The following is a 144179-nucleotide window of genomic DNA, read 5'->3' as shown; positions in this document are numbered from 1 at the left end:
CCCCGCCCCCCCCTCCCCACCCCGCCAGAGGCTGTGATGACTTTGGCCCCCGACTATGCCCGCGCGCACCTACGGCTCCTGGCACGTGGATGGTACTAGGGGGGAGGAGTGACGGCGGCACCAGCCTTGGCCGCTTTGGCTGTTTTAGCGGCCTTGGAGGCGGGGCAGTTCTTGCAGACGTGCCCCACCTCCTTACAGGCATCGCACGCCGTCCGACATCCAGAAGACGCGGTAGGCTATCCCCTCGTGAACCACGCTGAACGCTCCTTCCGTTACCTTCTCCCCTGCCAGCTGGATGTAGAGCTGGCGCCGGAAGAACACGAGAGGCTGGCCTCTGAGGCCGCGCGGTATGGGGCTCACCCCTGACCTCACCCCTGACCTCACCCAGTGGACGCAGGTGGGGGAGGAGGAGCTCACCGGGAACAAAGGGCAGAATGTTGGATGTTACAATTCTCTGTGCGGTGGCCTTGAGAGGATCCACCGGCAGGAAGGTCCCGCCCACCGTGAGCCCATCACTAAGGGCCAGGGACACCGCCCGCTCCGACCCCAGGAAGAACACAGCCTTCTCTGACGTTTTAAAGGCAGCAACAATTTTTTTTATTTCAAAATATACTTTATTCATATAAAAATTTGTACAGTACATTCAAAGGCATTTCAGTACGTTTAGCTGCGGTCAGCAATCCCATACACTACTTTTGGGTGCTGACGGCAGTTCCGTTTGATACATTTCCTTGCTTTCCAGTTCAAGTACAATTCGGTACAATACGGGATACATTGTAGTACATTCAAACAAATGACATTACATGTGTCATTATACAGTACACGGAATGGGTGACAGTACATTTACACTTTTCTTTTCAACATGCATTTCGAAACAGACCTTGCATTGTACATGGCACAACATAGGTGTTTACAGACCATGGTGCTCCATGTACACAAAAAGGAAGTTACAAGTACGGCCCGAGGGGGGTTTTGTACTGATTCCTGCCCCCTGGTTTACCGGGGCAGAAGGGCTTTAAACTGTGGCCCCTCCCCCACCGTGCCTTTGCGGCGACTGCACCAATTTTAAGTGCGTCCCTCGGCACGTAATCCTGGATCTTGGATTGTGCCAGTCTGCAACACGCAGACGTGGACATCTCCTTGCTCTGGAGAACCAGCAAGTTTCGGCAAGACCAAAGTGCGTCTTAGACTGAGTTGATGGCCCTCCAGCAGCAGGTGATGTCTGTCTCGGTGTGTGTCCCTGGGAACAGCCCGTAGAGCACAGAGTCCTGTGTTACGGAACTGCTCGAGATGAACCTCGACAGCAACCACTGCATCCCTTTCCAGACCTGCCTTGCAAAGGGGCAATCCTGAAGGAGATGGGTGACAGTCTCGTCCGCCCCGCAGCCCGCCCGGGGGCACCGTGCCGTGCTGCTGAGTTGTTGGCTGTGCATGAACGCTCTGACAGGTAAGGCCCCCCTCACCGCCAACCAAGCTACGTCTTGGTGCTTGTGTGAAAGCTCTGGTGATGAGACGTTCTGCCAAACGAGTTCGACAGTCCGCTCAGGGAACCACCCGACCGGGTCCACCATCGCCTTCTGTCGTAGGGCGTCCAGGACCTTACGTGCTGACCACTGTTTGATGGCCTTGTGGTCAAAGGGATTTCTTGTGAAAAACGTTTCCATGAAGGACAGGTGGACAGGCATGGTCCAACTGGTGGGGCATTTCGCGGCAGCGTGGCCAGGCCCATCCTTCGCAACACCGGGGACAGGTAGAACCTCAGCACGTAGTGACACTTGGTGTTTGCGTACTGGGGGTCTGTGCACAGCTTGATGCAGCCGCACACAAAGGTGGCCATCAGGACCTCCACTGTCCAGAGATTTGTACATCGTGTCTCTGCGGACACGGTCCATTTTGGACCTCCAGACAAAGTGGAAGATGGCCCGGGTAACTGCCGTGGCGCAGAAGCGAGAGATGGGCCAGACCTGTGCCATGTGCAGCAACCCCGAGAGCACCTCACTCCTGATGACCAGGTTCTTGCCTGTAATGGAAAGGGAGCGCTGCTCCCACCATCCCAGTTTTTGTTTGACCTTGGCGATACGCTCGTCCCAGTTTTTGGCGCACGCCCCTTCTGCTCCGAACCATATTCCCAATACCTCAGGAAATCTGGCTTGATGGTGAAGGGAATGGAGGCTCAGTTGGTCCAGTTGCCAAAGAGTATGGCCTCGCTCTTGCTGCGACTGACCTTTGCTCCCGAGGTCAGTTTAAACTGGTTGCAGATTGCGAGCAATCTGCGGACTGACTGCGGATCCGAGCAAAAGACGATGGCGTCGTCCATGTACAGGGAGGTCTTGACCTGAGCACCTCCGCTGCCTGGGATCGTCACCCCTCTAATGCCCGCATCCTTCCTGATGGACTCGGCAAAGGGCTCAATACAACACACAAACAAGACAGCCGAGAGAGGACAGCCTTGCCTGACTCCAGATCTGATTGGAAAGCTTTGTTTCCCACCAATTGATTAGAACTGCGCTACTGATGTCTGTGTAGAGCAGTTAGACCCAATTGCGGATACCCTCCCCAAACCCCATTTTGGAGAGCACGTCCATCAGGTACGTGTGCGATATCCTGTCAAAGGCTTTCTCCTGGTCTAACCTGATTAAACAGGTGTCCACCCTCCTGTCCCGCACGTAGGCGATAGTCTCGCGCTACTCAGAGATACGATCAGGGATCTTCCTGCCGGGGACAGCGCAGGTCTGGTCCGGGTGAATCACCAGCTCAAGAGCAGACTTGACCCTGTTGGCGATAACCTTTGACAGGATCTTGTAGTCCACATTGAGCAGTGAAATGGGCCGCCAGTTTTTGATTTCCTCCCTCTTCCCCCTTCTGCTTGTAGATGAGGGTGATGATGCCTTTCCTCATCGATTCTGACATGCTGCCGGCCAGAAGCATACCTCCGTACACTTCCAGCAGGTCTGGGCCCATCCAGTCCCAGAGAGCCGAATACAACTCGACCGGTAAGCCGTCGCTTCCTGGAGTTTTATTCGTCTCGAAGGACCGGACGGCCTTTGTCAGCTCGTCCAGAGTTAGCGGGTGGTCCAGACTCTCCCACTTGCTGTCATCTAAGACCTCTGAGATAGACGACAGGACAGACTAGGAGGCCGCGCGGTCTGTGGGCTTGACGTCGTACAGCCTGGCATAGAAGGATTTGCTGATCCTCTGCATGTCAGGCTGCGAAGACGTCACAGAACCGTCTTCTTCCTTTAGGCTGGTGATCACAGAGCTCCCCCTGTGTACCTTTTTGGAAGAAGAAACGCGAACACATCTCGTCCTGCTCGACGGAGCGGACTCTGGAGCAGAAGATGATTTTGGAGGACTCTGAGGCAAAGAGCGAGGCTTGCTGGCCCTTCACCTCTTCGAGTTCCTCCGCAATATCGACCCCTATCGACTGCAGCAAGAGCAGGTTTTGCATATTCGTCTGAAGTTGGGACAATTCCCTCTGTCTCCCTCTCGCCTCCTGAACACCTTTGAGGATGAAGAACCTCTTGATGTTCATCTTAATTGTTTCCCACCAGTGCATCGGGGAATCGCAGAGGGGCTTTACGGTTCTCCAACCTTGGTAATCCCTCTTGAGTTCCTCAACGTTTTCCGGAGTCAACAGTTTCATGTTCAGCTTCCATATCCTTCTGCCAACTTTCTGGTTTTCCTGTGGGCGACAGTCGGCCAGTAGGAGGCAGTGGTCAAAGAACACCGGCGTGACGTCGGTGGATCTGACCTTGAGCATGTGGGACACACACAGGAAGTCTATTCTGGAACGGACGGACCCGTCTGGTCTCGACCAGGTGTAACTGCGCGGTGCTCCGTCTGCAGGGTTGCTGAAGATGTCGCACAGCTTGGCATCTTTTACCCCGTCCACCAGGAGTTTGGACGTGGCGTCCAGTTTGCTGTCGGCTCTGCTGGATCGTCCAGCCGCATCAATGATGCAGTTGAAGTCACCGCCCAGATTGACCGGCCTGGACATTGCCAGCAGCAGTGGGAGCTGATGGAAGAGGGCCAGCCTCTCGTTCTTGAGAGCTGGGGCGTAAACATTAATTAACCTGAGAGGGGAGTTTTTGTACATTACGTCTGCTACGAGGAGGCGGCCGCCCACCACCTCCTTAACTTCGGTGATGGTGAAGCGGCCTCCCCGCAGAAGAATGCCCAGGCCGGAAGACCGGCTGTCGTTGCCACCTGACCATATGGATGGTCCGTGGGCCCACCATCGTGACCACTGCCGGTAACTGCTGAAGTGTGACAGACCGCACTCCTGCAAGAACAGCAGGTCCGCTTTGACCTTGGCGAGGTACCCCAAGGTGGAAACACATCGCGTAGTGGATTTTACGCTACGCACGTTAATAGCAATTTTCAAATCCATTTTAAAGCTGCTTTTTTTTACAGTTACAAACATTACACTTCAGATAAATCATTCTTTGAGGCCGAGATCTGCTCAATGGCCAGTTCCAGCATGCATAAGTTATTACTATGAAAGTCTACAGCACCTGGGCTGGAGTGGTCATCGTCCTCTGCCGTGGGAGTGTTTCGACCAGGGGACTGCTGCAGTTCTGTCATTAAGTCCGATATGTCCTCTCCACTGTCCTCGCCTGGTGTTGGTGGTTCCCTCTTTTCCTCAGTCGCGGCGGTCTCGAGCTGGTGTGCTTCGATCGCTGCGTCGCTCCCGGTATTCCGGAGGTGGGGTGCGCTGGGCACTTCGCTGCTCCCGTTATCCCGGAGCTGGTCTGCGTTGGTCGCTTTTTCGCTCCCGGTGTTCCGGAGCTCGCGTGCGCTGGGGGCTTCGCTGCTCGCGGGTTCCTGGAGCAGGGCTGTGTTGGTCGCTTCACTGCTCCCGGTCGCCTGTGGCTGTGGGGTGGCGTATTGCCTCTTTGTTTTGGTGTCGGTGGTGAGAGGCTTTTTTTTCTCGCCTTTCCTCATCAGACGAGCTGCCGCCGCTGCTGTCTGTCGAGGTTTGTAGCCGCCTCTTCCCTGTCGTTTCCGCAGGGGCCCTTGCTCGCCTGTTCTCCTGACGCTTGTGGGCCTTTTTCTTGACGGTCTCCCATCCCGCTTCATCGGCTGCTGTCTCCTCGTTGCTGGACTCGGTGCACTGGGGGAGAGCTTCGCTGCTGGCTGCTGGTGTCTCGCAGCTCGCCGTGGCAGGCTTCTCTTCCTCGCCAACTTGTTCCGAGTCCACGGGGGCGTTGGTCGGGAGGAGGGTGTGGCTCCCCTCTGGAGCACTGTTCCTCAGCTTCCTCCTCCTCTGGTGCAATGTTCTTTGCTGCCTACGCATAGCTGAAGTTGCGTTTGGGGCAGTTTTTGTAAAGGTGCCTAGCCAGACCATAGAGGTTGCAGCACTTGGTCTCCTTACAGTCCTTTGTCTGGTGACCTTTGTTGTTGCAGTTTCGGCAGATGAGAGTTTTGCAGCTTGCCGCCACATGGCCTGCCTTCCCGCAGGTTGGCCAACGTACACCATGTATCCCCGGCTTCCTCCGATGGCAAAGCTGGAGGGGGGAGGGGGGGTGCAGGATGGTTCCGCTGGCGTCCACCTTCATGGTGACCTGGATCTGGCGCTCACTGGTCCATATCCCGTGCAAGTCTTTCACGTCGCTGCTGTTTCCTGCCCCATCGACATACCTGGCGAGGAAAGTCAGCACATCAATGACGGGGATGTGGGGGTTGTACATCTGCACTGTGATAGTGCATCTTCTCTGCGACGGGAGGGTGAACAGTGGCTCCCAAGTTAGCACTGAGCGCAGCGGTTCACTCACCACCTTCAGTCCCTTCAGGAACTTCAGGCAGAGGGCGACGGTTCTGAAGGTCACATCGAAGTAACCTCTCTTCAGGAGGTCCTGTAAGGTGAAGATGTCAACGACTTTCATGCCGCATGTTCCAAGCAGGATTTTCTTCACGAACAGGTCCCGGTTGATCGTTGTCTGTCCATCCACTTTCTTCGCCGTCACTCGGATGGTGTTTCGGACGCCCTGGTTCGCCGCTCGGTTGGCTGCCATCCGGGTCGCAGATTCCTCCTTTCGATGTGTTTTTTGGCCGAAGCCCTCAATCTCTCGTCGTGCCAGTCCGGCGCTTGGGCGGGCCTCCGGGCCCGCCCCTTGACGGGCCTGCAAGCCTGCCGAATGGTCGGTCGACATGCAAATTTTCCTCTTCGCTCCAATTGGCGCTTGGCCCAAGCCAAAAGGCCAGAGCCAGCAAAACCGGAAAAACGAGTTTCTGCAATCAGTCCATTTGCATATGAATGTCCAATCAACAGATACTACACTTGATCTTGGCCAAAAGGCCGAGAAGCGAGGCAGCAACAATTTTTTAAAATTTCAAAATATACTTTATTCATAAAAAAAATCTGTACAGTACATTCAAAGGCATTTTAATACATTTAGCTGCGGTCAGCAATCCCATACACTAATTTGGGTGCTGACGGCAGTTCCGTTCGTTACATTTCCTTGTTTTCCAGTTCAAGTGCAATTCGGTCCAATACGGGATACATTGTAGTACATTCAAACAAATTACATTTCATGTGTCACAATACAGTACACGGAATGGGTGACGGTACATTTACATTTTTCTTTTCAACGTGCATTACGAAACAGACCTTGCATTGTACATGGCACAACATAGGTGTTTACAGATCATGGTGCTCCATGTACACAAAAAAGAAGTTACAAGTACGGCCCGAGGGGGGTTTTGTATTGATTCCTGCCCCCTGGTTTAAGGCAGAAGGGCTTTAAACTGTGGCCCCTCCCCCACCGTGCCTTTGCGGCAACTGCACCAATTTTAAGTGCGTCCCTCAGCACGTAATCCTGGATCTTGGATTGCGCCAGTCTGCAACATGCAGACGTGGACATCTCCTTGCTCTGGAAGACCAGCAAGTTTCGGCAAGACCAAAGAGCGTCTTTGACCGAGTTGATGGCCCTCCAGCAGCAGGTGATGTCTGTCTCGGTGTGTGTCCCTGGGAACAGCCCGTAGAGCACAGAGTCCTGTGTTACGGAGCTGCTCGGGATGAACCTCGACAGCAACCACTGCATCTCCTTCCAGACCTGCCTTGCGAAGGCGCAATCCTGAAGGAGATGCGTGACAGTCTCGTCCGCCCCGCAGCCCGCTCGGGGGCACCGTGCCGTGCTGCTGAGATGTCGGCTGTGCATGAACGCTCTGACAGGTAAGGCCCTCATCACCGCCAACCAAGCTACGTCTTGGTGCTTGTGTGAAAGCTCTGGCGATGAGACGTTCTGCCAAACGAGTTCGACAGTCTGCTTGGGGAACCACCCGACAGGGTCCACCCTCTCCTTTCGTAGGGCGTCCAGGTCATCCAACAACAGGTCATCCAGTCTAATCCCAATTACCAGCTTAGGTCTGTAACCCTGCAGGTTACGGCACTCTAAGTGCCCATCCAAACACCTTTTAAATGTGGTGAGGGTTTCTGCATCCACCTGCACTTCCAGGCAGTGAGTTCCAGACTCCCACAACCCTCTGCATGAAGAAGCTCCCCCCTCAAATCCCCACTGAACCTTCCACTGACCACCTTAAAACTATGCCCCTTCATAATTGACCCCTCCACCAATGGAAATAGGCCCATGCTATCTGTAAGAGGAGGAAAACATTACCCGAACTGAGATTGTAGGGCTTATCAGTATTAGGAGGTCCTGAGGAATAGGGAGTTCCTCTGGCTTTATAGCGATTGTAATTGTATATAAAACTCACTTTTGTATGTAAAGCATGCTTATACACTCACTTGAATGGGTTTTAAGAAGGGAAAGCAGCAAAGCTTGCTAGGTTGCAAAGCCTAATGGTTAATGAACCACCATAAATAACCAACAATGGAAACACATTCAGTATAGAACAACACTTGCCAAGGACCGTGGAGAGATTGTAAACAGCATCTGTATCTCATGAGAACCTCGGACATAAAGTCCTCTTGGGAACAAGATAAGAAAGCAGGTGTTTTGGGAACAAGGTATCAAACATTGGGAAGCAAGGTTACTTCACATGTCATGAGAAACTGAGGCAAAGTGACACCATTGAATAACACATTCCAGAAGGGCAACATGTGATGGGAGATGGACAGGTGGGGGAGAACCACTCCGAGCTAGTCCGATAAGAGTCAACAAATCAATGTAACTTCGCTGATGGCAGTAGACCAATCGATGGTTTTGTAAGAGGGTGGCACCCCTCAGAGTATGTATAAATGTCATTACAAACTGTTCTGAGGAAGTGCTCCTCAGAACATTTCCTTTGCATGCTCGAAGAAACCCGGTTGAACTGAAGTGTTTGTGTGTGATTCCGTGGTCGCTATACAGAGGATAGGTGTCGACTCCTTATATCAGGCAGTCCATCTCGAAGAGAAATCTTCCTTCTACCCCAACACTATCCACTGTCCAGGCCCCTCAAAATTTTGTACACCTCAATATGGTCTCCTCCCAACCTCCTCCGTTCCAATGAGAACAAACCCAGCCATCTAATCTGTCCTCATAGCTAAGATTCTCCATTCCAGGCAGCATCCTAGTAAATCTCCTCTGCACTCTCTCCAGTGCGATCACGTCCTTCCCATAATATGGCAACCAGAACTGCACGCAGTACTCCAACTGTGGTCTAACCAGAGTATTATACAATTTAACCTCCCTGCTCTTGTATTCTATGCCTCAGCCAAAAAAGGCAAGCATTCTGTATGCCGCCTTAACCACCTTATCCACCTGGCCGCCTACTTTCAGGGATCTGTGGATAAGCATTCCAAGGTCCCATTGTTCATCTACATTATTAAGTGGCCTACCACTTAATGTGTATACCCTTTCCTTATTAGCCCTCCCCAAGTGCATTACCTTACACTTCTCCGCCTTAAATTCCATTTGCCACAGTTCTGCCCACCTCACCAATAGATTGATATCCTCCTGCAGTCCATGATTTTCCTCTTCATTATCAACCACACAGCCAATTTTAATGTCATGTGCTTTTTAATCATACCCCTTAGATTCAAATCTAGATCATTGATGTCATCATCATAGGCAGTCCCCCGAAGCGAGGATGACTTGCTTCCACGCCAAAAAAGGATAAGTTAACAGGTGTTTCAATGAAGGACCGAATATTCCAGGTCCTGACCTACATCCTGAAGGGTGGAAGATGCCCGTGCGTGTATTTTTTTTAACGTGGGGTGGCCGTTGCACACCAGTCACCACATGGGCTTGACAGAGCTAGGTCTTGGTCCAGTGGCAAGGGTTATCCAAGACGACTGGAGACCTGCTCTGCTGCATGGACCTAGTGCGCACACATATCGCAGTGTGGGCTGGCCCGTGCTGCCCCTGGGCCCCTGGCCCCGATTACATCCCTGCACAGTCTCTCGCTGCTCCTGCTGTATCTGCCCACGCTCCAATCACCGACCTCACTTGATGACGTCACTCTTCACTGCCGTCTCCCTCCTGCACCAGCTCGCGCCACTCCCTGAAGTGGCACGCCTCCACACTGCTCCTGGGCCACTGCACCTCTGCTCCTTCTATAGCCCCGACCTGGCGCTGGTGTTCTCACGCAGGTCGTGGCCGCCATGCTGCTCCGAGGCCGCCGTCCCTCCGCTCCAACATACAGGGCCAGATGGTAAACTTCTTCTCTGGTGTTAGGGAGATTCCTCTGGGTCCCCGTCAGTCTCACGCTCTTCAGATCCTCCGACATCTCGAGAGATGGTATCTTCATGCTTTCTCTTAGCATTTCTAATATCCTTTTTAATTTTGCCTCTTAACTTTCCATATTCCTCTAAAGATTCTATAGTATTTAGCCGTTGGTATATGACATAAGCATCCCTTTTTTTCTTAATCCTCCCCTGTAAGTCCCTAGACATCCAGGGGGCTCTACAATTATTTTTCCCAGCCTTTTTCTTGAATGGCACATGTTTGGCCTGAGCCTTCCGGATCTCCTCCTTAAATGCCACTCACTGTTCCGACACTGATTTATCTACAAGTAGCTGTTTCCAGTCCACCATGGTTAAATCACTCCTTTACTTAGCAAAGTTAGCTTTTCCCCAATTTGGGACTTTTATCCCAGGCCTATCCTTGTCCTTATCCATGGCTACCTTGAATCTGACTGAATTATGGTCACTGGCACCCAAGTGCTCTCCCACTAATACCCCTTCAACCTGCCCAGCCTCATTCCCCAAAACTAAATCCAAGACCGTCCCCTCGTGTTGGTCTTGTTACACACTGACCAAATGCATTCAAGAGAACTATTTTAAAGAATTTTGCACCCTCTATACCCTTCATACTGTATTTGTCCCAATCAATATTGGGATAGTTAAAATCCTGTATTACTACTGTAAGAGGGGTGATTTGAAACCGCTAGAGGCAAAACCGTTTTCCACTTGTGTGTTCTCTGGGGTTCGAGCAGCAACCAATTACTCGGTGTTGCCTCCCCATGTTACTGGCTGCCTGCCAATGAATCTGCTTCAACCTCTTGTACAGATTCTTGACAAACTTATCCCAGTTTATTTCTCTCACTTGACCTTTGGTGAGAACCGGTGCCAGAACATGGGTGGGCGTGTGCGTGACCTTCCTGGTCGTGAGCTCATGCGGGGGAGTACCCTGTGCTCCTGGAGAGGCTGGCTCGGACCCTCATCCCACCTTTTTCGGGGACTGTCCTGTTTCCTTCTGCAGCCTTTCTTTGATGGTCCGATTAAGTTGCTCCACAACCCCTGATGACTGTGGGTTGTGAGCCACATGCCATTTACCCTATATCCCCAGAACCTTCAAGGTGGCCTGCATGACTTACCCCGTGAAGTGGCTCCCTTGGTCGGACTCCACGATCTGTGGCAGTCCCCACCTGGGGAATACTTCAATGGTCCCTCTACCCTTCTCCTGTGCCCTATGGGAGCCTTCCTACGTTGCGGATCGGAGTTGTCCGCCACGCACCCCAGACAGTCTGCACAAAAATCATGGACATCCTCCCTCAGTTGCGGCCACCACCCTGCCTGTTCAATACCTCTGCCAGGTGGTCTCCAGGCCTGGGTGTCCCGCTCCTGGGCCCCCGTGGAGGAATTCCCTTTGGTGCACCTCGGGAACTATCCACCAATCCCCCTTAAAGAGCATCCCCTCCTTTATGGTGATGCCCGCTACTCCGAACAGACCTTCTACCTTCTCGCCCGTAGCCAGCTGCTCCAGGACGACCTTGAGGACAGGATCCTGTGCCTGGACGTGCCTCAAGTCTGGGGCCAATGCTACCCCTGCACTCCCTGGTGTCCCCCCTTTGCCCCGGATCGCTGTTACTGGGCTGGACCTGTATGGATCCCAAAAAACTCCTTCCCTGGCTCCCTCCTTTGCTAACTCATCTGCTCTTTGGTTGCCATCCCCTCTGGACCCTGTCTTAGAGTGAGCCTTTACTTTGTGGATGTAATGACATCCCATGGCCTCCAAGACATTTCTCAGCAACGGTGCTGTTGCTAAGGGCTTTCCACCTGTGGATGTGAAACCGCAACGAGCCCAGATGGCCAAGTACTCGGTACACGAATTGCACGTAAACATGGAATCCGAGCAGATGGTGTATGGGACCTGGAACTCATCGGTGTGGGTAATCACTTACACCACCGCCGACAGTTTGACGTGCTGAGCGCTCGGGGTGCTCGGGCATTTAATGGTCCCTGCTATCCCAGCCGTAGGGTCATAAATCCCGCACCTGGTGAAATGCTCCCTGTTCACTACCGAACTAGACCCGTTGACATGGATCTCATGCCCGTTGGGTGTAACCCGGCCCGGAATCCGACGTCGACGTCGACGTCCCATACCCCTTCTGCTGTACACTTGTGGGCCGTCCCTGGGTAGATCATGTTGCTGGCCAACTTGGGCTCACTCAGGCCTTGCACTCTCAGATGTATTTGTGAGAGCAATAAAGCCCAGCGGGCAATGCGAGCACTGCTCACTGTGCCATCCTTTATCCTCCCATCTAATAACATCTGAGTTGGGAGTGTTATGTATGAATAAAGAGTCTGACTGGATATTGTGAGCTCAAAGTAAAGTGTGACCGTAGTCCTTTATTGCAGGTTTCCAGAGTGCCTCTCCAACCTGTGAGGCCTCAAGTACAGGTAGGATTGTGGGATCCCTTGGGACTCCAGGGGATGAACCCTCTGGTGGCTATACAAGATATATACAAGTTTGCATATATATAACACTCCCCTCTCTCTTTCCCTCCCCCACCCCCCCTACCCCCAAAGTCAACAGTGTAACTATTTACAAGGTGAGTTGATCTGGGGCCTTTTTTTTTCCCTGGTTGATAGTCTTGGTGTAAATGCTGGTTTTGGTGAATCATTTGTTGCTGGGCTGCTGTGCAGCTGACCTTGCTGGGCTGCGTGGTGTGGTGAGTCCTGCTGGGCTGCTGCGGGTGATGGGTTCTGCTTCGTGGCCAACCGCAGTATCAGTTGCCACTCGTGTGTATGTTGGGGGGGTCAAAGACGGTAGGGTCCAAAGTGGGTTGCTCTGGATAGTCCGTCAATCTGAGTTTAATTTGGTCCAAGTGTTTCCGGTGGAATGAGTCCATTTGAAAGTTTACCCGAAACACCCTGCTCCCCACTTGGGACCTTGTCCATAGTTCAACACAAATACAGGATCATTGATTTCAATTTCGCGTGACACATTTGTAGTATCATGATATGTACTTTGTTGAAGCCGCCTGCTCTCTACCTGTTCATGTAGATCAGGGTGAACTAACGAGAGCCTTGTCTAAAGTGCCCTTTTCATGAGCAGTTCAGCGGGTGGAATCCCAGTGAGCGAGCAGGGTCACGTGCCGTAGCTAAGCAGGACTCTGGATAGGCGAGTCTGCAGTGAGCCTTCAGTTACTCTATTCAAGCCCTGCTTGATAGTTTGCACTGCTCTCTCTGCCTGACCATTTGGATGCTGGTTTGATGTAGGGGGAGATGTAACGTGTTTGATCCTGTTACGGGTCATGAACTCTTTGAACTCTGCACTGGTGAAACATGGCTCGTTGTCGCTCACAAGGACATCAGGCAGTCCATGCGTGGCAAACCTGGCCCGCAGGCTTTCAGTGATGGCAGCGGACGTGCTTGATGATATAATCTCTCATTCAATCCATTTGGAGTCCGCATCTACAACCTCAAGGAACATTTTACCCAAAAACGGGCCAGCATAGTCGACATGTACCCTGGACCACGGTTTGGAGGGCCACGACCATAAACTTAGTGGCGCCTCCCTGGGTACATTGCTTAACTGAGAGCATGTGTTACATTTGTACACGCAGCACTCTAAGTCCGCATCGATACCGGGCCACCACACGTGGGATCTGGCTATCGCTTTCATCATTACGATGCTTGGGTGAGTGCTGTGGAGGTTACTGCTGAAGGTACCCTGCCCTCCTTGGGGACCATTACCTGATTGCCCCACAGAAGGCAGTCTGCCTATATAGACATTTCATCTTTGCGCCACTGGTTATGGCTGTATCTCTTCCCGCATTTCCATTGGGACACTGGGCCAGCTCCCGTGAAGCACACAATTTTTTACTAGGGACAGTAAGGGGTCCTGGCTCGTCCAGGTTCTAATCTGTCGGGCTGTGACAGGTGATTGCTCACTCTTGAATGCTTCCATAACCATGACTAAATCTGCGGGCTGTGCCATTTCCACTCCTGTGGTGGGCAATGGCAGCCTACTGAGAGCATCGGCACAGTTTTCTGTGCCTGGCCTGTGGTAGATGCCGTAGTTATATGCGGACAACATGAGCACCCATCTCTGGATGCGGGACGATGCATTCGTATTTATCCCCTCACTTTCGGAAAAAAGGTATATCAGTGGCTTATGGTCAGTTTCCAATTCAAATTTGAGCCCAAACAGATATTGATGCATTTTCTTCACCCCATAAACACACGCTAACACTTCTTATTCAATCATGCTGTAGGCACTCTCGGCCTTAGACAGACTTCTGGAGGCATAAGCAACCGGTTGCAGTTTCCCAGATTCATTAGCTTGTTGCAATACACACCCGACGCTGTATGACGACACATCACATGCTAGTACTAAACGCTTACATGGATCATACAACACAAGCAATTTGTTTGAGTATAACTATTTTCTAGCTTTTACAAAGGCATTTCTTGGTTTTTGCCCCATACCCATTCGTCTCCTTTATGCAGTAAGGCGTGTAGTAGTTCTAACAGTCTGCTGAGACCCAGTAAGAAGTTACCAAAGTAGTTCAGGAGTCCGAGAAACAACCGCAGCTCCGTCACGTTCTGTGGCCTCAGTGCAATCTCGATTGCCTCCGTCTTCGAATCGGTGGGCCTGATGCAATCCGCCGCGATTCTTCTCCCCAGGAACTCTACTTCAGGCGTCAGGAAAATGCACTTCGAGTGTTTTAACCTGAGCCCCACACGGTTGAATCGACTAAAAACCTTCTCCAGGTTCTGCAGGTGCTCGACTGTGTCCCAACCTGTAACCAAGATGTCGTCCTGGAAGAGCACCGTGCGTGGGACACAGTCTTAGCTCGGCGACATAACTCGCCTCTTCCTGGCCTTCAGACCTTTTGTAGGTGTAGAACTGATACCTCGCCATCATAACGCTTGCCTTCGGGTTCAGATGCTCCCGGACCAGTGTGCACAAATCGTCGTACGATTTCTCTGGGTTTCGCTGGAGCAAGCAGATTTTTCATGAGGCCATACGTTGGTGCCCCACAGACTGAGGAGAATCGCCCTTCATTTGGCAGCGTTCGCTTCTCCTTCCAGCTCGTTGGCCACGAAGTATTGGTCGAGTCGCTCCACGAAGGTTTCCCAATCATCTCCTTCCGAGAATTTCTCGAGGATGCCCACTGTTCTCTGCATCATTGGGTTTGTTATCTGTAATCTCGTCACCAGTTATGTATGAATAAAGAGTCTGACTGGATAATGTGAGCTCAAAGTAAAGTGTGACCTTAGTCTTTTATTGCACGTCTCCAGAGTGCCTCTCCAGCCTGAGGCCTCCTTAAGTTCATGTGCTCCCAAGGGATTGTGGGATCCCTTGGGACTCCAGGGAATGAGTCCTCTGGTGGCTATACAAGGCATATACAGGTTTACATATATAACAGGGGGTATGATGGGTTAGTCGAACGATCAGGGACGATTCCGTAAAGAGCTGTGAGCGCTTTATGGCCCAATGTGTGGCTAGGAGATGCCTCTCGCAATTGGAATATCCCCATTTTACATCCGTGAGGACTCTTGAGTACACCGCAGGTCTCACCTTTGCCGTGCCGCTCCTGGAGCAGCACCAAGCTCACTGTCCCGCTGGCTACTACTTCCAAAAAGAAGTCCTCCCCACCATTAATCGGCAGGTCTCCCTTGAGGCGATTCAACGCAGTCCTCATCCACTCCCATCTGATTCCCTTGTGGACGAGCTGAAGCAGAGGGGCTGCCGTGGTGGCCTAATCTTCAATAAAATCCCTGCAGTACCCCGTGAGCCCCAGGGAGGATGTCACCCCTGTCATTGTCGTGGGGGCTGGTAACTCCTGTACCGCCTTCTGTTTGGCCTCGTCTATAGCCCTTTCCCCAACCCTCATGGTAGCCTGACGAATTTTTACTTCTCTCTGACTGATCTGAGTTTTCTTAGGTTTGACCTTGAACTCTGTCCCCCTCAGCAGCTCAGCCAGCAGCAGACCATGCTCCTCCCCGTCATCGGAGAACAAAAGCAAATCGTCCACATACTGCACCAATTGCTGGGGTCTGTTGAATTCCTTGAAGGCGTCTGCCATGCACTGGTGTTATGAAATCCCTGGGAAGGCATGTCCATGTGTACTGCTGTCCTTTTAAAAGTGAAGGCATACTTGTACTGGTCTTCCTGTTTTCAGGGGAATTGACCAAAACCCATTTGAAATGTCCAGCACCGTAAATGTGGTTGCGGTTACTGGAATACTCCCTATCAGATCAGCTGTGGGCACGCAGGCTGGGATGTTTTTGTTGAGCACCCGATAGTCCACGGTGGCTCTCCACGACTGGTCCAGTCTCCGAACTGGCCAAAGTGGAGAGTTCACGTGTGTGGCTATGGGCCTCAATGTTTCCTGTGCTACCAGGGATCCCAGTGCCGTCTCCAAGTTGGCCTCTGCCTCTCTGGGGAAACTGTACTGCTTCTGTGGCTGTGACATGGGGTCCCCCTGTACTCTGACTTTCACCTCCGTGGGAACAGCCGTGCTTGTGTGTGGCAAACGATGCGAGATTGTCCCACACATAGGCCTGGTACTCGGCCCCGGGGTAGTATTGACCAATTGCTCTAGGTCGTAACTCCCCTTCGGCTTCATGGTACACATGTTGTCTTTTCCTTCCCCTTTCCTTGGGATCACAACTTCTTTCTCATCGGAACCCACTGCTCCCCAAAGGCAGTGATTGCTCAAATCCACTATAATCCTGTGGGCTAACATAAAGTCGGCCCCTAGGACTCCTGATCCTGGCTGTTCCCACTTTATTAAGACGCATTCCCACCTGGTGTGGAGGGATCCTAAACCTATGGCTAATGGCCTGGACATCGCCCCCGCCTGCTCATTCCCGGTGAACCCCACGAGACTGAATGGAAACTTGCTGGACCAGGGTGAATTGGTCGGGTTACTCACATGGATCACCATGCTCGAAGCCCCGGTGTCCACCAAGTGCTTCCCCTCTACCCCCTCTCCACCCCCCCATCCTCGTGCATGGTCTACTCCACTCATCGTATGTGAGCGAACACAGGTACTCAGGCTGGGTACGTGCTAGTCAGGGTGGTGGGATTACCGGAGCGGTCGGGATTTCCCTGCTCACGGCAGCATCTACCCTTCCCTGCTCTGGCACAAAAACAACCCGAAGGGCCCCCACCAGAACATCAAATTGTTCAGCGGTCGGTCCCTGCGCCTCGACAGGTTTTGTCTTAGGCACTGGAGGATCCCCTTTGCCTTGCCCCCTCCTCGGGGCCGTGGAATCTCTTCTCCAGTGTCCCATCTTATCACACCCGAAACACATCATAGCCTTCCCAGCGCTAACCCCTTCCTGACGCCATTCCTTTTTACTTGCCTCACTGGCCTTTATTTCATGTACCTTGCCCTTACTTGGTTTGACCTCCTCCTCTGAGCCAATTTGAAAGGCCAGGCTCATATGACGGAGCACTTCGGCCTATGTCTTCGTGAAGTCCTCGGAATCAAACCAGGCCTTCGCTTTTACCCTTATTTGTGGCAAACTGTTTGCCAAGAGGGTCCTGAGCCAATGGTTTCTCGGTCCCCCTCCTCTTTTTCCCCCCCCCCCCCCCCCCGCAACTGTGCGCTGTCGAGCACCCTACCCGTGGCCTTTCCGTAGACGGGCCAGAGTCTGTCCGCGAATGCCTGAAGTGCTTCCCCTGCCAGTTGCAGTGTCCTCTCTACCCGAGAGAACGGACTACCCTGGGTGTAACCCATGGCTCTTAGGATTTCCTCCTTTTAAGCCGGCTGTGGTCCCATGTCCCTGTTTGGTCTCGGCAGACAGGGCCTGATACAGTTTCCCATCCAGGGAAAACAGCAACAGCTTGTGAGCCTTGGCCACACTACACCTGTTAATCCCCCCCCCCCCCCCCCCCCCCACACTGATCGACCTCGGTGAAGTGAACTGACCCCTTCTTTCTTTTAATTTGGGCACCCCCAAGATCATATTCTGCAGCTGTGGGGTGGTGAATGGAACAACAAAATCATTTTGCAGCGCGCCCTGTCCCGTGCCGTCTACGGGCGGGCCGACCTTCTGCTGCCATATGGGCCACATCGGTCCCTTTTGGCGCTTCAAGCGGTGGTCGGACGTCCCTACCCTGCCCCCAATCTTCGCTATCTTCTTCCGCTTCCCAGACCACCCGGGGCCATCAAGCCGACCATGCCTTTGGCTTTGGCAAGAGCTTGAGTCAAGCTTTGAATTTTTTTCTTCATAGGGCCTATGATTCCCACTCAAAACCCCCTACTGCTAGCTACCCTGTAAGCTGTCTTAATATCTCTGTTGCCCCTCCAGCTCGTCAACTTTACCCGTTAAGCGGGCGTTCTCCTCCCGTACAGCCTGCACATTGAGCTTGGCCTCTGTGACTTGGCATTGCAGGTACTCCCCTGTGTTACAGGAGGTTTCTTCCTGAGTGCGCCTTTCCTGCCTCTCGTCGCGTAACTCATCCACTAACCTGTTCCCCGCTGTGGCCCTTGCGGCTGACTGCTGCTCTGACTCTTGGAGCTCTGCCTTAAGCTTATCAACCTACTCCCTGAGCAGCTGGACTTGCTTCTGCAAACACAGGAGCTAAATGACCTTTTCTTTTGCCTTTTTATGCTCTTTACCCCCTGTCCACTTTGCAGCTTTGTCCTCTGCACTCACAGCTCACAACAGGTCTAACACCCACTGCTGTGTTATATTCACTTTACCCAATACGTACGAGGAAATCTTATCCCCCATTGCCGATCTCTTGACCTTGAGATTTTCCATAACTGTCTGTTCACTCATCCTGGTGCCTTGCTGCTGTTGCCAGATTCTGTAAGTGGTTTTGCCCCTGGTGGTTTCGAATCATAAGAACATAAGAAATAGGAACAGGAGTAGGCCATACGGCCCCTCGAGCCTGCTCCGCCATTTAATACAATCATGGCTGATCCGATCATGGACTCAGCTCCACTTCCCCGCCCACTCTCCATAACCCCTTATTCCCTTATCATTTAAGAAACTGTATATTTCTGTCTTAAATTTATTCAATGTCCCAGCTTCCACAACTCTCTGAGGCAGCGAATTCCACAGATCCACAACCCTCAGAAGAAATTTCTCCTATTCTCAGTTTTAAATGGGCGGCCCCTTATTCTAAGATCATGCCCTCTAGTTCTAGTCTCCCCCACCAGTGGAAACATCCTCTCTGCATCCACCTTGTCAAGCCCCCTCATAATCTTATACGTTTCGATAAGATCACCTCTCATTCTTCTGAATTCCAATGAGTAGAGGCCCAACCTACTCAACCTTTCCTCATAAGTCAAACCCCTCATCCCTGGAATCAACCTAGTGAACCTTCTCTGAACTGCCTCCAAAGCAAGTATATCCTTTCGTAAATATGGAAACCAAAACTGCACGCAGTATTCCAGGTGTGGCCTCACCAATACCTTGTATAGCTGTAGCAAGTTTTCCCTGCTTTGATACTCCATCCCCTTTGCAATAAAGGCCAAGATTCCATTGGCCTCCCTGATCACTTGCTGTACCTGCATACAGTAAACTCTCATTTACCCGGATTGTTTGGGAATTCGGCAACTCTGGGTAAACGAGTTTTCCCATAGGGCGATTTACATTTTAAAGTTAATATTTGAAGGTGAAAGAATCACCCAGAAAATATTTTATATATCGTATCGTAGAGATCTTGATCCACTCTTTCCAATGAGCTATTCAGATTGGAAATCAATTCATAACTTGTCAATAATTTTATATTTTGAAAAGTTATGAATTTATACAGTTGAATAAATAAAACAAAGATTCTGTTCATGTTTTTGAACGTAATAAAATAAATGAAAATTTATAACTTTTTGAAATTAAAAATAAATGTCTAATAAATGAGATTTAGTTCATGTTTTATTATTTTAAATTTGCTTCTTCAATTGCTCCTTTTGCCAATGTTTATTTGTCTGCAGATGCTCCTTTTTTCATAAAGCACTTGGTCTAGTTTGTCAAGCTTCAGCTTTTGCAAATTCTTGTGGGTCATTGCCTTCACGGCAGAAGCAGCAGTGAAACTTTCGTAATCTTTTGCTGCTTGATATCATAAATTGTTGATCCAACGTCATTGGTCCATCAAAGTATGCACACTTCTGCCAGCTTCACACTTCTTTATAATTTCTAATTTCTGCTGAATGTTCAATACTTTTCGTTTCCTAATGCTGCATTGGCTTTTCGTGCTGCCAGAAGGCATTTTAGATTTTTGGGTGTTTTGAACAAGTACACTCGACAGACTGATGCATTGCTATAAACTGCTTTCAACGTGTGTCAATTTATGTAATTGAGCAACCTGTCCACGTTTGCGATAGTTGAAGTGAGCGAGATATATTCATGTGTGTGACAGTTAAATTGCTAAATCTCGCAATACTTTAAATTCTGTTACGGCGGGTTTTCCGTTACATTCGTATCAGGATAAATGAGAGTTTACTAACCTTTTGTGTTTCATGCACAAGTGCCCCCAGGTCCCGCTGTACTGCAGCACTTTGCAATCTTTCTACATTTAAATAATATGTTCTTTGATTTTTTTTTTGCTGCCAAAATGCATGACCTCACACTTTCCAACATTATACTTCATCTGCCAAATTTTTGCCCACTCACTTAGTCTGTCTATGTCCTTTTGCAGATTTTTTATGTTCTCCTCACACTCTGCTTTTCTTCCCATTTTTGTATCATCGGCAAACTTGGCTACATTACACTCTGTCCCTTCCTCCAAGTCATTAATATTGATTGTAAATAGTAAATTGTAAAGAGTAGAATCAGTCCTCTTACAACAGTTCTAGACAACGTAATTATAGTTATGAACAGTAATATACAGTCATACAGATCTTTTCGGTCTCGACCATCACAATGCTTTTATTCAAGTTAAATTATGCACCTGCACCAGTAAAAACACCCTGGTAGTGTAATACAAACAAACTGCGTACAACAAACAGTCTGGCCCATCTCAACAGGCCCTTAACACGAAGTACCCACGTTTAAAACACCCCTGTTCAGATTCAAAATTGCACCACTGAAATCTGTTCTTGCAAAAACCTCCCCACTAAAACCCCTAAGGCTTGGTTGGGACACATGATACCCTTTCACACTATGCGGTTGTCTTAAAGGTGTGTGGGCTGGGATAAGTGCTCACCAATGACCTCTCTGGCTTACTCGCTGCTTCTCCAGATGAGTATCTTCTGGGTCTTCAAGTCCAGTCTCAAGGTCAGCTTCCCAGTCGAAGTAGTAAGGCTCTCTGGTGTTCTCTCTGTCCCAGATGCTCAGTCTTTGTGTGTTGAACAAAGCAAGCAGGCATAGAAGAGGGGGGAGAAAGAGAGAGAGAGATGGCAGCCAAAACTGCCTCTTATACTTGCAAAAATGCTGCTTCTCGTGCCAAAAGTCCAACTATCCTTCCCCTGAAGCTGTGCAACTCAAAAACAAAATCAAGTCTCTCGCCTGTTCATCAATCATTCCTGCCATTGATTCCTTGTCCACCTGATGTGTATTCCTGTGGGGCATGCTTGGACCTCCGCTATGTCATTGCTATCTGCTCTCTGCAGGAACAGAAAATGTGTTCAAGCAATATCCAAAACTTTGTTTTTGCTGTCAGTTTTCGCTGAATCTTACACGACCCTATGATTTTTGGACTTCACAGCAATTTGCCTCCATATTTGCTCCTTTCTCTCCCTCCCACTGTTCGGGGGTCTATAATACACACCCAGCAGTTTGATGGCCCCTTTTTTATTTTTCAGTTCGACCCCATATGGCTTCATTTGTTGATCCCTCTAACATCCCTCTCCTCACCGCTGTAATAGTTTCTTTAATCAATACCGCGACACCCCACTCCCTTTTTTTAGGCCCCTCCCTTTTTTAGCCCCCGAACTCGCCGACCTCTGTGGCCAACCTGTCCCTCTTTCAGCCATGTCTCTGTAATGGCTATAATGTCATACTCCCAAGTATCTACCTGTGCTCTTAGCTCATCCGCCTTATTCGCTATACTCCTTGCATTTAGCACAGGAAGACCTCCTTGATTGCTACTTACTAACCCTTGTATCCTCTGACTTACAGATTTGCTTTCTAAATCTTGCTATCCAATTTCTGTTTTACTTCCTTCCTTATTGAATTCGTTCTCAGGTTCCCATCCCACTGTCAAACTAGTGTAAACTCTCCCCAACAGCACTAACAAAGCTCCCCGCGAGGATATTGGTCCCGGCGCTGTTGAGGTGCAACCTGTCTGGTTTGCACAGGTCCCGTCTCCCCCAGAAGCGGTCCCATGCCTCAGGAATTTAAAGCCCTCCCTCCTACACCAACTTTCTAGCTATGTGTTCATCCTCTCTATCCTTCTATTCTTATACCCATTAGCACGTGGCACCGGTAGTAACCCGGAGATTACTACCTTTTGAGGTCCTACCCTTTTAATTTTCTTTCTAGCTCCCTAAATTCTGCCTTCAGGAGTTCATTCCTCTTTCTACCTATGTCGTTGGTCCCAATATTGACCACGACCTCTAGCTGTTTACCCTCTTCTCCCCAAAATGCCCTGCGTCCACTCTGACATCCTTGATCCTGACACCAGGGAGGCACAAAACCATTCTGGAATCATGTCTGCGGCCGCAGAAACGCCTCTCTGTTCCCCTAACTGTAGAATCCCCTATCACTAGGGCTCTTTTATTCTTTATCCCCCCCCCCCCCCTGTGCAGCTGAGCCACTTGTGGTGCCTTGAAATTGGCTCTGGCTGCACTCCCCAGAGGCACCTTCGCCCTCACCGATGCTCAGAAGTGAATATCAGTTTGAAAGCGAGGTGGACTCATGGGGGACTCCTGCGCTACCTGCCTAGTGTTCTTACTTCGTCTGGTGGTCACCCACTTCCCCTCTACCTGCACGACTTTAAGCTGTGGGATGACCACCTCCTGAAACGTGCTATCCACGTAGCTCTCAGCCTCGCAGATGCACCGTATTGACTCCAGCCGCTGCTCAAGCTCCCAATCGCGGAGCTCCAGTAGTTGAAGCTGGAGACTCCTGTACACATGGTTGTTTCGGCCACGTGAAGCATCCAGGACTTCCCATATGCCGCAGGATGTGCTCCACGGGACTGAGCTGCACTGCCATCCATCTAATTAGACTAACCTAATTAAAATCTAATTTAAAAAAAGAGATACTTACCAATCAAAACAGCCAACAAGTTACCTGCCCGGATGAAGGATTGTGAGATCCTCCTCAGAAGTGAATTCCTCGCCTACCTCCGGCCCTCCTGCACCTCTGACTCCTGACCTCCTGAACTCACAGGCTCTCCCGAGCTATCTGACTCTCCCGCTGTAATGGCAGCCCTTGCTCTCCTCCTCTCTCCAGGCAGCCCTGTTGTCATGACCGCAAGCCTCTATGGTTGTAGGAGCAAGGCAGGCAGCTTCACTTCCTCCTCACAGGCTCACAACTGTAGCACCACTTCAGCCAATAGGCGAACAAGTGCAGACCTCATGGTGGATGGTCTCCAGGCACTGGTTAAAAACGGAGTAGGTCTGCCTGCATCAGGATACAGTGCTCTCCTCCTTCCCTTCACAGCCTGCATCAGTGTCTTGAGTTCTGCATCAGAAAAACAGGTTGCCCTCCTTGCTACAGGTGCAGCAGCCATGGCCTTCACTCAAACGCCTTCCCTCGTCGGGGCTTAGCTCCAAACCCTGCTTTTTGAGAAGGCGAAGCAGCTGGCTCGTTGAGACGAAATGAACAGGTGAATTTCCCCATGCAAACTCCGCACCAAGCTCCCGCACCCGCCCCCCCCCGCCAAAACACCGCTGCAAAGTACCGATTCCCACCGGCCAATACTGTTGGGCACCATTTATAAAAAAAAACACAATTCAGTGAATTTCAATCGATTGGCAGCCACAACCATTGTGGCGGTTATGGTGGCCACAAAGCCGCAGGTGCGCCCCATTTCAGGCGGACCTGAATTTTGTGCCCCAGTGGGCGTCGCTGGCAAGGCCAGCATTTATTGCCTATCCCCAATTGTCCTCGAAGATGGTGAGCCACCATGAACCGCTGCAGTCCGTGTAATGGTACTCCCACAGCGCTGTGGGGAGGGAGTTCTAGGATTTTGACCTCGTGACGATGAAGAAACGGCGATATGCTTCCAAATCAGAATGATGTGATTTGGAGGGGAACGTGAAGGTGAAGGTGTTCCCATGTGCCTGCTGCCCTTGTCCTTCTAGGTGGTAGAGGTTATAGATTTGAGAGGTGCTGCCAAAGAAGCCTTGGCGAGTTGCTGCAGTGCATCTTGTAGATGGTACACACTGTAGCCACGGTGCGCCGGTGATGGAGGGAGTGAATGTTTAAGGTGGTGGATGGGGTGCCAATTAAGCGGGCTGCTTTGTCCTGGATGATGTCGAGCTTCTTGAGTGTTATTGGAGCTGCACTCATCCAGGCAAGTAGAGAGTATTCCATCACACTCCTGACTTGTACCGTGTAGATGGTGGAAAGCCTTTGGGGGCAGTCAGGAGGTGAGACACTCGTCGCAGAATACCCAGCCGCTGACCTCTTGTTGCCACAGTATTTATGTGGCTGGTCCAGTTAAGTTTCTGGTGACCCCCAGGATGTTGATGGTAAGGGATGTGGCGATGGTGTGATGCCATTGAATGTCATGGGGCAGTGGTTAGACTCTCGCTTGTTGGAGATAGTCACCGACTATCTGGCCTCTCTGGCCTCCCGAACTCACCGACCTCTTGGACCTCAAATCATCTAGCCATGTCTCAGAAATACACTGAAGGCCCTATTACCACAAAAAAAAATCCATCGGCCGCTGCGTTTGGTTGTTTTTGTTACCCGAGCGATATTCAGGTCGGGGGATTCCAACGGTGTGCACTTTCACCGGAATCGGCGGGGTGAAGCCGCAGTAAAAGCATTTGTGCCGCGGTGACATCAGCTTGTGGGCTGCTGAAAAGCGGCCATGCTAGCCATATTGAGCTACAAAGAGGCAGGTTTATTTGCGGCAGTGTCCCCGCGAGGTTTTCGCGTCTGTCCACAAACACGACATCGCTCGACTAATCCCGCCGGCGGGTCCAATTTTTCCGCTGATACGTTTTTATTTTTTTGCTTTCATTGAATCTAGTGAGTGCTGTTCCAAGGTTTTGAAAGACTTTCAGGTCTGACTCTTTAGTGGAGGCCTGGTAGGCCTCATTCTGGGCTCCAGAGAACTGCTTGGCAGAGTGCACCCTGAGGATAGGATTAGTGTTGGCAGGGGTACACCTGGTCAGACGCAGGAAAGGCATCGTCGTCAGCAGTGTCTAGAGAGACAGCAGCCATGGCTGTACAACAGAGAAGGGTGTGCAGACCTGCAGCTAGAGAGGGAGATGACAGGAGGAAGATGAGGGATGCTGACACCCTCCTCCAAATACTGGGAGAGGAGCCTTTCCAGCAAGAGCCTCCAGAGGTGCCCGAGAATGAGGAGGACCAGGGAGATGGCCAGCAGGCAGCTGGTAGGAGAGGTGGGCCAGCGCAGAGGTGGGGGAAGGAGGCCCTACCCCCAAAGGGTCTACAGACCTCAGTTCTCCTTCCTCTAGCTCAGTGATGAGCAATGCCTGTGAAGGCTAAGATTTCAGAAAGAAGTACTTGGGGAGCTCAGCACTGTCCTGCGAGAAGATCTGCAGCCTCAAACAAGGCTCCGGACTTCCCTCACCGTGGAGACCAAGGTGGTCATCGTCTTGCCAATGTCTGCAGTGTCAGACTGGAAACGTCTCCCAATTCTCGGCACATCGGTGCATCTGGCAGGTCACAGATGCACTGTTCAGGAGAAGGGTCCAGTACATATCTTTCCCGATGACGAGGGAGAAACAGGTGGAGCGGCAGGCCGGATTTGCCCGACTTGGCAGGCTTCCCGAGGGTGCAGGGTGCCATTGACTGCACACACCTTGGGCCCAGGGCGCCGCCACATCACCCCGAGATCTTTGTGAACCGCAAAGGCTGCCACTCGCTGAATGTGCAGCTCGTGTGTGTGACCACCAAGGTCGATCCTGGCAGTTGATGCAAGGTATCCAGGAAGCAGCCATGATTTGTTCATTCTACGCCAGACCAGTGTGCCTGCCATCTTCATCAGCTCGAATCAGGGTTGCGGTTTACTGCTTGGGGACAAGGGATATCCCCTGTCCACTTGGCTGTTCACTCCACTGTGGAACCCCAGGACAGCGCCAGAGCATGCCTACAGTGACACTCATTCTGCCACCAGGTGCATCATCGAGCAGTGCATAGGCATCCTTAAGCAGAGGTTCCGTTGCCACATTGCAGTACTCCCTCAATGGGGTATTCGTTGTGGTCTGCTGCATGCTGCATCATGAGGGGACAGTCGCTGGAGGTTGAGCCAGCAGTACCACAGGAGGAGGAGGTGCAGGAGGAAGATCTCGTCACCCCAGAGCTAGGAGGCCTTGTCGCCATCGCAACCCTTCAAGGGAGATGCAGCTGCCTCTCATAGCTCCTCGCTTCAGATAATCCCATCCATACATGACCCTTCAGCTCCCACTTTCAACGGCCATCGCAATGAATGCCTTCACGCAGAATTGGCCCACTCCTGAATTAAACACCTGGCCAGATATGTGCCAAAAATAAAGTTTTATCAAATTAATATATTGTTTGTTGTATTTTTGCACTGAATTGGATAATCATTTTTTACCCCGGGCATCTCTCTAACACCTCTTACGAGTGACTACCCGAACACTATGCCTAAGTGTCATCCCTGTGGCTGCATCAGGGGTCCGGGAAGGCTGCTGTGGTTGTTGTTTGGGAGCTACAGCTGTCCTAGGGTGCCCTATAAACACCTCCAGGTCTGGAAGAGCCGGGTGCAGATTGGCCAGCACCCTCCTGGGAGGGTGCAGTCTGGCTTGGCTCGGGTGGAACCATGTGTGGAGGCACTGGCGGAGTTGGGAGGTCTGGGGCCAGGAATGTTGTGATCCCGAGAGCACATCAGCATCCTGGTCCGAGGAGCCAGCGTCACTCCCCGGGGGCGGCACATGACCCACCGCCACCAAGCTGAGGGGAGGTCAGGTTGGTGCTGTGGCGCAAGACCGGAGGGTGGTCCGTGTTGGACCCAGCCGCGAACGCAACACTGAGGTAACTGCTGGCATCGAGCTGAGACTGAGCAGCCAGAGTCTCAAATCCATCAATGATGGCAGTGGTTTGATGCTCCATGGCAGCACTAAGATGCTCCGTGGCCTGTTGCCCAGAGTGCATAACACCATTCTGCGCTTCCAGTGCTGCGGCCATCCTCTCCAATGCAGCACCGATGCGATTGTTCGATCGTGCCTGTGCCAACATGGCAGCTGCCACATCACCTACAGGTTGCGTCACTGGTGCATCTGCACAGACACTCACTCTGGGAGTCCACCATCGCCTGCACATTGGCAATGATGGGCTCCGTGTCGACATGCAGGAGGTAGACTCCTGCACACTCCTGACCCCTTCCGACAGGCTCTCTGGCACCCTTGTCAGTGCCCCCAACATCTGGGAATGCCTGGCCTCCACCCTTCTCTCATAAGCCGCAACATCGATGACATCATCTGAGTCCTCCTCAGCGGAACTCCGGCGCGTACTCGGGTCGGCCTGAGGTTGCCGAGCTTCATCACCACACTGCAGCCCGCTAGGCGCCAGTGCAATATCCAGTGCCGCCTCAACTCGATCTCGCCGCGCACTCCCAGCGGTATCTGAGCTGGCGTGTGTGGGTGGAAGCAGTGACTCACTTGTGCTATCCGTCTCTTCCTCATCCTCCTCATTATTTCTTGGCATGAGCTGGAGAGTGCTGAATATCATGCCTTCATCACTGGAGACCTCGGTGTCCTCATCGCTGCTTGGGGAGATATCAGGCAGCCTACGCTTCAGGTTTGCATGTGGTCTCACCGGTATCTGTCTTGATGTTTCATCTGCAAGCATAAATGGGAGAAGGGCTGCTGTGAGGGGGAGGTGGAGGATTGGCACATAGAGCCAGCAACTAGCAGACTTTTGACGGAAGAGCACAGTAGGCACTGGCGCATTCAAGTAGTGAGCACATTTAACGACGGACTCACTTGCCAGTGCTGCCATTTCCGCTGCCCATGGTGCGGGCGTGACATCTGCAAGCATAAAATGAGAAGGGCTGCTGTGAGGGGGAGGTGGGAGATGGAGGATGCAATTGGCAGACTCCCATGAAAGTAAGGAACAGTAGGCGATGGCGCATTGAAGGAGAGTTTATTCAAGGAGAGGGCCTGCACTACCGTCGGCCACAGGGAATGCAGTCTGGCCGCCGACCAACGCTTGAACCCTCTGCCCTACAGATGAGAGCACCCCCAGTCATCCTTTGCACGGGGTTTGACCTTGCTTTGACCTTTTCAGCCTGTTCTGCATTCTTTAAAAGATAAACGCACAGGCCTGATCTGTGTTCCCTCAAAATCTTGAATATCAAGTTTTCCATTTTATGTTCTACGACCATTTTCTATCATTTATAAGCGAGTTTTACACACACTGTCTGTATTCCTAACCCCCTTACACTCTTGTTTAGCCAGCTCAGGGCCTCCCCAATAGCCAGATAACATCTTTGACAATCAATCTGACTCTTGCAGCTGGCCTTCATCTTAACTTCTTGGGAGCTAAACGGCTGGCAGTCACTCAAGCTGCATTTCATTTTATATGTCTCTATATGTGTGTGTTCTCTCAATGGAGCCTCCCTTTTGTCTCACGCTTACAGTTGCATGTCACATATTTGTGTCATCATAGTGGTACTCACCAACCATGCTTTCATTTGCAGGCCAAACTGGCACACAATAGCCAGCCCTGACTCTAGCTATTGTAGATTCGTGGTCTATTGTTGATTTCATGACTTGTTGGTTCTTCTGGCTGGTTTCTGCAGTGCTGTTCCTTTCGTGTCCTTCTGTCTCTGTTTATTCTTCATTGTTCTTCCTCCTGTTTCTGTTCCTTCCTTTCCATGCCTGCTTGTGTTTCCGTGTCCGTATATTTATATCCATAGTGTGAATAAGTTTCCTGCTGGGTCAGGGTCCGATTAATGCATCTGGATCGAGGTGGTGATTTGTTTAACTGGCTGTGTTGATGAGTTTGAATGGCTACTAATTTGCACACTGAGTCAACAGTGCAAAGGATAACTCCTTATCCTGAATGCTCTGTTATCCAAAAATGTGCATTTCGTAGGGTCCTTTGTAGTCCTGGTTTCTTGCAGACTTGTAGTCTCTGGAGTATCACTGTCTGTATGTATAACCAAGTTTTGTCCTTGACCACAGAGATCGCTTTTAATGGGTGATGAGTCACCACTTGCCTCAGGCTGGCGCCTGTTCCCCTCCCAGGTAGTCTAAAGGATTTTACTTTAAAAGTTTGTTTCTGGCCTCTTCCTGTGCCTGATTCCAAGAAAAATAGGTGTATCTTACGCAGACCACTCAGCAATCAGTCTTGATGAGGGTTAACAAATCACTCATTCCAATGCCTCAAAATCTGTAAAAACTGTGTGGCGCCTTTGTGTTTTTGGGAGATCCTCTCAGGTGGCTGAGAAGTGGGATGCTCCCCCAGCATGTGCTGGAATAAAAGATCGTTGAAACTTATCCAAGGTATCCGTCTGTTGAATCCGGGCTTGTTGAGAGAGAAGGGCGATTCTCCCCATCACCATCTCTCCTGAACAACTTGCCTTGTCCAATGAACATCTCCCAATTATTGATGAAGTGAAGCTGCTTTCTGCAGAGGTCCCGAAGCTAGATGCCGAACCTTAGGATTCGGCACTTCTCCATCGATCTGGACATGACTGGTAATCGCCCCTTTGCTGAAGGACATCTATGAGGCTTCTGTAGGAATCCTGCAAAACAAATGAACTTCTATCCATAATATTGTTATTTCCAATATGTAAACCTACTACAGTATCTTGACACTCCTTTCAGCAGTTCAGCATTCACACGATCCCAGAGATCAGCTACCTAGGACCCTGGAAAACAAGACTATTCTTGACGGAGCCTTACCTCTCCATAGGGTGCTGTCTGGTGCCTGCTGGTTGAGTCCCCTGTGAGGTTTACCTGCTGCTCTTCCTTGGCTGTTGAACCACGTCCTCTTGGACTTTGCAGCCTTCCCCTTACTAAGATGCTGATTTTAGCATTGAGGTTCGGTGTCACTGGTGCTGACCTCCCTACTTGTTGTGCTCCCCAAATCAAAAAGGGGGGCATATCTGTTTGGAGTAACAAAAGAAACCAAAGTGGTAAGAGATCTGATGATCTCAATATTTGACAATGAAGACTTGCCTTTCATCTCAGTCAGGAAGTCTCTGAAATCCACTAAGTACATCAATTGATCAATCTTCTCTTTTGGGCAAACTATCTCCTGCTACAAAGACACAACCTGGACACGTACTGCAAGTGAAAGTCCCATAATGCTATTTCGATCTAGCATTACCTTAGTGTACATGGAGCATACCTGACATTGGAGTCGTTCTCCTTTCATTTGGGACCCAGGGTTCACATCCTCTGGGATCATTCTTAGATTCGTTTAAAAAAAAATATCAGGAAAGCAGAAAAAAGAGAAACTGCAAAAGGAATAGACCGAACAAGTAGTCTGAACTCCCTCAGTCACAACTCTCAGCAGAACATAAGAAATAGGAGCAGGAGTAGGCCATTTGGCCCCTCAAGCCTGCTCTGCCATTCAATAAGTTCATGGCTGATCTGATCCTGGCCTCAACTCCACTTCCCTGCCATAACCCTTTACTCCCTTATTGCTCAAAAATCTGTATATCCGCCTTAAATATATTCAATGACCCAGCCTCCACAGCTCTCTTGGGCAGAGAATTCCATCGATTTACAACCCTCCAAGAAGAAATTCCTCCTCCTTAGTTTTAAGTGGGCAGTCCCTTATTCAAAGACCATGTCCCCTAGTTTTAGTTTCCCCAATGAGTGGAAATATCCTCTCTGCATCCACCTTGTTGAGCCCCCTCATCTTATAAGTTTCAATAAGATCACCTCATTCATCTGAACTCCAATATGTTTGTCCAACCTATCCTCCAGTCAACCCCCTCATCTCCAGAATCAACCAAGTGAATCTTCTCTGAACAGCCTCCAATGCCAAGTATATCCTTCCTTAAATACAGAGACCAAAATTACTGTTGTACTCCAGGTGTGGCCTCACCAATACCCTGTATAGTTGTAGCAGGACTTCTCTGCTTTTATACTCTATCTCTCTGGCAATAAAGGCCAATATTCCATTTGCCTTCCTGATCACTTGCTGTACCTGCATACTAACTTGTTGTGTTTCATGCACAAGGACCCCCAGCTCTCTCTGTACTGCAGCACTTTGCAATTTTTCTCCATTTAAATTATCATTTGCTTTTCTATTATTTCTGCCAAAGTGGATAACCTCACATTTTCCCACATTATACTCCATTTGCCAAATTTTTGCCCACTCACTTAGCCTGTTTATATCCCTTTGCGATTTATTGTTTGTGTCCTCCTCACAACTTGCTTTCCCACCCATCTTTGTATCAGCAGCAAACTTGGCTACATTACACTCGGTCCTTTCATCCAAGTCATTAATATAGATTGTAAATAGTTGAGGGCCCAACACCAATCTCTGTGGCACTCCACTAGTGACTGTTTGCCAACCGGAAAATGACCCATTTATCCGACTCTCTGTTTTCTGTTAGTTAGTCAATCCTCTATCCATGCTAATATATTACCCCCCAACCCCGTGAGCTTTTATCTTGTGCAGTAACCTCTTATGTGGCATGTCGAAATCTCGAGACTCAATATGAAACTCTGACACAAACAGCTCCGGTAGATGTTCCTTTAATAAGTTTTATTTGCTGCAAGGAAAAGTCTCGCTCAGTCAAAGGCTGAGCGAAGACTTCTACAGTGGTACAACATCACAATATCTTTATACAGAAGAACAAACAAGTTTGGTTTCATCACGTGTATCAGTTCTGCCCTTGTGTTACGAAATGCATGTTTGAAAAGGAAAAATGTAAATGTACCGTCACCCATTCCGGGCACTGTATTGTAACACATGAAATGTAATTTGTGTGAATGTACCACAATGTATCCTGTTTATTGTACCGAATCGCACTTGAACTGAAAAACAAGAAATGTAACGAACGGAACTGCCATCAGCACCCAGATGTATTGTATGGGATTGCTGACCGCAGCGAAATGTACTGAAATGCCATTGAATGTACTGTACAGATTTTTTTATGAATAAAGTATATTTTGAAATTTTAAAAAAAATCAGTTCTGCCCTTGTGATCAGCAAATACAGATAAGGAGTTCTTCAATCACTTAATTAACACCACATCCTTGTTTTAGTCTTTACATATCTATACAACCTTTATCTAGTACTTCTAAGGTTTAGCATAGCAACAGTTATTAGTAGGGAGTAAAACAGGACATTCTTTGTTATTTGGTGGTTAAGCCTCTGGCTGAGTGAGTATATTCAAGGTTCCCTCACTCACACAGATGACTCCTGCTTTTCTTAATTTAGTCAGCTATCAGTCAAGGTTAGTATGTTTATGCAGAAGCTTCTAAAAGTAAATTTCCACAGGCACCTTATCGAATGCCTTCTGGAAATTCAACTACACCACACCCTCTGGTTCCCCCTTATCCACCCTGCTCATTACATTCTCAAAGAACTCCAGCAAATTTGTCAAACATGACTTCCCTTTCATAAAACCATGCTGGCTCTGCTTGATTGAATTATGCTTTTCCGAATATCCTGCTACTGCTTCCTTACTAATGGACTCCAGCATTTTCCCAACCACAGATGTTAGGCTAACTGTCTATAGTTTCCTGCTTTTTTGTCTGCCGCCTTTTTTAAATAGGGACATTACAGTAGCGTTTTCCCAATCTGCTGGGACCTCTCCAGAAAATATTTCATCCTCGAGGTGGGGCTTGTACGAAAGACTAGTATTAGAGGTTTATAAATATATTCAATTTGTAGTCATTGACCAAATTAATCTTACCCATGATTCTCTGAGCATGGGAATGATAGGAGCTGCTTGAATGTACACAGAACTTTGTTTTGACGAGGTTCAAAAAACAAACTAATACGATCTGCAAGCCAATTATTATTATAAAGTATAAATTGCAGTTGGTCTAATCAAACCGAACAGTTAGAACACAGCAGCATAAATAAGACAGGTTCCAAGGACTTGGAGGGATTAATAAACAAGATAACATGGGCAAGCAGACATTGATGGAACATTACTGGAGACAGGAGTGGCTCTATGCTAGCTTTGGTTTGAGTGACACTGGAATTTTAACCATTAGAACCAATTAAACATGGTGACAATGGGCCCAAATTTCGGGTGGAGTTGCTCCAATTTTTTTTGAGCAACTAGTTTAGTTTGGAGTATCTTAGAAATCGCAATTCTCGGCATTTAGTTTGCTCCAGTTCTGGTGAGTTAGTTTAGTTTAGTTTAAGTTCAGTTTTTTTTTTCCAAAAGGGGTTGTGTCCAGCCACAGGCCTGTTTCGCAAGTTTGAACTGTGAAAAGTTACTCCAAACTAACTTAGAACAGAGTAAGTGTCCACTTCTGCAAGTTCTGAAAAACCTTACCTAGAGTTAAGTTCAGTGCAGGCACAGCCAGAGACACGGAGTGGGAAGCATTAAACACATCACTTAAAATGGCCTAAAATCTCTTGCGATGATATTTTGCCTTATATCAGCTGAGTGAGGACAGTTGTTTCTCTTTTTTTATAAATAAGCAAGTGTAGGCTCTCGGCTGAGGCAGACACATCATCAGCTAATTGTGGCTCAGTTGATCCTTCAGAAAAGATCATTAGTCCAACTGGGAAGCATTAAACACAAAGGACTGAAGCATTAAACACATCACATCAACACTTAATTGTGGCTAAGTTGATCCTTTGGAAATCATCATACCCCATTAGTCCAACTTATTATTTGAATAACTCACCTCGGACTAGACTATCTCATTTGTAAGAGCTAATTGGCATTAGCGTGCCTCTGTCAGGGACTGACAGAGTAACGTGGCATGGCGTAACCTACCCTAACCCACCACTGTCTCCCACACCCCCAACAGCACTTTCTTTACCCCCCCACCCCCCCCCCCACCCCACCCCTTCACTCCGTGTGTCCCTCCTCATTCCTACACCCCACCCCACCGCCCCCAACCCAACCCAACCCCTCGCAGCCAGCAGCAGGACCGATCTGTGTGTCTCAGATACTGTAGGGCAATCAGCCGCTGGCTTTCTCGGTCCACGGACACCCATCTCACTGCAGCAGGAGAGATCTCTGAGCCACGACACGCCACACTAGCACGCCCCTCGGTCATGGCTAGGTGTGGGAGGCAGGCATGACTGAAGGGGTATGGGATGTCTATCTTTTGCAGGTGATGCTAAATGTTGTGTGGTGATATCATAATGGACCTTGATTCAGTTTTAATGTACAATAAACTTTATTGAAACGTTTGCAATGTACTTTAGTGCAATAATAAAAGCATTCATGTCATGATTCAGTTTCAATGTGTAATATATTTCAGTGAAATCTTTACAATGTACTTTGCTTTAGTGCAATAAAATCATTCGTATCAAAATTTAATTGATATGACTCAGATCACTTTAAAAACTCCAAATACTTATAAAGTTTTAAAGTTACAAAACTTAGTAAACAATTTCAATTTGTGAACAAGATCACTGAAAAAACCTTGATAACTTTTAACGCAGTAAATTTAAACAACTTATTAAATGTGAGAACATTTACACGTTAAGATCAAAAAAACTCTTAAGATCACTTATATTCTTGTAAAGTTACAAAACTTAGTAAACAATTTCATAGAAACATAGAAAATAGGTGCAGGAGTAGGCCATTCGAGCCTGCACCACCATTCAATATGATCATGGCTGATCATTCACCTCAGTACCCCTTTCCTGCTTTCTCTCCATACCCCTTGATCCGTTTAGCCATAAGGGCCATATCTAGCTCCCTCTTGAATATATCCAATGAACTGACATCAACAACTCTCTGCGGTAGGGAATTCCACAGGTTAACAACTCTGAGTGAAGAAGTTTCTCCTCATCTCAGTCCCAATTTGAAAACGGTTACAACAGTGGCATCATCAGCAAAGAAAGGCTGCACCCAGCTCTCATCCACATCTCGGTGAATGTGCACTACCTCATGGCAGGGGTGGTGAGGAAGAGAGGGGGGTCCCAGCTTGGGTCTCTACAGAGGCTGATACAGGGATTGCAGTGGGAGTGGCATTTGATTGGCCAGGATGTGTGCCCTTATTGCAGCAGCTAACTCCCTGATGGCCTCTGCCAGCGTTTATGCTGCTCCTGAGATTCCCGCACTCAGTTCACGTGGCATAACTGCTATTTGTCCAGACAGTGCTGTTAACTCATCACCAAGCCCTCTGACGGTGCCCTCGCGTGAACGGGTAAGGTCATTGCTCTCCACACCCAATGCAATAACCATAAGCGCATCTGTTGACCGATGCATTTCAGGAGAGCCTATTTGAATTCTCCTTCCTCTCGCCCCGGCTCTGCCTCGTGGCACTCTTCCAGTACGGGGTGCAGGGTGGGACGGTGGGGCCCTGGGCGTTCCACGCTGCATTCCTCCTCCACCACTGGGACCCTCTATCTCTGACAGTGGAGCCCTGGGCGTTACAAGCTGCCATTCCACCTCCACCACTGGGACCCGCTACCTCGGAAGATGTGAAACCATGGAACGTCGAACCAAAACTTGCATCACTAAACGCGGATGGGTACGTGAGGAGACGATGCCGCCTCAGAACTTAAAGGACGATGCAAGGATTGGGGGGTGGATGAAAGAGTGGAATGTTGGACGAGAACTCATGGTATTGTCTGGGAGAGTGAGGCCCTGCACTATGGACTGATCCATATTACGATCAACATTCTCCCCTGAACACACATCCATGCCCCCTCCTCCCCCCCACTTCCTTGGTCTTGATCACACGCATCTGAATCTTCTTCTGGATTGGCATCATGTTCTGCAAAATATAACCAAACAGTCAAATGGTTAGCAGCACAGGAGTGGGCAGGATGGGTGACATGAGTAGTCTCTCACGTAGCAGGCCAGGCAGCAGGTTGATTTGAAGGGTCACGATGCAGTTTCAGGACTTGCCCTCTCCCTTGCGTGTGGGCCCAGCTTGTGCTGTACTGATTGCTTTTCTCCAGGCACGACTCATGGCAGCGACCCTCTGTTCCAAGGGTGTCAGTTGGTGCAGATTTGGTGGGCCGCCTCCTGTTCGTGTACTTTCCCTTTTGTTGTGGGCCAATTTCTTCTGCAAAATTAAATATAACTTTTTTTTTTTTTTTAGAGAGGGTGCCTTTCTGCTTGGTGGGACATATTCAGCTGGTCATATTTACAATTGCAATTCCATTGAGAAAAGGAAGGTATTACTTACACTAACGACTTGACCAAGGTCCTGGCATTTCTTTTTACACTAGCTCCTAGATCTCCTGGTATTCACCTCTCCGCAGTATTCGTCTGCAACTAGGTCCCAGCCCTTGTGCGGCCTCTGTGTTGCTGGTGTCCAGCTCCTGCCATCCCCGCTCAATGACATTAACAAGTGTCTTCATGCAAGAAGTTCTTCGTTCTCGCTGCACGTTCTTGCATTGCTGTACTGGATTTACGCTCATAAAAACACAGAAATTTACAGTGCAGAAGGAGGCCATTTCGGCCCATCGTGTCCGCGCCGGCTGACAAAGAGCCACACGGCCCTTGGTCAGCAGCCCTGAAGGTTACATACAAACCCATGAACAATAACAAAGGCAAAGCGTACCCAGCCCAACCAGTCCACCCTACACCACTGCAACATCCCTTATACTAAAAACATCGACACTCCACCCCAACTTGAGCCATGTGATCTCCTGGGAGAGGCAAAAACCAGATTAAAAAATCTGTTGTGTATGGAGAAACTCAGACTGAACACGGTGACCTTAGTCTTTTATTGCAAGTCTCCAGAGTACACCTCCAACCTGTGAGGCCTCCTTAAATACCTGTGCTCCCAAGGGATTGAGATCCCTTGGGACTCTAGGGGATGAGCCCTCTGGTGGCTGTACAGAGTAAATACAAGTTTATATATATAACAAATTTTAGAGAGAAAAAATCTGGGAAAATTCTTCTCCAACCCATCCAGGTGATTGAAAATAGTCCAGGAGATAACCCTGGCCCTATTCTATTCCCTGCAGTACTTACCATTATATCTGCGCCGACCAACAAAAGGTCATCCAGTCTAATCCCAATTACCAGCTCTAGATCTGTAAACCTGCAGGTTATGGCACTTTAAGTGCCCATCCAACCATCTCTTAAAAGTGGTGAGGGTCTGGAACTCGCTGTCACTCTTCCAGACAGCGAGTTCTAGATTCCCACAACCCTCTGTGTAAAGAAGCCCCCCCCCTTAAATCCCCTCTAAACCTTCACCAACCACCTTAAAACTATGCGCCCTCGTAATAGACCCCTCTATCAATGGAAATAGATCCTTACTATCCACGAGGTCCAGGCCCCTCAAAATTTTATACACCTCGATGAGGTCTCTTCTCAACCTCCCCTGATCCAATGAGAACAAACCCAGCCGATCCAATCTATCCTCATAACTAAGATTCTCCATTCCAGACAGCATCTTAGTAGATCTCCTCTGCACTAGTGCAAACACATCCTTCCTATAACCAGAACTGCACGCAGTACTCCAGCTGTGGCCTAACCAAAGTATTATTCAATTTAAGCATAACTTCCCTGCTCTAATATTCTATGCCTTGGCCAATAAAGGCAAGCATTCTGTATGCCTTCTTAACCACCTTATCCATCTGGCCTACTTTCAGGGATCTGTGGACAAGCATTCCAAGATCCCTTTGTTCATCTACACTAAAGTGGCCTACCGCTTAATGTGTATACCCTTTCCTTATTAGCCCTCCCAAAGTGCATCACCTCAGTCATTTTTAAAAACACAGTCCTTACCTTGCACCTATGCAGCACTCCTTTGCACTCCAAGAATCACGTAGATACTTTTCCCCCCTTCCCTACCTGTACCCAAAAGTCACAGCTCACTTTAACAGAGTGCCACGTTCTCCATTTAAATGGGCGATTGCCAAGGTCGATGACCCATTGCGCATGTGCGCACACTATAACACGCTTGCGCAAGGCTGCCGACATTGCAAAGCATGCTGGGCCCTAGCCCCACCCTCTGCCGGCTGCAAGGATACTTGCTCCGCCCCCTCAGCCTCCAATGTCCGACAAGAATTCCAAGGTAGGATTTTGGCGTGCTTTTTTCCTAAACGGCCAATATAACTGACGGTGTGCCGTTTTATTTACCAGCTTGGGCCCCACATATGGACACTGGCCAAAAGAACTTTTGACAAGACATTGGTTAAAACATCGATACTCGAAGAATGTCTTAGCACAGAGACGGCTGGAGTAGCAACGTACAGATTTAGGACATGGACCTGTACACGGGAGTTCCCGGGACCTGGGCCTGAGAGCTTTCGGCAACTCTCGCTTTTGTTACCTATACCATTGCTGTAAGCTTAATAAATCTAATCCATTGCACAAACCGTACTGACTGCTGCCTAACTGGTATGTCTGATTATGGAACCTTAAAGTTCTACGCCCCTGAGTGCAGACAGGCATAGATTGGTCTGATGGACCTTGGGAATCCTCACACACACACATGTACATGTTATCCTGCCCCCTCACTGGGTCTCTCTTGTTGCATGAATCTGGTCTGATGGTTTCCCTGCCACCACCCCCCACCCCCGCTTGCACCCTTTCTGCTGTTTAACCCTGAGCTTCCTCCGCTGTCCACAGCTCATCCTGTACAGTGTGCGGTGTGCGTGTGGTGTTGCTGCTCCTCAGGGTTATATAGTGTGTGTGCTTCTCAACAGTGTCTCTGGGCTTCATGAGGATTCATTGTCTGCTAGAACTGGGCAGCTTTAGATCACCATACAACATGCCATCATTACAAGACAGGTTTTTCTCACTGATTCCTGTCAAAGACAAGGCGCCTAAATTTATCTCTGTCCGAAACAGATCACACCATCTGCTCCTGAAGTTTTTAGCCTGCCAGATGAGGTCACCTCTTTCGGTAACTTCAGCTCCTTGTCTTTTTTTAAGTGGACCGAAAGTTGGTCATAATGGGGGCGGTCGTGGGGCAGAGAGTCCACTACAGGGGGGGGGGGACATGGGGCAGTGAGACCACTACAGGGGGGGGACGTGGGGCGGTGAGACCACTACAGGGGGGGGGACGTGGGGCGGTGAGACCACTACAGGGGGGGGGACGTGGGGTGGTGAGACCACTACAGGGGGGGACATGGGGCGGTGAGACCACTACAGGGGGGGACGTGGGGTGGTGAGACCACTACAGGGGGGGGACGTGGGGCAGTGAGACCACTACAGGGGGGGGACGTGGGGCGGTGAGACCACTACAGGCGGGGGGACGTGGGGCGGTGAGACCACTACAGGGGGGGGGGGACGTGGGGCGGTGAGACCACTACAGGGGGGGAGACGTGGGGCGGTGAGACCACTACAGGGGGGGGGACGTGGGGCGGTGAGACCACTACAGGGGGGGGACGTGGGGCGGTGAGACCACTACAGGGGGGACGTGGGGCGGTGAGACCACTACAGGGGGGGGGGACGTGGGGCGGTGAGACCACTACGGGGGGGGGACGTGGGGCAGTGAGACCACTACAGGGGGGGGGACGTGGGGCAGTGAGACCACTACAGGGGGGGACGTGGGGCAGTGAGACCACTACAGGGGGGGTCGTGGGGCGGTGAGACCACTACAGGGGGGGACGTGGGGCAGTGAGACCACTACAGGGGGGGGACGTGGGGTGGTGAGACCACTACGGGGGGGGGGGGACGTGGGACGGTGAGACACCACTACAGGGGGGACGTGGGGCAGAGAAACCACTACAGGGGGGGACGTGGGGGGGTGATACCACTACAGGGGGGGTCGTAGGATGGTGAGACCACTACAGGGGGGGTCGTGGGGGGGTGAGACCACTACAGGGGGGACGTAGGATGGTGAGACCACTACAGGGGGGGTCGTGGGGGGGTGAGATCACTACAGGGGGGACGTAGGACGGTGAGACCACTACAGGGGGGACATGGGGCAGAGAGACCACTACAGGGGGGGACGTGGGGGGGTGAGACCACTACAGGGGGGACGTAGGACGGTGAGACCACTACAGGGGGGGGTTGTGGGGGGGTGAGACCACTACAGGGGGGACGTAGGACGGTGAGACCACTACAGGGGGGGGGTTGTGGGGGGGTGAGACCACTACAGGGGGGACGTAGGACGGTGAGACCACTACAGGGGGGATCGTGGGGGGGTGAGACCACTACAGGGGGGACGTAGGACGGTGAGACCACTACAGGGGGGATCGTGGGGGGGTGAGACCACTACAGGGGGGACGTAGGACGGTGAGACCACTACAGGGGGGATCGTGGGGGGGTGAGACCACTACAGGGGGGACGTGGGGGCGGGAGGTCAGCGGGGCGCCCTTTAACACATTTTGGACAGTCAGCAGCAGCGGGCTGGAAGTGGGGACTTCCAGAAACATCCCAGAGATAAATTTCAATGGGGGCGGCCATTTGACCGGAAGTCAGCGGCCGCTCAATTCCACCATCTGGCCGCCACTTTCTGGTGGTAAGTGGCCTTGTTGGGGAGTTGAATTTCAGCCCCAACCTCTCTTTCCAATACACTTTGCTCACTGCCTCCCTCTGCTGGTGTCTCCCTATATCACAGCACGATTCAGTCGGGATGTGATCTGTCTCTGTGTCTCTCGAAGCGAGGATGACTTGCTTCCACACCAAAAAGGGATGAGTTCACAGGTGTTTCAATGAAGGAGCTGATTGCTTAATGTTCTGTATAGAAGTTATTTTTCTTTGCCTGCTTTCCTGCTGCTGAAATTATTTTAGAATAAAAACAAAACTGATGTCACATACTGATTGTGTTTAGGCACCAACTGCTTGCATGAAAATGTGTTGCTTGTCCCATCAAATCGTAATATAAGGGCTAATTTTCCAATTGGAATATCTAGGTCTGTGAACCTTTGGGGCTAGACTTTCCACTTCACATCGCCCATCTATGGCCCAAAATGGACCTCTATCGCCCATTTTGAGCAAAAAGTGGAAACTAGGCCCAAAATATCGCTGGAAAAATAGGCCCCCAAGTTTCCAGTTTGATCGCCCACACAAGGCCCATCCCAAGTTTCAGCACTTAGCATGCACTTTGCTGGGCCGATGCAAGGCCCAAAGGAGTGCTCAAAAATAGTTGCTTTTTTAGGGCCTTAGAGAGGGAAATGGGCACTACGGAAGCCATTTTTAGCCTCTGAGGAAGGGTGGAGAATTGTTCTGAGTTATTTAGAGAGTAAATCTAGAAATTTGGGACAGGGAAAATAAATCGGTTTTATTGGTAGTCTGTCGTATCCAACAAAGACGTTGATGTGTTAATGTACAATTTACCAATATCTCCAAAGATTCCCCTGCAGAGGAGAAGAATCCCTTTCTGGGCTTTTAAAATGAGTTTAAAGGGGCAGACGAAGCCTGCGGGGGATAAAAGGGGATGCATTCATGGAGACCCCTCTCCTCCCCCCCCCCCCCCCCCAGTGTTTGGACTCATAGGAAAGGGAATTCAAAATGGACCTAAATTACAGAAGCTTGAGATCCCCTAAACATCTATGGGAAGGAGCATATCAATTTTAAGATGCTACAACATTTTGGCTGCGAAAAAGAGTTACCAAATACAGGAGGTGGGGCCAACCTCTGAAGCTATTCACCCCCCCCTAAGAGATAATCGAATTACCCAATCAAGCACAATGGAAATCATGGTCAGGAAACTGGACAATCCTAAAACAATGCAAACCCAGTGATAGCACATTCTCACCCCCTAATCGAGTTACTGCTGACAAAGGAGACATTTGAAGATCAATGGACAGAACAGTTTAGAGAGCCCAAGACATTTGATGGGAGATAACGGAGCCTTTTTTTTTGGATATAGCTATCCCCCAGTTTTACAAGGAAAAACTAACAACACAGACTGGAACTCGCACAGACTCGAACGAGGATACAGACGGGAACACAGACACAGACACAAGCAGCCTGCTTCCTCTACAATGAAGAAATGGAATCGTGAAGGAAACTACCAGAACTCAAGAACTGACCGAGCACGAGGCCCACGAAACGGAAGGTATTCAGCAACCAAATTGACAACCACTCTACAATCTACTTCTGAACGACCCAATGGGGGGGAAATTACCAAAAGGGACTAACTAAAACTATTCCTAACCAAAGAAAGTGGGTACTTACCCCATAAATCCAAAACGCAACTTAGCGCATCAACGGACGCACCCCAACCGAAGACTATGCAGTCCGAAGTCCTCTCCTCCGTCCGGGGTGCGGCTCGCCTAGAAGGCCAAGTGCAGCGAACCCCGAAACCGCGATTCACCGGCAACTGTCTAAAGGGATTGGTGAGCATAGCCCCTGAACCCTCAGAGCGATAACTTGATTAGTCAGGGGAATTGGGAGGGGGGAGGCTGGGATAACTTGTGTAAATGTATCTGCATTCTCCTCTTTACCGAGTTTAAGCTGTATTCTTTTCCCCACAGGCTGTAATTTGACAATTTATTCAATGTGTTGTACCCTTCAGTGTGTATTGGTCTGTGTGTGTTATTAAAGATGTGCCTTTTACTTCTTTTTAAACACAATAAAGCCATACCTGCTTCCTACCTTGAAACCGATTGTCCAAGTCTGTCACACTCCCTTCATAATTCCAGTGTCTAGAACCAAGGGTGTGGGAGCGATTCGGAACCGCTCATATAAGGTCAGAAGGGAAAGCTGACCCCCTGAAAACCACCTCTTACACTAATCATCAATGGCATGTGTCTTCAAGTGGCTGTATAGGCCAATTCTGGATGCACATAGTCTCTTGCACGTCGGACAAGGGAAGTTCGATGTGCCTGATGCTGACAGTACTGCCACCTGATGTCGTCTATCTCTAGTGTCCCGCAGGCGTTGACATCGGCTTTCTTCGAAGGTCTGGCAGGCAGTCCTCGTGAGGGTTCGCCACTGGATTTTATTAGCTGCTGTATTCTCGAGGTCCTTTGGTCGGATGCCACAGTACTGGAGGTTAGCCTTGATGCAATCTTTGTAGCGTTTGCGGGGGCATCCCTGGTGTCTTTGACCTTCACAGAGCTCGCCGTGAAGAAGCTGACAAGGGATCCTTGACTCATCCATGCGGATGACATGTCCAGCCCACCGGAACTGGGCTCGCATGATCATCACCTCAATGCTAGTTGATTGTGCTCTCTCCAGAACCTCAAAGTTTGACACCCGGTCTTGCCAGTGTATGTGGAGTATAAATAGATATTATCTCCTTATTTATGCATATTGGAATTATTTATTAAATAGCTTTTACATAGTGAAGTTATTTAATATTCCGTTGGGAAACAGAATAAACAAACAAATCTGCATGAAGAACTGTATGTTGTAAAACTTATGTAAGTAAGAGAGAAGGTTCAAAAGTTGTAGAAATTTTTTTTTAAACAAAGAACAAATGAACAACACCCTCCCTCCAATCCCCACCCCCCTCACCAACCCACCCTTCCCTCAAAATCCCCAAAACGTTACAAGAAGAAATTAACATTTTACAGAGCAAGTGGCCATTTCAGTCACGCTAACAAGTGACCATTTCAATCATGATAACTAATGTGTCTTTACTATACTATAAATGCACACGAGGCCCATACTTGAGAGAAGGTCACTGTGTGACCAGTTACCCTTATTAGCAAGACCTCAAGAGACAGACAGTGGGTGGAGCTTCCCCTTTATACCGGAAAGTCCAGGTTAGGAGTGTCTCCCACAAGTTCGCCCCCTTGTGGTCAGTGTTCTCAAGGTGTACAACTTAAGTCAGTTTATACATGGGTTACAATGACCGTTGAATACATGACATCACCTCCTCCCCCCACCCCACCCCGCCCCCAAAGTCTTATTGGGATCACCGGTTAAGTCTCTCTGGTGGTTTACGCTCCCTTGTAGAACGCCCGAGTTGGGGCTCCGGTTGTTGGGCGCTGGCCTGAGTGTCTGCTGTTTGCGGTGCCTCAGGCCTGTCCGGACTGCCCACAGTGACTGGGCTCTCCTCCACTTGGTTCCGGTGTTCGGTCACCTGTGGTGGAGTAAACTCTACATTGTGTTCTTCCTCTGCTTCTATGGGGTTGCTGAACCTCCTTTTAGTTTGATCCGCGTGTTTGCGGCAGATTTGTCCATTGGTAAGTTTAACTACCAAATCCCTATTTCCCTCTTTGGTAATCACAGTGCCTGCAAGCCATTTGGGCCCTGCAGCGTAATTAAGGAGAAAAACAGGGTTATTGACATCAATACATCGTGCCCTCACATTCCTGTCATGGTTGTCATATTGTGACTGACGCCTGCTCTCAACAATTTCTTTAATAGTAGGGTGTGTAAGGGATAACCTGGTTTTGAGCGTCCTTTTCATTAGCAGCTCTGCGGGTGGAACCCCTGTGAGTGAGTGTGGTCCGGGATCTATTGGCCAACAGGAGGCGTGATAAGCGGCTTTGTAGGGAACCCCCTTGGATTCTGAGCATCCCCTGTTTGATTATTTGCACTGCTCGTTCCGCCTGGCCGTTTGAGGCCGGCTTGAACGGTGCCGTTCTGAATTGGTTGATTCCATTGCCTGCCATGAAGTCCTGGAATTCAGTGCTTGTGAAGCACGGGCCATTGTCGCTGACCAAGACATCCGGTAGACCATGGGTGGCGAAAATTGCCCGTAGACTTTCTACCATGGCAGAGGATGTGCTTGAATTTAAAATGGCACACTCAATCCGGCTGGAGTAGGTGTCGACGATAACCAAAAACATTTTTCTCAAAGGGACCTGCATAGTCCACATGGATGTGTGACCATGGCTTGGCGGGCCAGGACCAGGGGCTAAGGGGGGCTTCCCTGGGTGCGTTGCCCAGCTGAGCACACGTGTTGCACCTGCGAACACAAAGTTCCAGGTCTGCATCTAACCCTGGCTACCAAACATGTGACTTGGCAATTGCCTTCATCATGACAATGCCCGGGTGCTCATTGTGAAGTTCTCTGATAAAACACCTCTCTGCCCTTCTGGGGCATGACTATTCAGTTTTCCCCACAGTAGGCAATCGGCCTGAATCGAGAGTTCATCCTTGCGCCTATGAAATGATTTATACTCCTCAGGGCATGCCCCGTACATGGCTGCCCAGTCCCCATTCAGGACACCTTTCTTAACAAAAGACAGTAGCGGGTCTTTATTTGTCCAGACTTTAGTCTGACGGGCTGTCACAGGTGAGCCTTCACTTTCAAAAGTTTCAACAGCCATGACCATCTCAGCGTCGTGCTCAGCTGCCCTCTCAGTGGTGGCTAGTGGTAGCCTGCTGAGTGCATCGGCACAGTTTTCAGTGCCTGGCCTGTGCCGAATTGTGTAGTCATAGGCGGCGAACATAAGTGCCCACCTCTGTGTGCGGGCCGATAAATTCGCATTTATGGCCTTGTTGTCGGCCAAAAGGGACGTTAGGGGTTTGTGATCTGTCTCCAGCTCAAATTTCCTGCCAAACAGGTACTGGTGCATTTTTTTTTTCTACTGCATATTCACATGCTAGCGCTTCCTTTTCTACCATCCTGTAGCCCCTTTCTGCCTGGGACAGACTTCTGAAGGCATAAGCTGCCGGCTGTAACTGACCATTGGCATTCATATGCTGCAACACACACCCAACCCCATAGGACGACGCATCACATGTTAAAACTAGTTTCTTACACGGGTCATATAGCGTTAAGTTTGTGAGAGCACGCAATTTGTTATGCTCCATCAAAAGCCCTTTCCTGGCTGTCCCCCGGACCCAATCGCGAACTTTGCCTAGGAGAACGTGTAGCGGCTCTAACAGCGTGCTCAATTTGGGAAGAAAGTTGCCAAAATAGTTCAGGAGCCCCAGGAACGAACGCAGCTCCATTGTGTTTTGGGGTCGGGTGCTCTTTGGATCACTTGCGTTTTGGACGCAGTAGGTTTGATCCCGTCTGCTGTTACCCTTCTCCCCAGGAATTCTACCTCTGGAGCTAAGAAGACACACTTCGCCTTTTTCAGTCGCAGCCCTATCCGGTCCAGTCTGCGTAGCACCTCCTCCAGGTTGTGGAGATGTTCTTTAGTATCACGACCTGTGATGAGGATGTCGTCTTGAAAAACCACTGTCCTTGGAATCGACTTGGAGGCATTCCATATTTCGCTGAAGGATCGCAGCGGCCGAACGAATCCCGAACGGTCATCTGTTATACTCAAACAACCCCTTGTGTGTTGTGATGGTGGTCAGCTTCTTCGAATCACTCGCCAGCTCCTGGGTCATGTAAGCTGAGGTCAGGTCCAATTTTGAAAAAGTTTGCCACCGGATAGCGTCGCAAAGAGGTCCTCCGCTCTCGGTAGCGGGTACTGGTCTTGGAGTGACACCCGATTGATGATGGCCTTGTAATCGCCACATATCCTGACCGACCCATCCGCCTTGAGCACCGACACAATCAGGCTCGCCCAGTCACTGAATTCGACTGGCGAGATGATGCCTTCCTTCAGCAGGCGGTCCAATTCGCCTTCTATCTTTTCCCGCATCACGTATGGCATCGCTCTGGCCTTGTGGTGTACTGGCCTGGCGTCCGGGTTTATGTGAATCACTACCTTGGCCCCCATGAAAGTGCCAATGCCGGGTTGAAATAATGAGTCAAATTTGTCCAGGACCTGTGAGCATGATACTCGCTCCACAGAGGAAATTGCATTGGCATCGCCCCATTTCCAGTTCATGACAGCAAGCCAACTCCTCCCCAGTAGTACGGGACCGTCCCCTGGGACAATCCAGAGTGGCAACCTGTTCTCTGAATCTTTGTGGATCACGACTACCGTGGCGCTGCCTAGCACCGGAATGATCCCCTTTGTATATGTCCGTAGCAGTGCGCCAATCGGCAATACTTTTGGCCTCCTGGCCTCTGACACCCACAACATTTTGAACTGTTTGATACTCATCAGGGACTGGTTAGCCCCCGTTAATACTGGGATGCCTTTGAGGAGCACTTTCATTATCGGTGGCGTCCTGGTGTATGAACTGTATATGTGCTCCACATGAACTCGCTGAACTTCAGCTTCCCGCGATTTCCCCCAGTATTCATTTGGCCTCATAGGGCTTACATCGGGCCTGTCCTCCTCGTACATCAACCTGGCTGCAGGCATCCTGCACATACATGCCAAGTGACCGCTGACGTTGCAGTTTCTGCAGGTATATTGCTGATACCCGCAAGCTCTGGCTGGGTGTTTGCCTCCACAGCTCCAACATGAGCTAGTGGCCCCATTGTTGGAAACAAAAGGTCCATTATCAGTCGATCGTCTCTGACTGTCTCTGTAACTGTCCTTAAGCGTACCATTAACAGGTGTTGATGGCCCCATTACTGGCCGCATTGTCCCTTGCGATGGCACGAATCGCCGTTCAGCTAGCCATTGTCTCTGTTGAATTCCCCCTTTGGGTTTGACTGCATGCTGGGGCATGTCCGATTGCCCTTGTCTGCCTAGAGAACTGTGTGCCGCGTTAACAATGTTGACTCCCTGGTCGTTTGCCGCATTTGAGCCAAGATTTTTGCCATAAATCAAGTCTTTGGTCTCAATCAGTTTCCTGAAAACCCCAGCGTGCCCGATGCCTCAATTTATAAAAAAAAAAAAGTCTCGCAGCATCTCCGCTCTGCATGCAGCTGGGAACTTACATAGGCTTGCCAGTCGCCGGAGATCTGCCATGAAGTCTGGAACGCTTTGTCCTTCTCGCCGCCGGTGCGTGTAAAACCGGTGTCTCGCCATGTGCATGCTGCTCACCGGTTTAAGGTGTTCCCCGATCAACTTACTGAGCTCTTCGAACGTCTTGTCCGCCGGCTTCTCTGGTGCTAGAAGGTCCTTCATCAGGGAGTACGTTCTGGATCCACAAACCGTCAGGAGATGGCCCTGTGTTTGTCGACCGAATCCTGTCCCAACCATTCCTTAGTGATAAAACTTTGCTGTCGTCTCTCAATAAAGTCGTCCCAATCATCACCAACACAGTACCTCTCTTCTGTGCTGCTGGTGGCCATGCTCGCGTGGTTTAAATTCCAGTTTCTCGTCGCCAATAATATGTCCTTACTTAAGAACATAAGAACATAAGAATTAGGAACAGGAGTAGGCCATCTAGCCCCTCGAGCCTGCTCTGCCATTCAATAAGATCATGGCTGATCTGGTTGTGGACTCAGCTCCACTTACCCGCCCTCTCCCCGTAACCCTTAATTCCCTTATTGCTTAAAAATCTATCTATCTTTGACTTGAAAACATTCAATGACCTAGCCCCAGCTGCTTCCTTGGGCAGAGAATTCCACAGATTCACAACCCTCTGGGAGAAGAAATTCTTTCTCAACTCGGTTTTAAATTGGCTCCTCCGTACTTTGAGGCTGTGCCCCCTAGTTCTAGTCTCCCCGACCAATGAAAACAACCTCTCTGCCTCTATCTTGTCTATCCCTTTCATTATTTTAAATGTTTCTATAAGATCATCCCTCATCCTTCTGAACTCCAACGAGTAAAGACCCAGTCTACTCAATCTATCATCATAAGGTAACCCCCTCATTTCTGGAATCAGCCTAGTGAATCGTCTCTGTACCCCTTCCAAAGCTAGTATATCCTTCCTTAAGTAAGGTGACCAAAACTGCACGCAGTACTCCAGGTGCGGCCTTACCAATACCTTATACAGTTGCAGCAAGACCTCCCTGCTTTTGTATTCCATCCCTCTCGCAATGAAGGCCAACATTGTATTCGCCTTCCTGATTACCTGCTGCACCTGCAAACTAACCTTTTGGGTAAATGTCTGGTGTGTCATCCAGGTCATGTGGCACGGTTTAATGTTTTATGTTTTTCAGATAAACTCCAAAAAGAGTTTCATGCACAAGGACCCCCAGATCCCTCTGCACCACAGCATGTTGTAATTTCTCCCCATTCAAATAATATTCCCTTTTACTGTTTTTTTTTCCCAAGGTGGATGACCTCACACTTTCCGACATTGTATTCCATCTGCCAAACCTTAGCCCATTCGCTTAACCTATCCAAATCTCCTTGCAGCCTCTCTGAGTACTCTACACAACCCGCTTTCCCACTAATCTTAGTGTCATCTGCAAATTTTGTTGCACTACACTCTGTCCCCTCTTCTAGGTCATCTATGTATATTGTAAACAGTTGTGGTCACACCACTAACCACTGATTTCCAACCGGAAAAGGACCCATTTATCCCGGTTCTGCTTTCTGTTAGCCAGCCAATTCTCTATCCATTCTAATACATTTTCTCTGATTCCACGTACCTCTATCTTCTGCAGTAACCTTTTGTGTGGCACCTTATCGAATGCCTTTTGGAAATCTAAATACACCACATCCATTGGTACACCTCTATCCACCATGCTCGTTATATCCTCAAAGAATTCCAGTAAGTTAGTTAAACATGATTCCCCTTCATGAATCCATGCTGCGTCTGCTTGATTGCACTATTCCTATCTAGATGTCCCGCTATTTCTAACTTAATGATAGTTACAAGCATTTTCCCCACGACAGATGTTAAACTAACCGGCCTTTAATTACCTGCCTTTTGCCTGCCCCTTTTTTTAAACAGAGGCGTTAGATTAGCTGCTTTCCAATCCGCTGGTACCTCCCCAGAGTCCAGAGAATTTTGGTAGATTATAACGAATGCATCTGCTATAACTTCCGCCATCTCTTTTAATACCCTGGGATGCATTTCATCAAGACCAGGGGACTTGTCGACCTTCAGTCCCATTAACCTGTCCAGCACTACCCCCCTAATGATAGTGATTGTCTCAAGGTCCTCCCTTCCCACATTCCTGTGGCCTGCAAATTTTGGCATGGTTTTTGTGTCTTCCACTGTGAAGACCGAAGCAAAATAAATTGTTTAAGGTCTCAGCCATTTCCACATTTCCCATTATTAAATCCCCCTTCTCATCTTCTAAGGGACCAACATTTACTTTAGTCACTCTTTTCCGTTTTATATATCTGTAAAAGCTTTTACTATCTGTTTTTATGTTTTGCGCAAGTTTACCTTCGTAATCTATCTTCCCTTTCTTTATTGCTTTTTTAGTCATTCTTTGCTGTTGCTTAAAATATTCCCAATCCTCTAGTTTCCCACTAACCTTGGCCACCTTATACACATTGGTCTTTGATTTGATACTTTCCTTTATTTCCTTGGTTATCCACGGCTGGTTATCCCTTCTCTTGCCGCCCTTTTTTACTGGAATATATTTTTGTTGCGCACTATGAAAGAGCTCCTTAAAAGTCCTCCACTGTTTCTCAATTGTGTGACCGTTTAGTCCTCCTTTCCAGTCTACTTTAGCCAACTCTGCCCTCATCCCACTGTAGTCCCCTTTGTTTAAGCATAGTACGCTCGTTTCTGACACAACTTCCTCATCCTCAATCTGTATTACAAATTCAACCATATTATGATCACTCATTCCGAGAGGATCTTTTACTAGGAGATCGTTTATTATTCCTGTCTCATTACACAGGACCAGATCTAAGATGGCTTGCTCCCTTGTAGGTTCTTTTACATACTGTTCTAAGAAACAATCCCGTATGCATTCTGTGAATTCCTCCTCCAGGCTACCCCATGCGATTTGATTTGACCAATCGATATGTAGGTTAAAATCCCCCATGACTACTGCCGTTCCTTTTTCACATGCCTCCATTATTCCCTTGATTATTACCTGCCCCACCGTGAAGTTATTATTTGGGGGCCTATAAACTACGCCGACCAGTGAGTTTTTCCCCTTACTATCTCTAATCTCCACCCACAATGATTCAACACTTTGTTCATTGGAGCCAATATCATCCCTCACAACTGCCCTGATATCATCTTTTATTAACAGAGCTACCCCACCTCCTTTCCCTTCTTGCCTATCTTTCTGAATCGTCAGATACCCCTGTATGTTTAATTCCCAGTCTTGGCCACCCTGCAACCATGTTTCTGTAATGGCCACCAAATCATACCCATTTGTAATGATTTGTGCCGTCAACTCATTTACTTTATTTCGAATGCTGCGTGCATTTAGGTAGTGTTTTCATCCTAGTTTTTAAACCATGATTTTTAGTTTTTACCCCTCCTGCAGCCCTTTTATATTCAGTGGCCCTTTTTGATTCTTGCCTTTGGTTTCTCTGCCCTCCACTTTTACTCATGTCTTTTCTGTCTTTTGTTTTTGTTTCCCTCTGTCTCCCTGTATTGGTTCCCATCCCCCTGCCATATTAGTTTAACTCCTCCCCAACAGCACTAGCAAACACTCCCCCTCGGACATTGGTTCCGGTCCTGCCTAAGTGCAGACCGTCCAGTTTGTACTGGTCCCACCTCCCCCAGAACCTGTTCCAATGCCCCACGAATTTGAATCCCTCCCTGTTGCACCACTGCTCAAGCCACGTATTCATCTGTGCCATCCTGCGATTCCTCCTCTGACTAGCACGTGGCACTGGTAGCAATCCAGAGATTACTATTTTTGAGGTCCTACTTTTTAATTTAGCTCCTAGCTCCTTAAATTCGTCTCGTAGGACCTCATCCCTTTTTTTTACCTATGTCGTTGGTACCAATGTGCACCACGATAACTGGCTGTTCTCCCCTTTTTAGAATGTCCTGCACTCGCTTGGAGACATCCTTGACCCTTGCACCAGGGAGGCAACATAAAATCCTGGAGTCTCGGTTGCGGCCTCAGAAACGCCTATCTATTCCCTTTATGATTGAATCCCCTATCACTATCGCTCTCCCACTCTTTTTCCTGCCCTCTTGTGCAACAGAGCCAGCCACGGTGCCATGAACTTGGCTGCTGCTGCTCTCCCCTGATGAGTCATCTCCCTCAACAGCACTCAAAGCAGTGTATCTGTTTTGCAGGGGGATGACCAGATGGGATCCTTGCACTACCTTCTTTGTACTACTCTTCCTGCTGGTCTTCCATTCCCTAGTTGGCTGTGGATCCTTCTCGTGCGGTAATACCAACTCACTACAGGTGCCACTTATGTCATTCTCAGCATCGTGGATGCTCCAGAGTGAATCCACCCTCAGCTCCAATTCCGCAACGCGGTCCGTAGATTTACAGTACATCACAATTATATATCAGATTATAATTGCATAACATTACATGTGTAACTATGATATTTTCAATATTTACTAATGATTCACACAATGAACAATGCACATTTCTCATTACTCATGTCTCAAGGATGGGTTCGGCCACACCACGGGATGTGACCGAACGACTTTCTGGCCCCACCAAGGATACCGTGGGCTCCTCGTACTGGCTTAGTGTGTGCATCATGGCAGCACCCCTACCCGTCCTCCGTTGCTCCTGATTATTCATTGAAATCTTCTTCTGTATATGCTACGATAACATTGCATGGCATAAGTAAATGGATCAGGTAATTTAAAACATTGAAGACATTTAAGACTGACAGATTTAAATGCTCCATTACAAATTAGCATTACGTTGCATATTTCGCACGACAACATTAAATTTTACGCAACCCAGCATAAAGTTAAGTTATGTTTTAATGTAACCCAATAACATTGCAGATTCTAGTTACTATGTAGATCATTAAATAATACATAAATATAAATTTCAACTTACTCTCGCAGCTGCCAGTAGGCTGTTCCACTGTTTGCGGTACCGGTCCGGTGTGCGCGTTTTATTGGAGGCCGATGTGACTATGTCGGCTATTTCGGACCAATTCCTTCGATATGCATGGGTTGGAGGTTTCCCCTGCCCACCCCATGTCAGATCCTCCCACCTGGAGCTGACAGCATTTACGAGGGCCTCATTTGCCTCTTCACTGAAGGGTTTGGCCCTTCTCTTTCCTGCACCTCCCTCCATTCTTTAAATTTATCTGTAATTTGGATAAGACTTTCTGACCTTCCTTTCTCCTCTCTCTCTCTCTTCCCAGACCCACCCAGAGCTTCTGAGCACGTGTGAAGACCCTTGACCTTCATTGCAAGAGGGATGGAGTACAAAAGCAGGGAGGTCCTGCTGCAACCGATTGGGTATTGGTAAGGCCGCACCTGGAGTACTGCGTGCAGTTTTGGTCACCTTATTTAAGGAAGGATATACTAGCTTTGGAAGGGGTACCGAGACGATTCACTAGGCTGATTCCAGAGATGAGGGGGTTACCTTATGATGATAGATTGAGTTGACTGGGTCTTTACTCGTTGGAGTTCAGAAGGATGAGGGGTGATCTTATTGAAACATTTAAAATAATGAAAGGGATAGACAAGATAGAGGCAGAGAGAGGTTGTTTCCACTGGTAGGGGGCACAGCCTCAAAATACGGGGGAGCCAATTTAAAACCGAGTTGAGAAGGAATTTCTTCTCCCAGAGGGTTGTGAATCTGTGGAATACTCTGCCCAAGGAAGCAGTTGAGGCTAGCTCATTGAATGTATTCAAGTCACAGATAGATAGATTTTTAACCAATAAGGGAATTAAGGGTTACGGGGAGAGGGCGGGTAAGTGGAGCTGAGTCCACGGCCAGATCAGCCATGATCTTATTGAATGGCAGAGCAGGCTCGAGGGGCTAGATGGCCTACTTCTGTTCCTAATTCTTATGTTCTTATGACCTTTCAAAACGCGGGAAGAAGCATCAACCTGCACATGTGCAGTAATGCGTTGCTAGGGAAGCTTTTTTTTTCATTCACTTCCGTTTTCTTTGGGCGATCAGGAGATCGCCGATAAATGACATCGCTGGGCTAAGGCCGAGTGGAAAATTGCAAAAAGAAAAATGGGCCTTGAGCCGGCGATCAGCACGGGCGATAGGTCCCGCATCGCTGGAACAAGGCCCATTTTTTCAGCCTTAGCCTGAAAGTGGAACCTTGATTTCCGACCAGCGCTCCCTGTGAGCACCATTACATGTTGGAAACGCCTGATTGTGGAATCGCCCTGAGCGTTTTTAAAGTAGCTTTCCGTGCAGAGTGCTGACATAACAACTTTGGTGAGTTACTGCAGTATGCCTGGTGCTTGTGGATTATGGAAGGAAAGAAAAGGAGGAGGAAATGAGAGAAAATGTACAACATTACCTTGTGCAATGCCAGAGTTTTCTTAATGATCAAACAGGTCTTGTTTCCAATGTCAGTGACACAATCTTTGAGGAAATCAAAGCTACAAGTATAGAAAAAGCCATGATTTATTAATCACTTGTACATTGGTTTCTTGCTTTGCATTCTAAATACTACCAGACTAATTTACCCCATTATTGCAGAGCATGGTGTAAAGCCTCATGAAGAAACCTACTTTTGAAAAACTCCAGTTTTCAAATAAAACAGCTCAAGTGCTGTAAACACTAAGCAAGCCATGGATGTGAATAACAGCAGAATCTAACCTCTGCAGTGAAAAGAACATAACATAAGAAATAGGAGCAGGAGTAGGTCAAACGGCCCCTTGAGCCTATAAGATCATGGCTGATCTGATCCTTCCCCCCCCCGTGTCCCGCTCTCTCTCTCTCTACCCCGCCCCTTCCCCCTGCTCCCTCCCTCTCTCCTCCCCCCGCTCGCTCTTGGCCCTGCGCCCTCTCCTCCCGCTCCCTCTTTCCCCCACGCCTCCTCCCCTGACTGAAAAGTTGAATTTGAAGTGGATGGGGAGTCCCTCGCCATCTCTGGGGAACTCAGCCCTCCAGCTGTGAAGGTTCCCCAGAACAGTGTGTGTCTGACCATCGCTGGGGGAGTATTCGGATCCCCTCAAACAACTCGCCACCATCCTCCAACAATGAAACGGCTGACGCTCTGGCGGCTACACACAAAATTAAATTGAGAAATAGACGGACTCACCATGGGACTGCCTCGCCAGTCTGTAGACTGCCAATGCAGAATAGAGAGAGTGAGAGTATGGGACCCGGAAACCCTCCAGGTGATGGATTACAGACTGGCTCAGGGCGGACTGACCCTCGGTGCCGCTAGTTATTTGGAACCTGAACGGATCCTCCCAGTGCACACCCAGTATGTAATTGACCAGACCATTATCAGACCGTTTCTCTCCCGATTCCTCATCCCCACAGACCAGGATTGTCCTGCGATTGCTCGAGCTCCCGGCTTCTCCAAACTCGCACATTCTCTATCCGTCAAACACAATTCCCAACCTCTCCTCTGTCAGAGGGAGCTGGTAGACTGCCGGTCTCCCGTCCTTTACCAGCCGACTTATTCCACGACCCCTCTCCGCCAACTGAGCAAGGCTCCTCGCGGGGTGAGCGCCCCCACCTCCTGGCTCGGAGCACTGACTCCCGCTGCCCCGCAGTCAGCGCTCAGTCGGATCCTGCAGCCAGTGGCGATGGTCAGATTGCCCAGACTGCACTCGCGGCTCCCATTCTGGGTCCTCAGCTCAGTCCACGGGCCTTCCTGGCTCTGCTCCTTCCGATATTGGACAATGTAGTGCCCGACATTCACCCCCTCACCGAGCCGGGCAGGAGGGGCCCAGGTGATGGTTAGTGATGTGGGTTGGACATCGGATACTGAAACCTCACCGGGTGAGGCGGCAGGGAGAGTGAGGACATTGGCTTTTTGTGTTTGAATGTTTTTAATTCATTTTTTAATACTGAAATGTTCGCCTATCATACAGGACTGGTGTCCTTAGTTAGCGGTAGATTACAAACAATCCATGATCAACATATCTGAGATTTTTACCTCTTTTCTAGGCTGCTGTGACTTTGTATCCTCTTAGTGAAGGAACTTCGTCCTGGAGCCTTCTGAAAATTAATTTCTGAATCTGTTGCATGTTTGAATGGTAGGTTGTGCTGAGTGGTGGTATAGATGTTTGGTGCCTGGGTTGAGGTGCTTGTTTCGTTTGTTGGCGAAAGTTGAATTTGATTTATCTAAGGAATCTTTTTATGTAACCTCTCTTTCTGAGGGCCTTGAAAAGGATTGTAGTGGTTTGCTCAAAGTGCTCCGGTTTAGTACCTAATGCGATGGAATCGCATCAATGTGATTTTATCAGGCCCTTGAACGTATGTTTAGGGTGATGGCTTTGTGTGTGTAGGAGTTTGTGTGTCAGTACCCTTAAAGAATACTTTGGTGGCCAATTTACAGTGACCCTTCTGTTATGGTATCTTAAACACTCTGGTGTCCTAGAAGTCGACAGTGTGTGTGTTACGGCCTTAAGTTTGATTGGTAATGATTGTTCAGAGTGTTGATGAAACACTCCAATTCCTCTTGTGAATGTGTCCAAACCCCCCATATATCAAGGTATCTATAGTAACAAAAAGGAAGTTTACAGCATTTTTGGAAAACTGTAGTTTCCCAACCTGCCATATAAATGTTCGCATTGGCTGGGGCAATTTTTTTGCCCATGGCTGTGCCTTTGATTTGAAGATAGTATTCATTGGCTTGACAAGGAATGACTTTGTCAAATTCAATGTACAGTAGTTGTATCATTTCTTCTTCCGGTCTATCTCCATCCTGGTATTTTTGGAAGATATTCCGAACTCCTTGGATCCCCCTGTCTGTTTCTGTTAGTATACAAACTCTCAATATCCATAGTGAACAGAATACTACCCTGGGGAACTATTAATGCATTAACAATTTGTACAAAGTGGATTGTGCCCTTTATGTAACTGGGATGCTTTTGTGCTAAAGGGTTTAAAAATGAATTACGTATTCCGCTGCCCTACATGTTTCGCTATTGAGGGAGTGCAGCGAAGGTTCACCAGACTGATTCCCGGGATGGCGGGACTGACCTATCAAGAAAGACTGGATCAACTGGGCTTGTATTCACTGGAGTTCAGAAGAATGAGAGGGGACCTCATAGAAACGTTTAAAATTCTGACTGGTTTAGACAGGTTAGATGCAGGAAGAATGTTCCCAATGTTGGGGAAGTCCAGAACCAGGGGTCACAGTCTAAGAATAAGGGTTAAGCCATTTAGGACCGAGATGAGGAGAAACTTCTTCACCCAGAGAGTGGTGAACCTGTGGAATTCTCTACCACAGAAAGTTGTTGAGGCCAATTCACTAAATATATTCAAGAGAGAGTTAGATGAAGTCCTTACTACTCGGGGGAATCAAGGGGTATGGCGAGAAAGCAGGAAGGGGGTACTGAAGTTGCATGTTCAGCCATGAACTCATTGAATGGCGGTGCAGGCTAGAAGGGCCGAATGGCCTACTCCTGCACCTATTTTCTATGTTTCTATATCTAACGAACTGGCCTCAACAACTTTCTGCGTTAGAGAATTCCACAGGTTAACAACTCTGAATTTAGAAGTTTCGCCTCATCTCGGTCGTAAATGACTTACCCCTTATCCTTAGACAGTGACCCCTGGTTCTGAACTTCCCCAACATCGGGAACATTTTTCCTGCATCTAACCTGTCCAATCCCATCAGAATTTTATATCTTTCTATGCGATCCCCTCTCATTCTTCTAAACTCCAGTGAATGCAGGCCCAGTCGATCTAGTCTCTCCTCATATGTCAGTCCTGCCATCCCGGGAATCAGTCTGGTAAACCTTCGCTGCACTCCCTCAATAGTAAGAACATCCTTCCTCAGATTAGGAGACCAAAACTGAACACAATATTCCAGGTGAGGCCTCACCAAAGCCCTGTACAACTGCAGTAAGACCTCCCTGCTCCTATACTCAAATCCTCTAGCTATGAAGGCCAACATGCCATTTGCCTCCTTCACCGCCTGCTGTACCTGCATGCCAACTTTCAATGACAGCCAGGTCTCATTGCACCTCCCCTTTTCCTAATCTGTCGCCATTCAGATAATCTGCCTTCCTGTTTTTGCCACCAAAGTGGATAAGCTCACATTTATCCACATTATACTGCATCTGCCATGCATTTTCCCACTCACCTAACCTGTCGAAGTCACCCTGCAGCCTCCTCACAGCTCACCCAGCTTAATGCCATCTGCAAACTTGGAGATATTACACTCAATTCCTTCATCTAAATCATTGATGTATAATAGCTGGGGTTTCAGCACTGAACCCTGCAGCACCCCACTAGTCACTGCCTGCCATTCTGAAAAGGACCCGTTTATCCCGACTCTCTGCTTCTTGTCTGCCAACCAGTTCTCTATCCACGTCAGTACATTACTCCCAATACCATGTGCTTTAATTTTGCACACCAATCTCTTGTGTGGGACATTGTCAAAAGCCTATTGAAAGTCCAAATACACCACATTCACTGGTTCTCCCTTGTCCACTCTACTAGTTACATCCTCAAAAAATTTTCGCTTAACAAATCTTCATGATTTCCCTTTCATAAATCCATGCTGACTTGGACTGATCCTGTCACTGCTTTCCAAATGCCCTGCTATTTCATCTTTAATAATTGATTCCAACATTGTCCCCACTGCTGATGTCAGGCTAACCGGTCTATAATTACCCGCCTTCTCTCCCTCCTTTTTAAAAAAAGTGGTTACATTAGCTACCCTCCAGTCCATTGGAACTGATCCAGAATCAATACACTGTTGGAAAATGATCACCAATGCATCCACTATTTCTAGGGCCACTTCCTTAAGTACTCTGGGATGCAGACTATCAGGCCCTGGGGATGTATCGGCCTTCAGTCCCTTCAATTTCCTTAACACAATTTCCTGACTAATAAGGATTTTCTTCCGTTCCTCCTTCTCGCTCGACTCTCAAACTCCTAGTATTTCCGGAAGGTTATTTGTGTCTTCCTTTGTGAAGACAGAACTAAAGTATTTGTTCAATTGAGCTGCCATTTCTTCGTTCACCTGATTCTGACTGCACAGGACCTACGTTTGTCTTTACTAATCTTTTTCTCTTCACATTGCAAAAGCTTCTATAGATGTCAGTTTTTATGTTCCCGGCAAGCTTCCTCTCATAATCTATTTTTCTCCCTCCTAATTAAACCCTTTGTCCTCCTTTGCTGAATTCTAAATTTCTCCCAGTCCTCAGGTTTGCTGCTTTTTCTGGCCAATTTATATGCCTCTTCCTTGGATTTAACACTATCCCTAATTTCCCTTGTTAGCCACGGTTGAGCCACCTTCCCTGTTTTATTTTTACTCCAGACAGGGATGTACAATTGTTGAAGTTCATCCATGTGATCTTTAAATGTCTGCCATTGCCTATCCACCGTCAACCCTTTAAGTATCATTCGCCAGTCTATTCTAGCCAATTCACGTCTCATACCATCGAAGTTACCTTTCCTTAAGTTCAGGACCCTATTCTCCAAATTAACTGTGTCACTCTCCATCTTAATAAAGAATTCTACCATATTATGGTCACTCTTCCCCAAGATTGCTTATTAGTCCTTTCTCATTAGACATCACCCAGTCCAGGATGGCCAGCTCTCTAGTTGGTTCCTTGACATATTGGTCTAGAAAACCATCCCTAATACTCTTCAGCAAATCTTCCTCCACCTATTGCTACCAGTTTGGTTAGCCCAATCAATATGTAGATTAAAGTCGCCCATGATAACTGCTGTACCTTTATTGCACGCATCCCTTTCTTGTTTGATGCTGTCTCCAACCTCACTACTACTGTTTGGTGATCTGTACATAATTCCCACTAGCGTTTTCTGCCCTTTGGTATTCCACAGCTCTAGCCATACAGATTCCACATCATTCAAGCTAATGTCCTTCCTTATTATTGTATTAATTTCCTCTTTAACCAGCAATGCTACCCTACCTCCTTTTCCTTTCTGTCTATCCTCCATGGATGTTAAGTTCCCAGCCTTGGTCATCCTGGAGTCATGTCTCCGTAATCCCAATTATATCATATTCGTTAATAGCTGCCTGCTCAGTTAATTCGTCCACCTTATTACGAATACTCCTCGCATTGAGGCACAGAGCCTTCAGACTTGTCTTTTAAACACACTTTGTCCCTTTATAATTTTGCTGTAATGTGGCCCTTTCTGATTTTTGCCTTGGGTTTCTCTGCCCTCCACTTTTACTTTTCTTCTTTCTATCTTTTGCTTCTGCACCCATTTTACTTCCATCTGTCTCCCTTTATAGGCTCCCATCTCCCTGCCATATTAGTTTAAACCCTCCCCAACAGCACTAGCAAACACTCCCCCTAGGACATTGGTTCCGGTCCTACCCAGGAGCAGACCGTCTGGTTTGTACTGGTCCCAACTCCCCCAGAACTGGCTCCAATGTCCCAGGAATTTGAATCCCTCCCTCCTGCACCACTCCTCAAGCAACATATTCATCTTAGCTATCCTGCTATTTCTCCTCTGACTTACATTTCTTAGTATTGCCATTTCTGACATAGGCTCATTGACCTGAAACGTTAACTCTGTTTCTCTTTGCACAGATGCTGCCTGGCCTGCTGGGAGATTTCCAGCATTTTCTGTTTTTACTTCTGTGTAACTTGTTTTTCCCCTCTGTTTTTCCTGCTGCTCCGCCCTTTGAAAAATAGATTTAAACCCTCCCCCACAGCACTAGTTAATAACATAAGAAATAGGAGTAGGCCATTTGGCCCCTCAAGCCTGCTCCGCCATTTAATAAGATCCCTGCCCACTCCCCATAACCCTTTATTCCCTTATCGCTCAAAAATCTCCACCTTAAATATATTCAATGACCCAGCCTCCACAGCTCTCTGGGGCAGAATATTCATTCCCCCTCATTGAGACTATGCCCCCTAGTTTTAGTTTCCCCTGAGTGAAAATATACTCTCTGCATCCACCTTGTCAACCTCCCTCATTATCTTATGTTTCGATGAGATCACCTTTCATTCTTCTGAACTCCAATGAGTAGAGGCCCAACCTACTCAACCTATCTTCATAAGTCAACCCCCTCATCTCTGGAATCAATCCAGTGAACCTTCTCTGAACAGCCTCCAATGCAAGTATATCCTTTCTTAAATACGGAGACAAAAACTGTACGCCGTACTCCAGGTGTGGCCTCACCAATACCCTGTACAGTTGTAGCAGGACTTCTCTGCTTTTATACTCTATCCCCCATGCAATAAAGGCCAACATTCCATTTGTCTTCCTGATTACTTGCTGTACCTGCATACTAACTTTGTGTTTCACGCACATGAACTCCCAGGTCCCTCTGTACTTCACACTGCAATTTTTCTCCACCTGTCCATCGTGTGCCAGTCCCCCCTGCCCCAGAAATCCAAAGCACTCCCTCCTGTACTATTTCTCCAGCCACGGATTAACTTGCCTTATCTTACTGTTCATCATAGAAGTTTATAGCACGGAAGGAGGCCATTTCGGCCCATGCTCGCCAACAAGAGGCTATCCAGCCTCATCCCACTTTCCAGCTCTCGGATGTGCACCTGAAGTGCCGTAACCTACAAGATTACGGACCAAGTACTTTTTAAATGTGGTGAGCGTTTCTGCCTTTACCACCCTTTCAGGCAGAGTGTTCCAGACCCTCACAACCCTCTGTTGAAGAAATTTCCTCTCAAATCCCCTCTAAACCTTCTACCAACTTTAAATGTGTGCCCCCTGGTTGTTGACCCCTCTGCTAAGGGAAATCATCCCTTTCTATCCACTATATCGAGGCCCCTCAATTTTATACACCTTAATGGGGTCTCTCCTCAGCCTCCTCTGTTCCAAGGAAAACAAATCCAGCCTATCTAATTTGTCCTCATAGCTAAGATTTGCCGCTCCCGGCAACATCCTCGTAAATCTCCTGTTACCCTCTCCAGTGCAATCACGTCCTTCCTGTAATGCGGTGACCAGAATTGCACGCAATACTCCAGCTGTGGCCTAAGCATTGTTTTTATACAGTTCAAGCATAACCCCCCTGCTCTTGTATTCTATGCCTCGGTGAATAACGACAAGCATATTCCGTATGTCTTCTTAACCACCTTATTTACCTGGTCTGTTACTTTCAGGCATCTGTGGACATGTATTCCAAGGTCCCTTTGTTCCTCTACACTTCTCAATGTCCTACCATTTAATGTGTATTCCCTTTCCTTGTTAGCCCTCCCAAAATGCATTATCTCACACTTCTCTGTATTAAATTCCATTTGCCACTGTTCTGCCCACCTGACCAGTTGATTGATATCTTCCTGCAGTCCGCAGCTTTCTTCTTCATTATCAACCACACAGCCGATTTTAGTATCCTCTGCAAACTTCTTAATCATACCCCCATCATTGATGTATATCACAAAAAGCAAGGGACCTCTCGTACTGAGCCCTGTGGAACCCCACTGGAAACATCCTTCCAGTCGCAAAAACACTCAACAATTACCCATTGCTTCCTGTCTCAGCCAATTTTGGATCCAACTTGCTACTTTGTCTTGGATCCTATGGGCTTTTCTTTTGTGACAGTCTGCCATGTGGGGACCTTAACAAAAACTTTGCTAAAGTCCATATACACTACATCATATGCTTTGCTTTCACCGACCCTGTAGTGTCTCTGCACTGTATTATAAAGTCACACGAGGCATTTACTGCAGACAAGGTCACTCATGACCTGCACCTTTATTCCCAGGACCAAGGAGTGCCGAGCCTGCGTGGAACCTCCCTTCAAGTACCTGGCTGACCAGGTGAGGAGTGTCTCCCACAAGTTCACCCCCTGTGGTCAAGGTGTGTATTTCACAGTTGTGTACAGTGTTGTTACATATTGGTTACAGTTATGTGAAGGATACAAACATGACAGACCCTCCTCTCAAAATTCAATCAATTTAATCAGACATGACTTTCCGTGTCTTTCTAAGTGAAGATTTGTCCTGTCCTTCAGGAATTTTTCTAAATTTTCCCACCACTGATCATCATAGGCAGTCCCTCGAAACAAGGATGATTTACTGCCACGCCAAAAAAAGGGCGAGTTCACAGGTGTTTTGAATGAAGAACCTAAACTACATCAAGGGTGGAAGATGCCTGTGCGTGGATTTTTTTAATGTGTGGTGGCTGTTGCACACCAGCCACCAACACGGGCCTGACAGAGCTAGGTCTTGGGTAATCCATGCCACTGGACCAAGACAACTGGAGACCAGCTCTGCTGCACGAACCTAGTGCACACATGTATTGCAGTGTGGGCTGGCCCGTGCTGCCCCTGGGCCCCGATCACATCCCTGAGGTTAGGCTGACTGTTTAAGAAGGGAGAGACCCAAGTAATTACAGACCAAAGGTACGACACATTAGCAGTCCTCCGGCACCACACCCGAAGCCAGAGGGGATTGGAAAATGATCGTCAAAGCCTCGGCTATTTCCTCTTTTGCTTCACTTAACAGCCTGGGAACTTATCCATTTTCAAAGCTGCTAAACCCCTTAATGCCTCCTCCCTCACTGTTTATTTCAACTTGTGAGACGGAGGTTCTGGAGGGGAGTATTTGGGCCATAGCACCAATGAGAAATCCTAACTGGTCGGCAGTCAGCTGGGTTAGAAACATAGAAAATAGGTGCAGGAGTAGGCCATTCGGCCCTTCTAGCCTGCACCGCCATTCAATGAGTTCATGGCTGAACATGCAACTTCAGTACCCCCTTCCTGCTTTCTCGCCATACCCCTTGATCCCCCGAGTAGTAAGGACCTCATCTAACTCTCTTTTGAATATATTTAGTGAATTGGCCTCAACTACTTTCTGTGGTAGAGAATTCCACAGGTTCACCACTCTCTGGGTGAAGAAGTTTCTCCTCATCTCGGTCCTAAATGGCTTACCCCTTATTCTTAGACTGTGACCCCTGATTCTGGACTTCCCCAACATTGGGAACATTCTTCCTGCATCCAACCTGTCTAAACCCGTCAGAATTTTAAATGTTTCTATGAGGTCCCCTCTCATTCTTCTAAACTCCAGTGAATACAAGCCCAGTTGATCCAGTCTTTCTTGATAGGTCAGTCCCGCCATCCCGGGAATCAGTCTGGTGAACCTTTGCTGTACTCCCTCAATAGCAAGAATGTCCTTCCTCAAGTTAGGAGACCAAAACTGTACACAATACTCCAGGTGTGGCCTCACCTCCCTGCTCCAGTACTCAAATCCACTCGCTATGAAGGCCAACATGCCATTTGCTTTCTTAATCGCCTGCTGTACCTGCATGCCAACCTTCAATGACTGATGTACCATGTGTGGAAATGTATTTTTATCTAAGCTCATACCATACAGTATTTGTGTGCCCTTCCCAAGCCTTTGAAGGGGTAAATGATGAAATGGTAGCTATTTGAACAGTGGCTCTCCAAAATCGTATGGCCTTAGTTTATCTCCTAGCCAAGGAGAGAGGGACATGCGCATTAATAGGTGAAGAAATCGGCAGTCTAGCTGAATACATCAGGAAAAAGGTAATAGAGTATAAACGGACAGTTGGCCAGGGCGGTATCACCTTGTGGGGTTGGGCATCGGGATGGTTGGGATCCCTGGGGAAATCTGTGGTACAGGGTTTGATCATATTCCTGCTGATAGTCTTTGCCCTGTATCTATTATTTGTCGTCAAGTGTTGCTGTGCCAGGGTGGGGAAAAACTATGTTACCTACCGAGACCACGGCTAGAGTTATGGTAGCAACAACTACTGAAGGCTCTTGTACAGTCTCTCCGTTTCCATTTCCACACAAGATCAGAATGGATTGAGTTGTCCTTGTGAAGGACAAAATGTATTTTTATCTAAGCTGATAACATATGGTATTTGTGTGCCCTTTGCAATATATATATAACAAAATGGAGTCCTGGTCCTTCCAGAACTTTCTGCATAAACAGCTAAACCTGGTTTGAGATGGCTGATGGCCATCAGACAGCTAGGAGACACGTCATGCTGAGACAAGTAACCCCCCCCCCCCATGGTGCTCTCCTATTGTCTATACGACAAGTTCCATGCCACCCCACCCTTTTCGAAGTACTCAAACTACCAGCCATTATCTCTTGTAGAGACCTCATCCATTTGATGCAAAAAGATAACTGACCAGGAAACTGGACAATCCTGACACAATGCAAGGCAGGTAATAGCTCATTACCACACTCTCATCGAGTAATGGCCAACTAATAACCCTGACAAAAGGAAATATCTAGTCATTAACTCTTTATCTGTATTCACTGACTGCGAGACAGAGCCATTACACAGGAAGAAGCCATAACTTGGGTTTTACTGTATAAATATCTTGTGAAACTGTGCCATTGACTGAGTGTGACCTGCCCCTTGCTAGCAAGTACATTAAAGAAACTTCTGCCGGAGCTGTAAGTGTCGGAGTCATTCTTTTCGGAGGTCGAGATTTCGACAATGACACCCAGGTCTTGTTGCACCTCCCCTTTTCCTAATCTGTCACCATTCAGATAATAGTCTGTCTCTCTGTTTTTACCACCAAAGTGGATAACCTCACATTTATCCACATTATACTTCATCTGCCATGCATTTGCCCACTCACCTAACCTATCCAAGTCACTCTGCAGCCTCATAGCATCCTCCTCGCAGCTCACACTGCCACCCAACTTAGTGTCATCCGCAAATTTGGAGATACTACATTTAATCCCCTCGTCTAAATCATTAATGTACAATGTAAACAGCTGGGGCTCCAGCACAGAACCTTGCGGTACCCCACTAGTCACTGCCTGTCTTTCCAAAAAGTCCCCATTTACTCCTACTCTTTGCTTCCTGTCTGACAACCAATTCTCAATCCATGTCAGCACACTACCCCAAATCCCATGTGCTTTAACTTTGCACATTAATCTCTTGTGTGGGACCTTGTCGAAAGCCTTCTGAAAGTCCAAATATACCACATCAACTGGTTCTCCCTTGACCACTCGACTGGAAACATCCTCAAAAAATTTGTCAAGCATGATTTCCCTTTCACAAATCCATGCTAACTTGGACCCATCATGTCACCTCTTTCCAAATGCGCTGCTATGGCATCTTTAATAATTGATTCCATCATTTTACCCACTACTGAGGTCAGGCTGACCGGTCTATAATTCATTGTTTTCTCTCTCCCTCCTTTTTTTAAAAAGTGGGGTTACATTGGCTACTCTCCACTCCACAGGAACTGATCCAGAGTCAATGGAATGTTGGAAATAGCGGATGCATTGACAGTCATTTTCCAAGGCCACCTCCTTAAGTACTCTGGGATGCAGTCCATCAGGCCCTGGGGATTTATCAGCCTTCAATCCCATCAATTTCCCCAACACGATTTCCCTCAGTTCCTCCTCCTTACTAGACTCTCTGACCCCTTTTATATCCGGAAGGTTGTTTGTGTCCTCCTTAGTGAATACCGAACCAAAGTACTTGTTCAATTGGTCTGCCATTTCTTTGTTCCCCCTTATGACTTCCCCTGATTCTGACTGCAGGGGACCTACGTTTGTCTTTACTAACCTTTTTCTCTTTACATATCTATGGAAACTTTTGCAATCCATCTTAATGTTCCCTGCAAGCTTCTTCTCATACTCCATTTTCCCTGCCCTAATCAAACCCTCGTTCTAAATTTCTCCCAGACCCCGGGTTCGCTGCTATTTCTGGCCAATTTGTATGCCACTTCCTTGGCTTTAATACTATCCCTGATTTCCCTTGTTAGCCACGGTTGAGCCACCTTCCCTTTTTTATTTTTACGCCAGACAGGAATGTACAATTGTTGTAGTTCATCCATGCGGTCTCTAAATGTCTGCCATTGCCCATCCACAGTCAACCCCTTAAGTATCATTTGCCAATCTATCCTAGCCAATTCACACCTCATACCTTCAAAGTTACCCTTTAAGTTCTGGACCATGGTCTCTGAATTAACTGTTTCATTCTCCATCCTAATGCAGAATTCCACCATATTATGGTCACTCTTCCCCAAGGGGCCTCGCACAATGAGATTGCTAATTAATCCTCTCTCATTACACAACACCCAGTCGAAGATGGCCTCCCCCCTAGTTGGTTCCTCGACATATTGGTCTAGAAAACCATCCCTTATGCACTCCAGGAAATCCTCCTCTACCGTATTGCTTCCAGTTTGGCTAGCCCAATCTATGTGCATATTAAAGTCACCCATTATAACTGCTGCACCTTTATTGCATGCACCCCTAATTTCCTGTTTGATGCTCTCCCCAACATCACTACTACTGTTTGGAGGTCTGTACACAACTCCTACTAATGTTTTTTGCCCTTTGGTGTTCTGCAGCTCTACCCATATAGATTCCACATCATCCAAGCTAATGTCCTTCCTAACTATTGCATTAATCTCCTCTTTAACCAGCAATACTACCCCACCTCCTTTTCCTTTTATTCTATCCTTCCTGAATGTTGAGTTCCCAGCCCTGATCATCCTAGAGCCACGTCTCTGTAATCCCAATCACATCATATTTGCTAACATCTATTTGCACAGTTAATTGATCCACCTTATTACGGATACTCCTTGCATTAAGACACAAAAGCCTTCAGGCTTGTTTTTTTAACACCCTTTGTCCTTTTAGAATTTTGCTGTACAGTTGCCCTTTTTGTTCTTTGCCTTGGGTTTCTCTGTCCTCCACTTTTCCTCATCTCCTGTCTTTTGCTTTTGTCTCCTTTTTGTTTCCCTCTGTCTCCCTGCATTGGTTCCCATCCCCCTGCCATATTAGTTTAACTCCTCCCCAACAGCACTAGCAAACACTCCCCCTAGGACATTGGTTCCAGTCCTGCCCAGGTGCAGACCGTCCGGTTTGTACTGGTCCCACCTCCCCCAGAACCAATGCCCTAGGAATTTGAATCCCTCCTTGCTGCACCACTGCTCAAGCCACGTATTCATCTGCGCTATCCTGCGATTCCTACTCTGACTCGCACGTGGCACTGGTAGCAATCCCGAGATTACTACTTTTTAATTTAGCTCCTAGCTCCTTAAATTCGTTTTGTAGGACCTCATCCCTTTTTTTTTTTACCTATGTCATTGGTACCAATGTGCACCACAACAACTGGCTGTTCTCCCTCCCTTTTTAGAATGTCCTGCACCCGCTCCGAGACATCCTTGACCCTTGCACCAGGGAGGCAACATACCATCCTGGAGTCTCTGTTGCGGCCGCAGAAACGCCTATCTATTCCCCTCACAATTGAATCCCCTATCACTATCGCTCTCCCACTCTTTTTCCTGCCCTCCTGTGCAACAGAGCCAGCCATGGTGCCATGAACTTGGCTGCTGCTGCCCTCCCCTGATGAGTCACACCGTTTTGAGTACTGTTGAGGGGGTTATCTGTTTTGCAGGGGGATGACCGCAGGGGACCCCTGCACTACCTTCCTTGCACTGCTCTTCCTGCTGGTCTTCCATTCCCTATCTGGCTGTGGACCCTTCACCTGCGATAAGACCAACTCGCTACACGTGCTACTCACGTCATTCTCAGCATCGTGGATGCTCCAGAGTGAATCCACCCTCAGCTCCAACTCCGCAACGCGGTCCGTCAGGAGCTGGAGACGGATACACTTCCCGCAGATGTCGTCGTCAGGGACACTGATGTTGTCCCGGAGTTCCCACAAGGTACAGGAGGAGCATATCATATGACCGAGTTCTCCTGCCATGACTAAACCCTTAGATACCCTTAAATTAACAATATTAAAAGTTACTGACTGATATAAAAAAGAAAAACTACTCGCCAATCACTTACCCCCTTGGCTGTGACATCACCTTTTGATTTCTTTCTACTACTTTTTGCCTTCTCTCGACGCTCCCTGGACTGCCCGACTGCTGAGCCTTTATAGGCCGCCGCCTCCCGGACTGCCCGACTGCTGAGCCTTTATAGGTTGGGATTGCCGCACGCGATTCAGCCTCGTCTACAGCGAGTGGAGTCAGGTCTGAGCGCAACCTTCAGCACAGAGAGCTTTGGCCACGAGCTGGACGTAGCACTTGGACATCTGACATACTAACGCCTCTGGTGGCATCCAACGCGCTCCGCCACCATCCTTGCTTAACAAAAACCTATTAATCTCAGTCTTAACATTTTCAACTGACCCCCAGCCTCAACAGCTTTTTGAGGGAGAGAGTTTGATTTCCACTACCCTTTGTGTGAAGAAGTGCTTCCTGACATCACCTCTGAACAGCCTAACTTTAATTTTAAGGTGATGTACCCTTGTTCCGGACTCCTCCTTCCCCCCCCCCAACCCCCACACCACATGAAAAAGTTTCTCTTTCTACCCTAGCAACTCTTTAATCATCTTAAAACACCTCAACTAGATCACTCTTCGAATATCTTCTATACTTGAGAGAAGCCTAGTCTATTCAACATAAGCCCCAGCATCAACCTGGTGAATCTGCATTGCCAGATATCTCTACAGGGTCTGAAGGCAGAAAATTGCAATCCACCCCCTATATGGGAGACTTAGAACCCTGCCAGAGACCCAATGCTTCTTTTTGTCCCAGAAGTCGGTAAGCTTCCTCTGAATCTTGGGACAAATTTGGGGAGGAATCAAAGTGGTCGACCGGTACCACAGCATAGCAACCACGAGTTGATTTGTAACCAGTGTTTGCTCTCCTGTAGGTCAACACTCTGAGCAGTCCTGTCCAGCACCCTAGGTGAGTGGTGACTTTGGTCTCCAGCTCTTGCCAGTGTACCAGCCAGGCCGCCTATTCAGGTCAATAATTACCTTAGATTCCAATTAGCTAAATTTAGAAATGGGGTGGGGTGATCCAAGGACTGGAGTCATACCTGACACACAGGAACAGCAGTCCATCATTCAACCCCTTGAGCACTTCTGTCATTCGATCATGGCTTTTTCTTAACTTCATACAAGAGCATAATAATTCGGAGTAGGTATAGGCCATATGGCCCTTAGAAACCACTCTGCCATTTAATATGATTATGGCTGATCTTTGACCTCAACTTCACTTTCCTGCCTGGTAACCATATTCCAAAAATCTATCTATCTCAGCCTTGAATATATTCAACGACTCAGCATCCATAGTCCTTTAGGGCAGAGAATTCCAAAGATTCATAACCCTTTGAGTGGAAATAAATTCCTCATCTCAGTATTAAATGGTGAACCTGCTTTTCCTGACACTCTGCCCCTTAGTTCTCAACTCTCAGGCCAAGGGAAACCACCTCAGCATCTATCCTGGCAATCCCCCTCAGAATATAATGTGTTTCAATATGATCACCTCTCATTCTTCTAAAATCCAGTAAGTATAAGGTCCAATCTACTCTCTCTCTCTTCTTATAGGACCGCCCTCTCATCCCAGGAATCAATCTAGCGAACCTTCGTTGCACCACCTCTAGGGCATGTATGTCCTTTCTAGATAACGTGACCAAAACTCTGAGTACTCCAATTGTGGTCTCACTTGCGTACTCCAACCCCTTTGCAATAAAGGCCAACATGCCATTTGCCTTCTGTCTTTGTGCTTCCTGTACGAGAATGCCTTAATCTCTCTGAACACCAACATTTAATAGTTTCTCACCATTTAAATATTCTGTTTGTCTATTTGTCCTACTAAAGTGAATAATCTCACATTATACACCATCTGCCACCTTATTGCCCTCTTACTTAACCTATCTACAGCTTACTTTCCACCTAACTTTGTATCGTCAGCAAACTTAGATGAAAGGACCGCATTCAAGTCATTAATATAGATTGTAACGAGTTGAGGCCAAAGCATTGATCCTTGTGGCACCTCACTAGTTCAGTCTGCCAAAGTCTGGTTTCTGTTCACTAACTAATCCTCTGTCCATGCTAATATTGCTCCCAGCCCACGAGCCCTTATCTTGTGTAGCAACCTTTTATGTGGAAGCTTATTGTTCATTTACTCACTTGTATTCTTGTACACCAACAGCTGGTTTGGACATATATTGTCATTCCTTCATGGGTGGGTCAATATCCTGGAATTCCCCACCTGACGCAATCGGAGGAGTACCATCACACTTGGACTGCAATAGTTCAAGACCCACCATTACTCTTAGAGTAGTGATGGGCAATGGCGCACAAGTAAGAGAGTATGTCCTAGAGTGGCTCGGTTTGCTATTGGGATTAAGCACACTTAAAACTCAATTTAAATTACATCGTACAATCCTAAAGGGAATTTATGGGGTCAACAAATCATTGAAGGTGGCAGAACAGGTTGAGGAGAGAGGTTAAAAAAGTATATGGGATCCATAATTAGAGACGTAGAATGATGAACCTTTATAAAAAACACTAGTTCTGTCGGTTGTCCAATTCTGGGCACCGCACTTTAGGACGGATGTGAAGGCCTTAGAGGGTGCAGAAAAGATTTAAGGGAAGAGGGCCTTAAGGTTACGTGGATACGCTAGAGAAGCTGGGATTGTTGTCTGGAATGCACTGCCTGAAATGGTGTTGGAGGCAGATTCAATCGTGGCTTTAAAAACAGAATTGGATAAATACCTGAAGGGCAAATATTTGCAGGACTACAGGGAAAGGGGACTAGCTGAAGTGCTCTTGCAGAGAGCCAGAATGAGCTCAATGGTCATCTCTTGTGCTGTAACCATGCTCTGATAATCCAGGTGGGGTCTGACCAAATAACTTCCTCATCTTTGAATTCCAACCCCTCCCCCTTGAGATAAAGGCCAACATTCCATTAGCCATTTTGATTACTCCTTTTGTTAAGAGATGTTGGTGTCCATGTCTACCACTAAAAGCTAGTTTCACACCAGGTGAATACTGCCCTTCCCCACATGGAGTGGGTAAAACATAGATGCTCCATCGCAATTTCCTGCTCCTATCTACAGATCCCTGAGAAATACCACTTGTCACACTATGTCTCCTACCTCCCAACCAATTACTGACCCTAGTCCCAGGGTTATCTCCAATTCTGTGCACTTGCATTTTTACTAATAACCTCAGATCAGACATAATCTATCAGTCATAAATCTGGTCAAAACAATCCATAAATTGTTTGAAAGGGAATCAGATAAAGAAATGGGGAGAAGTGCCAACACCATGTCTACATGCATGTTTGGAGGTGGAGAGATTTCCAGAAACTCAGGCACCAAAGGAGGGGGGGGGGAATGCAAACCAGAGTTTTGGAGGGGTTGGGGGAAGAGGAATGTGAAAAGTAAGGGAGATCTTGTATTGGCTCCTTGCCAATAATGTACAAATGGAACGTTTACACCAGTGAAGTGGAGCAGAGCACAGGAGGAAATCGAGAAGTGAATTCAGATCCATCCAAGAGCCAATGGACCGTGATGAGGTTGGGGGCGGGCAGGAGGAAGGAAGGAGAGAGAGAGAGAACAGGGTCAGGTGTTGGTTCTAGAAAATGTTAACTTGTCTTTTTTGGCTTTTACTGAACCAGCTGTTCATTTCTTTGCAAATCGCTCGCAGTTGCCGATTATACCTTGAATCCTAAGTCACTTGACATTTACCAAATTTCTTGATGGTTCTAAGACTATTGTGCACCAAATCACATATCTATGACCAAGCACTGTACAGAAAGCACTGGTTTTAAATCACTGTATAAAATTATTCCTTTTTTTAAAAAAAGGCACGCAGTCAAGTGATTTCACGTTGGAAAATCATGGGAGCCTTCACTCCAGACTCTTTCAGTATTCATTCGGTTTGTCTGTGACACTGGTATACCAGTCACATCAAACAATTCTTCAATGTCACACACAACTGATACCAATAGTCTGTTAATGTTTCTTGTGGGGCTGTTTGAAGAAGTAATAGTCCAGGAATTTGACAGCACAGGAGGCTGCTATTCAGCCCAAAGGAGAGGTTGAAGGGATATGGGAACAGGGTCATGTATGGGCGAGTGCCAACATAAGTTACAACACGATAACAGGCCATCGACCCAACCAGCCTACGCAGGTCAGTAGCTGAAATTGATGAAAAACATCCACTTAAACTTTTATTACACACAAAAAAACTAACCTGCAGATGAGTGTTGTGTCTTAAATAGGCCAAGAAGTAACACACAAAAGTGGATATCAGAAACAAGCCACTCTGCATCAACTCTTGCTCTGTGCAGGATGATGTGACACATCAATAATGCACTTCCCCACATTTATATGCATCACCAGTGATTTTACCACTAAATAGGAAGCTCCAATATAGCAAGGTACATGAACTAAATAGAATAATAGTGCATTCATTTTAAAAGAAAAAATAATTGAATTTTAATATATACATCTCTGAAGTAGTACAATAACAGCGAGTATGAACACTGAAGTGCGCCGGGCACAAATCTAACCCACAGTTTTTTTTTTAGAGCAACTAAAGGTATTTTTTTGCCCTTTCAAAAAAAAAAAAATTATATGCACCTTATACAAACACAATAAGCCAAATGGCCCACAACATTGTAATTCAAAATGGTAGTGAGCACCACTAGAGGTTTCATTCTGCAGTTTGGTGTCCCAATTTTCAGGAATCCGATACCTGTACCACATTCAGTGAGGCGAGCTGGAGAAAAGGTTACTGTGGAGATAACGCCTACCCCAGTTGCCAATTAAACCGAAGGGGCAAAAGCTGGAAATGCACAGCTTAGGCAGCATCTGCGGAGAGAAAGAGTTGACGCTTCAGGTCGATGTCCTTCCGTCAGAACTGTTAGAGATGCAACAGTTTTTAAGCAAGTGCAGAAGGAACTAAAGGGAAAGCAACTCTTACATTTATGACAAATGGTCATCAACCTGAAACAGAAGCTGTTTTTCTCTCCACGGATGCTGCCTGACCTGATTACACAAATTAGGGTTGTATTCCCTAGAATTTAGAAGGTTAATGGATGATGTGATTGAAGTTTTCAAGATATTAAGGGGAACAGATAGGGGTAGAGAGAAACTATTTATGCTGTTTAGGGAATCTAGGACTAGGGGGCATAGTCTAAAAATTAGAGACAGACCTTTCAGGAGTGAAATTAGGAAAAGGGGAGAAGTTTGGAACTCTCTTCTGCAAACGGCAATTGATGCCAGATCAATTGTTAATGTTAGATTTTTGTTAACAAAAGATATTAAGGGATATGGGGCTTAGGTTGCAGATCAGCCATGATTTTATTGAATGGCCGAACAGGCTCAGAGAGCTAAATGGCCTGTTCCTATCTGCTGAGCATCTCCAGCATCTTGCTTTTATTTTAGTACTTATGAGGCAGGTGGTCAAGTACTTCCCATTGGTGCTAGCGATATATAATAGGCAGAGAGCATTGTTACTGCACCTGACTTTCTTTGTAATCCACAGGTATCGGTCAGTGGAAAGCAGCACCTCGATTTCTGGGTGAATTTATTGCTCAGAAGCAGTTCTAATTAGTGGGTTCGAGGATACCGATAAATACGAGCTAATCAGCTATTGAAAAATAAAAAATATCCTGGTTACAGGTTTCTATGAAGTTAACCATTTTGCAGCAGCGTGGATTGAAGGGATCGCCATGTTGCACATCCAATTCCCATCACTGGTGATGGCGGGATCACATTTACAAACTGAATCATGGGCCACTTACGCAGTGGGTTTTCAGTCTTGGGAGCAACTGCTGCTGGCTTTTTGGGGGGTAAACATTCAACACATAATTAAAATAATTAGCGGCCACTTGTCTCAGTCTCCACTACTACTCCTGAAGATGCCGTTGGGGGTCCCTGATGCTCTGCGATTCCGCAGCATTGTATGGCGCTGCAACATTTCTCCCACGCAAACTGCGATTTGTATCGCGTCAGAGTGTTGTATTAAATACCTGCAGGGCCCCGAACTTCCAGCAGAGCAGGAAGTGTATCCTGGGGTAAATTCCGGGCCAGTGTCCTCAATCCAATTGGTCAGCTGGCACTGAGCTTTAATCTCCACACCGACTGTGAGGTAAGATGCTCAGTAACGTCGCTTTCAGCTCAACCAGCTGTGTTCTGAGTCCCACCTCAAGCTCTCCTCAGCCCCGATGTTCTAAACACTCCACACAACTGCTGTGAAATGGTTACACATTCCCATCATCATAGACAGTCCCTCAGAGTCGAGGAAGACTTGCTTCCACTCTAAAGTGAGTTCTCAGGTGACTGAACAGTCCAATATGGGACCCTACATTCTCGGTCATAGGTGGGCACAGTGGTTGAAGGAAAGGGTTGCCGGGGAGCCTGGGTTGATGGACGCTCCTTCCCCTGTCTACGCTTGGTTTCTGCTTGTTCTTGGCGATGGGACTCAAGGTGCTCAGTGCTCTTTCTCCACTTTGGGCGGTCTTGGGCCAGGGATTCCCTCGAGTCGGTGGGGATGTTACACTTTGTCAAGGAGGCTTTGAGGGTGTCTTTGAAATATTTCCTCTGCCCACCTCGTGCTCACTTGCCGCGTCGAAGCTCCGAGTGGAGCGCTTGCTTTGGGAGTCTTATGTTGGGCACGCGGACGATGTGGTCCGCCCAACGGAGCTGATCGAGCGTGGTCAATGCTTCGAATGTTGGCCAAAGCAAGAACACTGACTTTGGTGCGTCTGTCCTGCCAATTTGCAGGATCTTGCGGAGGCAGCGTTGGTGGTACTTCTCCAGTGCTTTGAGGTGTCTGCTGTATATAGTCTATGTCTCAGCCATATAGGAAGGCATTACACTATGGTGAACACAGCCTCAGCATTAAGTTTCTCCCCGTATATAATTACAACACACTACCTCCTGGTTTGTTTAATGTGACACAGGCCGACCGAAACACCAGCTAGTTACTGCAACCGTCTGCCAAGGGCCGCCACTCGCCAGCACTTCAAACATACTAAACAATAACATTTTTCATTAGTATTCTCTAATTTAACACACACACACACAGTTTAACAATACCAGTAATGCCTGGGCTCTGCTCACTATTCTTCACTTTTCAATGCCTAAAAATGAAAGGCACCAATTTGGCAAGCTGCCACTGAATAGGTGAGCAGCACACAGAAAGCTACTTTCCTGAACTTAAAAAAATTATTATATACATTAAGACTTCTCTCGGTACTAACAATCTCATGATGCACAATTTGGTTGGGCTTACAGTAAAAAATGGCCCGGAGGTGCAGCAGAATTCTGAAGACCCTGGCTACAGTTTCACTCAATCAGCCCTTCAATGGTCGAGAGGTATTTGGTCAATTCACTTCACAGAAATCTGTTAAACACATCCTGTCCCTTCCCCAATCTAGAAACCATCATCTCGGGCTTTAATACATTGTTACTCCTGCAACAATCACCTTCCATTTCAAACTGAACCCATTGGCCAATGGGCTGACTTGCAGGAGTGGGGAAAGTGAAAAGGAAGAGAATTAATTCCACTCTTCCGTAAGCTTTGTGCATCCTGTACATGCACACTGGACATGGGAAGACATTGAATAAAATGGTTCATCTTATTGCTTCCTTGAAAAGATAAGTCAATGAAGTGAGATTTTATATACATCTCTAATAGTGAACTTATAAAAACAATTCATATAAATTGCATCTGTGTCTCAAACGCATTTAATACAAGCTGTTCCTGTTGTTAAAAAAACGAAGGGGTTTTGTTTCAGTACAACTGCAAAATATCAAGTGAGAAGTCATTGTATAGCTCAACAGTTGTAACAATATCTGTTCGCACTGCTTTTAACCGTATCTCATTCAGCTCTGCATCAACCCTACTGAGCTTCTCTTGATCTATACTGTAGTCAATAAGGTCATATGTGGATGGGGGCCAGGGGAGTCCTTCTTCATAGCAGTCGACCGGGATAGGGTGCACGACAATTTTGAGGGCCGGCAGCTGCACTGCGGTGTGAAGCAAGGCCTTGAGGCCCTCGCTGGAGATTGGGTTACAGAAACAGCTGAAGTACTGCAGCTGAGAGCACTGCCGGAGGGCGGGCAGGAAGGAGCTGAGTTGTCTGTCCATCACCCTGCACTCCATGATGTCCAGGTAGACCAGCGAGGTGGAGGCCTGCTGCAGGAACTGGCAGAAGGGGCTGAGGAGGACGTCAGATAGGTTGTTACCGCTCAAATCCAGCTTCCTCAGGAAAGGGGCATGATGGCTGTTGGCCAGGTAGGTTGCATCGTTTGGTAGAAGGTAGCAGTAGGCGAGCTCCAAGCTTTCCAAAGGCTTCTGCAAGACACTGTTTGAAACAAATCCATTACACTCCACACATGCACCACACATGATCCGTGACACAGCCATTCTACATCATACAGTAAACACCAGACAATCAACTCATTTACTGGAGATGGCTGGTCAGAGGCAGCCTGGAAGCACATGTTTTTTTGTAAAAGACAGACAAGAACTTGCTTTCGTCTATCGCGTCTCTCAGAACATAGCCCTTTATAGAATCTCACAGCACAGGAGGCGGCCATATGGCTCATCGTGCCTCTGCCGGCTGTTTGGAAGAGCTATGAAAATAGACCCAGTCCCTTGTTCTTTCCTGCAGAGCCCCTTCAAGTTACCATTGAATCTGCTTCTACCATCCTTTCAGGCAGTGTTCCAGATCATAACTCGCTGCGTAAAAAAAATTCTCCTCTTCCTCACCGGTTCTCTTGCCAATTACCTTCACATCAATGTTCCTGCTAAGCTGCGCGGTAATCTGAAAGGTCTCGCGCAGGCCAACCGGCTTTTACATTATAAATACCGCGCAGGCGCAGAAATTTAAAGGGATTACACATTAAAAGAAACAGGCCGCGCAGAACAAAGCTCAGCTTACAGGGAACATTGCTTCAGTAGAATTCATGTCCCTTCTGTGGGTAAACACGGTGACCAATGTATGCACAACAGGTCAGTCTGTTATTTGGTGGTATTTTGGTTGAGGAAATGTTACAAGGACACCCTCAAAGCTTCCCTGATACAGTGCAACATCCCCAGCAGTCCCTGGCCAAAGACCGCCCTAAGGGCAGAAATGCATTCCGGGAGGGCGCTGAGCACCTTGAGTATCATCGCCGAGAGCATGTAGAAATCAAGCGCAGGCAGCGGAAAGAGCGTGCAGCAAACCTGTCCCACCCTCCCTTTCCCTCAACAACTATCTGTCCCACCTGTGACAGGGACTGTGGTTCTCATCTTGGACTGTTCAGCCACCTAAGGACTCATTCTAAGAGTGGAAGCAAGTCTTCCTCGATTCCGAGGGACTGTCTATAATGTTTTTTTGATGGTATTGGTTGATGGAGGAATGTTGATCAGGACACTGGGAGGACGCTTTGCTTTTCTTGGTTCAGCTGAAGGTAAAAGATCCCTGACATAATTACATCAAAACAGGCAGACAGAGCATCGGTTTACTGTTTCATTTGACACCTTTAGCAATACAGCAATCAGTACTGTTCCAGCGTCAGCTCAGGTTATGTGCTCAAGTCCTCAAGCGGGGCTTGAATCAACAAAGTTCTGATGCCAACAAAATGAACCAAACGGAGTGATGGGATTTAAATTCTCTACAGCGAGACGTCAACGTCACAAGAGGGGATGCTCCACCAACAATCACTGCTCCCAGTTGCCTCTAACCAATAGCTCTAAAGCATAAAAAATGGCACCCAGGAGAAACTGCAACAAACCACCACGTGGGTCCCACTTAGTGCCTTCTAACTAAAGGTGTCAGCTGTGGCTCAGTGGGTAGCACTCTCACCTGAGTCAGAAGGTTGTGGGATCAAGTCTCACTCCAGAAACTTAAGCACAAAATCTAGACGGACACTAGTGCTGCACTGTTGGAGGTACCATCTTTCGGAGGCGTGAAACCGAGGCTCCATCTGCTCTCTCAGGTGGACGTAAAAGATCTTATGGCACTATTTCAAAGAAATAGCAGGGGCGTTCTCCCCACCAATATCCCTAAAAAAAACAGGTGTGCAAATTTCCATACATTACAACAGTACTAGCTATAAAGCGCTTTGGGACATCCTGAGGTTGTGAAAGGCGCTGTATAAATGCATGTCTTTCAACTAGTCTCTCAACATCCAAATGACCAGATTTGTGACAACTGGTTATTTGATAAATTGTCTCGAACATAAATCAACAATGCAGTAAAACTGGGGAATTGGGGAAGTTAAAATAGCTTATAAGAACATAAGAAATAGGCGCAGGAGTCAGCCATTCAGCCCCTCCAGCCTGCTCCACCATTCAATGAGATCTTGGCTGATCTTCTGCCTCAACTTCACTTTCCTGCACTATCCCCATATCCCTCGATTTCCTGAATATCAAAAAATATATTGATCTCTGTCTTGAATATACTCAAAGACTGAGCCTCCACAGCCCTCTGGAGTAAATTCCAGAGATTCATCACCTTCTGAGTGAAAAATTTCTCATCTCAGTCCTAAATGGCCGACCACTTATTCTGAGACCCTTAAGGTTCGAGACTCGTCAGCCAGAGGAAACATCCTCTCTGCATCTACCCTGTCAAGCCCTGTAAGAATTTTGTATGTTTCAATGAGATCATCTCTCATTCTTCTAAATACGAGAGAATATAGGCCTAGTCTACTCAATCTCTCCTCATAGGACAATCCTCCACCCCAGGAATCAGTCTGGTGAACCTTCATTGCACTCCCTCAATAGCAAATACATCCTTCCTTAGGTAAGGAGACCAAAACAGTTCACAGTACTCCAGGTTCAGTCTCACCAGGGCCCTATATAATTGCAGCAAGACGTCTTTATTCTTATACTCAAATCCTCTTGTAATAAAGGCCAACATACCATTTGCTTTCTGTACTTGTTTGTTAACTTTCAGTGATTCGTGTACAAGGACACCCAGATCCCTCTGAACACCAACATTTCCCAATCTCTCACCATTTAAAAATACTCTGCTTTTCTATTTTTCCAACCAAAGTGGATAACTTCACATTTCTCCACATTATATTGTATTTGCCCACTCAGCCTGTCTATATCCCCTTGTAGTCTCTTTGCATCCTCCTTACAACTTACATTCTCACCGAGCTTTGTATCATCAGCAAACTTGGATATATTACATTTGGTCCCCTCATTTAAACCATTGATATAGATTTTGAATAGCTGGGGCCCAAGCACTGATCCTTGCGGCACCCCACTAGTTACAGCCTGCCAACCCGAAAATGACCTGTTTATTCCTACTTTCTATTTTCTGTCCGTTAACCAATCCTCAATCCATGCTAGTATATTACCCCCAATCCCATGTGCCCTAATTTTGTTCAATAACCTCTTGTGTGGCACCTTATCAAATACACAACATCCATTGGTCCCCCTTATCTATTCTGATAGTTACAACCTCAAAAATCTAACAGATTTGTTAAACATGATTTCCATGTTGACTCTGTCCAATCCTATTATTATTTTCTAAGTGCCCTGTTACCACGTCCTTAATAATAGACTCTAGCATTTTCCATCATACTGATGTGATGCTAACTGATCTGTAGTTCCAGTTTTCTCTCTCCCTCCTTAAACAGCAAGGTTACATTAGCTTCCTTCCAATCGGTGGAATTTTGGATGATGATAATCAATCTCTACATAGTCACCTCTTTCAAAACCCTAAGATGTAGGCCATCAGGTCCAAGGAATTTATCAACTTTCAGTCGCATTAATTTCTCCAGTACTATTTTTTCACTAATACTAATTTATTTCATTTCCTTATTCTCACTAGACTGTTGGTTCGCCACTGAGATTTTTGTGTCTTCTTCCATGAAGACAGACACAAAGTATTTAATTTCTCTGCCATTTCCTTATTCACCATTATAATTTCTCCTGTCTCAGCCTGTAGGGGACCCACATTTACTTCCGCTAATCTTTTCCTTTTTACATACCTGTAGAAGCTTTCACAGTCTGTTTTTATGTCTCTCGCAAGTTTACTTTCATATTCTATTTTCTCTTTCCTTATCAATTTCTTGAGTCCTCCTTTGCTGAATTCTAAAATCCTCCCAATCCTCTGGCTAACTGCTCTTTTTGGCAACATTATAAGCCTCTTCCTTTGATCTAATACTATCTTTAACTTCTCTTGCTAGTCATGGTTGGACAACTTTTTCTGTAGGGTTATTGTGACTTAAAGGAATAATATATCTGTTGTAAATTATGTATTAATTCTTTAAATGCTAGCCATTACTTATCTACAGTCATACCTTTTAATGTAGTTTCCCAATCTACCTTAGCCAACTCTCCCTCATACCTATGTAGTTTCCTTTGTTTAGATTGAATTAAATCACTTTCAAACTTAATGTAAAATTCTATCATATTATGGTCACCCTTTCCCAAGGGCTCCTTTACTACAAGGTTATTAATTAACCCTTTCTTGTTGCACAATATTAGATCTAAAATAGCCTATTCTCTAGTTGGTTCCTCAACATACTGATCTAAAAAACCATCTTGTATACATTCCATGAATTTGTCCTCAACACTATTACTGCAAATTTGGTTTGCCCAGTCTATATGTAGATTAAAGACCCCATGATTATTGTATTACATTTGTCACATGTACCTCTAATTTCCTGATTTATATTGTGCCCTACATTACCACTACTGTTCGGTGGCCCAGAAACAGCTCCCACCGATGTTTCCTGCCCCTTGCTGTTTCTTAGCTCCACCCAAACTGATTATAATTCTTGATTTTACGAGCTGAGATCCTTTCTCTCTATTGTCTTTATCCCATCCTTTATTTTGCCTATCTCTTCTAAAAGTAAAGTATCCTGGAATATTTAGTTCCCAACCATGGTCATTTGCAGGTACTCTGGGAGATGACAGCAGACACTACTTAATTCCTGTCGTATCCACTAACACTACATTTCATGGACACAATAAATGATAGACATTTTCCAAATTCAGACTTAACTCATTAATCCCTTACTAGTGTGTGAACAGTTGTCCTCCAAATGAACAAACAAGGAACACAATCTCCAGCAGCTGTGCACAGCTTTCTCTTAATACTGTCTCCTTACATGAAAGAATAAACAGACATTTATATAGTGTCTTTCATGGCCTCAGGACGTCCCAAAGCATTTCACCACCTTTTGGATTGTAATCATTGTTGTAATGTAGGGAAACGCAGCAGGCAATTTGTGCAGAGCAAGGTCCCACAAACAGCAATGCGATAAATGACCAGATAATCTGCTTTTCGTGATGTTGGTTGAGGGATAAATGCTGGCCAGGAGACTAGAACTCTCCATGGGTTCTTTCACGTCCACCCAATCAGGCAAACCGGGCCTTCTGAAAGATGGCACCTCAGACAGTGCAGCGTAACCTCAGGTACTGCATTGGTTATGTGCTTGTCTCTAACCCACAACCTATGGACACCGAGGTGAAACTGCTACCATTGAACCAAGGCTGACATATGATTCCAGATTGAAAGCACCGGTTTCTTACATAAGAAATAAGAGGGGTAAGCCCATTTGGTCCATCGAGCCTGCTTCGCCATTCAATAAGATCATGGCTGATCTGATCATGGACTCAGCTCCGCTCCCCATACTCTTTAATCCCTTATCGCTTAAAAATCCATCTATCTCCGCCTTAAATATATTCAATGACCCAGCCTCCACAGCAGTCTGGGGCAGAGAATTCCATAGATATACAACCCTCAGAGGAAATTTCTCCTCATCTCAGTTTTAAATGGGCGGCCCCTTATTATGAGACTATGTTCCCTAGCTTTAGTTTCCCCTGTGAGTGGAAATATCCTCTCTGCATCCATCTTATCGAGCCCCCTCATAATCTTATAAGTTTCAATATCACCTCTCATTCTTCTGAACTCCAATGTGTATAGGCTCAACTTATCTTCATAAGTCAACCCCCTCATCTCCGGAATCAACCTCGTGAACCGTCACTGAACAGCTTCCAATGCAAGTATATCCTTCCTTAAATACGGAGACCAAGTATACTCCAGGTGTGGCCTCACCAATACCCTTTACAGTTGTAGCAGGACTTCTCTGCTTTTATACTCTACCCCCTTGCAATAAAGGCCAACATTCCATTTGCCTTCCTGATCACTTGCTGTACCTGCATACTAACATTTTGCGTTTCATGCACAAGGACCCCCAGGTCTCTCTGTACTGCAGGACTTTGCAATTTGTCTCCATTTAAATTGTAATTTGCTTTTCTATTATTTCTGCCAAAGTGGATAACCTCACATTTTCCCACATTATACTCCATCTGTCAAATGTTTGCCCACTCACTTAGCCTGTCTATATCTCTTTGCAGATTATTTGTGTCCTCCTCATAATTTGCTTTCCCACCCATCTTTGCATCATCCGCAAACTTGGCTACATTACACTCGATCCCTTCACCCAAGTCATTGATATAGATTGTAAATAGTTGAGGACCCAGCAGCGATCCCTGCGTCACCCCACTAGTCACTGTTTGCCAACCAGAAAATGACCCATTTATCCCGACTCACTGTTTTCTGTTAGTTAGCCAATCTTCTATCCGTGCTAATATATTACCCCGTGAGCTTTTATCTTATGCAGCAACCTCTTACGTGACACCTTATCTGGAAATCCAAATATGCCATATCCACTGGTTCCCCCTTATCCACCCTGCTCGTTACATCCTCAAAGAACTCCAGCAAATTTGTCAAACATGATTTCCCTTTCATAAAACTATGCTGACTCTGCTTGATTGAATTATGCTTTTCCAAATGTCCTGGTACTGCTTCCTTAATAATGGACTCCAGCATATTCCCAACGACAGATGTTAGGCTAACTGGTCTCGTTTCTTGCTTTTTGTCTGCCTCCTTTTTTAAATAGGGGCGTTACATTTGCGGTTTTCCAATCTGCTGGGACCACCCCAGAATCCAGGGAATTTTGGTAGATTACAACCAATGCATCCACTATCTCTGCAGCCACTTCTTTTAAGAACTTAGGATGTAAGCCCATCAGGTCCAGGGGACTTGTCCGCCCTTAGTCCCATTATTTTACCAAGTACTACTTCATTAGTGATAGTGATTGTATTAAGTTCCTCCCTCCCTATAGTCCCTTGATTATCCACTATTGGGATGTTTTAAGTGTCTTCTACTATTTGTTCAACTTCTCTGCAATTTTCCTGTTCTCCACTATTAATTCCCCAGTCTCATCCTCTAGGGGACCAACATTTACTTTAGCCACTCTTTTCCTTTTTATGTACCTGTAGAAACTCTTACTATCCGTTTTTATATTTCGTGCTAGTTTACTTTCATAATCTATCATTTTTTTCAGCTATTCTTTGCTGGCTTTTAAAAATTTCACAATCTTCTGGTCTCCCATTAGTCTTGGCCACACTCTATGCCCTTGGATTTATGAAGGGGAAGTCATGTTTGACAAATTTGCTGGAATTCTTTGAGGATGTTATAAACAGGGTGGATAAAGGGGAACCAGTGGTGTGGTGTATTTGGACTTCCAGAAGGCATTTGACAAGGTGCCACATAAAAGGTTACTGCACAAGATAAAAGTTCACGGGGTTGGGGATAATATATTAACATGGATAGAGGATTGGTTAACAGAAAAGAGAGTCGGGATAAATGGTTCATTCTCGGGTTGGCAATCAGTAACTAGTGGGGTGCCGCAGGGATCAGTGCTGGGACCCCAACTATTTACAATCTATATTAACGATTTGGAAGGGGGGACTGAGTGTAACGTAGCCAAGTTTGCTGATGATACAAAGTGGGAGGAAAAGCAATGTGTGAAGAGGACACAAAAAATCTGCAAAAGGACATAGACAGTCTAAGTCAGTGGGCAAAAATTTGGCAGATAGAGTATAATGTTGGAAAGTGTGAGGTCATGCACTTTGGCAGAAAAAAATCAAAGAGCAAGTTATTATTTAAATGGAAAAAGATTGCAAAGTGCTGCAGTACAACGGGACCTGGGGGTACTTGTGCATGAATCACAGAAGGATAGTATGCAGGTACAGCAAGTGATCAGGAAGGCCAATGGAATCTTGGCCTTTATTGCAAAGGGGATGGAGTATAAAAGCAGGAAAGTCTTGCTATAGCTATACAAGGTATTGGTGAAGCCATACCTGGAATACTGCGTGCAGTTTTGGTTTCCATATTTACGAAAGGATATACTTGCTTTGGAGGCAGTTCAGAGAAGGTTCACTAGGTTGATTCCGGAGATGAGGGGGTTGACTTATAGGAAAGGTTGAGTAGGTTGGGCCTCTACTCATTGGAATTGAGAAGAATGAGAGGTGATCTTATCGAAAAGTATGAGATTATGAGGGGGCTTGACAAGGTGGATGCAGAGAGGATGTTTCCACTAATGGGGGAGACTAGAACTAGAGGGCATGATCTTAGAATAAGGGGCCACCCATTTAAAACAGAGATGAGGAGAAATTTCTTCTCTCAGATGTTTGTAAATCTGTGGAATTCGCTGCCTCAGAGAGCTGTGGAAGCTGGGACTTTGAATAAATTTAAGACAGAAATAGACAGTTTCTTAAACGATAAGGGGTTATGGGGAGCGGGGAGGGAAGTGGAGCTGAGTCCATGATCAGATCAGCCATGATCTTACTGAATGGTGAAGTAGGCTCAAGGGGTTGTATGGCCTACTCCTGCTCCTATTTCTTATGTTATGTTTTCAATTTGATACCATCCCTTATTTCCTTAGTTAGCCACGAATGGTTATCCCTTCTCTTAGCCTTTCCTTCTCATTGGGATATATTTATGTTGCGAGTTATGAAGAGAAAAAGATTAGTGAAGACAAACGTAGGTCCCTTGCAGTCAGAATCAGGTGAATTTATAATGGTGAACAAAGAAATGGCAGACCAGTTGAACAAATACTTTTGTTCTGTCTTCATGAAAGAAGACACAAATAACCTTCCGAATGTACTAGGGGACTGAGGGTCTCGTTAGAAGGACGAACTGAAGGATATCCTTATTAGGCAGAAAATTGTGTCAGGGAAATTGATGGGATTGAAGGCCGATAAATCCCCGGGGCTTGATAGTCTGCATCCCAGTGTACTTAAGGAAGTGGCCCTCGAAATAGTGGATGCATTGGTGATCATTTTCCAACAGTCTATCGACTCTGGATCAGTTCCTATGGACTGGAGGGTAGCTAATGTAACACCACTTTTTAAAAAAGGAGGGAGAGAGAAAACGGGGAATTATAGACCGGTTAGCCTGACATCAGTAGTGGGGAAAATGTTGGAATCAATTATTAAAGATGAAATAACAGCGCATTTAGAAAGCAGTGACAGGATCGGTCCAAGTCAACATGGATTTATGAAAGGGAAGTCATGCTTGACAAATCTTCTGGAATTTTTTGAGGATTTAACAGTAGCGTGGACAAGAGAGAACCAGTGGATGTGGTGTATTTGGACTTTCAAAAGGCTTTTGACAAGGTCCCACACAAGAGATTGGTGTGCAAAATCAAAGCACATGGTATTGGGGGTAATATACTAACATGGATAGAGAACTGGTTGGCAGACAGGAAGCAGAGATAAACGGGTCCTTTTCAGAATGGCAGGCAGTGACTAGTGGGGTGCCGCAGGGCGCAGTGCTGGGACACCAGCTATTTACAATATACATTAATGATTTGGATGAAGGAATTGAGTATAATATCTCCAGGCTTGCAGATGACACTAAACTGGGTGGCGGTGTGAGCTGTGAGGAGAATGCTAAGAGACTGCAGGGTGACTTGGACAGGTTAGGTGAGTGGGCAAATGCATGGCAGATGCAGTATAATATGGATAAATATGAGGTTATCCACTTTGAGGGCAAAAACACAAAGGCAGATTATCTGAATACCGGCAGATTAGGAAAACGGGAGGTGCAACGAGACCTGCGTGTCATGGTACATCAGTCATTGAAAGTTGGCACGCAGCTACAGCAGGCGGTGAAGGCAGCAAATGGTATGTTGGCCTTCACAGCGAGGGGATTTGAGTACAGGGGCAGGGAGGTGTTGCTATAGTTGTACAGGGCCTTGGTGAGGCCACACCTGGAGTATTGTGTACAGTTTTGGTCTCCTAACCTGAGGAAGGTCATTCTTGCTATTGAGGGAGTGCAGCGAAGGTTCACCAGACTGATTCCCGGGATCGCGGGACTGACCCATCAAGAAAGACTGGATCAACTGGGCTTGTATTCACTGGAGTTTAGAAGGATGAGAGGGGACCTCATAGAAATGTTTAAAATTCTGACGGGGTTAGACAGGTTAGATGCAGGAAGAATGTTCCCAATGTTGGGGAAGTCCAGAACCAGGGGACACAGTCTAATAATAAGGGTTAAGCCATTTAGGACCGAGATGAGGAGAAACTTCTTCACCCAGAGAGTGGTGAACCTGTGGAATTCTCTACCACAGAAAGTAGTTGAGGCCAATTCACTAAATATATTCAAAAAGGAGTTCGATGAAGTCCTTACTACTCGGGGGATCAAGGGGTATGGCGAGAAAGCAGGAATGGGGTACTGAAGTTGCATGTTCAGCCATGAACTCATTGAATGGCGGTGCAGGCTAGAAGGGCCGAATGGCCTACTCCTGCACCTATTTTCTATGTTTCTATGTATGTTGGCCTTCATAGCTAGGGGATTTGAGTATAGGAGCAGGGAGGTCTTACTGCAGTTGTACAGGGCCTTGGTGAGGCCTCACCTGGAATATTGTGTTCAGTTTTAGTCTCCTAATCTGAGGAAGGACGTTCTTGCAATTGAGGGAGTGCAGCGAAGGTTCACCAGACTGATTCCCGGGATAGCTGGAATGACATATGAGGAGAGACTGGATCGACTGGGCCTTTATTCACTGGAGTTTAGAAGGATGAGAGGGGATCTCATAGAAACATAAAATTCTGACGGGACTGGACAGGTTAGATGCAGGAAGAATGTTCCCGATGTTGGGGAAGTCCAGAACCAGGGGACACAGTCCTAAATGGCTTACCCCTTGGCCTTAGACTGAGATGAGGAGAAACTTCTTCACTCACAGTTGTTAACCTGTGGAATTCCCTACTGCAGTGAGTTGTTGATGGTAGTTCATTGGATATATTCAAGAGGGAGTTAGATATGGTCCTTACGGCTAAAGGGATCAAGGAGTATGGAGAGAAAGCAGGAAAGGGGTAATGAGGTGAATGATCAGCCATGATCTTATTGAATGGCGGTGCGGGCTCGAAGGGCAGAATGGCCTACTCCTGCACCTATTTTCTATATTTCCAACTCCTTAAATGTCTGCCATTGCTCATCAACCGTCCCATACCTTAATCTATTTTCCCAGTCCACTTTCGCCAACTCTACCCAGATACCTTTGTAGTCTCCTTTATTTAAGCTTAGGACCCTGGTTTGAGAACCAACTTTCTCACCCTGCAACTGAATTTGAAATTCAACCATGTTATGGTCACTCATTCCTAGAAGATCCTTTACTCGGAGATCATTTATCAATCCTGCCTCATTACACAGTACCAGATCTAAGATAGCCTGCTCCCTGGTTGGTTCCACAATGTACTGTTCAAGAAAACTATCCTGAATACACTCTATGAACTCTTCCTCAAGGCTACCCTGGCCAATTTGCTTTGACCAATCAATATGAAAGTTAAAATTGCCCATGATTATTGCCGTTCCTTTATTATAAGCCTTCATTATTTCTTGATTTATACTCCGTCCAACAGTGCAGCTACTGAAGGGGGCCTATAGACTACACCCACCAGTGACTTTTTCCCTTTATTATTTCTTATCTCCACCCAAACTGATTTAACATCCTGATCCTCTGAGCCAATATCATTCTGATCTCATCCTTTATTAATAGTGCTACCCCACCTCCTTTTCCTTTTTTGTCTGTCCTTCCGAATTGTTAAATACCCCTGAATATTTAGTTCCCAGTCTTGGTCACCTTGCAACCATGTCTCTGCAATGGCTATCAGATCATACCCATTTGTTGTTATTTGTGCCTTCAACTCATCTATTTTGTTGCGAATGCTACGTCATTTAGACAAAGAGCTTTTACATTTTTTCCTGCTTGTTTCCTCTGTCCTTCAAATTCATTTTCTACATTTTTGCTTTCCAATTCCAGCTTTACTCCCCTCCCTATTCTCAGGTTCCCATCCCTCTGCCAAGCTAGTTTAAATCCTCCCCAACAGCACTAGCAAACCCCTGCGCGGATATTGGTTCCGGCTCTGTTGAGTTGCAACCCGTCCGATTTGTACAGGTCCCACCTCCCCCAGAAGTGGTCCCAATGCCTCAGGAATCTCTCCTGCACCATCTCTCCAGCCACACATTCATCTGCTCTATCTTCCTATTTCTGTACTCATTAGCTCGTGGCACCGGGAGTAATCCGGAGATTACGACCTTTGAGGTCCTGCTTTTTAACCTCTCTCCTAGCTCCCTAAACTCTGCCTGCAGGCCCTCATCCCTCTTTCTACCTATTCATTAGTCCCGATATGGACCACGACCTCTGGCTATTCACCCTCTTCCCCCCTCAGAATGCCCTGCAGCCGCTCAGTAACATCCTGGAGTCATGTCTGCGGCCGCAGAAACGCCTGTCTGATCCCGACTATTGAATCCCCTACCACTATAGCTCTTCCATTCTTCTTCCCCCCCCCCCCCCCCCACGCAGCTGAGCCACCCGTGGTACCATGGACTTGGCTCTGGCTGCACTCTCCAGATGCACCGACGCCCCCACCGGTACTCAGAAAAGAATACCAGTTGGAGAGCGAGATGGACTCGGGACTCCTGCACTACCTGTCAAGTCCTTCTCTTGCTAGGGTATAGTTCAGTATTGCATCCCAATGGGCATTCTTCAGGTGCATGGGTTAATCAACTGGAAGGCATCACAACCCAACTCCTGTCCTCAGCTGCAGGCACTACTGGAATGACTAACTACTGATTGTGATCGCAGGGCAGAGAGCTGGTGAAGCACACAGGAAACAACTGCCTGCCGGGCAACATTCCGGTTGCATACCGGGATCGTACCAGTTGTTCGACCACCAGCAGTAAGCACAGGAGCAATAATTGGACACTACATTTAAGAGGTCTGAACGGGATCTCGAACCTTTCAATCAGCAAGTTGATCGCAATATTTTAAATAAAACCAAGGCTTCACAAAGGCTCATTGGATAAATGCCTATGTGGTATGAAGGAAGGTCCCCATCCAATATCCTCAGCTGCGACGGCTCTGGGAGGCAGTACAGTTGGTCTTAGTGGGCTAAATGGACGCGGGGATCCTAAAAAAGTTGAAGCTGTTTTTGTTGGAAAAGAGGTTAAGAGGTGATCAGATAAAGGTGTTTAAAATTATGAAGGATGACATGGCATAGAGAAGTAACCAGTTTCCTGTGATTGAGATAGATCAAGGTTCAGAGTTACAAGATTAAATGTAGAAGTATTACTAAAACAAGTTGTATTTATATAGTACATATTATATTTATATTAACATAGGAAAAATCCCAAAGCGCTTCACAGCCGCATAATCAGACAAATTGACCGAATCAAAGAATGAGATAATAGGACAGGTGACTAAAAGAGGCAGTTTTTAAGGAGCATATTGAAGGAGGAGAGGTGGAAAGGTTTAGGAAGGGAATTCCAAAGCAGAGAGCTTAACCAGCTGAAGGCACGGCCGCCAATGGTGGGGTGAAGGAAATCAGGGATGCACAAGAGGCCAGAGTTGGAGGAACGTAAAGTTCTTGGAGGGTTGTAGGGCTGTAGGTTACAAAAGCTAAGGAGAAGCAAGGCCATGGAGGGATCTGAACACCAGGATGAATTTTCAGTGAGCACAAGGGTGGTGGGTGAGTGGGATTTGGTTCGTTAGGATATGGGCAGCAGAGTTTTGGATGAGTTGATTTTTTTTGAGGGTAGAAGATGGGAGGCCGGCCAAAAGAGGTTTGAAATAGTAGTCTGAAGGTAACAAAAACATGGATGAGGGTTTAAACAGCAGCTAAGCTGATGCAGGGTGATGTTAGAGGTGAAAGTCGGCAGTCTTGGTGATTGAGAGTATATGGCATTCAAAGCTCAACTCGAGATCAAATAGGACAAAGTGTAAACAGTCTGGATCAGCCCGAGACAGTGCCCAGGGAGGAGGATGGAATCGGTGGTGAGATAGCAGTGTTTGTGGTGGGGTCCAAGACGATTCTTTCCATCCTCTCGATATTTACTTGGAGAACATCGTGACTCGTCCGGGACTGGTATGTATCGGCAGATGGGGAATCATCCACAATAGGTCATGGATGGCAAGGGTCTTGGCACAAGTGAACAGACATTCTGGAAAATTTCAGAGGGGAGGGGCGGTGATTGTAGATCCACTGATAGAGTCCACGGGGTCAATGGTGGGATGGGTGAGTGGGACTGGAAAAGGATTGGCGAGATTAGCTCCCAGCAGACGCGGTGGGTGGGAGGTTCAGCGAGAAATAAGGATAGGCAGCTGGGTTGCTGCTCGTAAGGAGACAGCGTTGACTGCCTCGATGGGCCTTTGGAGAATGCCAAGGCACAAAGGGAAGCTCGAGGCTTATCAGAGAGGGAGGCAAGCCTAGTACGGTGGCAAGAGAGTAGGAAGGTAGAGAAATGTGGGAAGGTAGAGAAATATGGGAAGGTAGAGAAATATGGGAGTAAAGTATCCGCGGGGAGAAATGAAAGGAGGCACAACTGGATAACAGGAAGGAGAAGTAGACAGGAGACAAGGGCCCAAGAAAGACGAAGCTAAATGAAAAGGGACTGGCAGCCAAAATGTAGGACAAAGAGCTGGACTTTCTTTTTTACACAGATGGTAGGAAGGATATGGAGTGATTGAAGCAGAGACCACCTCAATATTCAAGAACAGGTTCGGTAGTTGAAGGAAAGGGGAATAAAGCGACATGGGCTTCGGACGAGCACTGAAGTGGAGGATCAAAGACTGGTTGGGCCGAAGTGCCGGTTTCCATGTTGAAATTCTACGTAAAGTCAGTGAGGGTTCTTGCTCTTGATCGCTAACCAGTGACCTTATTTAAAAAGTGCATAGGCAGGCAGCATTAATATTTCTATATGCTCCTCCTACACCAGTCTAATTGCCTGTTGGCACATTGTGAATACAAGAGCAGGGAGGTTATGTTTGAACTGTATAAAACAATGGTTAGGCCACAGCTAGAGTACTGCGTGCAGTTCTGGTCACATTACAGGAACGATGTGATTGCACTAGAGAGAGTACAGAGGAGATTTACAAGGATGTTGCCTGGACTGGAGAATTTTAGCTATGAGGAAAAATTGGATGGGCTGGGTTTGTTTTCTTTGGAACAGAGGAGGCTGAGGGGCGACCTTGTTGAGGTGTATAAAATTATAAGGGGCCTGGATAGAATGGATAGGATAGACCTATTTCACTTAGGAGAGAGGTCACAGATTTAAAGGGAAATCTTTTCACCCAGAGGGTGGTGGGGGTCTGGAACTCACTGCCTGAAAGGGTAGTAGAGGCAGAAACCCTCGCCACATTTAAAAAGTACTTGGATGTGCATTTGAAGTGCCATAACTTACAGGGCAACGGACCACGAGCTGGAAAGCTCTTTGTCAGACACGATGGGCTGAAATGACCTCCTTCCGAACTATAAATTTCTATGATTCTACACTACCACTGCTTGCATATGTAGAATGGCTTTTTGGGCAAGGTACCTGAGCATTGGCAGTACTCCAGCCTCCAGTGGGAGGTGGAGGAAGATGTCAACCTCCTTCTAGTCCCACTCGCTCATCCCTCCATTGGCACTGGACTCTATCAGTGGATCTACAATCACCGCCCCTCTCTGGGTCTCTCTCCAGAATGTCTCTTCACTTACGACAAAGCCGTTGCCATCCAAGACCTTATTGTGGATGATTGCATAGACACCATGACCTTGACTGAAACTTGGCTCTTGGTTGATGACACCTTGCCTCTTGCTCCCTACCTGGCCATAACTTCCACCACCTGGCCTGCCCAAACCAGCATGGTGGTGGTGTAGCCCTGTGTACCAAATCTCACCTTGCTCTGTCCCCCTATTCCTCTGGCACCTTTTCCTCTGAGCGCCTCAGCTTGATCCACCTCACTCGTCTCTCTATTAAAATCTTCGCTCTCTAACGCTCACCCAAGCTCCAACCCGACCACAGTACTGAAATGGCGTGCTCACAACTTGAACATATCTCAGAGCTTCAGAACAGTGCAGTCACTATTGTTTCGACAGCAAGTACAGCAGCAAAGTCTCCTGAACAGCAATGAGATAAATGACCAGTTTATCGGCTTTTGGTGGTGTTGGTTGGAAGATGAATATTGGCCAAGACAGCAGGAGAATTCTCCTTGCTCTTCAAATTGTTCCATGGGATCCTTTACATCCCCCTGAACTGGCAGACAGTTTAACATCTCATCTGGAAGATGGCACCTCCAACAATGCAGCACACCCTCAGTACTGTACTGAAGTATCAGCCTAGATTATGGGCTACAGCCCTGGAGTGGAGCTTCAATTCACAACTTGCTGGCTCCGAGGTGAGAGTTCAATCATTGAGCCGAGGCAGACACTTTGCAGGTGAAAAGGGGAGAATTCAGAAAGGAAAATAAACGATCATGTTTTGTCCACTAAGTTGCCCTGGGACTAGATAAAAGTGCACCCATCAACAAGAACTTGAATTCTACTCACTGTTACCCACATTAGGATTGTCCTCATAGGGTATAGTTGGGAAGGGTATCATTGCCCTGTGGGAGCGCCCCTATCCTTTATTGCTGAACTATCACCCTACCTTTGATGTCGCAACTGTGCCAAACTGGTGTGGAAATGGGAGCAACTGGACAAAAAGCTGGAGCAAGAGACATGTTGACCACTTACCTCAGCAGTTCACGGATCCGTCCAGACAGTCTGGAGGACGCCAGATTTAACTCCTTCACATTAGGCAGCTGACTGAACACTGACACCATGTTCTGGAAGGACTCTTCCATCTCTGAAGTCATGTGCCTCACATCGATATTGCTGTAAGGAAGCTTGAGGCTGATCAGATTTACAAATGTCGGTAAGCAAGGGAACACTGTGCTGAGCCCACAGAGACCGAGATTGTTGTAACGTAGCTCGATCTTCCGCAGAACCAGCGTGTCCAAAAGCTCCAGGATACAGACGGTCTTTTTTGCAGATAATTCTTCCGCTCGAAGGTCCCGGCATTTCAGACACAGGGGAGATGTTTTGCCCATTTGCAGTGCGTCCTTTATTGTCGCGTAAGAGTTACCTGTGACAAAGAGATTGGCATGTATCTCTACGCTCAAAAAACTGTCGCAGGCTCCCTCCAATCGGGTACCACCTTTCCCCTTCCTCCGCTTCGATGAATTGTACTCGTCCCTCCTGCTAGTCCGAGATATTTCAATGCAGGCTTTGGCCAAAGCTACAGTTCGGGACCATTGGCCAATGGTATCCGTATCTTGCCTGTCTCCATCATCTTGGAGGCCTGTGAGGTCCACAACACGGAGCAATCGGTGTTTCCTATGGACCAAGGATGGAAACGAATAGAATCACCATTACACATTCAACAATAACTTGCAGTTATAGCTGGGAGTGCAGCAGCTCAGAGTGGGAAAACAGAGTTTGGTAAGTGGGAGAATCTTGAGGGTTAATCTCTTTTATACCATTTGGAGGCTGGTGGCAATTGCTAGTGGCCTCGAAGTAAGATTAACAGTAAGATTAGGATTCTTTCAGGCTGAAGTAGAGACAAGCTAGCTAGCTCTCCAGTAGTTTGCTAAATAGCCAGTTAGTTAAAACTAGTTAAAACTGGTTCTTTGCCCAGTGGTGATCATCTGAGCCACAAGCAGTTTAAAAACCAAGGACTGTGTGCTGTTAGCTCGGAGTGCAGCAGTTCAGAGTGGGAAAACAGAGTTCGGTGAAGTGGGGGCGGGAGGTGTTGCTTTGCCTTGTTTTTCCTAACTTTTTCAGTAGAGTGGCGGCGTAACTGAGCGGGAGCAGACCGAGGCCCAAGAGTGGGGGTAAAAGCCACAGCAGACGGCCATCCTGGTGCCAGGGTAAAGGACATCTCCGGGCTGGAGGATCATAGAAAATAGGTGCAGGAGTAGGCCATTTGGCACTTCGAGCCTGCACCACCATTCAACATCATGGCTGATCACTCACCCCACTACCCATTTCCTGCTTTCTCTCCATACTTTTGATCCCTTTAGCCATAAGGGCCATATCTAACTCCCTCTTGATATATCTAACGAACTGGCATCAACAACTCTCTACGGTTGAGAATTCCAGAGGTTAACAACTCTGAGAAGAAGTTTCTCTTCATCTCGGTCCTAAATGGCTTACCCCTTATCCTTAGACTGTGACCCCTGGTTCTGGACTTCACCAACATTGGGAACATTCTTCCAGCATCTAATCTGTCCAGTCCCATCAGAATTTTATATGTTTCTATGAGATCCCCTCTCATTCTTCTAAACTCCAGTGAATACAGGCCCAGTCGATCCAGTCTCTCCTCATATGTCAGTCCCGCCATCCAGGAATCAGCCTGGTGAACCTTCGCTGCACTCCCTCAATAGCAAGAACGTCGTTCCTCAGGTTAGGAGACCAAAACAAACACAATATTCCAGGTGAGGCAAATGTAACCCTACTATTTAAAAAAGGAGGGAGAGAGAAAACAGGGAACTACAGACGGGTTAGCCTATCAGTAGTAGGGAAAATGCTAGAATCTATTATAAAGGATATGATAACGGCACACTCAGATAATATCAACGGGATTAGATAAAGTCAACATGGATTTATGAAAGTAAAATCATGTTTGACAAACCTACTGGAGTTTTTTTGAGGGTGTAACTGATAGAATAGATAAGGGAGAACCAGTGGATGTAGTGTATTTGGATTTTCAGAAGGCCTTTGATAAAGTCCCACAGAAGATGTTAGTGTGCAAAATTAAAGCACTTGGGATTGGGGGTAATGTACTGGCATGGATTGAAAATTGGTTAACTGACAGGAAACGAGAGTAGGAATAAACGGGACTTTTTCAGGGGTGGCGGGCAATGACTGGTGGGGTACCACAGGGATCTGTGCTTGGGCCCCAGCTATTCACAATATATAAATATATATATAAATGATTTGGGTGAGAGAACCAAATGTAATATTTCCAAGTTTGCTGATGACACAAATTGGTGGGATTGTAGTTTGTGAAGAGGATGCAAAGACGTTGCAAGGCGATTTAGATAGGTTGAGTGAGTGGGAAAACATATGGCAGATGCAGAATAACGTGGATAAATATGAAGTTATCCACCTTGGTAGAAACATAGAAAATAGATGCAGGAGTAGGCCTTTCGGCCCTTAGAGCCTGCACCACCATTCAATAAGATCATGGCTGATCATTCACCTCAGAACCCCTTTCCTGCCTTCTCTCCATACCCCTTGATCCCTAGGTGATGGCTTGGGAAGTGTCGACCTGGGTGTCCTTGTACACCAGTCATTAAAAGCAAACATGCAGGTGCAGCAAGCAGTTAGGAAGGCACATGGTATGTTGACCTTCATTGCAAGAGGATGAGAGTAGAGGAGCAAGGATGTCTTACTACAGTTATACAGGGCCTTGGTGAGACCACACCTGGAGCATTGTGTGCTGTTTTGGTCTTCTTACCTAAGAAAGGATATACTTGCCATAGAGGGATTGCAGCGAAGGTTCACCAGACTGATTCCTGGGATGGCAGGACTGTTGTATGAGGAAAGATTGGGTTGACTAGGGCTGTATTCACTAGAGTTTAGAAGAATGAGAGGGGATCTCATTGAAACGTATAAAATTCTGACTGGGTTGGATAGACTGATGTGGGGAGGATGTTTCCCCTGGCTGGGAAGTCTAGAACAAGGGGTCACAGTCTCAGGTTACGGAGTAGGAAATTTAGGACCGAGATGAGGAGAAATTCTTTCACTCAGAGGGTGGTGAACCTGTGGAGGCCAAGTCACTGAATATATTTTAAGAAGGAGATAGATCGATTTCTAGACACAAAAAGACATCAAGGGGTATGGGGGGAAAAGCGGGAATATGGTGTTGAGATAGAGGATCAGCCATGATCATATTGAATGGCGATGCAGACTTGAAGGGCCAAATGGCCTGCTACTGCTCCTATTTTTTATGTTTCTATATAGCGCCTTTAACATAGTAAAACGTCTCAAAATGCTTCACGGGAGTGTTCTAAAACAAAATGTGACACCGAGTCACATAGTGAGCATAGGGAGATATTAGGACAGATGAGGTACGTTTTAAGAAGTGTCTTAAAGGAGGAAAGAGAGGTAGAGAGGCGGTGAGGTTGAGGGAAAGAGTTTCAGAGTTTGGGCCCAGGCAGCTGAAGGCACAGCCACCAATGGTTGGGTAGTTATAATCAGGGATGCTCAAGAGGGCAACATTTAAGGAGCACAAATTTCTCGTGTTGGGGGGCGGTTTGTGAGGCTGAAGGAGATTACTGAGATAGGGTGGGGCAAAGCTATGGAGGGATTTGTAAACAAAGATGAGAATTTTGAAATCGAGGCATTGTTTCACCGGGTCCAATGTAGGTCACGAGCACTGTGATGATGGGTGAGCGGGACTTGGTGCAAGTTTGGACATGGGCAGAGTTTTGGATGACCTCAAGTTTACGGAGGTCAGCCAGGAGTTCAATGGAATAGGCATAGATGAGGGTTTCAGCAGCAGATGAGCAGAAGCAGTTGTGAAGTCGGGTGACATTACTGAGGTGGAAATAGGGTTTGAAAGAGGTGTTTAAAACCATGAAGGGTTTCGATTGAGTAAATAAGGAAAAACTGTTTCCAGTGGCAGAAGAGTTGGTAATCAGAGGACACAGATTTAAGATGATTGGCAAAAGAAAAGAGGCGAGATGAGGAGAAATGTTTTCATGCAACTGCATTTTGTGATCTAGAATGCACTGCCTGAAAGGGTGGTGGAGACAGATTTAATAGTGACATTCAAAATAGTATTGGAGAAAAATTTGGAGGGCTATAGGGAAAGGGCAGGGGAGTGGCATTAATTGGATAGCTCTTTCAAAGAGCCGGCACAGACACGATGGGTTGAATGGCTTCCTCTGTGCTGCATCATCCTAGGATTCCATGAAAATCCAGTCGATCCACTCTAACTTCCCCTCTGCAGAAATCCACATTCTGGACAACTCCAGTATTCATTTCCATCTCTGGCTTGGCTTATTCTCAGTTACTGATCAAGCTGCACTAATCGTTTGCAATCCTGAATAGCCTCAATTCCCCATCAATCAGCCCAGCTATATCCCAGATTGTTTCTAAAAAGGAGTTTATCTCCTTTATCTTCCCACCTCTCAAGTCTAACCTGCAGCTACCACTTTTGTTGCCTGCACCCTTACTCCTTTATGTGTTGATATTCTGGGCTTCACTCTGTCAGGTCAAACTGAACTCTTATATCTCCTCCTCTCTCAAGCTGCTATCAAGAAGCCCTGTCTTTATTGTGCCAAAAAACTTCCCCTTGACAACTCAACTCTCTCTATAAAGCCAACTCTATCCAAGGTTAGGATAGTGCTCCCATATCTAAACAGTCTCATCTGACACCGGCCTCGCAGTGAAGATTGGTAACTGCTCCCATACCTGGGGAGGATCTTCTCATCCTAGGTAGGATAAAATAAACAGCTCACCTGATAGACAATCTTTCCCTCACCTCTACTCTTCAATTCTTTTCTCAATCACAACCTTTCTTGATTCTAGCTGATCAATATTATGATCTGTGCTTCTCTGAAATTTCCCGTCATTCTTTCGAAGCACCAGATACATCATCTTACACATGAATTCTCCTTTCAGCATCCTCGTGTGTTAAAATCAAGACTCATCTCAATCTTCACAGGACCTCAAAACTGTGGAGCTCCTCACCCCTCTCCGTCTTCCCTTCCTTCCACAATCTTCAGGCTTATAGAACCCAAGCTTGGTGTTACTCAGTAGCCAATTCTTAACCCAACTTATCTTCTCTTTTGCTCTTTTCAACTGTAAAATTTCATTTTGGGCCTTTACCTTTCCCAATTAAATAAACTGGCCTCGATTATAGCTTTATAATTGCTCCTGTATATTAAGTGCAACATCCCCGACACCTCGGAGTCCCTGGCCAAAGACCGCCCTAAGTGGAGGAAGACCATCTGGGAGGGCACTGAGCACCTCAAGTCTCGTTGCCGAGAGCATGCAGAAAACAAGCGCAGGCAGCGGAGGGAGCGAGCGGCAAACCAGACTCCCCACCCACCCTTTCCTTCAACCACTGTCTGTCCCACCTGTGACAGAGACTGTAATTCCCATATTGGGCTGTACAGTCACCTGAGAACTCACTTTTAGAGTGGAAGCAAGTCTACCTCGATTTCGAGGGACTGCCTATGATGATGATTCTATAGAAACACTCTCAACTGGATTACGTTTGCAAACCACTCCCATGTGGCCGCCATGAATTCGGGGGAAAATCCTTTTGTTTTCCACAGCTATATGCATTTCTATCTGAACTCTCCCTGTGCCTTGTACCATTCTCTTACCGAGGGTGCCAGCAAGTAAAAACCTGCTCCAAGTTAGTGACCGATCTCAGTCTGGCAGTGAGGAAATGCACAAGGGTTGTGGAGGTGACTTGTCTTCAGATAACCCCCCCCCCCACACCACCACCCCAGAGGGGAACTAGCTGGGTGCTCTTATGTGACTTGACAGGTGGGACAGACAGTCGTTGAGGGTAAGGCGTAGGTGGCCCGCCGCACACTCTTTCCGCTGCCTGCACTTGACCTCTGCATGCTCTCGGCGTTGAGACTTAAAGTGCTCAACTCCCTCCCGGATGCACTTTCTCCACTTAGGGCAGTCCCCAGCCAGAGACTCCCAGGTGTCAGTGGTGATGTCGCACTTTTATCAGGGAGGTTTTGAGGGTGTCCTTGTGATGTTTCCTCTGCCCACCTTTGGCTCGTTTGCCGTGAAGGAGCTCCGCATAGAACACTTGCTTTGGGAGTCTCGTGTATGGCATGCGAACTATGTGGCCTGCCTCCCTGGGGATTTGCAGGATCTTGCGGAGACATCGTTGGTGATATATCTTCAGTGACTTGATGTCTTCTGTACATCGTCTATGCCTCTGAGCCATACAGGAGGGCGGGTATTACTACAGCCCTGTAGACCATGAGCTTGGTGGTAGATTTCAGGGCCTGGTCTTCGAACACTCTTTTCCTCAGGCAGCCGAAGGCTGCACTGGCGCACGGTGTTGAATCTCCGCATCAACGTCTGCTTTTGTTGACAAGAGGTTCCCGAGGTATGGGAAATGGTCCACATTGTCGAGGGCCGCGCCGTGGATCTTGATGACTGGGGGGCAGTGCTGTGCAGCAAGGACAGGCTGGTGGAAGACTTTTGTCTTACGGATGGTTAGCGTAAGGCCCATGCTTTCATATGTCTCAGTAAATACATCGACTATATCCTGGAGTTTAGCCTCAATGTGCGCAGACGCAGGCGTCGTCCGCGTACTGTAGTTCAACGACAGGGCCTGGAGGCAGAGTAGGTTAAACAGCTTCCCACTGGTTCTGTAGTTTAGTTCCACTCCAGCGGGGAGCTTGTTGACTGAGGTGGAGCATGACAGCGAGGAAGATTAAGAAGAGGGTTGGAGCGATGACGCAGCCCTGTTTGACCATGGTCCAGACGTGGATTGGGTCTGTAATGGATCCGTTGGTAAGGATCACGACCTGCATGTCGTCGTGGAGCAGGCGAAGGATGCTGACAAACTTTTGGGGGCATCCGAAACAGAGGAAAACATGCCATAGACCCTCGCGGTTGACAGTGTCAAAGGCCTTTCTAAGGTCGAAGGCGGCCATGTATAAGGGCTGGCGCTGCTCCCTGCATTTTTCCTGCAGCTGTTGCGCTGCAAAGATCATGACGGTTGTGCCCCGTAGGGAACGAAATCCGCACTGTGACTCCAGGAGGAACTCCTCGGCCACAGGGAGAAGACAGATGAAGAGGACTCTAGCGACAACTTTCCCAGTGGCTGATAGCAGGGAGATTCCTCTGTAGTTGCCGCAGTCAGACGTCCCCTTTTTAAAGATGGTCGCGATCACTGTATCTGAGATCTCCCGGCATTCTCTCCTCCCTCCAGATGAGATGAGGTCATGTATCCGCGCCAACATGCATCTCCGCCATACTTTAGCGCCTCAGCAGGGATTCCAGCCGCTCCAGTAGCCTTGTTGTTCTTGAGCTGTTTTATGGCTTTGCCTACCTCATGCAACGTTGGGGTTTCACTGAGGTGGTGGCGGGTCGCATGCTGCAGGATGGAGTCGAGAACTCTCAAGTTAAAGGCATAGTCTCGATTGAGGAGATCTTCAAAGTGCTCCTTCCAGCGAGGCCTGACAGCCTCGATATCCTTGATGAGTATTTCCCCGTTCTTGGCCAGCAGTGGGGTGGGATCTTGGGAGTTTGGAGCGTAGGTGGCCTTGACTGCGATGAAGAATCCTCGCATATTGTGGCTGTCGGCCAGTTGTTGTATCTCCTGTGCTTTCTCCATCCACCACCTGTTCTTTAGGTCCGTGTTTTTTCTTGGACCTCAGCCTTGAACAGTCTGTAATGTTGCTTTGCTACACCAGAGTTGGGTTGTTGCTTGAGGCTCAGAAATGCTCTGCGCTTACGATCTATTAGTTCTTGGATCTTCTGATCATTTTCATCAAACCAGTCCTGGTGTTTTCTGGTTGAGTGACCAAGTGTCTCTTCACAGGCACTGGTTATGGAGGCCCGGAGGGCAGACCAAGGGCATTCAGCATCGCAGGGTCATCAAGGAGCGACCGGCCCAACATTGCACTCCACGTCCCTTTGGCCAGAAGGCTTGGCCCAACAACGCACTCTGGGTCCCTTCAGCCAGCCGGTCTGACCCAGCCTCACACTCCAGGTACCTTCGGCCAGAGGGCCTGACCCAACGACGCACTCCGGGTCCCTTCGGCCAGAAGGCCCGGCCATGCCTTGCACTCCGGGTCTCTTCGGCCAGCCAGTCAGCTGGCCCGGCCCAACGACGGGCTGTACCTGCCCTAGGTCGTTAGCAGCGAACATCGACTGGACTGTAGACCACTGACTTACATTTTAGACTCATCATCATAGGCAGTCCCTCGAAATCGAGGAAGACTTGCTTCCACTCAAAGTGAGTTCTCAGATGACTGAACAGTCCAATACGGGAATTACAGTCTCTGTCACAGGTGAGACAGACAGTGGTTGAAGGAAAGGGTGGGTGGGGAGTCTGGTTTGCCGCAAGCTCCGACTGCTGCCTGCGCTTGTCGGCAACTGGGAGGCTTGGGATGGACAAAGTCCTTCAATGCAAGGTCCTTTCTCATTCCTTTCTGCATCAGAGAACATGTCTTTTGAAAGCACTTCGCTGCAAACCCTGGCCACCCGACATGGGGCAGTTGGGTGCATTTGAACAGTATCTGGCAGGGAGAGGGAATACTGATGGAGCACTTCCACGAGCCACCAACTAATGTATAATTCAGCAAACAGGTGCCACATTTTCCACTCTCCATCAAGTCTTTTGCAGTTACTTACTGTGTGGCAGTGATGGGTGAGATTACCAAGGCTATATTTCAGCAGGGCATTAATGCTAACTGGGCTTAAAGCAGCCAAATTACATCCTTCTCCCTCCCCTTTCAGAAAAACCTACCAAACTCTCCCACTGGGCTGTAAAGAGAACCCTGGGATGGAGGAAAGGGTCTGTGACTCACCCACACAGCACACTACAGGTGGGTCGAGTACCCTCCTCCGGTCTAAGAGTAGACAAGATCAAAAACTCTTCCACAGCACTAGACAGATACAGGGCTCCTTCTTAATTATTCTAAGCAAGTACGGGTTTGTTTCTGTGACTTGCTCTGAGGCACCTAAAGGAGCAGCAATTTACATGACGTACTCTTTTTCTGCACTCTCTCATACGGATTAATGACTTTTGCTGTACCTAAGCTTGTAATTGTCCTGAGATGTTGATGCTTTTGTTTTTCTGTAAAACAACAAAAATGAAGTTAATAATTCCAGCTCGTCTCTCCCTTGCCCCCACCCTTACCTTCCTACAAGTGGTGGAATACTCTCAGTCCTCCCCTAAATTCACCGACAACCCCCGAGCTCCCCCTGCCATACCTCCTGCTTTAATAAGGTGCGAGGTGGAAACCAGGAAATTAGAGACCAGTTAGCCTAACATATATTGTCGAGAAATTGCTAGAGTCTATAGTTAAGGATAGAGTGACTGAACACCTTGAAAATTTTCAGCTGATCAGAGAGAGCCAGCATGGATTTGTAAAGGCGAGGGCATGCCTGATGAACCTGACTGAATTTTTTGAAGAGGTGACTAAGATAGTGGACAGGGAACTGTCTGTGGATGTTATTTATATGGGCTTCCAGAAGGCATTTGATAAGTTCCACATAAGAGACTGTTAGCTAAATTTAAAGCTCATGGAATTAAAGGTAAATTATTGATCTGATTAGGAAATTGGCTGAACGGCAGGAGACAGAAATAATGGGCAGGTACTCTAATTGGCTGAATGTGACGAGTGGTGTCCCGTAAGTGGTGTCTTGGGGCCTCAACAATTCACTATATTTATCAACGACTTAGATGATGGGATAGAAAGCCACATATCCAAGTTTACCGATTACACAAAGATAGGTGGCGGCATTGTAAGCAGTGTAGATGGAAGCATAAAATTACAAATATATTGATAGATTAAGTGAATGGGCAAAACTGTGGCAAATGGATGTCAATGTAAGCAAATGTGAGGTCATCCACTTTGGACCTAAAAAGGATAAAGCAGGGTACTTTCTAAATAGTGAAAAGCTAAAATTAGTGGAGGTCCAAAGAGACTTGGGGACCCAGGTACGTAGATCATTAAAATGTCAGACACGTACAGAAAATAATCAAAAAGGCTAATGGAATGCTGGTCTTTATATCTAGAGGACTAGAATACAAGAGGGTAGGAAGTTATGCTGCAGCTGTACAAAGCCCTGGTTAGACCATACCAGGAGTACTGTGTTCAGTTCTGAGCTCCACACCTTAGGAAGGATATATTAGCCTTGGAGGAAGTGCAGTGTAGATTTACCAGAATGATACCTGGACTTCAAGGGTTAAATTACAAGGAGAGATTACACAAACTAGGGTTGTATTCTCTGGAATTTAGATGGTTAAGGGGTGATTTGATCTAAATTTTCAAGACACTAAGGTGAATTGCTCCAGTCGAGAAAGAGCAATTATTTTCGTTGATTGGAGATTCCAGGACTCGGGGGCATAGTGTAAGAAGTAGAGCCAGGCCTTTCAGGAAAAGTTCTACATGCATAGGGTTATAGAAGATTGGAACTCTCCTACAAATGACTGGTCAATTGTAATTTTAAATCGGCAATTAATATATTTTTGTTAACCAAAGGTATTAAGAGATAGGGCCAAAGGCAGGTATATGGAGTTAGGTCGCAGATCAGCTGTGATCTCAGTGAATGGCGGAACAGGCTCCAGGAGCTAAATGGCCTCCTCTTGTACCTATGTTCCTAATCCGACCCCCATTTCCATAAATAACACAGCACAGCCAAACATGTAATAAATCTCACACTACACCCCAGATAACCAGAGGTCAGCGGGTCTAATGTACTGAGTGTGCGCGAATATAAAACTCAGTTACAAGAGGAGAATTTATTTTTGGGAAGGTGTCAAAATTCCTATTTTGTTGCATCCCTTTTGATGTGTCGGGGAGACGGAGGATAGCTGTACTGCTGTCACGATAAACACTAGCAATTTTCATTCCTCCTCCACAATTCTCAGCACATCCCCACAGCAGCAGGGCTGAGATGGAGAGCTGAGTACAGCAAGTTTAGAATCCACTTCCCAACAGCAGTGCGCCAGCCCATTAGAGGAGACTGGTAGTGATCGAGAAGGGGGATCACATTCTGCCTGCCCACTACAGTAGAGCCAGACAGGAAGAGACCAGGGGATGACACTGTGTCTGACCACAGTCTGGGAAAGGATAGGGATCGTATGAACATAAGAAGAACATAAGAAATAGGAACAGGAGTAGGCCATTTGGCCTCTCGACCCTGCTCCGCCATTCAATAAAATCATGGCTGATCTGATCCTGGCCTCAACTCCACTTCCCCGCCCGCTCCCCATAACCCTTGACTCACTTATCATTCAGAAATCTGTCTATCTCCACCTTAAATATATTCAAAGACCCAGCTCTCTGGGGCAGAAAATTCCAAAGATTCACGACCCTTAGAGAAGAAATTATTCCTCACTTCTGTTTTAAATGGGTGGACCCTTATTCTGAAACAATGCCTCCTAGTTCTAGATTCCCCCATGAGGGGAAACATCCTCTCTGCATCTACCCTGTCAAACCCCCTCAGAACCTTATGTTTCAATAAGATCATCTCTCATTCTTCTAAACTCCAATGAGTATAGGCCCAACCTTTTCTCATATGGCAACCCCTTCACCTCAGGAATCAACCTCATGAACCTTCTCTTAACTGCCTCCAATGCAAGTGTATGTACAATGAGTATATGGTAAATGAGGGTACGGGGCCGAGAAGAGGCGAGGGCCCAGGGGCAGCACGGGCCAGCCCACACTGCGATTTGTGTGCATACTAGCTCCATGCAGCAGAGCAGGTCTCCAGTCGTCCGGGTTAACCCTTGCCACTGGATAAAGGTCTACTAGCTCTGTCAAGCCCGTGTGGTGGCTGATGTACAACAGTCACCACACGTTAAAAAAATCCACGCACAGGCATCTTCCACCCCTGGAGTTCAGAACTGGAATATCGGGTCCTTCATTGAAACATCTATGAACTCATCCCTTTTGGTGTGGAAGCAAGTCACCCTCGTTCGAAGGACCACCTATGATGATGATGATCCTTCCTTAAATAAGGAGACCAAAACTGTATAGTACTCCAGGTGTGGTCTTACCAACGCACCCCACTAGTTACAGTTTGCCAACCTGAAAATGACCCATTTATCCCGACTCTCTGTTTTCTGTTAGTTAGCCAATCCTACATCTATGCTAATATAGTACAGGGCATCACCAACCCTGTGAGCTCTAATCTTGTGCAGTAACTTTTTATGTGGCACCTTATGGAATGCTTTCTGGAAATCCAAGTACACCACATCTACTAGTTCTCACTTATCCACTCTACTCGTTACATCCTCAAAGAACTCCAGCAAATTTGTCAAACACGATTTCCCTTTCATAGAACCATCCTGGCTCTGCTTAATTGCATTATGATTTTTTTTAAATGGCCTACTACGATTTCCTTAATGGACACCAGCATTTTCACAATGACAAATGTTAGGCTAACTGGTCTATAGTTTCCTGTTTTCTGTCTGACAGTCTTGGAAAGGGCAGGGGTCAAGCTGTGTCTGACCACAGTCTGGGAAAGGACAAGGATCAAGCTGTGTCTGACCAGTCTGGGAAAGGACAGGGGTCACGCTGTGTCTGACCACAGTCTGGGAAAGGACAGGGATCACGCTGTGTCTAACCACAGTCTGGGAAAGGACAGGGATCACACTGTCTGACCACAGTCTGGGAAAGGTCAGGGATCACGCTGTCTGACCGGAGTCTGACAGTCTAGGAAAGGTCAGGGGTGACGCTGCACCATGACTACAAATCTCATCAGTTCCTTAAAAAACCCTTCTCGCGCCAAAGAGTGCTCTTTGTTTAAATATAAAAAAGTTGCTGTGACTCAGCTCCTCCTGCCTCCCCACCGATCAGCTGTACAAGCTGCAGTTTCCACCCATAATAAAACTATCGGACCAAGTCAGGTTGGATATTATTCCGCTTCTACCCATCAGTTCTCCCCTCTCCTGAAGCATCCACTGTGTGCCGGGGTGCAAGTTATCAGGACACGGGTACCCGAGGCACCTCAGTTAACTGTCCATTCTTTCCATGAGCCGGGTCAGTGACTGTTGGCAGAATATTCCACCATGAGGGGGGGGGGGGGGGGGGGTTCACAGCTGACCGGGGTTCTACCCAACCTCCACTCATGCACTCTCAGCAGGGCGTCACTGGCTAGCGATCAGGAATGGGGAACCCGGGACAATTATTCCTTCGCTAGCCTGGGGTGCGGGCAAGGTAAGTTAACCTACAGCTGAGATTAGAAAGCTCAGCAGAGAGCAGTCTTGAGATGTTCCTGGTCTCAATCACTCAGTTGGTTAAGGCATCAAGTGAAAAAACCAACACTGTTTTGATTTTTGTATTAAAATTAAAATTATACAGGTACATGCAATTACCAATCGTCAAATCATTAACAGATTTAATAAAAAAACGCTGATAACCAGTGCGCTGCAGTGGAACTGTGCCAATTAGTACCTGTTGGTGGGGCCGCGGTTCTGGCGTAGCTCATTAAGGAGGTAGTCCTTCACTCCCATTATCACCGCCTGCAGGCACTGCTTGTTGGGCTTCTCCCGGATCACGTCACGGTCGCAGTGCTTGCACCTTTTCAGGATGGTCGAGAAGTTGAGAATGCTGAAGGGCCATCTCTGCACCACATCGCGCAGCACCAGTGTCCGCAGGTCCAGGAAGGCGGCTTTAAACAGCACTGGGTAGATCTCGCGAGGGATGTAGTCCAGGGCTTTGCGGGTCGAGGCGTGGTCCGCTATCACTTTCTGCGCACAGAAGAAGACCAGAGAATGCATCCTTCCAAACAAACAGCCCAGATCAAGGTGATGTCGCAGTCAACGGATGGCTGCAACAGGAGAGAGAGATACCAGTCAGACCCGAGAAACACATTGTCTCCAGTGACTCTCTGTGCCAGCACCTGGTACAGGCAGATAGCTACCATCTGGAGTACCTGATCCCAGCTCAACCATGGTCAACTGCTCAGTGGAGCCTTGCAGGAAATTAACACAGTCCATTAATGAGCATCATTAATAATGCATTAGTCGGTTTCAAATAGTTCACTTCTGCTATACTTTTCCTGTATTTCTTGACCAATGGCGCGATTGGACACCTGCTCGTAAGCTGCAGCAACTGTGCAGCTGGTAACTGGAAGATACATAAGAAATAGGAGGAGTAGGCCATTTGGCTGATCTGATCATGGGCTCAGCTCCACTTCCCTGCCAGCTCCCCATAATCCTTTACTCCCTTATCGCTCAAAAATCTCTCTATCTCCACCTTAAATATATTCAATGACCCAGCCTCCACGGCTCTCCGGGGCAGAGAATTCCATAGATTTACAACCCCCAGAGAAGAAATTTCTCCTCATCTCAGTTTTAAATGGGCGGCCCCTTATGCTAAGACTATGTCCCCTAGTTTTAGTTTCCCCCATGAGTGGAAATATCCTCTCTGCATCCACCTTATTAAGCCCCTTCATTGTTTTATAAGTTTCAATAACATCACACCTCATTCTTCTGAACTCCAATAAGTATAGGCCCAAACTACTCAACCTATCTTCATAAGTCAACCCCCTCATCACCGAAATCAACCTAGTGAACCTTCTCTGAACAGCCTCCAATGCCAGTATATCCTTCCTTAAATACGGAGACCAAAACTGCACACGCAGTACTCCAGGTGTGACCTCACCAATTTGTAGCAGGACTTCTCTGCTTTTATACTCCATCCCCCTTGCAATAAAGGCCAACATTCCATTTGCCTTCCTGATCACTTGCTGTACCTGCATATTAACTTTTTGTGTTTCATGCACAAGGACCCCCAGATCTCTCTGTACTGCAGCACTTTGCAATTTTTCTCCATTTAAATTATAATTTGCTTTTCTATTATTTCTGCCAAAGTGGATAACCTCACATTTTCCCACATTATACTCCATCTGCCAAATTTTTGCCCACTCACTTAGCCTGTTTATATCCCTTTGCAGATTTTTTGTGTCCTCCTCACAATTTGCTATCCCACCCATCTTCGTATCAGCAAACTTGACTACATTACATTCAGTCCCTTCATCCAAGTCATTAATATAGATTGTAAATAGTTAAGGACCCAGCATCAATCCCTGCGGCACCCTATTAGTCATTGTTTGCCAACCGGAAAATGACCCATTTATGCCGACTTTCTGTTCTCTGTTAGTTAGTCAATCCTCTAGCCATGCTAAGATATTACCCCCAACCCCGTGAGCTTATATCTTGTGCAGTAACCTTATGTGGCGCCTTATCAAATGCCTTCTGGAAATCCAAATACACCACATATACTGGTCCCCCCTTACCCACTCTGCTCCTTACATCCTCAAAGAACTCCAGCAAATTTGTTAAACATGATTTCCCTTTCATAAAACCATGCTGATTCTGCTTGATTGAATCATGCTTTTCCAAATGTCCTGCTACTGCTTCCTTAATAATAGACTCCAGCATTTTCCCAACAGCAGATGTTAGGCTAACTGGTCTATAGTTTCCTGCTTTTTGTCTGCCTCCTTTTTTTTAATTGGAGCGTTATATTTGCGGTTTTCCAATTCGCTGGGACCGTCCCAGAATACAGGGCATTTTGGTAGATTACAACCAATGCATCCACTATCTCTGCAGACACTTCTCTTAAGACCCTAGGATGTAAGCCATCAGGTCCAGGGGACTGGTCCGCCCTTAGTCCCATTATTTTGTCTAGTACGACTTCATTAGTGACAATGATTGTATTAAGTTCCTCCCTCACTATAGCCCCTTGATTTTCCACTATTGGGATGCTTTTAGGATCTTCTACGGTGAAGACCAATACAAAATATTTGTACAACGTCCCTGATATTTCCCTGTTCATTATTAATTCCCCAGTCTCATCCTCTAGGGGACCAACATTTACTTTAGCCACTCTTTTCCTTTTTATGTACCTGTAAAAACTCTTACTATCTGTTTTAATATTTCATGCTGGTTTACTTTCATAATCTATCTTCCCTCAATTTTTTTAGTCGATCTCTGCCAGCTTTAAAAAATGTCCCAATCCTCTGGCCTCCCATTAGTCTTGGCCACATTGTATGCCTTTGTTTTCAATTTGATACCATCCATTATTTCCTTAGTTAGCCACAGATGATTATCCCTTCTCTTACAGTCTTTCCTTCTCTTTGGGATATATTTTTGTTGCGAGTTATGAAATATCTCCTTAAATGTCTGCCACTGCTCATCATCCATCCCCCCATACTTCAGTCTATTTTCCCAGTCCACTTTAGCCAACTCTGCCCTCATACCTTTGTAGTCTCCTTTATTTAAGCTTAGGACCCCAGCTTGAGAACCAACTTTCTCACACTCCAACTGAGTTTGAAATTCAATCATATTATGGTCACTCTGCGTAGCCCCCGGCCTGCGAACACCATTGGAGCAGGCCGGGGAGCGGAAGGAGCAGCGTGGCTGCCTAGCCCAGTAGTCTGCGCAGCCCCCGCCCTGCGAGCACCATCGGAGCAGGCCAGGGAGCGGAAGGAGCAGCGCGGCTGCCTAGCCCAGCAGTCTGCGCAGCCCCCGCCCTGCGAGCACCATCGGAGCAGGCCAGGGAGCGGAAGGAGCAGCATAGCGGCATACCACTCCAGGGAACAGCACGTGCTGGAGCAGGAGAGCAACGGCAGTGAAAAAGGACATCACCAAGGTCCAGGTCGGTGATTGGAGCGTGGGCAGGTACATCATGAGTGGCGAGGTCAGGCCGAAGGAGCGGCGAGAGATTGCAGAGGGACATGATTGGGGCCCAGGAAAGGCGTGAGTTTGGGGCCCAGAAGAGGCGTGGGCCCAGGGGCAGCACAGACCAGCCCACACTGCAATATGTTTGCGCACTAGGTCCATGCAGCAGAGCAGAGCTCCAGTCGTCTTGGTTAATCCTTGCTACTGGACCAAGACCTCGCTCTGTCACGCCCGTGTGGTGGCTGGTGTGTAACGATCACCACATATTAAAAAAATCCAAGTACAGGCATCTTCCACCCGTCAAGATTTAGTTCGGACCTGGAATTTTAGATCCAGCATTGAAACACCTGTGAACTTTTTGACATGAAAGCAAGTCGTCCTCGATTCGAGGGACTGCCTATGATGGGGGTCACTCATTCCTAGAGGATCTTTTACTGCGAGATCATTTATTAATCCTGCCTCATTACACAGTACTAGATCGAAGAAAGCCTGCTCCCTGGTTGGTTCTGCAAGGAAACTTTCCCGGATACACTCTATGAACTCCTCCTCAAGGCTACCCTGACCAATTTGCTTTATAGTAAAATAGTAAGATAGTAAAATCAAACATTGATTTCCCTTTGTAGAAACATTTCATCTTCTCAATCACCCACCAAGATCAAGAAGTCACTGGTTTTTGCTTTGTTGCACTTAATCGTCAACAATAAACCAGGTTTTTACTACAAGAAATCCCATGCAAACCTCCTGCATTGTGTTTCGTTGTTATAATAATGCTGATTAATAGTAAAAATTTTATTGTTTGCATACTATCTTTCAGATAAGACGCTAATCAATAACTATACTTTATTGGCTGTAAAGCGCTTTGGGACATTCTCAAGTTATGGAAGATGCTTATACAAATACAAGCTCTTTCACTGATGTTTTTAGCACCTCCCTCTCCCGAGGGTGCTGGCTCACGCTGCAGGCTCAGTTTCACAGGCACTGTACATGCATCAACTATTGCAACCAGCGGAGGAAAAAGAACATATGAAATAGGAGCAGGAGTCGGCCATTTGACCCCTCGAGCCTGCTCCGCCATTTAATATCATCATGGCTGATCTGATCATGGACTCAGTTCCACTTCCCTGCTCACTCCCCATAACCCTTTAATTCCGTTATCATTCAAAAATCTGTCCATCTCCGCCTTCCACAGCTCTCTGGGACAGAGAATTCCAGAGATTTGCAACCCTCAGAGAAGACATTCCTCCTCCTCTTAGTTTTAAATGGGCGGCCCCTTAGTCTGAGACAATGTCCCCTAGTTTTAGTTTCCCCTATGAGTGGAAATAGAAACATAGGATATAGGTGCAGGAGTAGGCCATTCGGCCCTTTGAGCTTGCACCACCATTCAATAAGATCATGGTTGATCATTCACCTCAGTGCCCCTTTCCTGCTTTCTCTCCATACCCCTTGATCCCTTTAGCCGTAAGGGCCATATCTAACTCCCTCTTGAATATATCTAACGAACTGGCCTCAACGACTTTCTGCGGTAGAGAATTCCACAGGTTAACAACTCTCTGAGTGAAGAAGTTTCTCCTCATCTCAGTCCTAAATGGCTTATCCCTTATCCTTAGACTGTGACCCCTGGTTCTGGGCTTCCCCAGTATCGGGAACATTCTTCCTGCCTCTAATGTGTCCAATCCCGTCAGAATTTTATATGTTTCTATGCGATCCCCTCTCATTCTTCTTAACTCCAGTGAATATAGGCCCAGTCGATTCAGTCTCTCCTCATATGTCAGTCCTGCCTTCCTGGGAATCAGTCTGGTGAACCTTCGTTGCACTCTCTCAATAGCAAGAACGTCCTCCCTCAGATTAGGAGACCAAAACTGAACACAATATTCCAGGTGAGGCCTCACCAAGACACTGTACAACTGCAGTAAGACCTCCCTGCTCCTATACTCAAATCCCCTAGCTATGAAGGGCAACATGCCATTTGCCTTCTTCACCGCCTGCTGTACCTGCATGCCAACTTTCAATGACTGATGTACCATGACACCCAGGTCTCGTTGCAACTCCCCTTTTACTAATCTGTCGCCATTCAGATAATATTCTGCCTTCCTGTTTTTGCCACCAAAGTGGATAACCTCACATTTATCCACATTATACTGCATCTGTCATGCATTTGCCCACTCACCTAACCTGTTCAAGTCACCCTGCAGCCTCTTAGCATCCCCCGATCAGCTCACACCACCACCCAGCTTAGTGTCATCTGCAAACTTGGAGATATTACACTCAATTCCTTCATCTAAATCATTGATGTATATTGTTAATAGCTGGGGTCCTAGCACTGAACTGTGCGGCACCCCACTAGTCTCTGCCTGCCATTCTGAAAAGGACCCGTTTATCCCAACTCTCTGCTTCCTGTCTGCCAACCAGTTCTCTATTCACGTCAATACATTACCCCAAATATCATGTGCTTTAATTTTGCACACTAATTTCTTGTGTGGGACCTTGTCAAAGGCCTTTTGAAAATCCAAATACACCACATCCACTGGTTCTCCCTTGTCCACTCTACTAGTTACATCCTCAAAAAATCCGAGAAGATTGATCAAGCATGATTTCCCTTTCATAAATCCATGCTGACTTGGACCGATCCTGTCACTGCTTTCCAAATGCGCTGCTATTTCATCTTTAATAATTGATTCCAACATTTTCCCCACTACTGATGTCAGGCTAACCGGTCTATAATTACCCGTTTTCTCTCTCCCTCCTTTTTTAAAAAATGGGGTTACATTAGCTACCCTCCAGTCCATAGGAACTGATCCAGAGTCGATAAACTGTTGGAAAATGATCACCAATGCATCCACTATTTCGAGGGCCACTTCCTTAAGTACTCTGGGATGCAGACTATCAAGCCCCGGGGATTTATCGGCCTTCAGTCCCATCAATTTCCCTAACACAATTTCACGCTCAATAAGGATTTCCTTCAGTTCCTCCTTCTCACTAGGCCCTCGGTCCCCTAGTATTTCCAGAAGGTTATTTGTGTCTTCCTTCGTGAAGACCGAACCAAAGTATTTGTTCAACTGGTCTGCCATTTCTTTGTTTCCCATTATAAATTGGCAGAAGAACCAAAGGCGACATGGGGAAAAACATTTTTACGCAGCGAGTGGTTAGGATCTGGAATGCACTGTCTGACAGGATGGTGGAGGCAGATTCAATCGTGGCTTTTAAAGGGGAACTGGATAAGTACCTGAAGGAAAAAGATTTGCAGGGCTACGGGAAAGGGCGGGACGTAGGACTAGCTGAAGTGCTCTTGCAGAGACCCGGCACAGGCTCGACGGGCCGAATGGCCTCCTTCTCTGCAGTAACCATTCTATGAAAGCGAAGAATTACGTAAGAATTACAACAGAGAAACAGCCTTTTGTCACAACTAGTCCTTGTTACAGTTTATCTGTACAACCCCGCCTGTTCCCATATCGCTTTAGTTCCGTAAACCACCTATCTGACCTATTCCTAGATGTTACATGGTCTCTGTTTCAATCATGGACTCTGGTAGTGTATTTAATAGCCTCATAACTGGACAAGAACGTTGCCCCTGCTCTCTATCCTAAATGTCTTACATTTGAAACAATCCCTTTCTATCTACTCTGTCCCATTCTTCCAAAATTTTACACACCTCAGTTAACTCCTCCCTTAATCTCCTCTGTTCTAATGAAATGTCGTTTTTTGTCTTTCTTCTTTATATTGGTATTTCTTCACACCAGGGAGAATGTGCTGTAACCTCCCTATTTCCTCAACATCCTTTATATAGAGTGAAGCTTAAAACTGCACACATTACTCCAATTGTGGTCATACTATGGTTTTGGATAGATTCACCATTACATCTCAACTCTTGCATTCTTTCCTCCGGTCAGACAACTCAGTATTCCATTAACATTTTTTTTAAATGACCTGATCCACTTGAAGTGCTGCTTTTAACATCTTGTGAACCTGAAACCCAGATTTTGAGGATTGTAAGGCTGTTGTAAGAATAAAAGTGTTTATTAATTGATTCTGTGTATGTATAAATGTTAAAAGTATAGATTACACGGAAAGGCCTGTTTGTGTACGGATAAAATGGAAGCCCACAGATTGCCAGCATGGGCTAAATTTTGTAAGAAACAAAATGAAAGCCCCGAGAGCTGCCGCATGACTTTCGTGTATTGGAAAGCCATTTAAACTAATCAGAGATGGCTGAGCCAGACCAGCCAGCCACATGAGTGAGGAGAGCCAATAAGGAGCTGCCCTGGAACCAAAGTCCAATCAGGAGGCTTTCTGAGGACAATGGCCTTGAGGAATATAAAAAACACAAGCCAGGAACTTTTCTCCCCTCGCTTCTCGCCCTGCTGGACACAAGGCGAAAGACCTCCTGTTGAAGACCAGCCAAATCAGCATGCCGTGTCCAAACCAGCGGCAAAAGGGACATAACGTATATCACTCGTTATTATAACCTCATTGTAGCTCTGTTATAACATAATTGACAACTGTAATGTGCATGTGTGAGTCTTTTTAAGATAACTGATCACTGCTGCTAATGTGGTGTGTATGTTTTTAATAAATTATTCCAATTGTTTTGAATGAATCGTCTCTCTGTCAAATATAAGCCCAGAGAGATTCAGAAATCTTACACTGTGGAATGCACTGGTGATTGAAGCAGGGGACAATGTCAACATTTTATGTAATCCTCCAACTGCTCATGAACGATATTATAACAGATCGACAAAACACCAATGCATATCCCAGAAAATCATGTAGCAAGAGAACTTGCATTATTCAGTCACTGCAAATGAATGGCTTTCAGAATGCATTGTTACAAGACATACATCCCTCACACTGTAGTTCGATCTACTAGCATCTTAGATACAATATGTAGCAAATCTCCTGTAGCTCTGCCAACAATGAGTGCTGCGCTGATTTCAAAGGTCAGGAACCATGTAAAACACAATCACCAGGAATTTCCTTAGGACTTCTCCACTCAGCCTCTGTACTGTGCCAAATGGGTTTTCAGTTAATGTACATCGGCAAAGCAGAAATCCCAAGGAAATTCCTGGTGAATGTATTCTTCTGCTAAAGTGTAGGTGCGTCTCCATTAGAAAGAAAGACTTGAAGTTATATTGTGCCTTCTCAAAGTGTGTAACAGCCAATGAAGTACTTTTGGAGTGTGGACACTGTTGTAATGTAGGAAATGTGGCAGCCAATTTGCACACAGCAAACTCCCACAAACAGCAATGTGATAATGACCAGATAATCTGTTTTTGTTATGTTGATTGAGGGATAAATATTGGCCAGGACACTGGGGATAACTCCCCTGCTCTTCGAAATAGTGCCATGGGATCTTTTACATCCACCTGAGACGGGGCCTCGGTTTAACGTCTCATCTGAAAGACGGCACCTCCGACAGTGCAGCGCTCCCTCATCACTGCACTGGAGTGTCAGCCTAGATTTATGTGCTCAAGTCCCTGGAGTGGGACTTGAACCCACACCCTGACTCAGTGGTGCGTGTGCTACCCACTGAGCCACAGCTGACATTAGGAACAGGAGATCCTCAAGCCTGTTGCACCATTCAATTAGATGACGGCTGATCTGTCTCTTAACTCCATATCCCATAATACTCTCACCTAAAAATCTATCAATCTCGGTTTTGAAATTTTCAATTGATTCCTAGCACCAACAGCTTTTTGGGGGAGGTATAGAAGCCTGTATGGACAAAAGGCAATGTCAGACATTGTGGCTGTGGTATTTTTTGTTACAGTTTGTTTCTTTGTACTTCCCCCAAACAGTGATATGCACTAGATAGCGCGTGATACATATACATTAGATAAAGAGCCCAGTGTGCATTATATGAGAATTCTTTCAATTTAAAACTTTGTTTTCAGCTACCCTGACAGTCCAGCTGGAAAAATCAGTAAACAGCTGACCCATATAGAGCAGAAAGTTCCCAGGTGCAATTCCAGGTCTATGCTGAGTTAGAAAACTCAGCCAAGTTAAAGAAGGGAGAGGAAAAAAAAATTCACTATTTCCATTGATCACTATCCAGCCACAGTGCATATGTCGACCTCACGTGAATGGGGGATCAATTTGGCAGGAGGGTCGATGAAGGCAAAGCATATGACGTAGTATATATGGATTTTAGCAAAGCTTTTGATAAGGTCCCACATGGCAGACTGGTCACAAAAGTAAAAGTCCATGGGATCCAGGACAAAGTGGCAAATTGGATCCAAAATTGACTCAGAGGCAGGGAGCAAAGGGGAATGATTGATGGGACTGGAAGGATGTTTCCAGGGGGGTTCCACAGGGCTCGGTACTAGGTCCCTTGCTTTTTGGTATACACGTCAATGATCTAGACTTGAATATAGGGGGTATGATTAAGAAGTTTGCAGATGATAACGAAGAAGAAAGCTGCGGACTGCAGGAAGATATCAATCAACTGGTCAGGTGGGCAGAACAGTGGCAAATGGAATTTAATCCAGAGAAGTGTGAGGTAATGCATTTTGGGAAGGCTAACAAGGAAAGGGAATACACATTAAATGGTAGGACATTGAGAAGTGTAGAGGAACAAAGGGACCTTGGAGTGCATGTCCACAGATCCCTGAAAGTAGGCCAGGTAGATAAGGTGGTTAAGGCGGCATACGGAATGCTTGCCTTTATTAGCCGAGGCATAGAATATAAGAGCAGGGGGGTTATGCTTGAACTGTATAAAACTCTAGTTAGGTCACAGCTGGAGTATTGCGTGCAGTTCTGGTCACCGCATTACATGATTGCACTGGAGAGGGTAACAGGAGATTTACAAAGATGTTGCCGGGAGTGGAGAAGCGATGAGGGCAGATTGGTTAGGCTGGATTTGTTTTCATTGGAACAGAGAAGGCTGAGGGGAGACCTCATTGAGGTGTATAAAATTATGAGGTGCCTAGATATAGTGGATAGAAAGAGCCTAGTTCCCTTAGCAGAGGAGTCAACAACCATGGGGCATAAATTTAAAGTAATTGGTAGAAGGTTTAGAGGGGATATGAGGGGAAATTTTTTCATGCTGAGGGTTGTGGGGGTCTGGAACTCACTGCCTAAAAGGGTGGTAGAGGCATAAACCCTCACCATATTTAAAAAGTACTTGGATATGCACCTGAAGTGCCGTAACCTACAGGGCTATGGACCTAGAGCTGGGAAGTGGGATAGCCTCTTGATGGCCGGCATGGACACGATGGGCCGAAATGGCCTCCTTCCATGCTGTAAACTTCTATGATTTTATGATCCTGGAAGCACATATAGACTTGCATGTAGGTGTATATTGTGCATGGGGTAATTGACTGATTTAGCATAGAGATCGGAAATTCAAATCCCACCATAGCATGTTGGAGAACAAAAAGGGCAGATTATTTTAAAAGCCCAACTGGTTCACTTATATAGTTCAGGTAGGGGACCTACAATCAGGGCAACTAGGAATGGGCAATAAATGCTTCCTTTCCAATGTTGTCCACATAACTCAACAAATCTAATAAATAAAGCCCTGTCCAAGTTCACAGCTAAATAACAGACACTTGGAGGGAGACCAGTCATGTATAGACCAGCTCTGTATATATTATGTGCTTTGCCACAGGCTCCACTGCTTCTTCTAAGGGCAAATTGGATGACTACTTGAAGTAGATACAGAGCAAGGCAATGGGATTAGTTTGCTCTGGCAAAGAACCGACACTGATACAATAAGCTGGATGAACTGTGCTGTTAATTTTTAAGGCGGTAAATGAGCCTAATTGGAATTCAGTCACCAAACCTTGTCCAAAATAAACCGCTCCGGGTCTGTGAGAGCGTGGCCACTTGAAGCCTGACTCCATTTCCCAGACACTGCAGTAGATACCAAAAGGTTTGCTGTTTGTCCTCAGTGAGCAGCTCTCTTATTTTAGTTAGAAGATTGTGGGTTCAAGTCCCACTCCAGAGACTTGAGCACAAAATCTGGGCTGACACCCCACAGTGCAGAACTGAGGGAGAGGTACACTGTCTGAGGGTTCAGATGCAATGTTAAACCGTGGGTATAAAAGATCCCATTGCTCTATTTCAAAGAGCAGAGGCGTTCTCTCTGGTGTTCTGACTAATTTATTCCTCATTCAACATTAAAACAGATTATCTGCTCATAATTGCATTGCTGTTTGTGGGACCGTGCTGTGTACAAATTGGCTGCCGCATTTCCTACGTTACAATAGTACTTCATTGGCTGTAAAGCGCTTTGGGACATATAAATAAAAGTCTTTCTTTCTTTGATGAAAATTGGAAATGCACATGAGGCCAGAATTGGAGGAGAGCAGAGATTGAGGAGGGTAGATAGATTGTTGTATTCTTTGGGAAACCAAGGGATTATGGAGATCAGTTGGGAAAGTGGAGTTGCGGTTGAAGATCAGCCATGATCTTATTGAATGGCCTACTCCTGCTCCTAATTCTTATGTATGTTGTCGGGCTGGAGGTGGTTACATAGATAGGGAGGGGGCGAGGCCATGGAGGGGTTTGGAAACACGGATGAGAATCTTAAAAATCGAGGTGTTGCTTAACCGAAAACCAATGGAGGTCAGCGAGCACAGGTGAAAGGGACTTGATGAGAGTTAGGACACGGGCAACTGAGTTCAAGTTGATGTGGGGGTTAAATGGGTTGCGAAGTGCAGGGAGGGGGGGACGTGAGCAGTTGGGTTTCAGAATTATTTAATGTTTTGTCTGCCCCCCAAAAAATGTGTAAATAAAACCCACTGCAACTTTAGATGCCCCAAAAAATTACATTTTAGGTGCCAGTTCTGTGTGTTTTGAGTAATTCCCACATTACAACAGTGCAAAAGTACTGCTGTAGAGCGCTTTGAGACGTCCTGTGGTGGTGAAAGGCGCTATAGAAATGCACCTCTTTCTTTTCAGTATCAGATGTGGATTGGTGAGCAGTTCTCACAGAGCTGGGCTGACACTGAGGCCGCATCTGTGGGAGCAGCAGCAGCCGGGCTCCCTGCTGGCCGGTGTCAAGGGCGGTGGCCTCTCACCTCACCCCTCCCTCAGACCCAGGCCTCTCCCCCAGACCCAGGCCTCTTCCTCAGGTTGAGTCCGGGCCCCCTCTCCCTCAGGTTGAGTCCGGGGCCCCTGCCCCTCACACTCTCCCCTCCTCCCTCTCTCTGAGGCCGCACCTTGCCTGCTCTTCGGCCGCGGTTGAGACTCTGAGTCGGGCGGGTCAGCTGCTCCCTCAGCGCCGAGACTCCATGGATACGGCCCGTTGCCATGTCCCCTCGGGAGAGGCGCCGCCCAGCATCGCCTTCCCGGCCTGCTCTCCGGATTGTGGCGTCACGGCTCGTCGCCAGGGCGGGCGCTCCGGGAGCGGAGAGCGCCTGCGCGCGGGGAGGGAGGTGGGAAGCACTGAGCGCCGCACACAGCGCCCCCAGCGGCAGGAGGATCGCCGCTCCGCTCCAACGCTGCGCCAATTGCAGGCAATGATTGGAACTGCAGCTCCAGGGTGGGAACTACAGGCAATGATGGGAACTGCAGCTCCAGGATGGGAACTACAGGCAATGATGGGAACTGCAGCTCCAGGGTGGGAACTACAGGCACTGGTGGGAACTGCAGCTCCAGGATGGGAACTACAGGCAATGATGGGAACTGCAGCTCCAGGGTGGGAACTACAGGCACTGGTGGGAACTGCAAGCTCCAGGGTGGGAACTACAGGCACTGGTGGGAACTGCAGCTCCAGGATGGGAACTACAGGCACTGGTGGGAACTGCAAGCTCCAGGGTGGGAACTACAGGCACTGGTGGGAACTGCAGCTCCAGGATGGGAACTACAGGCACTGGTGGGAACTGCAGCTCCAGGGTAGGAACTACAGGCACTGATGGGAACTGCAGCTCCAGACTCTCTTCTCTTCGGCAGTCCTTCGGAGTCGAGGATGACTTGCTTCCACACTAATATGAGTTCACAGGTGACTGAAGATATAGTGGAAGGAAAAGGGCCTATTTCCCTTAGCAGAGGAGTCAACAACCATGGGGCATAAATTTAAAGTAATTGGTAGAAGGTTTAGAGAGGATTTGAGGGGAAATGTCTTCACGCAGAGGGTTGTGAGGGTCTGAAACTCACTGCCTGAAAGGGTGGTAGAAGCTGAAATCCTCAGCACATTTAAAAAGTACTTGGATGTACCTGCAGGGTTACAGACCTAGAGCTGGAAAGTTGGATTAGGCAGGATAGCCTTTTGTTGGCCGGCATGGACGCGATGGGCCTAAATGGCCTCCTTCCGTGCTGTAAACTTCAGTCCAGTGCGGGACCTACAGTCTGTCATAGGTGGGGCAGATGGTTGTTGAAGGGTGGGGTGCTTGGGTTGTCGTGCATACCGTCTGCTGTTTGCACTTGGCTTCCGCTTGCTCCTGGCGTAGAGACTTGAGGTGTTCGGCACCTTCCCGGACTATTACAAAAGCAAAATACTGTGGATGTTGGAATCTTAAAATTAAAAACAGAAAATGTTGGAAATACTCAGCAGGTCAGGCAGCATCTGTGGAGAGAGAAACAGAGTTAATGTTTCAGAATGGCGAAGGTTCGTCGACCCGAAACGTTAACTCTGTTTCTCTCTCCACAGATGCTGCCTGACCTGCTGAGTAGATCCAGCATTTTCTGCTTTTATATTAGCTCCAGACTACTGCTGGGAGCTGCAGGTGGTTACGACTGTGATAAATTCACAGAGCACAGCACACAACACAGCTTTCTAACATGGCAGACAGCTCTCGGAAGTCTCTGGAACCTCCTGCTTCTTTTTATTATTAACTCTGTAGTTGCAGTACACAATACGTCCACATCCACAGTGTGGAGCTACAAATATTACAAGCTTACAGACATTACACTTCTCCCTCCTTAATGAAGAAGTTATTATAACAACATCATACATAACTTGCATGTTTACACAGGATTATAGACTTATTCTTCCATATTTATAAATTTAACTCAACCACTTGTTTTCTGTTTCGAAGAGGATACCTTCGCTCTCGAACAGAACCTTCCAAACATGGTGTCGAATTTAAACTCATTCGAGGCTCCTCCTGAGGAACATTTTCCTCCAAGTAATTTCCTTGATTTTCATTTGAACTCACTCTAACTTCAGGCTGTTTATTTTCCTGACTCGGACTCAGACTTACATTCTGATTTTCTCTTGGATTTGTTTCCAGTACACTAGATGTAGGATTTGCTACTGGTATATCAAAACTATCTGATGAGTGAGAAATAATTGAATCATTCCCACCTTCAACTCCTTCTATGTCTGTAGGTAAAATATGATCAATATGAACAAACCTAACCCGTCCATTATCAAACATTTTGACCAAATATGTGCGAGGACCACATATCTTTACCACTCTTCCTAGTAACCACTTTACCCATTTATGGTGAGGATTCTTCTGATTTAATTTCGCACTTGTCTCTTTTACTCTACCTCTATCATGATTCTCTTTCTGTCTTAATTGTGTCTCTTCTACGGACTGTGCCAAATTTGGTTTTAACAACGAGAATCTGGTTTGTGGCTGTCATTTGAGAAACAACTCTGCTGGTGTTTGACCAGTAGTTGTGTGAGGAGTATTACGATACGTAATCAAAAAATTAGCCAATTTGTGATCCAATGACAACTGTCGTTTCTTTGGATTTGGATCTAACATTTGTTTTATGAGGGCACGTTTTACAATTTGTACAGTGCACTCTGCTGCACCATTCGAAGCAGGGTGGTAGTGGAACCTTGGTATGTTTCACCCCATTTTTGTTCGTGAACTGTGCAAATTCTTTGGAACGAAATTGTGGTCCATTATCCGAAACAATTTCTTCTGGGAGGCCAAATGAAGAAAATAAACTTCGCAAAATGTCCAATGTTTTACTTGTTATTTTTCACATTGGAAACACCTCAACCCACTTCGAATGGCTATCAATCATAATGAACAATTCTTGTCCTCCTAACTCAGCAAAATCAACACGTAGCCTTTGCCACACCCTGGGAGGCCATTTCCATGGCTGTAATGGTACTGATGGTGGTTGCTTGCTTACCGATTGACATGTCGTACATTGATTCACGATGTACTCTATATCTTTATCAAGACCTGGCCACCATAAATAACTGCGTGCAAAGCTCTTGGTCAAGCACATTCCCAGGTGCTGGTCATGGAGGTCTGCTAATAATTTGGACCTGAATTTATTTGGTATAACCACTCTTGCACCCCACATGATACAATCTTTATCGACTGATAATTCATTCCTACGAATGAAGAATGGATGAATATCTTTGTCTGTTACCTGGTTTGGCCATCCATTTGCAATATAATCATACACCTTTGACATCACTGGGTCACGTTTGGTTGCTCAACCAATCTCTTCAACTGTGACTGGCAGTTCATCAATGTATGAAAAATAGAACACTTCTTCCCTATCCGGTGTAACTTATGATGGGGGAAGGCAATCTAGACATTGCATCAGCATTACTGTGATCAGCTGATCATCTGTATTCAATATCATATGCATATGCTGACAAAAACAAAGCCCATCCCTACATTCTGGCTGCAGTTAATGTTGGAACTGGGGACTTTGGATGGAGGATTGCTGTTAGGGGCTTACGGTCCGTAATGATGGTAAACTTAAGACCATACAAGTATTTGTGAAACTTCTTGACCCTAAAAATTAATGCCAAAGCTTCCCTTTCGATTTACGCATAATTACTCTCAGTGGCACTGAGAGTGCGTGAAGCAAAAGCAATTGGTCTCTCCTCCCCACTACGTGATACATGAGAGATTACTGCCCCAACTCCATACAGAGAGGCATCTCATGCTAGCTTAATCTCCTTAGATACGTCATAGTGAACTAACATGGTGCTCTCTACCAATTTGCTTTTACACTCCTTGAATGCTGTATCGCATTCTTTTGACCACTTCCAATGGACCTGTTTTTTCAAGAGTTTTTTCAGTGGATGTAATACTGTAGCCAAATTTGGTAGGAACTTCCCATAATAGTTCAAAAGACCCAAGAATGAATGAAGTTCAGTGCCATTCCTGAGAGTGGGTGCATTTCTGATTGCATCCAGTTTTCCCATGGTTGGATATAAACCATCTTTATCTACTCTGTACCCTAAGTACTCCACTGAGTTTTGAAATAACTCACACTTATGAGCAGACACTCGTACTCTGTGCTTCTCTAGCCGTTTGAAGACTTCATTCAATATGTTATTATGAATTTGCCTATTTGGTGCTGAAATTAGTATGTCATCCAAATAACATACTACCCCTTCAATACCTTGCAAAAACTGGTTCATCACCCCTTGGAATATGGCAGGGGCAGAAGACACTCCAAACGGTAGCCTATTAAACTGATATAGGCCTAGATGAATATTTATAGTCAAGCATGACTTGGACTCCTCATTTAGTTCAAGCTGTAAGTAAGCATTCGTAAGATGCAGTTTTGAGAAAATCTGATCACCTGTCAAGTGTTGTGAACAAATCTTCTATATTCAGCAATGTATCGGGGACATTACCCTCTAGAACCTGGTTTACTTTATAATCACCACACAATCTTACCTTACCATCGGACTTAGGTACAACAACCATGGGTATAGCCCAATTACATCGATCTACCTTACAAATAATTTTCTCAGTCTCTAGTCTTTTGAGTTCTTGCTCAGCTTTCTCCTTGAGTGCATATGGTATGGAACGTGGCTTGCAGTAAACCGCTTTAGTGTCCTTCTGTACCCTGACACTTGCCTTGAAGCCTTGGATCGGACTGCCCATTTCGCAGAACACCTTCGGATATTTCTTGATAACATCATCCATTGATGCAAATCTTGCTTCCGCACAGCAAATCTCACTCCAATCCAGCTTCAGTGATCTCAACCAATTTATTCCTAGTAAGGCAGGCTTGTCTCCACTTCAGTAAGGAAAGGGTTAATCAGCCTGTCCTTAAGTCTGCTAATGTTATACTGCTATTAATTTCTCATCATATTGTTGTAATAGTTACCTTTATCCTTTGCCTGTTAAGCAGAGAAGTTTAAGTCAATTTAAAGTCCCATTGGGCTATTGAGCCAGCACTGACCTTAAAGCATTGATCAGTCACTTCAGTAGATTTAAAAGACATACCGATACATACTGACTCATATACAGAATCTCAAATAACTTTAATCAGGAAAAAGTTAATTTTGTACCAGTAAAGTGTCTGGGTATACAACATCCTATTTAACTGGGGTTTCTGTAGAAGCAGGAGATTTGTATGGAATGATATTTAATCAAAGACAGGCTTATAATTGATAAATTTCACTTGGCAGAATAGCAATTAAATGTAACAAGAGTAAAGCTAACGATAAGAAAACTAAGTAAGGGAGTCATACCAGTCTACGGAAAAAGAACTCGTTAAAACTTGTAAGGGGAGCTTGGGGTGTGGGTTCGAATCCACACTCCCCTGGGGTTCTGTACGTGCAATTTCTGAGGATGGGTGAGTAATGAGGCACCAGACACAGTGGGTAAGAGTACAAAACGGCTAATGTTGTTTATTTAGAATAGTAAACACCAAGTTAGAGGACATAGGAAGAGGTCATAAATAACAGTAATGGCACAATCTCACTCAACAACACGAAAAATCTCGCAACAGGGAAGGGGAAAATAAGAGGTTAAAACATTCCACTCACACACAACCACACCTCCCACTTCCACCCTTCTTACCAATTCCTATCCTAAATTGAGTCTGTGAGGGGGTTTGGGCTATATTCACAATCCTATCAACTCCGGGGTTCTGGGGGCACTTATTTCAGCTCGGGGTCCCTCTGGGGTGGGTTTTACGTTGTCGGTCGTTTCGGGTTTCTTCTCTTTGCCTTTCGGTTGGCTCCACCAACCTCTGGTTGGTTTCCTTGCTCAGCTCAGCTGTGGGAAGTCACTGCCACTGCCTGCTGGTTTTCAGTCTCGGTGGCTTCGTCTGCGGAACTGCTGCTTCTTCCTCTGGTGGAGCGAGAGCGAGAGGGAGAGAGAGCTCTCCCTGGATACAAGCTGCAAGCTGCAAGCTCCCCAACTGCCTCCATACCCTGCTGCTTCTACCCCCCCGGTGGTTCTGTGGGTCCTATAACCAATTTAGTTCTGGCCTTTACGCCCTCAAACTCAGTTGGTGGTCCATTGTGTAAGTTTGGGCGGGGAGATAGCTTTGAATATTTAATCAGAAGATGTCACAGGTACAGGTAGGTGTGAGGACAGGGGTATTGTTTCAGTGCACATTGGTGCCTCAACGTCTGCTGGTCCTTTGTTACAGTCCTGGGAGTCTATTGGTTTGGGCCTCCCCTTTGATGGGCCATTACTGCAGTGATCTCAGGGCTATTGTCCACTGTCTATATTAATTAGGTAGATGATGATCCAAATTAGATTAATCTAATTTGAGTCATATTTTCCAAACTGGGCCAGGCAGTCCCTATTGGTTGAGGATTTCCCCGTTTCAGGCCCAACCCGACCCCTGATTGGCCTGCCAGAATGCACTTTTCCCCCATTGGCCAGTGCCTCTGTCTCGCTTGTGAGCCAGACTCCACAATGTCTGTATCCGCCCACACGTTTCCCAGCCTGCCTGGTCTGTGGGTTTGGTGGCCAAAAAAATGTTCATTTAAAATGAATAGAACGATCCCATGTTAGTTTTCTTGTCCTTAGGGTGTTTCAATAAAATGCGGCCGTGGACTTTCGAACCTTACAAACTAAAATTATTGTTAAGTGACAAGTCAAATAAATACACTTTATCTAGAGTTGTATTTTAAGTTTTATATAATTATGTAATGCAGAATAGTCACATGGAAGGAGTAAGAGGAAATGTATAACAATTGGGTGTTTGTAATGAGTCTTTGAATTTGCTAAGGCCTAAGATACTGAGCTGAGAACTATTAGCCGTTTGAGTCCCCAACCAACCATCATTAGGTCTGGTTGCATTATCTTTTAAGTTTATGTTTAAGTACTATTACAGGTATTGTGTACTTAATAAATTTATGATACTTGATATTTAATGTATAAGAACCCTATTGATTTGGGCAGCAAATTATAAATAGGAACCTGCTTCTCTAACAGAAGGGAAAGCAGCAAAGTGGAAAGTAATATCGAAGATTCTGGAGGAAACATCCAAGTCCTGAAGTCGCCAAAGTTTGTGATCACATCATTGGGATGCAGAGAGTCTAGGAGGAAAATGAGATGCTGTTCCTGAGGTTTGCATTGTGATTAAGAACAGAAGTAAAAAGTCAAGGACCAGGAAAGGCTGTTTGGCCTATTGAACCACATTTCACTAACATTCCAACTAGCCCAACTGTACTTTAAGTGTTGCTGATGTCTTTGACTCTAATAACTGTAGTGACGGTTTTGTGGATATGAAATTGGCTAAGAGACAGAAAGCACAGTTTTTTTTCAGACTAGAGGAAAGTATAGAGTGGTAGCCCCCAGGGGTTGGTATTGGGACCACTGCTCTTTATGATATATTTTAGTGACCTGAATTTGGGTATGTTGTACAGCTTTCTTGCTCTTTTCGCTTTGTTGCTTTAAATGTCGAATTACACACACACACTCAGTTGTAGTAAATACAGGATCAGGTCTTTTATTTAGACATTCATATTATACAAACTAAGTATGAAAGTTACTGAGATGCTTCACAAAGGCAGTTCTTCCAATTTCCATGGCTGCTTGTGACACACACACCTTCCGAGATTCCAGTGTATAGCGTCTAATGTCTGTGTGTCAAACTCTCATCTTTATACCAAAAAAAGCCTTTGAACTCTTGTTTTCTTGCATAGAACATACAGGCAATTAACATGCAGATCATGTAGGCTCAAATGGCATTGACCTGAAATCACGGCTGACTGCTTTCTGAATTACTACACACAAACCAGATTGTTAAACATACAGACGATGTCGTCAGATTATTATTTGCATAGTAACAAGTTACACTCAAATACCAACATACAGATAAATGACCAGCTACACATTTCAATGGCTAAATGGCACCGTATCGTCTAGCAGCCTGTTTTAATCCGATCTTATATCTTCCAACTTTTAACCCTTTCAATATCTCCAGACCATGGCCGAAGCAAAGCTTCTCAGAAATGTGGGCTTGAGATCCCTTGGGTATACAGGGCATAATTTCAAAGTTCGCAGTAAACAATGAGGAGGATAGTAACAGACTTCAGGAGGACATAGACAGACTGGTGAAACAAGCGGAGACATGGCAAATGAAATGTAATACAAAGAAGTACAGTATGCGGTACGCTAGTATACTAGTTATGTTTGGGAGATGAATCTGGGTGGATTAACCTTGGAAAACTAGCACAGGAGGCCCATTGCAACTACCATTTCAATCAGAGGCCTGGATAATTGATCCGGACACATGAGTTCAAATCCCAGTACAGTTGCTGGGGAATTTAAATTCAGTTAATTTAATGAATCGCGAATAAAAAGCTACTATGAAACTACTGGATTGCCATGAAAACCCACCAGGTTCAATGTCCTTTAGGGAAGGAAATCTGCCGTCCTTACGTTGTCTGGCCTACATGTAACTCCAGACCTACAGCAATGCGGTCTTAACTAGCCTCTAAAATGGCCTAGCAAGCCACTCAGCTGTACCAAACAGCTACAAAGAAGTATACTTCCTAACGGCACTATGAGAGTACCTTCACCAAACAGCAGTTCAAGAAGGCAGTTCACCACCACCTTCTCAATGGCAATTAGGGAAGGGCACATACACAAATCTTTGAAGATGGCAAGACAAGTTGAGAAAGCTGTTTAAAAAAAGCAGATGGAATCCTTGGCTTTATAAACAGAGGCATAGAAAACCTTTATAAATCACTAGTTAGGCCTCAGTTGGACTATAATGCCAATTCTGGGCACCATAGCTTTGGAGAGGGTACAGAGGAGACTTACGAGAATAAGGGAGTTCAGACTAGAGAAACTGGGATTGTTCTTGTCATATATGTACATGCTGTTTGTAGCCACCAGATGGCGTCATTGTTGGAGACCACTGAGCAGCACGCACATGGTGCTGCTCTGGTATAAAGGGCCAGCCATTTTGTGAGTGAGTCACTTTGGGACTAAATAAAGCACAGGCAAGGTTGTACCTTGCTTAGTTAAACAGCACTCAGTTTGAACCTTTATTGCATACGTAACATTTGATGACGAGAATACAAGAACCTTTGTTTGCAAAATGAGCACGATTGGATTTTTAGAGCGATTCGTGGAGGCAGAAGATTGGGCAGACTTTGTGAGCTGTTTGAACCAGTACTTCGTGACCAACAAAATGAAGGGGGCCAACGATGCAGATCGGCGTCGGGCTGTGTTCCTCACTGTGTGCGGTTTAAAGATCTACGATCTGATAAAGAATCTACTCATGCCTAGTAATCCAACAGAGAAAACGTACGAGGAGTTGTGTACATTGGTACGAGAACACCTCAAGCCAGACGATGGCATCATCATCTCGAGATACAAGTTTTATACACACGTTCGATCGGAGGGCCACAGCGCGGCAGAATTCGTTACCGACCTGAGACATCTAGCAGGACTGTACAAGTTCGGGACGGTGTTGGCAGACATGCTGCGGGACTTCTTTATTATCGGTATCAACCACGAGGTGATCCTGCGCAATCTTCTGGCAGTGGAGGAGTTGGATTTAAAAAGGGCCATCCAGATCGCTCAATCATGTATGACGACGGACAGGATTCTAAAGCAAATATCGGTGAAGAACCGAACCTCGGCAAGTACTGTAAATGCGATTGATTCGGCGTTTGGCAGAGTGGCACATGGCAGGGCCTATCCGGCTGTGTTCGCGACTGATTCAGCGTTCGGCAGAGTGGCACGTGGCAGGGCCTATCCGGCTGTGTTCGCGATTGATTCGGCGTTTGGCAGAGTGGCACGTGGCAGTGCCTATCTGTCTGCGTTCGCGACTGATTCAGCGTTCGGCAGAGCGGCACATGGCAGGGCCTATCCAGCTGCGTTCGTGAAACCTGTGGTTGCCCGAAGTCTGCCAGTGGGAAGGTATTCGACTTCTCCGTGTTGGCGTTGTGGGGGAAATCATCGGCACCAGCAGTGCCGATTTAAGCAATATAGTTGCAAAGGCTGTCTGAGAGTGGGGCATCTCCAGCGCAAGTGTCCACAGATGAGCAAGCGAGCTGCGACACACCACGTGGAGGATGAGAGTCAGGCTAGCGCGGATCTGGATACGCAATCCGAGATGCCAGAGGAAGAAGTGTATGGACTGTACTCTTTCATAACCAAGAGTAAACCAATTTTGATTAATGTGAAGTTTAACAGGATATCGATGGAACTGGACACAGGGGTGAGTCAATCGATCATGAACGAGAGGACATTTAATACGCTGTGGGATACTAAGACTGCGAGGCCCAGGCTTAGTCCTGTTAACGTCAAGCTGCGCACATACACCAAAGAACTGATAAAGGTGATTTGCAGTGCACAAATGAATGAGTCGTATAACGATGCAGTTCACGAGTTACCGTTGTGGATTGTTCCAGGCAATGGCCCAATGCTGCTCGGCAGGAGCTGGTTGGAGAAAATCAGATGCGACTGGAATGACATAAAGGCATTGTCTTCAGAGGAAGATACATGTGCTCAAGTATTGAGCAAGTTCCCCTCACTGTTCAAATTGGGCATGGACTCAGATGCAAGACCCATCCATCATAAAGCTCGGGCAGTGCTGTATATGATGAGAGAGGTGGTCAAAATTGAACTGAACAGACTCCAGTGTGAAGGGATCATATCACCGGTCGAATTTAATGAATGGGCCAGCCCCATTGTTCCGGTGCTGAAAAGTGATGGCACAGTCAGAATCTGTGGAGACTACAAGGCTATGATCAACAGGGTTTCGAAACAAGATCAGTACCCGTTACCGAAGGGGGATGACTTGTTTGCGATGCTAGCCAGAGAGAAGTCGTTCACAAAACTGGACTTGACGTCAGCCTATATGACGCAGCAATTGGTCGAGATGTCGAAGAGACTTACGTGCATTAACACGCACAAAGGGCTGTTTATTGACCACAGGTGCCTGTTTGGAATTCACTCGGCTGCAGCAATATTCCAGAGGAATATGGAAAGTCTACTGAAGTCCGTTCCCAGAACCGTCGTGTTCCAAGATGACATCCTGATCACCGGTCATGACTCCAAGGAACATCTGAGCAACCTGGAAGAGATTCTACTGCGTTTGGACAGAGTGGGACTCAGACTTAAATGCTCGAAATGCGTCTTCATGGCACTGGAGGTCGAATTACTGGGGAGGAAAATCGCCGCTGATGGCATCAGACCTACTGACATGAAAACCAAAGCTATCAAGAATGCACCCAAGCCACAGAACATGACAGAGCTGTGTTCGTTCCTAGGTCTACTCAACTACTTTGGTAACTTTCTACCTAAATTGAGCACCTTACTTGAACCACTATACATGCTATTAAGAAAAGGCAACAACTGGGTGTGGGGCGTATTGCAAGACAGAGCTTTCGAGAAAGCCACCAATCTGCTTTGCTCGAACAAGCTGCTGGTACATTATGACCCATGTAAACGTTTAGTCTTGGCCTGTGATGCATCGTCATTTCGAATTGGTTGCGTGTTACAACAAGTCGGGGAAACTTCAACCTGTCACGTATGCATCCAAAAGTTTGTCTAATGCAGAAAGAGCCTACAGTAGGGTAGAAAAAGAAGCTTTAGTGTGTCTGTACGGTGTTAAAAAGATGCATCAATATCTGCTCGGTCTGAGGTTCGAATTAGAGACCGATCACAAGCCGCTCATTTCGTTGTTTTCCGAGAGCAAAGATATCAATACCAAAGCTTCATTCCGCATCCAAAGGTGGGCGCTGACAGTATCTGCCTATGATTATGTCATTCACCACAGACCTGGCACAGAAAATTGTGCTGATGCTTTGAGCCAGTTGCCGCTGCCCACACCGGAGGTGGAAACGCCACAACCGGCAGATTTACTGTTAATCATGGATGCTTTTGAGAGTGAAGGCACCCCTGTCACGGCTCAACAAGTTAAGACCTGGACCAGCCAGGACCCGATATTATCGGCGGTAAAGGGTTGCATCCTCAAAGGGGATTGGTCTGCCATACCTAAGCAAATGCGCGAGGAGGCCAAATCGTACATTCGTCGTAAGGACGAACTGTCTATTCAAGCAGATTGCATATTGTGGGGCAATCATGTTGTAATGCCCAAGAAAGGGAGAGAGAAGTTTGTGTGTGAGTTACACAGCACACATCCTGGTATAGTGATGAGGAAAGCCATTGCCAGGTCCCACGTATGGTGGCCAGGAATTGATTCTGAGCTGGAAGCAGCATGCATCAGTGCAACACCTGCATGCAGCTCAGCAAAGCACCAGCAGAATCGCCGCTGAGTCTGTGGTCATGGCCATCCAAACTTTGGTCCAGGATCCATGTAGATTTTGCAGGTCCCTTCCTGGGCAAGATGTTTTTAGTGGTGGTGGATGCTTATTCGAAGTGGATAGAATGCATAACCATGTCATCCAGTACATCCACACAACCATAGAGAATCTCACTGTCATTTTTGTGACACATGGTCTGCCTGACATAGTGGTGAGCAACAGGAGTCATGCTTCACCAGTCAGGAGTTTCAGGAGTTTGTAAAACTTAACGGCATAAAACATGTAAGGTCAGCACCATTCAAGCCTGGGTCAAACGGACAAGCAGACCGTGCAGTACAAATTATCAAACAAAGGGTCACTGCAGACCCGCTTGTCTTGCATACTGCTGAGTTACAGGACAAGACCCCACACATTCACAGGGGTCTCGCCTGCTGAACTCATGATGAAAAGAGGTCTTAAGACCAAGTTATCGCTTGTACACCCGGATTTAAGTAATCATGTTGAATACTGAAGATAGAGTCAACAAGGGTACCACGATCGCGCAACTGTGTCACGCGAGATTTCTGTTAATGATCCTGTATATGTGTTGAATTATGGTCAGGGTCCCAAATGGATCACTGGTACGGCCATGGCCAAGGAGGGCAACAGAGTATTTTTTATTAATTTCAAGAATGGGCAAACTTGCAGAAAACTCATGGATCAAACAAAGCTGAGGCACACAGACGAGCCAGAGCAGTCAGACGAAGAAATCGTCGACAACCAACCAACCTACCAGCAGCCTTCAGTGGACTCAAGGGTCATCAGTGAACCCAAAATTTCCATCACAGACTTGTTCAATAAAAATGGACTTGCAATTCCTGACATGGCCACTGCCACCCCCAACAGACTCCACACACTCACCCAAGGCCGGAATTGAACTGAGACGGTCAACCCGGGAGCGTAAAGCACCGGACCGTCTCAACCTGCGAAAGACTGTGATAAGATCTCAGAGAAGGGGATTGTCATGTATGTACATGCTGTTTGTAGCCACCAGATGGCATCATTGTTGGAGGCACTGAGCAGCATGCACATGGTGCTCCTCTGGTATAAAGGGCCAGCCATTTTGTGAGAGAGTCACTTTGGGACTAAATAAAGCACAGCCGAGGTCATACCTTGCTTAGTTAAACAGTACTCAGTTTGAATCTTTATTGCAGACATAACAGTTCTCCTTAGAGCAGAGAAGGTTAATGGAGATTTAATAGATGTGTTCAAAATTATGAAGGGTTTTGATAGAGTAGATTGCAAGAAACTGTTTCCACTGGCAAGAACGTCGCTGACCAAAGGACACAGATTGAAGTTAATTGAGGGAAGATGAGAATATTCTTTGCACAGTGAGTTATGATCTGGAATGCACTACTGAAAGGGAGCAGATTCAATAGCAACTTTCAAAATGGAATTGGATAAATACTTGAAGGAGAACAAATTGCAGGTCTATTGGGAAAGAAGAGAGTGGGATTAATTGGATAGCTCTTTCAAAGAGCCAGCACAGGCACGATGGGCTGAATGGCCTCCTTCTGTGCTGTAAGATTCTATGATTCTATGTATGTGGCCTGAGAAAAACACTGCTAAATTCTGGGAAGGGTGAAGAGGAGAACTCTGGAAAGGTTCAGGCAATGTTCTCAGAGCAAGAGACAAAAGCTCGCAGAACAAGTAGGCGTTTCTAATCAACGTCTGGAGCAAAGAAAGGCCATACTGCAGAAGCCACTGAACAGGCCAATGTTGTCTGAAGAGATGAGCAATATCTTGAAGACCAGTCATAGCCAGTACTATCATGTTGTACAGGGATAGACCTGGAGAGTTGAATAACCAAATACCTGACATCTGTCTGTCAATAAAGAATGACACTTATAATCGTATCCTTGTGACAAGATGGGTCATTATGATTGGTCCAGCTAAAAATAGATGGGAAAGATAGGCTTATCTTTTGTAATCGCACAATAACAGATTGTAACTTTGAAACCCAAATACAAAACAATCCCAAAAATGAAGGTTTTATTTGGAAGATTGAAAAAGTTTAGTCTGATAATCAAACTTTTAAGGTGTATCATATTATCTGCAACAGTTCAAGTTTGAGAACAAAGTCAGAAATGAGAAACTGTTCATCGTTTAGATATAACAGAATTTTCAAAGTTGGACAAACCAGGAGGGGAAAACCATCCAAGGGGGTGGGTGATCACGATAACTAGACATTTCCAGAGTTAAATATCCAGAGAGAGGCGGGTCTGCTCAGTTCTACCACAGCCAGCCCAGAAGGACAAGGTTTTATGAAAATATTGGTGTTTCAGCAATATGCTAAAATAGACTTTACATGTACTTGGACATATTTGATATTTACAACTGTTAACCTTTCGGAGACAAGGAATCTAACTGTGAAAAAGATTGCGAACTTTGCGTTAATCTTGGATACCGAGTGTAATTTTATTTAGTGTTTAGTAGTCTCAGTCGACTATATCCACTAAGTTCTTCATGTACCCCTTAATGCATAGTCTTATGTCAGTATTAATCATATTGTGTACCACTAAATCATAGTCGTGTCAGTATTAATCATGTTATCATAGATGTGTTAATATCATTTCATGGATTTCTGTATCTCTGTCTTTGAGTACTTTGTCCAGAAGTTAACTCGTTCACTCTAAGTTTGGTTTCTGTGGTTATAAATATACTCTGGTTAATATAAAATGGTTTGGAGTGGAGCCAACATGTTAGGCACTTTATAACCCTTAGAAGTATTACATCATTAGGCAGCAGTGGCGGAGAGGGAATTCTTCTGATAGTCTTTGATCAATATTCCTTACAATATTTATGGTTTTACCAACCCCATCATTAATACCTTCCCTTATAGATTTATTCCAAACATTACTCACTCTTTGAGTAAAGAAATGTTTCTTGGAGTCTTTTTGTTTACGTAAGTCTAATTTAAATATATTCCCACTGCCTCATCCATTTAATACCTTATATATCTCAGCGAGATGCCCTTCTTAACCTTCTCTCTATAACAGCAACTTGTATTTATATAGCGCCTTTAACGTAGTGAAACGTCCCAAGGTGCTTCACAGGAGTGTTATGAGACAAAAAATTTGAAACCGAGCCACATACGGAGAAATTAGGGCAGGTGACCAAAAGCTTGGTCAAAAAGGTAGGTTTTAAGGAGCGTCTTGAAGAAGGAAAGACAGGTAGAGAGGTAACCAGGTTTAGGCAGGGAATTCCAGAGCTTAGGGCCTAGGCAACAGAAGACACGGCCACCAATGGTTGCGCGATTATAAACAAGGATGTTCAAGAGGGCAGAATTAGAGGAGCGCAGACATCTCGGGGGTGGGGGGGTGTTGTGGGGCTGAAGGAGACTATAGAGATAGGGAAGGGTGAGGCCACGGGGGGATTTGAAAACAAGGATGAGAATTCTGAAATCGAGGCATTGCTTAACTGGGAGCCAATGTGGTCAGCGAGCACAGGAGTGATGGGGGAGCGGGAATTGGTGAGAGTTAGGACACGGGCTGCCGAGTTTTGGATCACCTCTAGTTTAGACTATAGAACTTTTCTCTTTGTTTCTCTTCAACTCATCCCTTTAAAGTTGAGATTGTTCCTGTTGCTCTTCTCTACATCTTCTCCAGCACATGCTTGTCCCTCTTGGAAGTTGAGAATCAAATTGTGGTGTCGTGAACTATGCTATATAAATGTATTTATTTATCTTCTTTCTTCTCAAAGCATTAAGCCTCAGAAACATAGAAAATAGGTGCAGGAACAGACCATTCGGCCCTTCGAGTCTGCACCACCATTCAATATGATCATGGCTAATCATGTAACTTCAGTACCCCATTCCTGCTTTCTCTCCATAACCCTTGATCCCTTTGGCCGTAAGGGCCACATCTAACTCCCTTTTGAATAAATCCAGTGAACTGGCCTCAACAACTTTCTGTGGTAGAGAATTCCACAGGTTCACAATTCTCTGAGTGAAGAAGTTTCTCCTCATCTCGGTCCTAAATGGCTTACCCCTTATCCTTAGACTGTGACCCCTGGTTCTCGACTTCCACAACATCGGGAACATTCTTCCTGCATCTAACCTGTCCAACCCCGTCAGAATTTTATATGTTTCTATGAGATCCCCTCTCATTCTTCTAAATTCCAGTGAATATAAGCCTAGTCGATCCAGTCTTTCTTCATATATCAGTCCTGCCATCCCAGGAATCAGTCTGGTGAACCTTCGCTGCACTCCCTCAATAGCAAGAATGTCCTTCCTCAGATTAGGAGACCAAAACTGTACACAATATTCAAGGTGTGGCCTCACCAAGGCCCTGTACAACTGCAGTAAGACCTCCCTTTTCCTATACTCAATTCCTCTCACTATGAAGGCCAACATGCCATTTGCCTTCTTCACCGCTTGCTGTATCTGCAGGCCAACTTTCAAAGACTGATGTACCATGACACCCAGGTCTCGTTGCACCTCCCCTTTTCCTAATCTGTCACTATTCAGATAATATTCTGCCTTCCTGTTTTTGCCACAAATGTGGATAACCTCACATTTATCTACATTATACTGCATCTGCCATGCATTTGCCCATTCACCTAACCTGTCCAAGTCAACCTGTAGCCTCTTAGCATCCTCCTCACAGCTCACACTGCCACCCAGCTTAGTGTCATCTGCAAACTTAGAGATGTTACATTCAATTCCTTCGTCTAAATCATTAATGTATATTGTAAATAGCTGGGGTCCCAGCACTGAACATTGAGGTACCCCACTAGTCACTGCCTGCCATTCTGAAAAGGACCCGTTTATTCCTACTCTTTGCTTCCTGTCTGCCAACCAGTTCTCTATCCACGTCAATACATTACCCCCAATACCATGTGCTTTAATTTTACACACTAATCTCTTGTGTGGGACATTGTCAAAAGTCTTTTGAAAGTCCAAATACACCACATCCACTGGTTTTCCCTTATCCACTCTGTTGTGTATCTGTAAAGCATGCACTCCTATGTTTCGCCTACCAGAGAGCGCATCCCCTGAAGTCCCAAGGGATCCCAGCATCCCTTGGGAGCACTGTATATAAGCCGGCCCTCTAAGGCTTGTTCCTCACTCTGGAGTGTCTTAATAAAGACTGAGGTCACTGTTACTTTAACCTCCCTGTGTGCAGTCTCATCTGTGTTAGGAACACAATACACTCTATTAGTTACATCCTCAAAAAATTCTAGAAGATTTGTGAAGCATGATTTCCCTTTCATAAATCCATGCTGCTATTACATCTTTAATAATTGATTCCAACATTTTCCCCACTACCGATGTCAGGTTAACCGGTCTATAATTCCGTTTTCTCTCTCCCTCCCATTTTAAAAAGTGGGGTTACATTAGCTACCCTCCAATCCATAGGAGCTGATCCAGTCTGTAGAATGTTGGAAAATGACCACCAATGCGAGCACTATTTCTAGGGCCACTTCCTTAAGTACTCTGGGATGCAGACTATCAGGCCCTGGGGATTTATCGGCCTTCTATCCCATCAATTTCCCATCACAATTTCCTGACTAATAAGGATTTTCTTCAGTTCCTCCTTTTCGCTCGACCCTCGGTCCCCTAGTATTTCCAGAATGTTATTTGTGTCTTCCTTAGTGAAGACAGAACCAAAGTATTTGTTCAATTGGTCTGCTATTTCTTTGTTCCCCATTATAAATTCCAAGCACAGAACAATCTCTGTAAGCTGATTCTCCACTGTGCTAGTTGTGGTTTTGCTTTTTTTATTAGTTCCATATTGTATCCATATTGAAAGTGATGAATCTGCTGTAACTCTCAAAGATCCATTTCAGAGTTTCCCTGTGCTAATTCTGCTTCCTTCACTGGAGCTCATTCTTTTGACCACCACCTCACATCCGTCAGTAGTAAATTTAATTTGCCATTTGTCTATCCGATTGCCAAATAAATCCCAATCCTTCTCCAAAGGTTTACCTGCATTCTCTTCCTATAGCACTCCCCGTTTTGCTGTTTATGGAGATTTACCAACCTGTATCTAGGTCAATCAGAAACCAGCATCTAAGCACTGACCCACGCAGTACTCCACTTAGTGCCTCCCCCACTGTGTTTCTCTGCTTTCATCAGAATCTGTGCAGGAGTGAACAATGGAAAGGGGGTGGGGAAGTTGAAGTGATCCTTGATGTTCCGATCATGCTTCTAGATTAAACAGATGTGTTGGGGGGAGGGAGCGAGAGTTGGGGGGGAGGGAGCGAGAGTTGGGGGGGAGGGAGCGAGAGTTTGGGGGGGGGAGGAGCGAGAGTTTGGGGGGGGGGGAGAGAGTGCGAGATGGGGGGGGGAGAGAGAGAGTGTTTGGGGGGGAGAGAGTGTTTGGGGGGGGGAGGGAGAGAGTTTGGGGGGGAGGGAGAGCGAGATGGGGGCGGAGAGAGTTTGGGGGGGAGGGAGAGCGAGATGGGGGGGGGGAGAGAGAGTTGGGGAGGGGAGGGAGAGAGAGTTGGGGAGGGGAGGGAGAGAGAGTTGGGGAGGGGAGGGAGAGAGAGTTGGGGAGGGGAGGGAGAGAGAGTTGGGGAGGGGAGGGAGAGAGAGTTGGGGAGGGGAGGGAGAGATGGGGGGAGGGGAGGGAGAGATGGGGGAAGGGGAGGGAGAGATGGGGGAAGGGAGGGAGAGAGAGATGGGGGGGGGAGGGAGAGAGAGATGGGGGGGAGGGAGAGAGAGATGGGGGGGAGGGAGAGAGAGATGGGGGGGAGGGATGGGGGTGGAGGGTGAGAGAGATGGGGGGGAGGGAGAGAGAGATGGGGGGAGGGAGAGATGGGGGGAGGGAGAGAGAGATGAGGGGGAGGGAGAGAGAGATGAGGGGGAGGGAGAGAGAGATGGGGAGAGGGAGATGGGGGGAGGGAGAGAGAGATGGGGGGGAGGGAGAGAGAGATGGGGGAGGGAGAGAGAGATGGGGGGAGGGAGAGAGAGATGGGGGAGGGAGAGAGAGATGGGGGAGGGAGAGAGAGATGGGGGGAGGGAGAGAGAGATGGGGGGAGGGAGAGAGAGATGGGGGAGGGAGAGAGAGATGGGGGAGGGAGAGAGAGATGGGGGAGGGAGAGAGAGATGGGGGGAGGGAGAGAGAGATGGGGGAGGGAGAGAGAGATGGGGGGAGGGAGAGAGAGATGGGGGAGGGAGAGAGAGATGGGGGAGGGAGAGATGGGGAGGGAGAGAGAGATGGGGAGGGAGAGAGATGGGGGATTGAGAGAGAGATGGGGGATTGAGAGATGGGGGGAGGGTGAGAGAGATGGGGGAGGGTGAGAGAGATGGGGGAGGGTGAGAGAGATGGGGGAGGGTGAGAGAGAGAGATGAGGGAGGGAGAGATGGGGGAGGGAGAGAGAGATGGGGGAGGGAGAGAAAGATGAGGGGGCAAGGGAGAGATGGGGTTGAGATAGGTCGGGGGGAGGGAGAGAGTGATCAGGATGTAGTATAATGTGGATAAATGTGAGGTTATCCACTATAGTGGCAAAAACAGGAAAGCAGAATATTATCTGAATGGTGACAGATTAGGAAAAGGGGAGGTGCAACGAGACCTGGGTGTCATGGTACATCAGTCATTGAAAGTTGGCATGTAGGTACTGCAGACGGTGAAGAAGGCAAATGAGCTTCATAGTGAGAAGATTTGAGTATAGGAGCAGGGAGGTCTTACTGCAGTTGTACAGGGCCTTGGTGAGACCACACCTTGAATATTGTGTACAGTTTTGGTCTCCTAATCTGAAGGACATTCCTGCTATTGAGGGAGTGCAGCGAAGGTTCACCAGACTGATTCCTGGGATGGCAGGACTGACATATGAAGAAAGACTGGATCGACTAGGCTTATATTCACTGGAATTTAGAAGAATGAGAGGGGATCTCATAGAAACATAAAATTCTGATGAGATTGGACAGGTTAGATGCAGGAAGAATGTTCCCGATGTTGGGGAAGTCCAGAACCAGGGGTCTGTCTAAGGATAAGGGGTAAGCCATTTCGGACCGAGATGAGGAGAAACTTCTTCACTCAAGAGAGTTGTTAACCTGTGGAATTCTCTACCGCAGAAAGTTGCTGAGGCCAGTTCATTAGATATATTCAAAAGGGAGTTAGATGTGGCCCTTACGGCTAAAGGGATCAAGGGGTATGGAGAGAAAGCAGGAAAGGGGTACTGAGATGAATGATCAGCCATGATCATAGTGAATGCGTGCAGGCTCGAAGGGCCGAATGGCCTACTCCTGCACCTATTTTCTATGTTTCTATGAGCGGGGTGGGGTGGAGGGGAGGGATTGGGGAATGATAAATTGAAGAGGAATGCTTGGCTGGGGGTTGTGGTTTGATTTGCGGAGGCTCAGAGCAGCCAGGTATCAGAGTGCTGCACGCAGTAACAGGCCTGCACCAGCACCTCCTCCAGCCCAGCATAGGCCGGTTGGCACAAGGATGACAGCAGCTGGTGGTGGTTGAGGGCGCGCAGTTGGGGCGTGCCCTCCTGGAGCAGGCTGTAGAGGCATGGACGGTACACTCGCAGTCTTCCGCGAGAGGAGGGACTGGAGTGCATCATCACCCCCGACAACCAAATTATAATTTGACTTTATATGTTTTAAGTTTAATTGGTTTATTGTGCCGGGTTTTAATGTCCTCCTTCCCTTTTAGACAGGGAACACCAGTATAATTTATGGTTTTAGTGCCCAAAACCCCCCCCAAAAAAACAAAAAAGGCACTTAAAGTGTTTGGAGTGTCCCTCCCCCCCTTTATTCAGGGGACACTTGATTTAATGTTTATTTATTGTTCTCTCAAAAGAGTTGTTGAGGCACGGTGGAGGGGAGCGGGTAGGTCCGAAGGCCTCCTTGTAGGACTACTCCTGGGCATGGCCAAGACTGCCTGCCTCTCTTCCGCGCTTACATCCACGCCAGGGTGTCCCTGGAGATGGAGCACGCGGTGTCCACCGGTACGCTCGAGGCCTTCCGCGAGAGGTGGGCGCCGGAGGGACTGGAGTGCATCGTTACCCCTGGCAATCAAATTTTAATTTGATTTTATATGTTTTAAAGTTTAATTTGTTTTAACAGACGATTTTAGTGTCCCCCTCCCCTTTTATAGGGGGCACTTGTAAATGATGGTTTTACTGCCCCCAAAAAAAACAAAAATCACCCAAAAAAAAGGGCACATGAAAAGTGTTTGGAGTGTCCCCCAGATCGGGGGGGGGGGGGTGGCACTTGATCTAATTTATTATGTTTTCCCCAAAAGAGTTGTAGAGGCACGGCCAGCTGGGTCTGCCGGCTGAGGATGATGCCCCCGAGGGTCTTCTTGACCTTCATCTCCTTGAGCCGCGGCAGGTTGAGCAGGCGGAAGACCAGGCCCCGGCTCTGGGACACGTCCAGGAACTCCAAGGAGCTGGACTCCAAGGGGTAGGTGACCTCCAGGTCTTTGACGGGGATCAGGACGTGGAGGGGAGGGTCAGGCGCCGGAGGTTGGGCAGGACCCGGCTCAGCTCTTGCACAGTGTTGGGACCGACGCCCTTGAAGACCCAGAAGTAGGTCAGCTCCAGGCTCCGCAGCTGCTGGAAGGCGGCGAGCAGGCGGACCGAGAGCTCGGGCCAGTCGAAGGGCAGGTGGGCCCGGCGCGGCCCAGCCGCTCGAGCAGGGTCTGGAAGTTGCTGAGTTGCTCGGCCTGGGCGGCATGATGCGGGGGCCCGGCGGCGGCAGCGGTTGGAGCTGGAGCTCAAGCGGCGGGCCGGCGCGGCCCGTCCAGTCCAGTTCAAATCCAACTCGCGCAGCTGGCGGTAGTGGACGCGCTGGAGGAAGCGGCTCCAGCCGGCCCGCTGGCCGCCCAGCTCCAAGCTGGCGCGCAGTCGCAGGACGTTGGCGCCGCGCGACGTCAGGTGGTAGGCATCGTGCACGAGCCGTTCCCGCCAGCACTCGCGCTCCAGTTCCAGGTCCCGCTCCGCGTCACCGGCCGCGAGCGGCGGCAGTTGGGGCGGCCGCGCGCCCTCGGCCTCCCGGCGCGCGCACGGGCCCCGCGAAGTCCGCTTGCCGCCACGTTCTCATCAGCCGGTTCCATGCCCGGCATACCAGTGCCGCCCGGCCCTTCTCCACCTCGGACAGGGAGCCGAAACAGTACCGCTGGCAATCGGGCGGTAGGCCATTGAAGGGAAAGCGTCCCCGCCCCGCCAACTCGCCGCTCTTCTTCTTCTTCTTCCTCCTGCCGCCGCCGCCGGCCGGCTGAGCGGATCCCAGGGCCTTCCCTCGCTTCCTCGTCCGCGACAACATTGCCACACCAGGTCAGCAGCATTGCGGGCTCAGTGCGGCCGAGCCATCCATCCGTCACCAGGCCAGGGGGGGTGGGTCGCGGGAGAGGGCCCGAACGTCAATTCACCTCCCCCCCCCCCCCCCCCCGTCAGGCTGGATGGGCGAAAAATCGGTGGCTTCAGTTCCTCCCAGCGGCAGATTCCTAAATACAACAGAGAAAATGGATCAACCGAGCGTCAGTCTTGGAACGGAAGATTCAGGAGCAGGCCATTTGTGTTTCATGTTTCATGCACAACGACCCCCAGGTCTCTCTACCGCAGCATTTTGTAGTCGCTCTCCATTTAATCATTTGTTTTTTTTAATTCTTGCTACCAAACTGGGTAACCTCACGTTTTCCCGCACTATGGGCCCAAGTTTCCACATGATTTGCGCCTGATTTTTAGGAGCAACTGGTGGAGAACGGACTATCTTAGAAATCGCACATTTTTTTTTCTGCAGTTCTAGTCAGGTAGAACAGTTCTGCTTTGGAACAGAAATTTTTCTTCAAACGGGGGCGTGTCCGGCCACTGACGCCTGATTTCAAAGTTTCCACAGTGAAAACGTACTCCAAACTAAAGTAGAATGGAGCAAGTGAAGATTTTTGTAGAACTGAAAAAACCTGTTCTACACATTAAAAAAATCAGGCGCAGGTTACAAATTAGGCGTCCAGAACGAGGTGGGGGGGGAAGGGAACTCATTAAATTCTACAATCAATCCTTATTTATACTTCTACAAATATTATACAAATAAATCCAACCTGATAAACATAAGCAAAGAAAAGATTAAATAAACCATCTTCCTACCTGTGTGAAAGTGCTTCAGCCATCGTTCATTGCCGCGGGGGGTGGGGGAAGGAAACCGTCGTTTGTTGCCGCGGAGGGGAAGGAGACAGCGGTTTGTTGCCGTAGAGGGGAGGGAGGGGGAGGAAACCGCCGTTTGTTGCCGTGGAGGGGAGGGAGGGGAAGGATACAGCGGTTTGTTGCCGTGGAGGGGAGGGAGGGGAAGGAGACAGCGGTTTGTTGCCGTGGAGGGGAGGGAGGGGGAGGAAACCGCCGTTTGTTGCCGTGGAGGGGAAGGAGACAGCGGTTTGTTGCCGCCGCGGAGAGGAGGGAAGGGGAGGAAACTGCCGTTTGTTGCCGTGGAGGGGAAGGAGACAACAGTTTGTTGCCGCCGCGGAGGGGAGGGAGGGGGAGGAAACCGCCGTTTGTTGCCGTGGAGGGGAGGGTGGGGAAGGAGACAGCGGTTTGTTGCCGCCGCGGAGGGGGAGGAGACAGCGGTTTGTTGCCGCCGCAGAGGGGAGGGAGGGGGAGGAAACCGCCGTTTGTTGCCGGGGAGGGGAAGGAGACAGTGAGAAGGCTGCAAGAAGCCTCAGTGCTGATGGCAATGTGCTTTTATTAAAAAATGTTCAAAAATTAAACAGCTACAAAGAACTACAAAAATGGCCAAGTGCCAATGTTTCCTTCACACTGCGCGTGTGCGAACGCTCCAACGCGCACGTGCAACGTTGCCGGCAGGAAAAAAACTAATTTAAATAGTACCCGCCCCCTCCCACTTACAAAATCGGCGCGAGTGTAGGCTCCGCCCCCCTGGGCGCTGCGCCAAACAGACAAGGAGCTGCAAAGCGCTCGAGAATAGCGCGTTTTTTTTTCTGGCGCCGTTTTAGGCGCGAAAAACGGGAGCCCAGCTCGGAGGGGCGCCCGTTTTTTATCCTGTGGAAACTTGGGCCCTATATTCCATCTGCCGACTCACTCAGCCTGTCCCTATCCCTTTGCAGAATCTTTGCGTCCTCCTAGCAACTTGCTTTCCCACCCATCTTTGCATCATCAGCAAACTTGGCTACATTACACTCGGTCCCTTCATCCAAGTCCTCAAAAAAGATTGCAAATAGTTGGAAGGCCCCAGTACCGATCCCTGTGGCACCCCACTAGTTACATATTGCCAACCGTCAGTCTCGATCACTTCTCTCTCGAACGGGCTCACTCCCAATTCCATGGTCAGCAGGGGTTTTTTAATGAGGGCTTAACGGGGGCAGGAGGGGGGGTTTAATGGGGAGGATGGTGTTAAATGGGGGCAGGAGGATGAGGTTTAACGAGGGTGGGGGTTTAAGGGAGGATTAACGGGGTGATGGGTTTAATGAGTGAATCACTGACCAAAAAAATATACCTTTCACCTTTGTTGAATTTTTTAATTTGTGGAGAATCTTATTAGAAACAGTGTACACAGCAACAATTTGTATGTATATAGCGCCTTTAACATAGTAAAACGTCCCAAAGTGCTTTGCAGGAGCAATTATCAAACAAAATTGTAACCGAGCCATCGAAGGAAATATTAGGACAAGCGACCAAAATCTTGGTCAAAGAGGTCAGTTTTAAGGCACATCTTAAAGAAGGAAAGGTAGGGAGGCGGAAAGGTAGGGAGGCGGAGAGGTTTAGGGAGGGAATTGCAGAGCTTGGGGCCTCAGCAGCTGAAGGCATGGCCAGCGATGGTTGAGTGATTAAAATCAGGGATTTTCAAAGCTACAGCTCTCTGAAAGAACTATCCTGTTAGTCCCATCCTCCCCTGCTCTTTCCCCATAGCCCCGCCAATTTTTCCTTTTCAAGAATATATCCAATTCCTTTTTGTCAGCTGTGGCTCAGTGGGTAGTACACCCACCCTCGGAGTCAGAATGTTGTGGGTTCAAGTCCCACTCCAGGGATTTTGAGCACATAAATCTAGGCTGCGATTCTGGTGCAGTGCTGAGGGAGTCTGAGGTGCCGTCTTTCAGATGAGACTTTAAACTGAGGCCCCGTCTGCTCTCTCAGGTGGACGTAAAAGATGTTGTAGCACTATTTCAAAGGCGAGCAGGGGAGTTATCCCCAGTGTCCTGGCCAATATTTATTCCTCAATCAACAACCATAAACATCTAGTCATTATCGCATTGCTGTTGTGCGCAAATTGGCTGCCGCCTTAGGTGACAAAGCAAGTTGTGAGGAGGATGCAAAAACTGCAAAGGGATATAGATAGGCTAAGTGAGTGGGCAAAAATTTGGCAGA

General features: G+C 47.1%; 2 protein-coding genes and 1 pseudogene across 5 annotated transcripts; all 3 read right to left on the bottom strand.

Annotated features, from left to right (window-relative positions):
• Nucleotides 1–6176: 6176 nt before the first annotated feature.
• Nucleotides 6177–6310, bottom strand: LOC139264901 (U2 spliceosomal RNA; annotated as a pseudogene).
• A 66202-nt stretch (nucleotides 6311–72512) lies between these two features.
• LOC139264753 (leucine-rich repeat-containing protein 14-like) lies at nucleotides 72513–118839 on the bottom strand. Of its 4 annotated transcripts, XM_070881801.1 has the most exons (6): nucleotides 118681–118839; nucleotides 112746–112868; nucleotides 106293–106668; nucleotides 101921–101962; nucleotides 92863–93504; nucleotides 72513–76378 (listed from the first exon to the last, which is right to left on the bottom strand). In XM_070881801.1, exons 3-6 carry the CDS (start codon nucleotides 106616–106618, stop codon nucleotides 75805–75807), a joined length of 1584 nt encoding a protein of 527 aa, XP_070737902.1. In that variant the 5' UTR covers nucleotides 106619–106668; nucleotides 112746–112868; nucleotides 118681–118839; the 3' UTR covers nucleotides 72513–75804. The 4 variants fall into 4 exon arrangements, with proteins under 4 accessions (XP_070737902.1, XP_070737900.1, XP_070737901.1 ...); XM_070881799.1 differs by lacking the exon at nucleotides 112746–112868; XM_070881800.1 differs by lacking the exon at nucleotides 112746–112868 and having other exon boundaries at nucleotides 118686–118839.
• Nucleotides 118840–139214: 20375 nt separating this feature from the next.
• On the bottom strand, nucleotides 139215–141129 carry LOC139264170 (uncharacterized). Its single transcript, XM_070880256.1, is given in 6 exon segments — nucleotides 139215–139392; nucleotides 140129–140313; nucleotides 140316–140488; nucleotides 140491–140563; nucleotides 140565–140801; nucleotides 140839–141129. Coding segments are annotated over 6 exon segments (1137 nt in total).
• Nucleotides 141130–144179: the final 3050 nt, after the last annotated feature.

The sequence above is a fragment of the Pristiophorus japonicus genome, chromosome 5, assembly GCF_044704955.1.
Source record: "Pristiophorus japonicus isolate sPriJap1 chromosome 5, sPriJap1.hap1, whole genome shotgun sequence".
Taxonomy (NCBI): domain Eukaryota; kingdom Metazoa; phylum Chordata; class Chondrichthyes; family Pristiophoridae; genus Pristiophorus; species Pristiophorus japonicus.
The sequence above is the reverse complement of the archived record's forward strand: the minus strand, read 5'-3'. Positions and strand labels throughout refer to the sequence as shown.

Bases quoted from the DNA above. Each gene is read 5' to 3' on its own strand.
- LOC139264753 (XM_070881801.1), bottom strand. From the start codon at position 106,618: ATGCATTCTCTGGTCTTCTTCTGTGCGCAGAAAGTGATAGCGGACCAC. The intron at 101,963-106,292 runs GTACTAATTGGC...GTTGTTTTACAG, and splicing joins AACCGCGGCCCCACCAACAG to AAAAACAAAAGCATCAACAT. The intron at 76,379-92,862 runs GTAAGTGGTCAA...TGTTTCAAACAG, and splicing joins CGGATCCGTGAACTGCTGAG to TGTCTTGCAGAAGCCTTTGG.